At 41.4% G+C, this 128,568-nt stretch overlaps 2 protein-coding genes across 5 annotated transcripts in view; both read right to left on the reverse strand.

The window, feature by feature from the left end:
- The window catches only part of MON2 (MON2 homolog, regulator of endosome-to-Golgi trafficking), an 81,544-nt gene extending 75,474 nt beyond the window's left edge, over positions 1-6,070 (reverse strand). For both annotated transcript variants that reach the window (XM_015419763.1, XM_015419694.1), the window contains exon 1: positions 5,766-6,070. In XM_015419763.1, the coding sequence (XP_015275249.1) occupies positions 5,766-5,876 (111 nt within the window). In that variant the 5' untranslated portion in view covers positions 5,877-6,070. The remainder of the gene's footprint in view (positions 1-5,765) is intronic.
- Positions 6,071-11,136: 5,066 nt separating this feature from the next.
- USP15 (ubiquitin specific peptidase 15) lies at positions 11,137-121,534 on the reverse strand. 3 transcript variants are annotated; one of them, XM_015419512.1, is made up of 22 exons: positions 121,351-121,534; positions 98,086-98,213; positions 97,501-97,631; positions 92,411-92,537; positions 90,951-91,096; positions 88,899-88,960; positions 63,237-63,320; positions 55,705-55,849; positions 54,777-54,950; positions 53,226-53,384; positions 37,018-37,242; positions 29,872-29,955; positions 29,686-29,780; positions 29,215-29,406; positions 27,450-27,565; positions 23,844-24,116; positions 22,511-22,581; positions 22,047-22,162; positions 21,174-21,323; positions 18,458-18,561; positions 18,279-18,367; positions 11,137-13,001 (listed from the first exon to the last, which is right to left on the reverse strand). In XM_015419512.1, exons 1-22 carry the CDS (start codon positions 121,437-121,439, stop codon positions 12,816-12,818), a joined length of 2,946 nt encoding a protein of 981 aa, XP_015274998.1. In that variant the 5' UTR covers positions 121,440-121,534; the 3' UTR covers positions 11,137-12,815. The 3 variants fall into 3 exon arrangements, 2 of the variants coding, with proteins under 2 accessions (XP_015274998.1, XP_015275075.1); XM_015419589.1 differs by lacking the exon at positions 63,237-63,320 and having other exon boundaries at positions 121,351-121,481; XR_001482735.1 differs by lacking the exons at positions 11,137-13,001; positions 18,279-18,367; positions 18,458-18,561; ... (9 more) ...; positions 53,226-53,384; positions 54,777-54,950 and adding an exon at positions 62,427-62,494 and having other exon boundaries at positions 55,774-55,849; positions 121,351-121,481.
- Positions 121,535-128,568: the final 7,034 nt, after the last annotated feature.

Genomic DNA, 128,568 nt, shown 5'->3' on the forward strand with positions numbered 1-128,568 from the left:
CAGTAACTTGACCCTTTCATAAAACTGCAGTTCCAGTCTAGATTAAGAGTGCTGCTGACTACTAGAAAAGCACTGCTCTTAAAGATCAATCACCAGCATAAAATAACCTGTCTGTGAGGACTGGTGACAGGGAGAGAAGTTACCTCATTTACTTGATTGTATTAACTGACTGAATGATTGTAATGTCAAACTAGCTAAACACAATAAAAATATGGGGTTTATATAATTTAAGAGCTCTAAAAAAAGCAACACTTGTTAACCTATTTCTGATAGAATATTCTAACATCATTCTTGGTATAGAGATCTGTTATGATGAATACTGAATTAAGCACACATGCTTTTATACCTCTGAGGAAAGAACCAATCACCATGTATTATAGTATACAACTACAACCCACACTTTTCCTACTCTTTAAGCCTTATATGCAGTGGGTGCACAGACTGGTAAAATTCTCAAGTATACTCATTTTCTTAAATACACCTTCCTGTCCCAAAAGTTTCTATAGGCATACATGAAAATATATTGCTGTTTTTCTTAAATGGTGATTAAAAGTGTTTGGACTTTCTGTGAATAAACAATGGCATGGGGGCTGTATGAAACTGTAACTGTGTGATGGTAGTGCCAAACAGCAAGCTACTTGAGTGGCGTAAATAACCATATGCCTTGGCCCCAGTGCCTTACAAACTGTATAAACAGCAACTGAAACATCATGTACAGAATATTAATGTAAGTTTGTATGATTCTGTGATGCAAGCCAAAATTCTAGTACTGGTTGAAGCTTTTAAGTTTATAGGCTTCAGTGCTAGAAAAGCTACCCAAGGTGGATATACTGACACATGAAAAGCCTACCAAAAACTGACTGTCCAGTCAGAACGCAAATGGCAGCATACCTACTAGAATTCCAGCACTTTATAAACCCTGCTGGTACCTGATCCTGCATGGGACTATGGTGCAAGAGGGAAGGACTCCTGTTCCCCACTCATGCTATTTTCTTGAGCCCAAACATCCCAGGGCATTCTTCAATGAACTTCAATATACTTTAAGAATTAATGGAAAGTGAAATCAGACAAAAGCTTTAGCCCCCCTACACACTTACTCTAAAGTAGGCCCTACTGAGCTAAATGAAATTTCTGAGTAGACATGTGGAGGATTTTGCACAATACACTTTATTCTACTGTTAGACCACAGACCCTCCTAAATTAGATGCTAATAAAATAAATCAGACCACCGAAGCAATATTAAAATTAAAGTTGCTGCCTTGATTATATTAATGAAGCTATTTCAATAGCATCCACTAATGGGTTAAAATAATTGGTTAACATTCCTTGTGCAATTAGTACCATGCAGTTCAATCCTAATTTAGAAGCCAGGCATGCACTACAGGCTAACAAAGAACAAAGACAACTCTATTTTTAACACAACATTTAGCAACAGAAAAATGCAGCATAACACAACTATCTTCCTATTTATACTTTATTTTATCTTTAGCCTTTTAAAACATGTTTGCTTTCCAATTACTACAAATTTTCTAGCCCCTGACAATATCACATCTCGATACCAAGATCTGCACGGTTTTATTGTAAACTAGAGAAAACTTCCATAGAAAACCATCACTTTAGAAAATCATCACTGAAACTGTCTTGAGGACTGCTTGGTCTTCCATCTGATCAGGCAATCATTCCAGACCTCAGATTTACACAACAGACTCAGAAATCTTTCTTTACTAACTGCAGAAAAACTGCTTCGGCATTCTCTTCCCACCAGTGAACAGAAGGGGGAGACAGGAGAATAGCAGAGTTTTGAGCAAAGTATTCCATCTCCTGCTGCTTAACAGGCAAGAATTGCACAGTATTAAAGCATTTCAAGAAGAAAGGAAGGTTGGCCAGATGCATATTAACTGGATTGTCTACATATTTGGTTTGGAATACAGTATATGAAATACTGGCAGCTCTCTTTCTAACTCTTCAGTGTATTAATGAAGCAACACAGGAACTAGAAAAGTGTCACAGCATGTTAAACAACCACACGAATGAGCTCCAAAGATATAATGGGCATAAACAGGGATTATGGCTACATTGTATTAGACTGTTTTCTGATTGTACTCACACATTTCACTTTCAACATTAAATCTGCAATCCTAAAAACACTTTCCTGGAATTAAACATGGTTGAAAATGGGATTTAATTCCAAGCAGACCTGTTTAGGATTGCTCTCTAAAAGTATTTCACTGTACAAAAAGAAATCCTACTTAGTTTCAATTTTACAGAGTTGAACCTTATAACACATGACAAATGTACATAATAGTCTAATATAGCAAACAAGTCCCAGTATAAAAACCTTAACGTGTAATTCATAAAAGGGGTCAGTTAATTTCGTGCAAAATAATAACTCCCCACCCAGTCTTCTAACAAACCCTTTTCATGTTGATTATTAATGATTCATAAAAACATAGCATTCTAGCTGAAGTTCAGTTATACTCCAGCAGAACTTTTATCTCTCTCAGGAAACAAAGGTTTATGAAAATTGATTAGCAAATTGAAGAGAGCAAACAATAGCAATACCCCCACTTACACTAAATTTGTTAGGATTTGGGCCCCAGTGTTAGATTATATGGTGACGAACGATTTACTTCCGGCTAAACAGATTTACCATAAATGGTTATATTTATAGCGTAGAGATGATAAACTCACAGTATTGCAATAGTGCTGTATGGTGTGTGGATAGATGTCAAACTGTTAGTAATTTGCTTAGATGTTATATGTTGAAATCTTGGACCGATAGGTTTGTATTATTTGTAATGTATTTTACAAAACAATAAAAAGAGTTGTAAAAAAAAAAGAAAATTGATTAGCAAAAGAAAACTACTGAAAACAAAAAAACTGTTAAAAGGAATTCTGATCTCATAACAAATCCTACCAGTAAAACAGACTTTTCAGAATAACAGTATTGAGAAGTTGGTGGGTTTTATCGATACCTAGATAATACACAACACTCCTAAATTTTCAAAACTTGATATACCAGATTATGTGCATAAGAATTTAGAGTATACAAGTGGGAACTTGCAAGGACTTGTGGGAGAGGTCTCACTTCCCCCTCTGCCACTATTTCCACTTTCCCTTTCCTGATAGTCCCATAGCCTCTCCCCTTATCCTGCTGCCTTCTCTTCTTCTAAAGTTGCCAACTTGGAGATATCTTGGAATCAAAATGCATCTTCCAGCTATGGAGATCGGTTCCCTTCTGGCTTGTCAACGCCAAGTTGGGAAATTCCTGGAGATTTGGGGGTGGACCCTTGGAATGGCAAGGTTTGGGGAGGGAAGCAACCTCAGCTGAGTATGATGCCATAGTGTCCACCCTCCAAAGCTGTCATTTTCTCCAGGGGAACTGATTGTTGTCATATGGAGAGCACTTGTACTTCCAGGTGACCTCCAGCCCCCACCTGTAGGTTGGCAACCCTAGTTCCCCAGAGGAAATGGCTACTTTAGAGAGTGTTTATGGCGTTATGCCCTTCTGAGGTCCCTCCCCTCCTCAAACCCCACCATTTCCAGGCTCTATCCCCCAAATCTCTAGGAATTTCCTAACCTGGAACTGGCAACCTTATCTCCTTCCCATCCAACAACCAAACTACCTTTATCTGCTTCCTGTCTTAAGCTGCCCCTCTCTCCCTCCCCCCAGCAGCCTCTGCCTAGGAAAATTATGGCCCAGTTGTATGATGCTAGCCACTGGGCCAGGCCTACTTGAATGGTAGGGAACCCTCAAGACTGTACTTCCCTCCCCATACTATCTCCCCTTTTCGTCCCCCTGGCATACCCTCTCCCTTTTACCTGCCTCATGTTTTCCTTCTCAGGTATTTACCAACCTAGCTTTCATCTGCCTCCAATCATCAGCTACATTTATTATTTAATTCATTTATACCCACCTTTCTCCACAGTGGGGACCAAAGCAGCATATGTTATTCTTTCCTCCTTTTTATCTGCCCAACAACACATTGGGGTAGGTTAGTCTGAAAATATGTGACTGGTTCAAAATAACCCAGTGAAATTCCACAGCAAAATGGGGGATTAGAACTGGAATCTCCTAGATCCTACTGCTACACCACACTATTTTTCATAGTCAGTGTTGAAAAGTAGCACACAGGCATAGTTGACTCATGAAAGTTGGGTGGTATCAAGTCACCCAGAAGTTGCTGTCCAGGTCTAGGATTGTCAACCTCCAAAGAGGACCTGGAGATCTCCCAGAATTATAACTGAACTCCAGAGGATAGAGATCTATCCCTCTGAAGAAAATGGCTGATTTGGAAGGTGAACACTATGGCATTACATCCAGCTGAGGCCTCTCCCCTCCCCAAACCCTGCCCTCCTCAAACTCCACAACAAAGTTCTCCACAAACTTCCCAATCTGGAGCCGGCAACCCTAGTCAGGCCTGGCCATAATAAGTCTTACCTCAAAGGCCAAAATAGTCCTGGAAAGGGCCCTGACTCCTCCCCACTGCCTTTTACTCAGAGAAACCCAGCTTGAAATACTGTGGCTGCCAAGCTACATGCACTAAGAGAATCTGTTGCACTCATTTTATCATTTTCAGCTTTTAAAAACTCCCCAATGCATTTTTTTTAATTTCACATTTTTCTGCAATCCTGGGACCTTTTCCAGGTCTGTAGAAAGATCTGTCTTGCCTGTTTACAGCAGCAGTCATGGGATTTAAGTATCCAAAGACTGGCCAACTTTGCTATTAAAATATAAGATAGTATATGGAATATATGGTAAGAGATTCTCAAAAGCACGCAAGTGCACACAAGTACCATGTTCAAACATTGATATAGCCTATTAACAGCAACTATGTCACATCATGTTATTAAAGCCCTTTACGGAAAAGCCAACAATATGGTAATACAGCTGGGGGACCTGCCACTTCACAAACATTTTATATGTAAGAATGTAACTGATCAGTTTTGCACATTGTTGTAACAAAGACAGCAGACACTGAAAGCATGAATTACCTAACTCCGGGTGCCATAGCTGCTGTCACCCACACACCAGCACAGAGAAGTGACAGTTGTAGAGACTCCCAAACTATCATTGATTTTCAAAATTCTGACATGCTACCACAGTTGGGAGAGGCCACAAACTGGTGAAAAACTGCTAACAACTACACAGACACAGCCTGAAACTTTTATTTATCAAACCCCCTTTGACTATATCGATGAGAAAATTTCAAAGTTTTACGCGTACAATAACCCAAAGAGGATACATTACTTATAAGGGTACCTGCTTCTGTCAGTCAGGCCTTAATAACCACTAGCCTTCAAACAGGAATTTCAACAAATCGAAGCCGTCTGATAACCAAAGCAATCAGGCTTGTGTGTACACAGAAATCGTCAACTGAGCTGCAAAAAGTTCTCGAAAGAAGTGATCGTCGCTCGGTACTAAAAAAGTTCGTCCGCTAGAGACCGAAATCTTCGAAGTGTGAGATGCAACCCAGACCCTTCAGGGACACGAAGGCATTTAGTGGTGCACTTGGACAAGTGCAGGACAAAACACTTTGCGACACACCCCATCATTTCCGAGTTCTGTTCCGGATCGGGGTTCAGTTCAGAAGGGAGAGCGAAGAGGCGCCGTTGTCCCCCGCCCGGATCCCCCAAAAGCTAATCCCGTGCAGGCGGAGGAGCAACCAAAACAAGTTCAGGAGCGAGTTTTCGGCCCCCTCCCCCCCCATCTCGTATAGCGCCGGGCACATCCCACCCAGGGTCAACGACCCCCCCCCTCTCACCTCCTTGACGGGCGGAAATTTTTTGCGGCACTCCATGCTCAGGGCCCGCAGATCGCCCTGCATGTTTTCCAGTAGCTTCTTCACGGCCTCCGGACTGCTAGTGCCGGCCATAGCTCCGCCGTGCTGCGAAAAAGGCGACCGCACCGACGCGACGCCAACAAGGCGCAGCCCGGCCGAGCCAGCGTCGCCGTCTTCTGAGGTGGCGCCCCCGAGTGCAGGAAGAACCGAGCCGAGGGCGGGGGACGAGCCGCCGTCCAACGAAGGAGGCAGGCCGGTTGTTCCACGGCCCTCCCTGCCGCGTCTACGTCCGCTCCCGCTCCCACAATGCCGGGCGCCACGGCCGCCGCCGCCGCCGCCACACGTCAGCCCGGCTTCCGCACGCAGCCGCCCGGGAGAGGGCGGAGCAGAGCGAGCTTCCTCGACAACTGTGCAACTGCGGTCCAGAGAGCTCAGGAAGAGGTGGGGTCGGGGACACAGAGGCGGCCGGGAAAGGGTTTGGGAGGCCAGGAGATGCAGGAGTAGAGCTTCCTTTGAGGCAAATGCTCGGTGCTGCCTCAATGAACGATGCCTCAGAACCGAGCCACCATAGCGTGCCGACCTGTGTAATCACGTGAGTAGAGTCCTGCTGGTAAGGCGCTGCCTACAGGCATGCTAGAGCCGGGGCGCTTCTCTTTCTGGGTATCAGCGCTCCCTGAATCGGGTTCATTTTAAGAGGCGCCAGAGTAACTTTCTCCCGCCTGACCGGACCAAAAATAAGGGGACCCAATGGCGTTACATGCGTTATTTAATTACAGAATCTCGGATATCAGATGCTTGTCAAAGGTGCTTGTCAAAGTATGTCCATGCATGCCCCTCCTGGTACATTGTGTATCCTAAATTCAGTCCTGTGATAGGGAATCATAGTAACTCTAAAAGAATGCGGGGTATTATTATTAGATTTTCCCTTTGATAGAGAAATCATAGCTGCTCCTTCAAATGAATAACTAAAGCGGTCCCCCTAACTTAGAGTCAGTCTCTCTTGCAGGAAGGTATTATTGACTGTATAGTGCCTGGCCAAGTGAACACACTTGATGTCTACAGAACAAAACAGAAGTCCAGCATAATATTTATTCCAGCATGAATTTTCATGAGACCAAGCTCACTTCTTCAGATATCTGAAGAATTGCTACCCCACTGGAGTCCACAGGACAAACACAGATTCAAGAGTGAAAGGTGCTGAGACAAGAGCAAGGATTCTCTCTTAATCCCTTCCTCCATGCCACAAACAGCACCTAAAGCTTTGGTAGAGTTCTCCTCATGCATCTGCTGGCTTCTTTGCACAAGCGGACACCTGAACCTGGCAGGCAGATGCCTTTCATTTGTCTGGTTTGTTTGGAGCACACTCCAAGAATAATCATGTCAGCAGCAGCCCTATGAACAGACACATGATTAAGATTATATTTATGCACATGATTAACTGCCTTCAATTGGGCTACTCACATGTCTCCAAAATTATTGTAATAACATCCTGCCACTTATCTTTAATTATAATTTGCAATCCAGTCCCAAAGGTATCAGAGGTAAGCACATACAGAGGTACTGTGACAGTAACAAATACTGATGATGGTGCCAGCCATTGTATTTATAGGGAAGTTATGATTCCTAAATAAAGTTTATCTGTCATTTTAAGTTTGCTAATTACTTTTAATACTAGCAACTACTATTACTAACCTGGCAGGTTAGTGAATGTGGGACTAAGAGGTCAAAGTACCATAAACATCAAAGTAACCAACACAAAGCTGAAGTAGCCAAACATTAGCCCAGTAGATCAACCAGTATCACTCTAGCCTCAGGGCACCATACTCAGATGTAAATGCAAACTGAATGGCAAAGGAAATAGCTCCAAGTAATTTAAATAAGCAAGCAAAGATGCACACTACCAAAGCCACGTGATAATCCATATGTTACCCAAAATTCTGCAAACCAAGCTCTGGTGATCTCTGCATCATCTTTACTCTAGTCATCATGGTGGTTCATCATTACACTGCCACATCCCGAATTCATTCCCTGGTGACTCAATATGGATACTGCATTCAGGGTGTCTCATGTACCTCATACATGTGGCTATAATACCATTGTATGAATCCGCTTCCTGTACTGGAAACATCTAATACACCAAAGTGCAGGTACATTCCACATAAGGAATTAGGATATGCTCAAACAATGCATTTGGCTTCTGCATCTTTTTAATATAAAAGTCTCAACATTTATTTTCTTCAGTTATACCACCCTCTAATCTCCCCAATGGGCACTGACAGCTGTTTGCGTCATTCTCTTCTCCTCTGTTTAATCCTTGCAGCAACCCTGTGAGGTAGGTTAGATTGAGTGTGTGTGACATGCCCAAGGTCACCCAGCAAGCTTTGATGGCAGAGTGGGGATCCAAACCTGGGTCCTCCATATCCTAGTCTGACATTCTAACCACCACACAATGTGACCTCCAAGAATCCCATTGTTTCTCTGGTGAACAAGATCATGAATAGTTCCACACATCGAAACAAGCTCCTGATATTTTCTTGGAAATACAAGTACACAAACTGCATGTCTAGCCTAACTCTCACAAACTCTTTGGTGCAAAGCTCTCACAAACATGGGGCACCCAGGGATTGCTTGATTCATCTGCAAATACTGAACTTGGATTTAAGAAGAGAAGAAGAGATTGGATTTATCCCCCGCCCTTCACTTGGAGTCTCAGAGCGGCTTACAACTCCTTTCCCTTCCCCTCCCCACAACAGGCACCCTGTGAGGTAGGTGGGGCTGAGAGAACTCTGACACAAACTGCTCTTTCAGGAACAGCTGTGCCTGAGCTTGTAACTGACCCAAGGTCACATCAGCAGGTGCAAGTGGAGGAGTGGGGAATCAAACCCGGTTCTCCCAGATTAGTCTGCACACTTAACCACTACACCAAACTGGCTCTCAAGGAGCTTTATATTCCTCAAGGAGCTTTATATTCCTCATTCTCCAGTGCAAGCACAGCAAATGATACTGGGTGCACTTATGTAGCTGGATAAACATTGCTACACCAGATGTCATACTTGTAATAAATATATTATAAATAGCAAATGTGATAGCTAGCTTCCATCTTTCATCTTCCTCTACTTGTCAGGATTTACTTTATTCTATGATTGTCCACTTCAGGAATATCAAGTATAGACAGCATACTGTCTCTAAGAAGTGCTGTTAGGATCTCCTCCTGGCACATTTAGCAAGCACAAATGAATTTAGCATAAAAATCCTCTCAATATTTCTTCTGTGGTCACTAGCTGTCTCCTCCAGTTAAAGAAAACAGATGCGGATAGAATATTTTTTTTGCCAGTCTCATGGGATGTCGACTGTCAACATTTTTTTTTTTTTGCTGAAACACTGTTCCTAAGAACAGAAGAACTCCCCTGCTGAATGAGACCAGTGGTGCATCTAATCCAACATTCTGTTTCACACAGTGGCTATCCAGCTGCCTTGTAGGGCCAACTAAAAGGGCAGAGAGGCCAAAGCCCTGATGTTGCCTCCTAGCACAGGTATTGAGAGGTTTGCTGCCACTGAGTATAGAGGTTTCCTTTAGTCACCATGGGTAGTAGCCATTGATGTATCTATCACTACATGAATCTGTTTAATTCCTTTTTAAAGCCATCTGTGCTCATAACCATCACTTTGTCCAAATGTCTAGGCACAGCAAAATATGACTATGATCAGATAATTCTGTTTCTCAACCCATTGGCAAATCAGCTCCTTCAGTTTATGAACACAGTTGTGCTTATGTTACCATTTATCAGAAACTGCTGCAATATTCCAAAGTCCAGGCTTGAAGTATATGGTAACCAGAGGACAGGTTTTTTAAAGTCAGCACAGTTCCCTCGCAAGGCGGGATATAAATTGAAAATAATAAATACATAAATAAATAAATAAATAAAGATGATGCCAAGACTAGAGGTAGTATTCCAAGGAGGAATTCCTAGTATGGGCCAGCTTTTTTATTGGTCAGAAATCACTATGCCAGAATCTCTGACCTTAAACATTACCTTTCTAGTAGGAAAGCAACCTTCATATAACACCTGAATGTGCTCCTTTGCAGGATACCAGTTTGTCCTTATAAAAGTGAGGGGTAATCCCATACTAGCCAGATTGGAATTGTCCTCTCACCCTTTGATGAACATAGCAGTGTGAAACAGCACCAAGATATATTCACAAATTTCTACTCAACATCAGTTGGATACATAGGACTGAGCAGTGACAGAAATGCACCTGAGTAACCCACAGTAAATATATTCCTTTTATACTGTCAAGATGTTCTTCTGGTTGAAGCTATGCAATGGTTGATTTGGCAATGACAAGATCCTTATTAACTATAGTTATTCTATAGGTAGAATGGACACATTATTCTAGCATGTGACCCACCATATTCTGAACTGGAGAGATTTGTGTTTCTGAAATAAAGTACTTTTCTGAAAGCTAACATTTTACTGTCTTTGGCTCTGAATATGTGTGAAAGTATCCACTGGATTAATATATGATTTTAGGAATCAGTTCACTCTACAGTTTAGGAAGTTTGGTATAGTGGTTAAGAGTGGTGGACTCTATTCTGGTGAACTGGGCTTGATTCCCCACTCCTCCACATGAAGCCAGCTGGGTGACCTTGTGTCAATCACAGTTCTCTCAGAACTCTCAGCCTCACCTACCCCATAGGGTGTCTGTTGTGGGGATAGGAAGGGAAGACAATTGTAAGCTGCTCTGAGATTCCGTAAGGTAATGAAAAGCACGGTATAAAAATCCTCTTCTAAAACTTGAGTCATCACATGTAGATACTATATGTTGGTGGTGGTGTGTGTGTGTGAACTACCCCTAATAAACTAGCCTATCAAGTAAAAATACCAATCCAATTATACCAATTAATGCTACCATAAGAGTCATAGTAAAAGATAAGCCACACTGGGGTCTATACAAATGCAAGAAATCTTGTGAATAACCACTCTTTACTTACCTTTGAGCACTTGATGTGCAAATGCACATCTCAATTTTTTTTTAAAAAAACCCTCCTGTAGTTGGAAAGCTAGCATGGCAAAGAGAAGTATTCTAAGTTTAGTGAGCTAAGCTTTCACAGATATTGAAGTTGAGTACTCCAGAAAGAACTGTACCATAGACTTCTAAAGCTTTGAGTCAGCTCTTGGGGATATTTCAGAATAGCTGAAAATTAGGTAGCTTCTGTAATTTTGATCCATTTGCTTGAAGGATGACCCTCAGTGCTGGTGTTCAGCCCACAACAATGTAAGCTCTTCACAACATATGATGATCTATTCCCAAAGTTTTCTTGTAAGAAACTGAAAAGACTAAGTAAGGCCTTGAATAGCTTTATTGAAATTTGTATAAATAAAACATGCGCATTTCAAATGTAAACCCAAGTGAACTCAAGTGCAGACAATTTTTAACCTCTGTCATGCAGGAGGCTAGCTTACATTTAAAAAAACAGAAAGCAGCTTTAAAATGCCAGGATGAAACACCAGCTTTTAATATCAAAGTATAAAGCAAAGCCATGTCCACAAACCTAATTTTTATCCTGGTCAAATGCAATTTTAAACTTTTCAATGCTAACATAAATAAATAATTTACCAAAATGTGCACTCACAGAGTGAACTTTATTTACAATACACAATTTATAACCTATTGTATTTGATTAGTTCAAGTGAAGATCATACTTTTTGCTTTAACAATGGTGGGATTTCAGGTAGTAGATATGTGAAGTGTGCCTCCACACATAGGGAGTTCCTATCAAAGGCAGTATTGTATATGAATCAACAATACATTCTTCCAACTATATCAAAGGGAAAGCAGCAAATAAAAATGTTTCAAACTGTCAACACTTATTTTTGGCATCCCAGACTCCTTGAAAATGGGTAATTAAAATCCAATTCAAGGTGTGTATGCTTTATCTACTTACTGTACAGGTTCTGACTCTTGAACATGCAAATGCCAATTCTTCTATAATAAGTTACCTTTTGAGATAAGATGTAAGGCTATGGTGAATTCCACCAAGAACACACATGAAAAATTAACAGACCTACCTTTAAACCAGTTGTCCATTAACAATTTGAAGGCAAGTTATATGGAAAAGTCATCTAAGTCTGATGCACAGTCGTTACTATGAATACAGTTTACTATTAAAAATCGGACCCTATTACACTGTATGTAGTTTGTAAGTTGACAAACTACCAAAAATGGGGAGAGGGACTTACAGCACAATTAAAAATTTTGGACTGACACCAGATTAAAGTTACGCACATCTTATAAGCAAGGTAACAGGAATTATGTTTACAAAGTAGATCCAACAAGCAATGAGGGATACTTACATTTAATTGAAAAATTCAATTCCTTAATGCAGCATGAAATCCAGAACCTGTTCCACAGCAGCAGTAAGATGAACATAATATTCTGGAAGATTACTGATACCACAAAAGGTTAAAACACCTTTTCAAGTTGTTTTCTTTTATCATGATTTTGTTGTTTGTTATTTATTTTAAGTCAATATTCATTTCAGGGAGACACTTGAAAAATTTGGTGTTCCAAGAATACTGCTGCACTTGTGTATCACATATATTAGGCAAATCAATATTTGTCACAGGTATACAGACATACCCATCCCAAAATCCAGACTCTGCAGTAATATTCTTGTGATGTTAACACAAAAGTCCAAATCCACAAAGAGTTGATATTAACTTGCATCAAAAAAGAAATCATAATTCATCCAAACTGCAGCAGAAACTGTAAAGGGGTTTATTTGTGATTTCCTATATATAGCTTGTGAATACAAGATTGTAAAGGTATGTAGAGACAAATTCTGTTAATGTTTTTCATTGTGTTTCACTTCAAGTACTGCACAAGTTAAAATGTAATAAGGATTTACATTCTGTCATCTGAAATTTCCCATCTCAGATTTTATTTTTAATTTGGTGGATAATTTCACTGTTTTGATAGAGATATCCCACAAGAAAGTTTTTTTCCTCTGTATGGCTTCTAGATCTTCCATTAGTTAGTGTGCATACAATTTTCATTCTCTATATCATTCTCATTCTCATTACTGTCTTCATCACTCTCTAATGGGATGCCAGTGGCAGCAGAAGCACCTTGTTTTGTTTCCCGGTCGAGAGGGAAAAAGCCAGTTCCAGTGATTGTGTCCTGTCTCTGGTAGAAGAGCACATAGGCTGCTTTGGACTGTAAAATAAGAAAAAGTGCTGTTTAGTATTATCAAAGCTATGTTCTTTCACTATCTTGATCTGCATTTGTTTACTCTTGCTGCAGAAACTGATGGAACACTAAAAAGAGATCTATTAAAAATGGGTCACAGAAACTTTATGTAACCCATACAAGATTTCCTTCATATTCCATATATTTCATTTATACATTTTGATCTCACAGAAAACTAAGCTGACCTGAACATTGAGGCAAGGTGAAGCTGTCACCTCAGCATCCAGTTCAGAGTTTGCTCTTTTTCAAGCTGCAGCAAGCTACCAAGACAGCAACACTGAAGCTACAATAAATTCTCAAGAGCATTGGGATTGGTCCAGTTGGGTGTAGAGATGTAAAATTTCCGGAAATTTTGAAGCTCGGAAAAAACCCCGTTTTTTTTCGGGGGGAAACAGAAATTTCCGGAAAAATTGAAAAAAATGCTACATTAGCATTTCTTTTGTCTTTTCTAGATTGAAAGTCATTTTGTTACTTTAGGAACATAAAAAATGACTATGGACATTTTTACTTGGCATGAAATTATCACAACTAGCATATTAAAAATATAGTGTACCCAAACCATTATTACAAACAGAATACCCACCCATATGCAAAAACAAAACTGAAACCTTTTTATTTTCTTCTGACAATCGCACCTCCTAAAGGAAGAAATGCATCTTGTTCTTGCATTGGAGAGTTCAGTTTGTAACCTAGGACTTGCTTGTCCTCAGTGCACAGAAATTAGATCAATCTGATACCATTATATATTTTAGAAATGATTTGGAAAATATTTGAACACCTTGTCTTAAAATATTTTATTTATCATGTTAAAATAAAACATTCCATAATCAATTTCTTTTCTTTTCTTTTTTAATTTTTCCAATTTTTCGGAAAAAAACAAAAAAGCTTCAGGGAAAAAAATGGGAAAAAAACGTTTTTTTTCCGAATTTTTCCGGTTTTTTTCCGGGCCTTCACATCTCTAGTTGGGTGTCTGTATTTGGGATGCAAGAGGCTTTCAAGGATAAGGTTAAGGGAAAATGAGAGCAAACACCATTAAAAGTCCTCAAGCAAAAGCAAGAAGTCTAAGCCAAAGCACAAAAGATATGTGATAGGACGCAAAAGAGACAAAAACTATCCTATGACTTGAAACCTTTTCCACACCTCAGTGTTGCTGCTGTTTCCTGGCGAGTTGAATCCCCAGCTGATGCTCTGACTTTGTGGCACCCCTTCTGCAAAAGGGCATTTTTTGGGGGGGGGGGTTCTCCTTGAATTTGGATCCAACCCTTCCCATGTGTTGCGCACTTCCTTTGAAAAGGGGTTGTGCACCTATGTTGTCATGTACTTCATCAGCAATGGAACCTCCTTTTTCTTTTGCACATGTGCAGTAACATTATAACATAACATAGTTAAAAAAGGGCTGGATGTATCATGGGGGACAGCATGGTTGCTGCCATTTCTAGTTCCCCTGCTCCTCCTTAGTTGTCAATTACGAAAATGGCTGGCAATCATCGAACTGGATACACCAATTTGTAACAATGTTATTCAGTAATTACGAAGCATGCTTAAAGCATCATCATGTATTTCGTCAGCGATGGCACCTCCTTTTTTGTGCATATGCAGTAATGTTATAACTTCATAACATTGTTTAAACAGACTGGATATATTGTGGGGAACAGCATGGTTGTCACCAACTAAGAAAAGGCTGGCGATCGTCAGACTAGATATACTAATTCATAACAGTGCCATTTGATAAATTATGAAGCATGCTAAATGCGTTGTCATGTACTTTGTCAGTGACAGAACCTCCTTTTGTGTGTGTGTGTGCATATGCAGTAATGTTGTAACACCATAACACTGCAACAACAACAAAAGGCTGGATGTATCATGGGGAACAGCATGGTTGCAGCCATTTCTAAGGTTTCCCTCTCCTCCTTAGTCACCAACTAAGAAAATGGCTGGTGACTAACAGTGTTATTCTGTAATTATGAAGCATACTAAATGTGTTGTCGTGTACTTCGTCAGCGATGGAACGTCATTTTTTTTGGCATATGCAGTAAACTTGCCAAGTCCCCCCAGGGGGCGGGGAAACCCCCACTCCAGAGGCCCATTACCCGCCGGCGGCAGATCAGGCCCCGGGTGGAACCCCACCCCCAAAGCACGCGACGTGCCCGGCATCAGCACGTCACCCGGAAGTGACACAGTCACGTCGGGGGCGTTGGGGGTGGGGCCGCTGTTATCCAAGGGAAAACTCTATGGTTTTCCCTTGGATGATTGTGACCCCGCCCCGGCGTGCCCAATGTGGTTGCATCACTTCTGGGTGACGTGGTTGCGGCGCATGCGTTCCCAGAGCGGCACTGGAGTCCCCCGCTGTACATACAGCGGGGACTTGGCAACCCTAATATGAAGTAATGTTATAACTTCATAACATTGTTTTAAAAGACTGGATGTATTGTGGGGAATGGCATGGTGGCCACCATTTCAAAGGTCCCCTGCTCCTCTTTAGTTGCCAACTAAGAAAATGGCCAGTGAAGATTCCCACAAAATCCTAATGAAAATAGTATTCCATTTGCAGTCATTGAACTGAATACACCAATTCATAACAGTGTTATTCAATAAGTGAAAACATTGCACATGTTGAGTTTCCATAATTATAAAAATAATTATATAGTTCCATTATTTTTATTTGTTTATTATTTAATTTATACCCCGCCCTCCCTGCGAGCGGGCTCAGGGCGGCTTACATAATTGGTCTGTAAATGACCACTCACTCACATAAAAACAGTTTAAAACAGTTTTAGATGTTTAAAAGACTGAACTGTAATTGAAAACACATTGAGAGCTACAGGGGAAGGGGGGAGGGATGAAGAAACAATATAAGAGTGATGTGACAAAAAGAAAGAGAGAAAGGAAGGGAGGGAAGGGACTTCTTGGTAGGTAATTGCATGGAGAAGGCTACATAAAACCTCACTGCCCATTTTGTCCCAATGTTAGAACATTGCTATATTATAATGAAAAAAAATTGCATTGTATGCATCAAAATTAGTGAATTTCTCAAGGGACAACTGGGGGGGGGGGCAGGAGGCAGGAGAACATGCTACACTGATGACACAAAAGGGTGGCGGGAAACAAAATTTGAAATCAGGAATTCCTCATTGGAAAACTGTGAGTTCAGATCCGAAGAGGAAAAAATCTCGGAAAAAAGTGGATTTGGAAAATGCAGCATAACAGGACACTAAATTCAGATCTACTCCTGCAGAGACAAAAGGCTGTGCAGAAAGTTTTACTAACTTCTCTTATTTAAGAGTGCCGATGGGAAGGTTTGCACTTGTGCAGAAATGGTCTGAAATAGCAGGGACAGATTTAGAGACCGAAAGAAAATGTGCAGACTTCTCTTGATCTGCTAGCCAACTGTACTTAATATTTTCTGCTGAGGAAAAGTAAAGTACTAAAATACAAAGGTACTATTTCTACTTTTTCTCAACAATATCTTGAAAATATAATTGTATGTATTGTCATCTTAAACTGCAACCAAGACACTCCTGGTTACAAGTGGAATCTATCTATGACTCTATTGCTTCTCTTCTACTTATCTGTTCTTCTCCTGCAGAATAAAGAATGCAGGGGAGAAGGAAAAAAGACAAAGCTTCAAGTGTGTGGAATCAGAATCTTGCCAGGCTTCTGGATAAGTTCAACCTGAGCTCGCTTTTACAATATTTTCCTGGCCATGAATAAAATATACTAATATAGCCATAAAAATTATCCCATAGATTTTAAAAATCCGCATGTACTAACTTTTTTTTAAGGACTGGTTTTTTCAAATAATGATACAGTCAGCTGCTCTTAGATAAAGCTTTTCTCTCCAACTGTAATTCTGTCCAAATATACTAGCATCATATACTGAACTCTGGAGAAAACAGCTGGCTAAGAAGCTTACTTGCCCAGAAGGCAATGAGCAATAGGGAGGAAAACATATTGAATGAGGACACAATATTTGGGATCTTAGATGAAATATTAGATGAATTTTCAATGAATGACTTATCTCATGTAACATGAAAACTAACCAAATACAAATTCTAATAAAAGCATTTGCCAGGTTGACAGTTAAATGCTTAGCAGAGAACTTGCAACACTACAGGAGACTTGAAACCAGAAACCACATGCAATGTGGACGTCTAATCCATCTCAGCCTCTCCTGCCCACAGAAATACATCATTGAACTAACCATCCTACAGGAGGCATTAGGGACTGCCCTGGAGTTTTTGTCTGTTTCTGCTGCCATATTGTTTTATTGTCTGATTGTTTTAACTTGGTTTTATTATATGGTACTATTATTTATTTACAACCTAATTGTTGTGATCCAGCCTGAGCCCATTTTTGGGACAGGGTGGGATATAAACTAATAAATAAATGATGATATCACTAGAATACTCTGGCAGTTGCCATTCCCTTTTATGCCATCTTGTTTTCTTGACTGCTGGCCATTGGATGGCTATGTACTCTCACACCACTCCTCTCCCTGACTGCAAGTCTTGCCTCCAAGGTCAGAGACAAAGGAACCAGGTACATCATCTGAATACTGAGCAACAACTTGATGTCCAGTTGGTTGCCTGCAGACTCCATATTGCTTTTCTGCACCACCAAAATTCCAGGTTTTCTCATTGATCATGTGTGGAATGGGAGGAGGATCCAGGGATAACCACTTTGCATCAATTCTGGGATTAACAAAACTGATACAGAGCAGATCCCAAATTCACAAGAACTGATCCTGTAGACATGTAACATAATAACCAGTGGTTTCTAAAACCATTGATAAATCATATGGATCACTACAGTTTATTTGTTTCTTATCTGCTAAGCGAGGATTTCTGAATGAAGTGTAGACTCAGTGACCTCCAGAAGGGTAAAAGCCAAATGAGCTGCAGAAAACTGATGATGTAGGTGTGCCTCACATGGTACATTCTGAACTTTGCAAATGTGATTTAAGGGCATCTTAATCTGTGTGATTCAAATACATGCTAGTATTTACAGACTAAAGTCATTCATCACTTCTGGGACTATTTTATACTGAAAAGTATTGCATTTTTTTGATATATTTTTTTTACATGTACAAAAAAGTACTAAGCGCTGCTAAAATACAGCATACTTTTTTGGAATACTGCTATTTGTACCATAAATAGCATTTTTAGTATAAGACATGCTGAACTGTGTTCCGGTTTGCTCATGGACAAGAGCATTTTCTTGTTTTAAGAAAAAGAAATTACTTGCCACTATCTGTTCCTCAGATGCGGTGGATACACTACTATCATCGAAGTAGTACCATTTCCCATCGTCCTTGTTTTTTGCAAAAGCAGTGTCTAGTATATGGGGGAGAAAAAGAGTTTTACTTGACAGTGTTGGTAACACATCACAACAAGACATCACACACATACACACACATTACTTACAGTGTCCTCCTCCCATGCCTCCATAGTGGTTGGACACAGCAATCAAGTTATATCGGCAAGGCCCAGCATTTGGATTTATAAGGAACTCTGACATATCCAAATCACTATTTTAAAGAAAAAATGACATTCGTTGATGAACTGAATGTGGACCTATACATTTTTTTTTTTACCATAACACCTGACTCTAAACCTAAAACCAAGCAATAATCATCATACTGAGAATTTGGGGAGTTTAGACATTCATTTAATTGGTATTAATCAAGAATTTAAATATCATCTTTGCCCCTAAAGGGAGGAGATGGTTAGCCTCAAACAAATAGGTCTTGTTTATATTAATTCTAGATGAATGCTACAGATACGATGGTTCCTTCATTTTAGTAAACCATTTTTTTTTTTGTAAATCCTTATTTAAAGTAATAGGGATTTCATTCGGCATAAATGTCTTCAAGAGCCCTGCACATTTTGGGGGAAAGATTACATAATCAAGAATAAAGACAACTGATTAACTCAAATTTTAATTCTGACTTTCCACTATAATTTACTTCTGAGTACATTATACAGTTTTTCAAAAATTGACATAAATACCACATATACCATATTACTGTACAGTAATATACCACATTACACAAATAAGAGCTCTATATTGAGTTAAAACTTCAAAATAAAACTCAGTTCTTCCATATACATCTGGTTAGCCAGGCTATATGCAAACAAAAACATTCTTATAATACCTTTGGAAGATGCTCTGATTTAGGCTTTGAAAGTTACTGCTAAATTAACAGCATAATTTAAGAAAACCTGATTTAATTAGCTCCTCCCCCTTCACTGCAATTCACATGACACTCACTTTTATGCATATGGGCAGTTATATTACTTCTGAGCACAGGGCTATTTAACTTGACAGTATACCTCTAAACAACCTGAGGTTTGACACTGCTCACATACAGAATAAAATATCGAGATTTCAGCAATGGGACTCAGTAGTGATATGGATATGGAACAAAACTAATCAAAATCCAAGCAAAATAAACTCTGCTAATTAACCCTGGATGATTAACAAATCCTAATGAAATTTCCTCCAGCTTCTTGATCTGAACTGGTTAGGCCAGGGGTGTACAACATAAGGCCTGGGGTCAGAAGCGGCCCATCCAGGGCTCTTATGTGGCCCACAAGCAATTGGTGCAAAGGAGGGAACAGAAGACTGCTTGGGGGTGTGTGTGTGTGGAGCCACTCTGATTATGGCTTCAGCATGGTGGAACAACATCTGCAGCAGTCAAGCAGTGTGGGAGTGTCTACCCAGTACTGCACTGCTGGCTCTCCAGTATGCCCATGTGGGTTTTCCTCTGTACCCCCTCCCAGCCCTTGGGGCCTTGCAGTGAGGATACAACAACTTGGAGCTTACTAGCTCCTGTCCTTTATACAGTTTGTATCTCTGGTACCTGTCATTATGGTTTATGGCACACATGGCCCGGCAAAGTGACATTTATGTCAGATCTGGCCCTCATAACAAATGAGTTCGACACCTCTGGGTTAGGCCAGTCTGGCCGCTTCTCTGGCAGCACTGTGATGTCTGCAGCTGCACTCTGATTTCAGTTTCATTTCCCCACACTATCTTTAAGTTTCCATTTCCTGGGAGTGGAGAGAGATACAAGCAAGGCAATAAAATGAGAGTGCAACTCAGATGAATGCTTGGCAGGCAAGCCATCCAACTAGACCACATGGTCCTTCTTCCCATTTCAGTTGTCTGTTTGCAGTGCTTCCGCTAACCACCTTGCTGGCTAGTAGGGGTTTCATTCTACATAATCACAGCCATCTAGGGTACACAGAACTAATTGTGGGTTCTTGAGATCCTGGGGTAGTGCAGACCATTTGGGAGAGCAGTGCAGTAAGCCAGTACAATGTAGAGGTTCGTGTCAGATGAGACTCAAGTTGAAAACTCTTCCATAAAGCTCACTGGATAACTTAGGACCAGTCACTCTCTCGACTTAATCTATTTCACGGGGTTTTTCTTAGCATGGAAAATGAGTGATCTACATATGCTACCCTGAATTCCTAGGAAGAAGGGTGGTACAAAAAACGCAATCCAATAGGAAGGAAGGACACATGGGCAGACTAATACAAAACAATAAAAGGATACTACACAAAGCAAAGTTATCTCATCTGGCTTGTGCTGTTTGATGGGGGGGGGCAACTGCACATTTCTTATCCATTTTACAAAATTTCATCCAGGAGGTATTTTTAAATTAATTGTTTGTAAAAGGGTACAACATTAAGGTTTCTGATAAGAAACACTTAGGGGTAGAGGAAGCAGAGGAGAGGAAACATGCTGACAAAACAGGGAAAGGTTTTGTTGGCAGGGAATAGTCCATTGTTAGGGAAACAGGATTAATTTTTTAATGCAGAAACATTTATGAACACATAGGAACAAATTCTGTGAAACATCGTCAGCAAAAGACTGAGCTGAGATAACCTAGACTCTAGACAAGGTAAATACAACTACTATTTATTTTAACAAGACACTTAAAGACAGTATTTCATACAGGTTTTCTCACGCTCCATCCTCCACCTAGATTACCCTCTGGAAGATGTGTAGCTGCATTCCCACTAGATCAAGATACAAATTGAACAGTGAATTCTGCTCTCTCCTAGAAGCATACTTAACATACCCAATGTAAATATGAAAGCTAACTTTCAGTGAATTGATACATTTGCTTACTTTATAGGGAAGTCAACCAAAGTATCCAGTTTATCTCTCATATATCTACTGTAAGAAAAACGTTTTAGATGCACTACCAATACTGGTGGCAGTGACCACAAATCCAGTTTTTTGGTAGCTTGCTGATGTTCTTTACAGTTTGGGCAATACCTAGAAGAAAACACATTAATGACAAAGTCTTGTTTGTGGTAAGTTGTGGTGTATGTCATTAATTTTTATGCATGTCTGCACAAATGCACACCAAATACATGGAATTTTGTGACATTACACAAGCAAACAAACTTCTAGTTTATTTCAGATTGATTTACTAATTAACTGGCTGAACTGGAGAGGCATACCACCTCCATTTAATCTGAAGCCAAAGGAACCTGAATGCTCTGCTATTCGTAGTATGTGAATAAAATATTTCTGCTCATTAAGACTATATTTTCTCTGTCCTGCATATTTCCTTCAGCTATCAAGCCTAGCTCTCAAACTTATCTGTGAAAGAAGATACAGTTGCTCTTATGGACTGTAGAAGCAATGTAACTCACAATAATTACAAAAGTTTTTACAGGTACAAGCACACACCTCCCCTGGGATGCTACCAAGAGAAAGATTTGGAAACTTCCAGCAACAGGATCATTACATAATTTCCACTTCAGCAGAATGCCGCATTTGAGTGTTTGTGATGATTTTAGTAACTCATATGAGGAAGGAAATAGTGTCTGTGAGGGGTACAGTGCAATAATCAGTAACAGTAAGGTGCAAATGTTGCTTAGAGTTTTAGATTAACTACTATTTGGGAATATAAAAGTGATCTCTGCAGAATTACAGCAAACACTTTCCCCACTAATCTGATAAATAGCACATCGGTTGCATTTTGGCTCTTACCATGGATCTTCAGCACCAAGCTTTTCCTTTGTTGTGAACAACTCAATGCAATCTTTTAATTTCACAAAGGGTTTTTTTGGAGGTCTATATTCCACACTTTCATGCTTTTCAAAATCCTAAAGAGAAGTACTACTTGAGTTAAGAGAACAAATGAAGCAAAACTCATTTTAGTGATATCACCTCACGGTAGATAATTTACATGTTCCTAAGTCTGGAAAGATGACCCCAAAAAGACAAGAGGCCCCTGTTACTCAAAATCAATAATATAAAATCATATAAATATATACTTTGTGGAAACGAACATTTTCACATACTGGTAGGTAGGCAGAATTTTATTGCATGAGGCCAAAGGTCATAACAATATAATAACAGCTGCCCAAGCAGTAATAAATATTATAGAAAAAACACAGCAGATTTTCACATACTGACTATCTGTAATACTATTTGTACTAAAAACCACATACCTCAGCAGCGTTTTCATCAAAATATCTCTTTTTAACTTCAGGATCCCAGTCCAAAGCCAAGAAAGATCTTTCTAAAAAGCAAGTACAAACTACTTTTTAAAAATATAGCAGATTCATTTTTATTCAGTCACACATACTAATAGCCGTGTTAGTCTGCCGCAGTAGAAACGAGCAAGAGTCCAGTAGCACCTTAAAGACTGGACTCTTGCTCTTTTCTACAAAATACATTAAATCAAAATGCATTAAAAATTAAACCACTGTTATAAGTTTTACTAAGAAAACTAATTTTTTTTGTATCTTTCAACATTAAATGCAGCTGGTTCATTATATAACATTGCATGAAATTCTAACAGTGAGCTGTGGAGAACAGGAGCAAAACCTGATAAGAATGCTACACTTGGCAAGTGATTATTTACCTAGGCTGTGGTCACACGGAGCATTAGGCATACTAGAGGGACAGAAGATAGGCGGATTTTCCAGGCGCCATCTCACCGCCACATCTGGGAAGCGTCGAGCTCCCGTGGCGAACCCGAGGCTTCCCGCGGAAGATGCGCGGTAAAAAACTAGTACCTCGGAGGTACTAGTTTCCTGAAACCGCGGGGCAAGGGCGGGCGTCTGATCGCGTTTCCGGTGGTAGTTCCAGCACCCGCCCATGTCCCCTCGCAAAAAGGTGTTTTTTTTTCAAAGTCTCCACGGATGCGCACAAGCACCCAAGGAAGCATGCGCACTTTTGAGTTTAAAAAAACAACAACCCCGTTTGCCCCGCTTCTTTGCCGCGCCGCAGGACTGTGGAGTGATCGGCACCTCCCCCCACCACGGGACCTCCACGGTAGGTCTGCTCGCGCAACCGTGCAGTTTTTAGCCCCGGGGCAAACAGCCACGCCCCCCCCCCCGCATTTTCCTGCTGGTGTGCCCGCAGCCCTAGTACATTTGTCTCCCACCCTCCTCTAAGGAGCACTAAGGACAGCATATGTCTAGACAACATACATCGTTTCCTCCCTCCATTATATCAAAAATCCTGCAAAGGAGAAGTTGAAAAAGAGACATGCTGGTCCAAGGTTACCCAGGAAGCTGCATGGCAGAGTGCAAGTTTGAATCTGGTCCTTCCAGATCCTACTCCAGCTCTCTAACCACTACATTATGCTACTGCCCTTTCTGCCGTGCAAATGTGAGCAGGACTTTCACCAAGTGCAAAGACTAGGATAGATCATATAGGCAAGCTAAAAAGGTCAGTTAAGGTTTTGGAAATGGGATCAACACAGCAAACAGATATGTTAATGCAAAATAATATCCAACAATACAATTGAGCAGAATAAAATTTATTCTCTCTTACCATCTAACCTAAGTTGCCTGTCATCAAATCTAATATGCCTGGTATCATCTTTGACATAATTGATATCAGTATTGCCTAAGCTGTTAAACTGGAATGTGAACAGTCTTTTTTTGTGCCCCATAAGATGATCCTTGCAGGAGTCCTCTGTACACAACCCATTCTCAGAGTCATTGTCTCCTCCAACAGAGTCTTCTGATTGGCTGTTTTCATTTTCAGAAGGAAGTTCCTGATCCTGGCTTGATTCATCATCTTGTTCATCTGTTTCCATTTCACCTGGAATAAGGATACAGTCCAATGAAACTGCCAGCTTGTTTTATTCACATAGCAATTTATTTACTTTTATTTTCATTTATGGTTTCGCCCTTTTAACTGGGACTCAAGGCAGATTCCAAGTATGATAAACTAAAGTTAGTCAATATGCCAATTAGAAAATATAACATTTGACTCTAATAACAAAGATTCCTAGTAAAACAAAGCTATTCAGTCAACAAGCAGATTATATGATAACCTGATAGGAAATATTCCTAGGAAAACAATATAATAGTGAAGCTGGGATTGAAGAACTGGGAAAAAATGTATTACCCTAAAAAATGTATTATACCTAATACAGGTCACCTCCAGAGCTGATCCAATACACTACAGCTCTGCCCCCTCTAGAACAGTGGCCTTCTGTTTTGCACATTTTGCAAAATGACAGAAGTATGGGGGCCTTCCTAATATCCACAGGCAGACTGTTCCATAATGTGGGAGCCACCACAGAGAATGTGGAAGAATGGGCAGTTGTTTTCAAAAGGCTAAGCCTTCAGAAGGCTATGCTCTAATGAGCAATGCTGTCACAGCAGAACATAACAGGTGAGGTAGTCCTGTAGGTATATGGGTCCAACACCATTAAGGGCTTTGTAGGTGACAGCTAGAATCTTAAACTGAACCTGGTAATTAATCAGTAACCAATGGAATGCCTGTAATGCCTTTTTTGCAGCTGCATCAGCTTGCTTCTCCAGCAATAAAGCTGGCTCCAGAATCACCATAGGCTAACCTAATCAGCAAGAGACTGCTGGACGCCATCAAAAGTGTCAGGGGTCATGTCATTCAGGACCTCAGCCTTCCCAGTTAACTTTATTTTCAGGTTTTTACCCTTAGCTTCAACTACAGCAGTCATTCATTGTTTTATAGACTATACAGGGTCACCAAATGATTTCAAAAAGGAAATGTACATCAAACAGACTGAAGTTGTCAAAAGGGGAATTGGCAAGCTAAAATTGTGAGGAGGATCTGTAAACCATAGCCTAAGATGTAAATTCCTTTGGACATGCTAAACCTCATGTTTTCATTTGTACTTTGCCAATGCAAACCGACCTGCAGAGCCATCCCTGACTCCTCCAATGAATCAAGATCTATTTCTGCCAGTTACTCTGCCCTTATACAAAGGTCTAAAAAGCAAGAATTTGGTCTTACCTGAAAGTGTTTTTTTGAACATAAGGCAGTCTATTCACTGGAATTGCTCATCCTATGAGCCGTAAATAGATGCTGCCGCCAACTCTCCATTTTTATTCATATTTCCCATCAATGTCTTGACCTGGGAATAGGTTTGAATGGGCCAGTAAATGAGTTTGGGCTGGAGCAGAGGGGACTTGTTCCCCCCATTTCCTGGGTCTTGCTTCCCCACAAAACTCTATGGCTCAGTATTTTTCAAACTTAACAATCCCTTCTCAACACAGAGCATTTATGCGGGCCAGATTTAATATATTTCCCTCAGTTGTGGTCACAGGGAGATACAAGGGTATCCCGTATGAGGCAAGATTCTGCAGATGCCTCTGCAAATAACCTGACTCTTTTCAGCATATTCTCTTAAACTCCCCGCTGTTTACTCAGCTACATACATATTTGATTAGTCCCCTCCTTCAACTCTCTAAGACTGCGACCAATAGAGGTATTGAATTCTTGCTAGCAGACAAAAACCACAAAGTTACTGAGCAGTTGGCAGAGTTCCTGGCAGATGTACTCAGGGGCCAAGAAAAAGAGGAAAGAATAGAGGGAAGAGGAAGAGATAAGGAGATGGAGAGTGAGTGAGAGAGATAAGGTGTGTCTATCCTCTTTGGATAGCTAAGCTTCTTATTGTAACTGTTTTAATTACTGCGATATTTGAGATTATTGTTCCAAATTTTATCATTCTGTCCTATTATCTTTATTATATACAATGCTACACACTGCTGTACCCTGACTGTTTTCCTTTGTTGACATATGGGTTGATTTGCACTGCTATTCCTTTCATAGAGTTATTGTATGTCAATAAAGGTTATTGGAATTGGGAAGGGGAAAAAAGGAAAAGTAGAGCTGGTTGTCATCAGCATATTGATGACACCCTGTTCCCAAACCCAAATAATTTATCTCAAGGACTTCATGTGGAGATTGAAAAGCATGGGGGACAAGACAACCTTGTGGAACGGAACCCCACAAGGCATTTCCCACACTAAAAAACTTGTCACCTATGGCGGCCTTCTGAGTCCCGCCCATATGAAATGACTGGAACCAATTCAAAACACATCCCTTAATCCCTACTTCTCTGTCCAAACATCTCAACAGTATGGCATGGTTCACTGTGTCAAAGGCTGTTTTTATAAGTCTAGTAAAAGTAGCAGAGAGACATAGACAAAGATAATTAACTTGGGCCAACAGTGCTATCTCTGCCCCATAGCGTGGCTTGAAAGTGGAACGAAAAGGGTCTCAAGGATTAGATTATCATGTTAGCATACATTTACAAAATTACCAAAATAGACATATGGCTATACAGGTCTATACATCTTCAAGACTCTGAGAGGCTTCTCATGACATGCCAAATGATCTTATAACTTATAAAGAACAGCTTGGCTACACATATTCCAGTAAAATGGCTACTCAGAAACTGCTGGGTCATCGAAGTTCTCCTGCTTGAAGTAACTCCAGCTTGGAGTTCCTGCAGTCTTGCCTTCACTTCAGGGCATGTGGTACCCCTATTCCTTGGTAATAAAATGTTAGATCCTTACTACAAATGCAAGGTCCACAATTACAAAAAAAAAGCAGGAGTCCCTAATGTGTACATCAATTATTCAAATATCTGCAGGATCTGACAACTGGATTCATTATAGTAGTGGGCAATGAGGACAATAAAAGTCTCTGAAAAGAATTTTAAATACACCCCAAATGTTTGCTTTTTGGTCCTAAGGGGAAGTTCAGATATGCAGGTGCATAACTTGATTATTCTCAGTGAATGTGTAATCTAGAACCACTGAAAAGTCTTGCTTTGAGTTATCACTGAGGAAAATGAAAGTTTGAATGAATGAGACATTGCACATTAAAGCTATCACTTGATGCTAAAGTCTGTGAATGCACATGTGTGTGTCAATTGGCCCCAAGGTTCTTTAAATATGCTGTGCTTTTATGGACCACTGACTTGGCAAAAGTGGTATAAACTGTAAGACTGCTCTGTATACAACATTTCAGAATTTGGTAAGGACAGCTGCCATAACATGAAAGATGGTGGAAAAACTAAAGGAATACCGAAAGGCATATTTTAGAGCCTCTCCCTCAAAGCTAAACCAAAATGACAGCATGAAATTCAAATCTTACTTGGGGATCCTTCTTCATGAATTCCATTTGGGCCATTACCATTTATACTATTGTCCTTACAGCACTGCAAGGATGCTTCAGTGTCTTCTGTTTCAGTAGAGGTTTTCACATATCGGCTAGAAAGCACCAAATGGGACACAAATACAAATTAGTTGTGATACAAACTCATTTTCTCATATTTCTTTGAACTGTGTAATATATTTGCATGGTGCAATAAAATGAACTTGGCACAACTGGAGCATTAACAATTCTGGGGTATTATTTTCCAGTTGCAGGAAATCAACAAAGGAACACCATCAGCTGTATGCTGCCCTCAAAACACTTGACAAAACCAGATATGAGAAACAAAAATGGTTTGGGGTATGTATGGGCGGGAGATATTTCAAGATTGTCTCTTTCAGTTTCTCACTATCCCGTCAAAATATGCAGCACACATTCTCTGGGTAGTTACAAGAGTCCAGTAGCATGTTACAGACCAGCAAGATTTTTGGGGTATAAACTTTCAAGTGTCAAAGCTTCCTTTTTTCAGGTATCTGATGAATGGAGCTTTGACTCTTGAAAGTTTATACCCCGAAATTTTGTTGGTCTCTATGGTGCTTCTGGACTCAAATCTAGCTTTTCTGCTGCAGACCAACATGGCTACCCTCTGAAACTCTCTCTGTGTACTTAGAAATGAATTCTCAGTAGTTGTAGTTATTATACATATTACAATCTGTATACATTTAAAAATTGCCACTTTAAAAAGTTTCAAAAGGCAAGAACAGCATTGCTTAGATAGACTTTATTTTTATTATTACTTATTCTATGAAAACATCCTGCCTTTCCTTTTTGTTCAAGGCAGCTTACAATAATATTTAAATATTCCCAGCTAAAACCAAAGATAAAAATAGAGAGCCCCAAATCCTTCCCCCTGCCATTCAAACCTCCTCAAAAGCCCTGGCAAACAGGCAGGCATTGCAGCATCTCCTGAAGGGAAGGACCTCCCACCTCAGGTCAATGCCAGATGGGCCACCTTAAGTGATGGGAGAAGAGAAGAAGAAGAGATTGGATTTATACCCCGCCCTTCACCACCCAAAGGTGTCTCAGAGCGGCTTACAAACTCCTGTCCCTTTCCCTCCCCACAACAGATACCCTGTGAGGTAGGCAGGGCTCAGAGAGCTCTTGACAGAAACTGCTCTTTTTCAAGAGCCATCCAGCTAGGTGCAAGTAGAGGAGTGGGGAATCAAACCCGGTTCTCCCAGAGCCAACAGTTGGCTGCCTGATGACTGTACTTGGTGCTCAGGGACATATGAAAGGAGACAGTCCTTCTAGTATTTGGGTCCCAGGTCCTGAAGGGTTTTAAAGATTATAACCAGGACCTTGAATTGAACTCGGAAACAAACTGGTAGCTAATGTAGCTGTTTCAAAACAGACCACATATGTTCCCAGCAGTGAGCCCCTGACAGCAGTCAGGCTGCCGCATTCTGAACCAGTTGTAGTTTCTGGGTTGTCTTCAAGGGCAGTTACACATAGAGCATGTTGCAGCAATCCAACCATGAAGTTATAGAAGCATGGAACAGTGTGGGCAGATCAGCTGAGTCTAGGTAATAAGAAAGTTGGTGAATGCAGCTGACAGAAGGTGCTCCTAGCCACCATGCCAACCTGTTTTCAAACAGCAAGGTGGGTCCATTTTAAAACACAAGGATGACAAAGTCAGCACTATAGCAAATCAAACCACTTCTGCACAAAAAATAAGCAAACACTTCAGACAACAAATATAACTTACCACATTCTCATTAGCAGAAGATTATACAGCTTATCTTCAGTATTGTTCCTAGGTACTGCTATAAGGAATGGCTGACCAAAATGCGTGGAACCACTATGGTGACTATAACCACTGTGCCGAAACTTCTCCCTTAGACAAACTGGAATTACAACTTGCTCTGTATCTTCAGTTCTATTGATCCCAATTTCAAATCTAAATAAGCAAAGAGTTGCATTTAAAACAAGACCACATCTTTCTACATACTTTCTTTTATTTGACTTAGACACAGCAGTCAGAAGAACTTGGTGGCTGGGGAACGAATGCTGAAATATCTGCCCATCAGCTTGTATATGTCTATTTGCATTTTGTAAGATATCTTGATGGACATAATCTGGAATTGCATTTTGTAAGATATCTTGATGGACATAATGTGGAATGCCAGAAAAATCCTTGAAACTACATGAATGATGCATCTGAATTTCCTGTACTTACACATAAATGTCATCTCGCTCCATAATACTGCTCAGATTTTCATCAATCGCAAATATTCTGTGGAACCTATGATTGTATATGTCAGTAACTATCATCTAAAATAAAACAAAATTTAAATCACTTCATTTTGTTTAGACACACCAGTAACATTCAATATTATATGCAATTACTTCTGAAACATCTTACCTTATCTGCAGCAACACCAGACAAAACAGACAATGCTGCGCAGAGATCTTGTATATTTCCAATTTTTGGAACTATTACTTTGTACTAAAAATAAAACACAACAGTGACATACTTTAAAAAAAGGGAAGATGAATTAAAATTGATAAAACATCTACTTTTGCACATTAAAGTACTATTTATATCCCCATGAGGATATCACGTGCCCTGTAAGGGAGATGTAGTTGAAGACACTTATCACTATGGGTGGAACTGAACCAAGTTTAAGTCCAGTGACACTTTTAAAACTAACAGAGTTTTATTTAAAGCTTATGCATACACACTTTTTCCAGATACAATGAAATGGAAGTTACCAGTCCATACATGCATGCACACGAAATTGGTCTTGAATAAAACTTTGTTGGTCTTAAAGGTGCCACTGAATTCAGACATTGTTCTGCTGCTTCAGACCAACATGACTACCCCACCTGAATCTATCTTTATGGGCGGAACTGTTACTTATGTATACTGAGAAGAGAGGAAAAAAGATACCAGCCAAGTTTTTAATTCTCTGGTGGTTCTGGGAGTGGGGCAGTCCTTGACTCCTTACTCCTGGGATTTCGCTCCTCCCTCCGCAGGCAGAGCTGGCAAAACTTGATCCTGAAGGGGAGGGGCTTGTCCTCTGGATTCCCAGTCTTACCAGCCCTGCCTTTGGAGCAGGACATTCTGGCTGTGCTCTAGGGAGCAAGAGAGATCCTGGCACGAAGAAGAAGCAGCAGCAGAAGAACGAAGGACAAAGTGAGTGTTTGGGGAGGCGGGGAAAGTTATTGTCGGCCTCTCCACCCATCCCGGCTCCACCTGTGAAGATGCAGAGTATGGCTACCGGCAGTATTGGGAGGCTCCCAGTCAGTCGTGGCAGCCGGAAATCCTGCCTCTGCCGACCTGCTCAGCCTTCTTTCGCTGCTGGAAGTAGCTTCTCCCCTGCTCCATTCAGAGATAGAGGCGGGGGAGAGCCGTGGAGGCAGAACGGGCATCTGTGGTGTGGCTTCTTGCCGGCGCCATCCCGTGCAGTGCTGGAGCCTTGCCTTTTTCACCCACAGCACTTTGATGGGCGGCTCAGTGGCTCCAAGCAGCTCATCCTGCCCTGCAGAACCACGGTAGGAGGATTTGGGGCATGGGGGGAGTCAGGCGGTACAGGCTGGATCCTGTGGACTGGCCTAGCTCGTGCTTGTTGATATAGAGGCTGTTCCCCCCCACCACTCTGCCCCTGGCTGGCGTGTTGCAGCATCTGGGGTTTGACTTGTGCCTTTTTTACTTCACTGCCCTGGAGTTACCTTGGGTTAGAAGTTTCCTTGCTCTTTCCATTGGGCTGAGAGAGGGTTTTCTGTGACCATTCCCTCCCTTGCTGAGAATAGGAAAATGAAAGGAAAAATAAGGTAGGAAGGGCAGCCATTTTGTGACTCAGGGTGATGGTAGCCTACTTTCACTTTCAGAGTCAAGGAAAATGGCAGACAAGGCTGGCCCTTCAAGTTCCTTCACCTCAGATGAAATAAAGGCTTCCCAGATTCCTAAGAAGGATGATCAGGGATTGGAATGATCAAAGGAGGAAGCTAAATCTAATCTTCTCTCCTGGCTAAAAGAAGAGATTAGGAAAGAGCTCAAAGATTTATGCCAGCAAACAATCGCTTCGCATCCCAGAGGGGATAAAAGGCGTAGACATAGCAGTCCCCTGGACAGCCCTTTCCATGGGAAGAAACACAGGAAATCCCTGAGGAGAGAGAACATAGTCCTCTATTTAGTAACATGGAGGATGACTCTGAGGATGACATCTCTATTTCAGCTAAAGAGGAGGGAGAACTGTCTGAGGAGGAAGAAGAGGCAGTTCCTTTTATTCAATCTAGACTTTTTCCTCCGGAGCTGTACAATAAGATGTTACCCTAAGGTGCTGAGAGCACTGGAGCTCTCTTATGTTCCTAAAACTAAGGAAGACACAGAGGTTGCAGATTTCCCTGTGGGATCTGACAAGACCATTCCCAAACCAAACTCTAACCTAACCCTCCCTGCCTCCTTTTAAAATATTATCATGGCAGAATGGGAACATCCAGCTAATCCCAAAGCAAATAACCCTATGTTTTCCAAGCTCTACTCTTTGATTCCAGAGGCTACGAGAAAGATTAAGCTACCAATGGTTGATGACCCAATAAACTCCCTGTCTTCTACGTCTGTCCTGCTTATGGATGCAGATGGTCTTCCTAAGAACAATTGTGACAAGCGTGTGCAAAAAGCTCTGCGAAGGGATTTTGAAGCAGCAGCCAGTTCCCTGCGAGCATCTGCCACGGGCTCTTTATTTGCTAGAGCAGCTTATACTTGGGCTTCAGACCTTACAGCAGCGGACAGGTGCATACCTAATAGTCTGAAAGATGAGTTAAAGAAAATAGCCTTGGCCACAGCTTTTGCAGCAGATGCCTCCTTGGATGCACTCCAGCTTGCTGCTAGGGCTATGGCCTGTAGCGTGACAGCTAGGCGTAATACGTGGATCAGAAATTGGGATGCAGATCCCTCAGCAAGAGCTAAGGTGGCAGCAGTGCCTTTTAAGGGAGTCAATCTCTTTGGTGCAGGTTTGGACAGATATCTCATGGAAGACAAGGACAAGAAACAGGTCCTACCTTCTCAGAAAAGGGAAGTGAAAATTAAGGGGCGTTTTCAGGAGAGATGACAAAGTTACAATAGAGCCTTCAGGGGCAGATGGCAACATAGGGCTAGGGAATCTAGATCCCAGCCATTTTCAGGGAAAGCAGGACAGAATCCTAAAGGTAACAAGAAAGAAACCCAGGCATGACTATGCTGAGACCTTGGAAGCACAGAAGGTGGGGGGTCGTTTGCAGCTGTTCTCTCAACGGTGGCACCAGACAGTCACAGACAAGTGGGTGCTGGAGACGGTTACGCATGTCTACTCTCTGGAGTTTGAGAGGTACCCCCCATCTTGGTTCCTGGAGTTGCCAAAGAATCGGTCAAGGGACAAGCACATTCTTCTCAAGAAGGCCATTCAACATCTCCTCAACACTGGGACTATAGAAAGGGTTCCTGAGAGGGAGACATCACAAGGAGTATACTCCGTTTTCTTCATGGTCCCCAAGAAGAATGGGGATGTGAGAGTTATTCTAGTCCTCAAGTGGTTAAACAAATACCTAAAGACCAGAAAATTCAAGATGGAGACACTGAGGATGATTCTCTCCTCCATACAGACTGAAGAGTTTATGGTGTCGATAGACTTGGCAGATGCCTACCTACACATTCCGATCCGGGAAGTTCATCGCAAGTTCCTGTGTTTTGCTTACCATGGAAGACATTTTCAGTACCGGGCCCTCCCGTTTGGACTGAAATCTTCACCGAGGGTCTTCACCAAGGTCTTGGTGACATTGATAGGGTTCTTGAGAATGAAGGGCATGTCCTTGTTCCTGTATCTCGACGACATCTTGATAAAGGCACCTTCGGCGCAACTAGTGGTTCAACATCTAGAGCTGACGATGCAGGGACCATGGATTCATAACCAATGTGCAAAAGAGTGTTCTCATACCATCCCAGAAATTAACCCACTTAGGTGTACTGAGCCATTCGGCAAGGAACAAAGTCTTCCTATCTCAGGAGAGACAGTAAAAGATTGTACAGTTGTTGAGCCAAGTTTTACAAGGCCCCTGAATAGAGCTGATGTCCTTGGCCTCTTCTTGGGACTGCTGGTCTTATGTCAAGATGTAGTGCCTTGGGCCAGGTTCTATTCACTGCCTCTCCAGAGGTTTCTCCTTCCATATCAGGAAGACATAGTTCACAAGTCAGTGAGGAAATTGATATTGCCAGTGGCTGTGAAGCAAGAGTTACAATGGTGGCTGGAGCCAACCAGATTTTCACAGGGCATGCCACTGAGGGACTCCAAGAGAACTGTGGTAACTACAGATGCCAGTCTGTTTGGTTGGGGAGTTCACAACTTAGGAAGTATGACTCAGGGGATCTGGTCAGTGGAAGAGTCGACCAACTTCCTGGAATTGAGAGCAATAAAGCTTGCCCTGATTCAGTTTCAGAGTCAACTCATAGGTCATCACGTCCTCATTCAGAAGAAGAAGAAGAGAAGAGATTGGATTTATACCCCGCCCTTCACTTGGAGTCTCAGAGTGGCTTACAAACTCCTTTCCCTTCCCCTCCCCACAACAGACACCCTGTGAGGTGGGGTGGGGCTGAGAAAGCTCTGACACAAACTGCTCTTTCAGGAACAGCTGTGCCAGAGCTTGTGACTGACCCAAGGTCACAAGCCTTATTCAGGCGGACAATATGATGGCGAAAGCCTTTATCAACAAGCAAGGGGGCACTCGCTTCAAGAAACTGAATCAGGAAGTGACAGAGGTGATGGTCTGGGTGGAGACACATATCAGGTCTCTCAAAGCCATTCATGTACCAGGTCGGGAGAACGTCCTAGCGGATTGGCTCAGCTGACAGACGGTGGACTAGTTGGAGTGGATGCTGCACATGCAGTTCGGAACAGTAGCAGTGGATCTGTTCACAATGGTTCAAAACAGACAGGTTGAGCGTTTCGTATCGAAGGCAAGAGACCCGAAAACCATCGGAATGGATGCACTGAAACTAACATGGCCAAGGGGCCTTCTATACACATTCCCACATTTTCCGCTAATTCCAAGGGTGATACAGGTGATGGTGGACCAGAAAGCGGAGCTGATCTTAGTTGCACCCTTCTGGCCAAGGAGGGCACGGTTTCAAGATCTGCTAAGGTTCTCTGTAAAGGACCCATGGAGACTTCCACTAAGAGAAGACCTGTTGATGCAGGGCACAATGGTGCATCGGAGACCGGACATGCTGAAGTTGCGCAGCCTGGAGATTGAAAGGCGGCAGCTGAATGACTTGGAGTATGAGGAAGGGGTGGTTACCACTCTGCTTGCCTCTAGAAAAAAGTCTACAAATACTGTGTCTAATAGGACATGGCAGGTGTTTGACTCTTGGTGCGGAGAGAGAGGGTTGAGGGGAGATACTAGCCTTTCTTCAGCAGGGGTTAGCGAAAGATCTTAGTACAAGTACTCTAAAGAGGGAGGTGGCAGCCCGTTCTGCTGTCAGAGGGGTTAAGAAAGGTAGTTCCTTGGTTCAGCATCCCCACATCCAACATTTCCTGAGGGGTTCTTCACTTATTAACCCACCGCAGGTTCATAGGTTTCCCACCTGGAACCTGAATACAGTTTTGAGAGCCTTATGCAATGAACCATTTTAGCCTATGGCCTCCTGTCCCTTAAAAGAGCTAACCTTTAAGACAGTGTTTTTGGTGGGGATTACCTCAGCACGACAGATGTCAGAGTTAAGGGTGCTATCGGTACACAGGGAGCTATGTATATTTCATAAGGATAAGGTGGTCCTACGTCCAGACCCAGCTTTCATTCCTCAAGTTAATTCTTCCTTCCACAGGTCGGAGGACATTGTGCTTCCTGCCTTTTGTCAGGACCCCAAGCACGAAAAGGAAAAGGTCTGGCATCGGCTGGATGTTCGTAGGGCTCTGAGCTTCTACCTGGACAGGACTAAGGGATGGAGGAAAACAGAGTCCTTGTTTGTCTTTTCGGAAATCGGCCTTGGGTAAAGCTATTTCTACATCTACCCTGAGTAGGTGGATCAGGGGGTGCATCATTGAGGCCTACAAGACGCAAGGGTTAGATCCTCCTAAAGGGATTACTGCTCACTCCCTAAGGGGGGGCGGCCACTTCAGCAGTGTATAGAGGGTTTCCGTCCTTAGACATTATCTGCAAGGCGGCCACCTGGAAATCTACCCATTCATTTACTAAGCATTATCGGGTAGATAAGCTGGCCTCGGTTGAGGCTGCATTTGGCAGAAGGGTACTTCAACATGCCCTGTGAGGAGCGGAAGCCATCAGACCCACCCTGGGGAGTACTGCTCTTTTATGTCCCAGGTGCAAGGAGTCAAGGACTGCCCCACTCCCAAGACCACCGGAGAACGGAAGATTTTCTTCACTTACCGTGAAACTTCCTTCTCAGTGGTCCTGGAGTGGGGCAGTCCTGCCCACCCTGGTTGAGGGAACAGCTTCCATTTTTCTTCTCAGGGGATGTTCTTCCGAATTATGGTGGTGTGTCTGGATATTTAACTGGTATGCAAGTTCTAATTATGGGAATCGTTGCTGAGTGTCTGTATGTTTTCCATTAGTTACGAATAAAGTTTGTTGTTCTATGTTATATGGTCTGTGGCTTGCACTTGTTCCCGGTGTGGGAGGTAGTGCGGGTTCTTGGTATTTCATAGGGCTGTTCTTCCAAATTATGGTGGTGTGTCTGGATATTTAACTGGTATGCAAGTTCTAATTATGGGAATCGTTGCTGAGTGTCTGTATGTTTTCCATTAGTTACAAATAAAGTTTGTTGTTCTATGTTATATGGTCTGTGGCTTGCACTTGTTCCCGGTGTGGGAGGTAGTGCGGGTTCTTGGTATTTCAGTTTCTACAGATTGTGGGGAGTCATGTGGCTTGGTGAACGACTGGGGATTCAGAGGACAAGCCCCTCCCCTCCAGGATCAAGTTTCTCCGGCCCTGCCAACGGAGGGAGGAGCGAAGTCCCAGGAGTAAGGAGTCAAGGACTGCCCCACTCCAGGACCATCGAGAAGGAAGCTTCACGGTAAGTGAAGAAAATCTTCCGTTCTCTCTTCCTTCTTGGTGTATGGGGATCTCTAATGAATGCTCATGAATGATCACTCAACAGCCAGAGATTGAAGTAACATGTATAATTAGTTAAACTGAGAGCTAGGTATGCCAAATTACAAAATTTATTTTGCATCTTTCTGATATTCAAATTTTGAAAGGCAATTGATTGAATTAGACTCAGTTTTCTACCATGCAAAACAGCAGTGTCAAAATAATTCTGCTTAGGATGGCACTGTTTCTCTACTTTCTTTTCTCACTGACTAATCAAGGCTTTTGAAGGGAAGAATAGTTTCTGTTTTCATATTGATAAATTAGCAATATATTGAGAACTGCATCACAGAACTAAGATCTGAAGACATCTTTAAAATGCAGCAGTAAAACAAGTATCATCCCGCATTAGTTACTACTTACAACATAATAAATAATGAAAAGAATGTCCATACACTATGAAAAAAATGATGCATATACTTCTTACCTGCATAGGTTTGGCAAGTGGATCCATTCTAACTAAATAAACTTCCAAAGTGCGTTCTTTTTTCATGGGTAGTGGAAGAGTCAAGTAACAAAAGGGATCAAATGTCACAGAGATCTTAGCACATTCTGGACAAACTAAAGTTGATTTAAAAAGTCCATGAAATATGTCTACAATGATAGAATCATTTCGTTTCAGATGGTTTTCCCAAGCTTCTTCAGCAACCACCTAAAAGAACACATTAGTAATAAAAGCATTACTTTTTATATGTGAATGCATTAATTAGCAGATCATATGCATGATTCTGCACAAATCCAGGCCAGTTGGAAAACATATCAGGAAGAAGCAAAAGTAGAAAGCAGTAAGAAAAGTACATATCTGAAGTAACAACCAGAGATCCTTGCCTTCAAGGGATCTACCTGCAAGCATCTAAAGAATAACTTGGTGATCCGGGGAAGGCAGCACAGATTTGTCCCCAACAGGTCCTGCCAGACCAACCTCATTTCCTTCTTTGATCGAGTGATGAGCTTACTGGATCTAGGGGATGCTGTTGATGTGCTTACCTGGATTTCAGTAAAGCTTTTGACAGGGTTCCCTATGATGTTCTCCTGGGTAAACTAGAGGACTGTGGACTGGACTCTAGGATAGTTAGGTGGATAGGGAACTGGTTGGCGAACCACACTCAAAAGACTAGTTGTCAATGGCATTTCATCTGAATGGAAGGAAGTGTCCAGTGGGGTACCACAGGGCTCTGTTCTGGGCCCAGTACTTTTCAATATTTTTATAAATGATCTGTATGAGGGTGTGGAGGGGCAACTCATTAAATTTGCAGATGACACCAAATTGGGAGGAGCAGCAAACACACCCGAAGATATAGAATTCAATGAGATCTGAACACACTGGAAAAGTGGGCAGATGGGAACAAGATACAATTTAGCAAGGCTAAGTCCCGAGTTCTACATCTGGTTAATGAAAATGAGGAACAGACATAGTGGATGAGGGATACGCTTCTGGGTAGCAGTGTGTTTGAACAAGATCTTGGGGTACAAGTGGACTGTAAGTTAAATATGAGCAGCCAGTATGATGCGGCGACAAAAAAGGCTAAAGCAATCTTGGGGTGTATCAACAGAGGCATAATATCCAAATTGCAAGATGTGATAGTCCTGCTGTACACTGTATTGGTCAGGCCGCACTTGGGAGTAATGTGTTCAGTTCTGGAGGCCTCACTTGAGAAAGGATGTGAACAGAATGGAGCAGGTGCAGAGCAGAGCGATGAAGATTATCGGGGGCCTGGAGACCAAGCCCTATGAGGAAACGCTGACGGAGTTGGGAATGTTTACTCTGGAGAAGAGGAGGTTGAAGAGGGACATGATTGCTCTCTTTAAATATTTGAAGGGCTGTCACTTAGACGAGGACAGGGAGCTGTTCCAGTTGGCAGAAGAGTATAGGACTCGCAATAATGGGTATAAATTAAGGGTGGGAAGGTACTGGCTGGATATTAGGAAAAACTTTTTTACAGCAAGAGTTGTGCAACAGTGGAATTAGCCACCTAGGGAGGTGGTGAGCTCCCCCTCACTGGCAGTCTTTAAGCAGTGGCTGGAGAAACTCCAAGGGGATAATATTCCCTATCTGATATTAGACAGTGACCAGAACTCAACCTATTTGGTTGCCAAATTTTTGTCCAACGTATTTTCCTTTAGTAAATTTTATATTATTCTTTTAGTCATTGCTCAAGATCAGCTGATCATAGGAGCTCTGAAAAGGAAAGTAAGTAAGAAAGAAAGGTAAGCTTGGTAAGATTCCAGCTCTTAAAAGGTTCTGTTCTTAAAATGCAGGAGATCTGAAACTTTTAAAAGAAGGTCTGTTACAGGAAATATATATATTATATGAATAATACGAAACTCCCAATAAAAGTTAGCTATCACAGGGAAAAGATATAGCCACAAAGCAACACAGCTTTGTATGGTGTCCCACTGCTTCATACGCCATATAATGGCTGATGCTACTTACACTATTGCAAAAATAAGCTGGAGCACTCTAAAAAAATCAGGTGTGAAAAACATGGAAATGCTGCCATTGGGAAACAGACATAGCTACTTTGGAATAATTCATTCACAGAAAGAGCACATTAAAATTGCATGAAACATACTTATGTGAATGGTGAGTCATGGCCATATACATGAGGACTGCAAGTACTTCTCCATCTGTGAAGGTTTTTTTTTTTTAAGGGAATCCATGATTATGGACATGACTAGCTATCCCTGTTCAAGTGGCCACTTTACCTTCAAATTTCTCACCACAGTATATACAACTACATTGTCATGTAAAAAACAAACAAGCAAATAAAAGCCTTTTGATTGCATGACCCCATCCATAATCTGGGCAAGCAAACGGGGTTGCACTTACCTGTAACTTGTTCATCAAGCGTCTTCTGTGCAGTCCGACATAGGGACTGCGCATGAGCAGGCCTGCCTAGGGAGAGGTTTTCTAGCTTAAAGCCTCTAGGTGGCACTGTGCACTGGAGCTGGAAATTCCTTTCCCACCAGGGACCACATGCTGTTGCGCCCCCACCCTTAGTACCTCTAGCACCACTGAAGCGAGAGCGCACAGTGGGGCAGGAGGGAGGGTATGTGTGCCTGCACAGAAGACACTCAATTAACAACTATTACAGGTAAGTGCAACCCTGTTTTCATCATCGATCTTCTGTGCAATCCCACATGGGGATTCTAGCAAGCTACTCACCAGGTGGTGGGAATGCTCTCAGTACTTAAAACAGTGAATGAAGAACTGCTTTGCTCACTTGAGCTTCTCGTCTTGCCTGCAGGTCCAAAGCGTAGTGGCATACAAACGTGTCTGCTCAAGACCCTGTGGCAGTTCAGCAAATCTCAGCCAACTGCACTCCCTCAAGGAACATCGCCTTAATCGAATGGGCGTGTATGTTTAAAGGGCAGAACAACCTAGGCTGGAAATAACATTCCCTGATGGCAGACACTATCCAACGAGATAAGGTCTGGAGTGAGGCCCTAACCCCCTTACTGGAACCAGCAAAACAGACAAAGAGCACTTTGTCTCTACAATTTTGACATCTCTTGAGATAGAACAATAAAGCCCTTCCAGCATCTAATTAATGCAGTGCTCTTTCATTTTCTGAACTTGGTTAGGGGGGAAAAACCCAGGTAAAATAATTTCTTGAGATAAATGAACCGAAGGCTAGGTCTAAGAACTACCCTTTCAGGAAATATCTTCAAAAATGGAAGATTTGTATTCACTTACCGTGAAGCTTCCTTTCTTAGTGGTCTGGGAGTGGGGCAGTCCTTACTCTTGGGAATAGGCTCCTCCTCTAGAACAGGGTCGGTTTCCTCAGCTCAATTCAGGAAGGGGAGGGGGCTGTCCCCTGGGAACATCCCAGTCGTCTCCAAGCCATGCATCCCCTAACATCACACTAAGGAAAAGAAAAACACTTCTCCCCACCATAGTGAAACTCGATTTTTGGGGCAACCAGCCTTGTAACTTTATGCTCCTCCGGCGGGTGTAGACCAAGGTTGAAACCCTCTGTTGCTCTCTCACCCGATAAACTCACAATTTTTTGCTTTAGCATCTCAGAGAAACTTCATAAATGTTCATCCAGTTTCTACATCCCCATCAAAATAATCTCCAGACGCTACCCCCCAAAACTGGGTGGGTAGGACTGCCCCACTCCCGGACCACCGAGAAATGAAGCTTCACAGTAAGAGAATACAAATCTTCCATTCTTCGGTGGTCCTGGGAGTGGGGCAGATCTTACTCTTGGGACATAAAATAGCAGTGTGCCCCAGGGTGGGAAATCCAGCTTCTGGTTTATAGTGTGCTGCAGCACACCCCAATGAAAAGCCGCTGCAGCCAAGGTCAGCTTCTCTACTCTATAGCACTCTGCTCTATAAAGTGCACAGACTTCCAGGTGGCCACCCTACCTACCGTCTCCAAGGATGGGAAATGATCTGTAAGCTGCTGACATAGCAGCCCACCACAGAGAATATGCTGCAACACCTTTGGGTGGATCAGCTCCTGCACCTTGCATGCAACAATGATGCCACCCCTAAAACCACCTACTTAAGGTAAAAGGCAATACCAGTTGACCTAAGGAAAAAATCCTAATGGAAACAAATAGGGTATCTGAATCATGCCAATGCTTGGCCTGTCAACATAAAAACTGACTAACCTACAGACATTGAGGCAACACCATTCCCTTTCCCTTGTCATGCCTATGATTGGGACAAAGGAAGATAAGACAATGATCTCTGACTTGTGAAAGAACTGGATTAACCTTGGGAATGAAGGCTTGATCCGAGTGTAACATCACCCTATCCATTGTGGAAAACATGAAGTTCCCTGTCAACTGGCAGGGTCCTCAGTTCCGACAACCACCTAGTTGACATGATGCCTGCTAAAAACAAGGTCTTGAGTATTAATTCCTTTCCATGGGTTCAAGGTTCTCTGCACAATGCTCTCAGGACCCTGTGTGGGTTCCAAATCAGAAACCTCGGCACTTGTGGCAGTTTTGACCATGTAGTAAGCCCTTAGAAATCTCTTAACGTGTGGATGGCAATTTAAGGGACTTCCCTTCCTAGCCCCCATCACTGCCGATATGGCTGCCACCTGTCACTTTAATGTACTCACACTTAGCCCTCTATCTAAACCATCTTGGATGAAGCTAAGACACCTCTAACTGATGCATTTAATGGTTCCTATCACGTTCTGAACACCAAGAGTGAAAAACCCACTAGGTTGTGTTATACACCCTATTTGTGGAGCTCTTCCTAGAAAACTAATATGGTGTCTGTCACCCTGTCACGATAACTCAACCCTTCTAGCTGTTTCCACTCAACCTCCAGGCTGTTAGGTTTAGAAGGGTTGGGCAAGGATGTTGTGCTGATCCTAGTGTCAATAAGTCCTTTCCCAGTGGTAGGCACCATGGTTCCATGGTCGATAATCTCTTCAGATCCTGGAATCAAGCTCTTGTGGTCAAAAGGGTGCTATCAACACTAATTTCACCTTCTGTTCCAACAGCTTCTGAATCACCTTGTGAAACAATTAAGTCAGTTGGAATGTGTACAGTCATCCCTGCAGTCAGTTGCAGTTCGGAACATCTGTTCCTGTTGCCCGCTGGTTTTCAACTCTGGGTAGGAAATGCGGAAATTGATTATTCTGGTCTGTGGTAAAGAAGTCCATTTCCATCATCCTGCACCTTTTGCAGACCTCTTGAAAACCCAACTTGCAGAGCATCCATACGGACTGGTCTAATCATATATACTCAGCAAGTCCATCAATACACTGTCCCAGCCTGCCAGATGGACCACCTCCAATGACTGTAGCTGGATCTCCACCCATCTGATCAGGTCGCTCACTTCTGCGTGTAAGGTCCGAAATCTGGTTCTTTATGCCTTTGTTGTAATATTGTCTGTCTGGGCTAGAATGTGATGAGAATTCCAAAAGCCCCAGCCTGGTGGCTCTGAGTTCTACAAATTTTATACTCAGTGAGGTCTCTTCCTAAGATGAAACCCCTTGTGTCATTGTCCTTTGAGAGTGGGTTCTCCACCCCGGCAGACTTGCATCTGTGGTCATCACCATACTCTTTAGATTTCAGATCGGGGATCCCCATTGGAAAACAAAAGGGTTTCAACCACTATTGCAGCTGATGCTGAAGTTGTTTTGGCAACTGTAGCCCTAACTGGCCACCACATACTGGTAAGGTAAGGGAAAATGTCTGTAGATATCCGGCATGGAACCTTGACAACTGAAACACTTCATGGCTTGACACTACCACGCTCAGAAGCTTGGCCAGTACCATACCCTCTATCTTGCATTCCCCCCCCCCCCAGCCTGTCTTTGGACAGAAGTTGTATGTTGTCTCTCCGAAGTGCCTAGCTGCACCCCCAGGTGTACCCATGATTGAGAGGCGTTTAGAATGCCCCTCTCCATGTTGACCATGAAGGCATGGTCCCTCAAAAAATAAAAACATTACCACCATCTCTGATGCTTCCCTGCTCTGTTGGTAAGAAGAGGCCTTAAAAAGGATACCATCTAGAGATGGTGACAGCAACACTCCCTGAAGTCCCAGATGTGTTACAATGGCCACCATAAACTTGGTAAACCCTCTTGGGACTTTAGGCGGAAAGGCAACACTGGTACTGAAGTGCTCCCCATCATACACAAAGCATAGGAGCCTGCGGTGAGCCTCTTGAATTGGGATGTATAAATGGTCCTCCTACAGATTGATGGATGGCAGGAAATCCTTTGCTTGAACATCTGCCAGAATGGAATTCAGAGTTTTCATCCTGGACATTCTAGTCCTGATGCAGTTGTTTAGCCATTTCAGGTCCAAGATTTTCCTGGCATCCTTATTCTTCTTTGGCTCTGGGCATGATATTCTTTTGGAGTCACAACAGGACTGACAAGTCCGTTTGTTTTAACATTGAACACATGTTTATCTTCAATAAGATATCTGTCGAGTCCCTCTCCGAAAAGGTTTATGCCCTTGAAAGGGGTAGTGCTTTAGCTTGTGCTGCAGAGTCCCCATCCCAATTCTAAGCCACATGTTCTTTCTGGCTGCTGCACTGCATGCCATGGCTCTAGCTAACTGCTGCAGAATGTCCAGTGAAGTAGCTGCCACAATCACTGTCGCTACAGCAACCTTCTTAAGTTTGTCTTTAAGTTCTTTTGGGACTCCACTATCAGCTGAAGCTAGTCGTGATGCCCAAGAATGTGCCTCCCTGGCAAACACTGAGCCTGCTGTTGACATCCTGATGGAGCAGGCTGAGACTTCAAAGTCTTTGCATAAGGCTTCCTAAAATCCCCTATCACTGGGGTCTTGGGCAACCTATCTGCATCCATAGGCAGAACTGAGTTGAAGGTCAAGCTAGTCACAGGTTCATCCACCATTGGCACCTTGAGTCTCTTGGTAGCCTCTGGTATCAGGGAATAAAGCTTGGAAAAAACATATGATGGTTAGTTTTTAGCTTGAAATGGTGTTCCCACTCTGCCTTCATCCTACTATAAAAGGCTGTGGGCAGTTAGAGGCTTGCCCTTGCCTGCCTCAGCGTAGCAACCCTGGATTTCCTTGGTTGTCTCCCATCCAAGTACTAAGTAGGATTGACCCTGCTTAACTTCTGAGATCTGACAAGCGTGGCTGAGCCTGGGCCATCCAGGTCAGGGCTGGCATCCCTGCTTGTAGTACTGCCAGTTTGTACATCATCTGGCCAGATTCCACCAGAAGTTCTGGGTCAAAATCAATGTTTTCCCTAAGTCTGAACTTCTAAGTACTTGGAAAGTAATCTCATATACAGCCTTTGAGGGAATAGCCAGGACTGTATTGTTGGTACTACTCCCATTCTACCCTATCTGAGGAGGGACTGGGGAATCTGAGTCCTTCCTGGACTTTTTGCAGCCATCGAGTCACAGCCCACTTATGGTGACCCCTTGGAGTTTTCAAGCAGGAGATGTTCAGAGATGGGTGGCCTTGCCTGCCTCTGTGTCACGCCTCTGGTGCTGTTTGGTGGTCTCCCATCCAAATACTGACCAGGGCCGACTGTCCTTATTTGATGAGCTCAGGCTATCCTGAGCTATCCTTGCTGCCTGTTTCCTGGTTCTCCACAGAGTCTTGTGGGGACTGTGAAGCTTATGATCTAAATCTGACTTGCTAAGTGTACCCCCCCCCCAATCTCTCTGGCAAACAGTGGAGGTGGTGGAAGTGCTATCAAGCAGCAGCCCCATATGGTTTTCAAAGCAAGAGACAGCTAGAGCTGGAGAGCCAACTAGGGCTGACCCTACTTAATTTCCAAGATCCGATCAAACTGGGCTAGCCAGGACCATCCAGGCCAGAGCTGCTGCCCTAGCCTGCCTCAGCATAGTGACCCTGGACTTCCTTGGTGGTCTCCCACCCAAGTACTAATCAGGGCTGACTCTGCTTGGCTTCTGAGATCTCAACAGATCAAATTAACTTGGGCTATCCAGCTCTGGGAACAGGGAACTGGTAGGTCTGACTGGCAGCCATTTTCCAATTGTTTGCCTGGGAGTGAAAGCAAAAGTAAGTCTGCCGTGAGGCTCCAGAGAACTAAGATGGCCACCACCATTTCCCCCTGCCTTTCTATGGCCTTCCCTGGGCCTTCTGTCTGTTCCATGGGAACTTTCCCTCTGAAGGGGAAACAAGAGGGGGGAAGGGCTCTTTAATCCACTCCAGCCTGTCCCAGGTGGGGGAGGTTGGAAGCCGCAGGAAACAATTTCCTCTTCATTCTCCCTGAATAGCTCAGGGGTTTGCTTAGGGTTTCCCCCCAGTCTACCACCCTGCCCTCCTTCGCCTCCAGTCTAGGGTTTTTTGGCCCCGTAAGGGCTTACCATGATTCTGGCAAGGGCTAGAGGCTCCTGGCTTGTCTGTTCTACCACACGCAGGGTCCTCCAAGACTGGGGAGTTTGCTGGGTCTGCAGCGCCGCCCTGGTCTCCTTGCAGACTCAGCCACTTCCCCTGATGTGCGTTGGTTGGGTAGGCAACCTCCAGCCACAGGCTGGGCCTGGTGGGAGTCTGTGTACACAGCCTTGGCTGCTGGGGATCTCCCAGTGCCATCGGCTTCATCTGCGGTCTGCTGCTGACTGCAGCTCGAAATAATGAAGAGGGAGAGTCTCTCCCTTCTCCCTCTCTTCTTCTCATTCCTGGATCGCTGTGCTCTATAGAGCACCTGTGAAACACATCCTGCTCAAGCAGCAGGGCCAGTAAGACTGGGATGTTCCCAGGGGACAGGCCCCTCCCCTTCCTGGATTGATCTGAGGAAACCGATCCTGTTCCAGAGGAGGAGCCTATTCCCAAGAGTAAGGACTGCCCCACTCCCAGGACCACCAGAGAATGGTGTGCGTGTATGTGTGTGTGTCAATCCTTAAGGTGCCAAACTCACTGATCCTCCTAGATGAAGTAATGGCCACTAAGAAAAAGACCTTCTTGGACAGTTCTGCCAAGGAACAAGTAGCCAAGGGCTCAAAGAGCTTAAGCACTAGATGGGCCAAAACTACAGAAGGAGACCAATGCGGTACCAGTGGGTCTTGAGGAGGAGAAGGATTGAATAAGCCCTTCAGGAATCTCTTAGATATATTTATTTATTTATATATCACATTTATACTCTGCTGTCCCAGCCAAGGCCAGCTCAGGGTGGCTTACATGAAAATAAAAACACATAAATAACAGTAAAAAAATCCTAAAACCTTCTAAAACCATCTGACATTATAAAGTGCTAGTAAACATTATTGTTTAACAGTGACAGCCATTATTCTATGATCTATCCTCATAGTCGGCTCATAGATCTTTTCCTTTATACAGCTGGCACAGGCTGTTGTTGGTAACTCCAGGGGACAGGGTTCTCTATCTTTCAGCTATTGATGGGTGTCTCCTTGATTGAAGGCCTGGTGGAAGAGCTCCGTCTTGCAGGCCCTGCAGAACTGCATAAGGTCCCGCAGGGCCATAATCTCTTTTGGGATCTTGTTCCACCAGAACAGAGCTGCCACAGAGAAAGCCCTGGCCCTGGTTATGGCCAGCCTGGCATCCTTGAGACCCGGGAGGGCCAGTCGATTTTGGGACCCTGACCGCAGTGCTCTCTGGGGAACATATAGTAAGAGAAAACTGATTACCCTTCAACTCCTACATGACAGCATGAAATGGCTACAAGGTGTAATTTAAGGAAGGAGAACACCAAGCTCTTAGAGACAGTAGGTAGTCAAATATCACTTCAAAGGAATGCTTAGCAGGAGATATTTTCTTCACCTGACACCAATGTGAAAACTGAGTCCACTTATACATATGGCAGGTCGATAAGACCGCAAAAAGAACCCCATTCATTTCCCGTGTAAATATTAGGTCCCTATCCAGAACCTCCGTGCCATCAAATTGAGATGACCTACATTAGGATGCAGCACCCAATTGATGCTAATTAGATCTGGTTGTCTTGGAAGAGGAATGTAGTGACCTTGGGCCATGTCTATTAGCACCGGGAACCAGATCTAGTGGGGCCAGAAAGGAGCTATAAGGATCATATCTGACCCTTCTCTCCTGGCCTTTTCTATAACCCTGATGAGGAGTGAGAAGGGGGGAAATGCACAGAACAGAATGCCTGTCCAGATAAGCTGGAAGACATCTCCCAGAAAGCCCTGACCTGTCCCTGCCCAGGAGCAAAACTTGGCAGCCTTCATGTTCTCCTGTGAGGCAAGCAGATCTATGTCTGGGAGACCCCAAAGAGCAAAAATCGATTCTTCGTAAACATTCGTGATGAACCATTCATGAGAGACCATCTCAGTCCTGCTTAGCCTATCAGCCTCCATATTAAGGCTTCCAGAAATCTGGATGGCATAAAGAGAAGTGTTGAGCTCCAGTGTCATAGACCAGACCATAGTGGATTTCCTGCACAATCTCCTGGAGACTGTACCCCCCTGCTTGTTCAGACAGAACACTGTAACTGTGTTGTCTGTCTGAGTAAGGATGGATCGGTTTCGAGGGATATCTGCAAAACTGCTAAGGGTGCGTCGAACTGCCCACAATTCTAACAGATTTTTAAAAATTAAACTTTTATTGGTAATAAAGACATACAACATTAGATAAATTGCAAAAAGTTGTAGCTAAAAAGATGTAACAATGCAACATTAATACATTCAAAGATGGAATAACATTGAACTTTACCCAACAGATTTCATATATTCCAGGTAGAACAACTGTAAATTTGCCGATTCATGGTTGGATTATACAATTAGCATAGTAATCGTAGCAATTAACAAAGTAAACCTAAATTCTGGTGGAAAACAAAACCATACTTAGGGTAGTGACTTTTTTTGAACATGCAAGAGAGTCAAGAGAATTCATATTACAGCTGAATTGCTCACGCCCGTTGTTGTAGTTGAGACCAAGATTGACGAAGTTTTATCTCATTGATTTTATATGCCAATAAAGGTTGTGTTTGTGTGCGCTGAGACCAAGAGGGAGACATAAGTTCCTCACGTGAGAGAAAATTGAGTATCGGGAACCATTTCTCGTTAAATAAAGATTTAGCAGGTGACGAAGAGGAAGCATTTAATTTCTGTGTAACACATTCCATGAGATATTGATCCCACAATTTGCAAAACCATAGCTGTAAGGTAGGTGGGTTAGCGTCTTTCCAGCAAGAGGCTATAGACGACTTTGCTGCAAAGAGCATTGTGTCAAGAATTGGTTTGTGTTAATGTCCAGGGGTCGGTTGGAGCCGGAGCGCGGAGGAGCGGCGCTCTGGTAGTGAGGAGCCGAGGGGGTGGGCACATGACCAAGCCCCAACCCCTGCTCCCAGCAGCCCTCAGTTGGGCCACGAGGAACCAGAAGAAGCAAGGTAAGTAGAAGCTCTCCCCCGCCTTTCCCGGGCTGTGCCTGGGTGTGGAGGTCGGGAGAAAGCCTGCCGCCCCACCATTCCTGGGCTTGCAGAGGCTGGGAGAAAGCCTGCCGCCCCACCTCGCCCATCTAGGCCGCGGCTGCTGCTGTTGCTCCTCCTGGCAGCAGCTCCCTCCACCTGCCAACCCCGCTGCTGCTGCTGCTCCTCCTGCCAACCCCACCACTCCTTCAAAGCACCCTCTGCTTCTCCTCCTCCACCTCCTGTTGCTTCTCCCTCCCCGTCCAGTGCACTGCCTGCCTGAACTGGAGGCGCCTGGCTCTGCCTGAGGCTGCCCATTAAAAGGGAAGCTCTCTTGTCAGGTGCAAGACAGGAGGAAGAGGCAAAAAAGTGGGGAGGGGAGTAGCGGAGCTGCAGGCCAAACAGTTCTCTTTGGGGCGCCTCCACTCTTCAAAGTGATCCCCCCCACACCTGCAAACAGAGGAGTTTCCTTTGGGCTTGATTTTTTTGTTGGCTCCTTTGTAATTAATCTCTGCTCCCCTGCCTTTACACACACAGGCACACAGCTGCTCTGGACTTTTAGCCAAGCAAATCCAGAGCGAGACTCCATGCAGCCAATCCCTCCTGCCCTCCCCCTTTTAAAAAAAGTGGTTTCTTTGGCGTGGGGGGTTCTTCTTGGGGATTGTTGCGAGCAGGCAGCTCCGGCGGGTGGGTGGGCTCCTTCCCTGTCCCCGACTAAACCCCAGATTGATGCCAGCTGTGCCTGGCACAGCACCACCTCCCAGCCTCAGCTCCTTTGCCAAGGTGGATGGAGCAGGCTCTCGCTCTCCCACCGCTTCCTTTGGGATGGTCTTTACCTCCATGTCATGCAAAGGTTTAGCTGCCCTCTTCCACGCTTGAAGCCTTCATTAAACAGCCAGGATGTTTTCCTCCTGTTAGCAACTGGAGTTTGTCCAGTTATACCAGCGGGGCTGCATTTTGACCCGCGGCTTCGCCCGATTTCCTCTGCAGTTTTGTGATCCTCAAAAAACAGGATCACGAAACTGCGGGGGAAATCGGGTGAAGCCGCGAGTCAAAATGCAGCCCCGCAGCTTCAGGTGTGCAATTGACCAATAGTATCAGGACAAACGGCGGTGCAACATCGAGGCAGCTCTAGTGTGAAATCAGCTTCTGTCTTTCTAAGCTTATGTGTTAGTTTATTACTTGTTATGAGAAGATTTCCAGAGCATCTCCTCCAGCTCTCTTCGTAAGGGCAATTTTCAGAGTCCTTCCACCTTTACATCTATGCTAATTCTCTGTAAAGTCTTGATGGCTTCTTAGACGTTCACTCGAAATTCTGCAACCCTCCTCTGTCTCCAAAGGGATAACACTGCCAATCTTAAGCATCTTCCCTCTTGGTCTCATCCTCGGGGCCCAGTGGCATCTCACAGTCTTCTTGATCTTGAGGTCAGATTCAAGCTCTTTTCTATCAGCCGAATTTAAGACAATACTTTCTAAAAACATTTATTTATTTTATTTATTTATTTTGGGATTTATATCCCGCCCTACCCGTGCGGGTATCTGCCGGGAAGGAGTTAAGTCCTTGTAAATCTTTTCTGTTTCTCTCATGCTTTCCCTCCTTGTCTCTTTGAGATCACTGTTAGTTTTAGTGTCCATCTCTTTTGCTTTGACAGCCCTCTGTTCCATCTTTTCTGCTATTGTTGCCAAATGCAGCTGCCGGGACACGAGTTGTTGATTTATCTTGGCAAGCTGATGGTTAATACCAACAAGTTGCTCAAGAATCGGCTTGGTGGCTTCTGCTCTGAGTTCTATAACTTTCACTTCCCTTCTTCTCGGAGTTGTTTTCGCTGACTTTTTTGGAGTGTCCACCATTTTCACACTTTAATTCCAATATAAAATCGTTTTCTCCCCGGCTCTGAAAATCCCTTACACGCTGTTTAGTCGCTTAAATACTCATGGATATCTCCCACAGCTTTTCGCTTCCAAGTATCCATTTACAATTGTCTCTTTCTCTCTCTCCCTCCTCCCTCCTCTGCTTATCTAAATACATCAGAGAGGTCTCCCTCTCTAAGCACGATTCCAGTCACTCAAGAGGTTTGTGGGGGGGAATTTTCGCTTCAAAGAATACTTGCAGAACTGATGGGAGGGAAAGCATTTGAAATTCTGAAACATGTAACAAAACATTTAGGTTTCTAAGATCCAAAATGGGTCTGACCCCCCCATCCTTTTTATCCATCAGGAACATGCATGAGAAAAACACTTACAGAGCCTGAGAATCTGACACCTCCTTAATAGCCCCTTTCTTGAGTAAGGCAGCCAGAGCCTCAGATAAACCTGGCACTGTACTACTGACCACCTTGGGAGATGAAAAACAAGAGGGTATATCCTTATACTCTAATTTATAACCTAACAATGGAAAGAACCCATTCATTAGACATAATGGCCACCCAGGTGGAATAAAACTGCGCTAACCTGTCACCAAACTTGACAGAAGTAGAAGTATCTAGTCAGAAGGATGGCCTCTGAGACTGAACAGCCTCCCTGGTGGGAAGTGGCTGGTTGGTGGACTTGTCTAGATCTGCTAGAGCCCTTACACGTGGCATAACCTTGTAGAGGGGTGTACTGCTTAGGGCGAGTATATAAGGCCTGGGATGGGCTACAACAGCAATACTCCCTGGAATAGGAATGCCTGGGTTAGCGCATGAAAGGTCTCTGCTTAAATTGAGATGGGGCTGAACGTGATACTCCCAATGACTTGGCGGTCTGCTTGTTCTTCTTTATTAGGGACAAAGTTTCATCTCTTCTGGCCAAAAAAAGCACTGAGCCCTCAACGGGCACATCCTCAATCTTCTGCTTGGTTTCCAGGGGAAGAGCAGTTGACCTTAACTCGGCATGCATTTGGAGTACAACTGAACTTGCCATGGCTCAAACTGCAGAGTCAGCAGAATGGTAGCCTGCATTAATTTGCTGTTTTGAAAGTTTAATAGCCCCTATGTGCAGAACCTCAATGAGTGTTCAGGTAAAAGTACTCCAGGTACGGAAGCATCTTTTCCCAAAGGAAAAGTTAGTACCCGGACATCCCCAATCTTAAAGCTCAGCTCCGAGGATGAATAAAACTTATGTTCCAAGTTTTCTGTCCTATCAGTGGGTGCTGAATAGTTGGTCTGACATCCCTTGGGCTGCATTTCTTCTGCACCCAAGGAAGATGGGGGGATGGGTTGTCAGATAACTGAAAGGTTCCTTCTTAATTCTATAGAAGTGCTCGACTCTCCTAGAAGTGAGTTGTAGGAAAGCAGGTTTCTGCCACAGTTCTTGGATTAAGTCCTCAAAGCCCTCCAGAACCAGTAAGGCAATCATGCCAGGGGACTCAGAATAAAGGCAGCTCAGGTCCTTTAGCCTGTGCTCCAAAGTAGCAATTTCAATGTGTAGTGATTGGGCCATACAGAGTATTAGTTTTCCAAACATATGAAGATCTTCAGTGGGGGAGATAGGTGAAGATTCATCCAGCCTCGGATCGGATGCAGTGTCAGATCTGTCAGAATCCATTGCCTTGTCCTCCCCCTTTTTCCTCTGGCACAGGTGACCAAGGTCTAAAGACACTGTAGCTGAAGAAAGGTAGGAGGAGACCTGGTGCAGGTAACGGTACTGTGTGGGTAATGGAATTGTATCCCAAGGGTTCAGAGCAATGTTGTCACCCCACTCTGAAAGGTAGGCTGGTGACATAAGGTAAGGCTGCAAAGGCCAATGCACTAAAGGATGCAACTGGGACCGTGGAACTGCAGCCATCTGCTTGGGTTCTGCAAATCACCGAATTTGTCCTGCTGGAAGAAACATCTCTATTTCTCCCTTGGACATTGAAGCCAGAGGGGATCTCAGACCCGGGAGTGAATGCCTCTGTCGGTTCTGAGGTACCTTCTCTTTCAGTGGCAAAAGAGGAACCAAGGATGGGGGTGCTGGAGTGCAGGAGCATGTGGTCACTAGTGGGAAAGGAGTTTCTGGCTCCAGCACACAGTGCACCCCAGAGGCTTTATGCTAGAAAACCTCTCCATAGGCAGGCTTGCTCATGCGCAGTCCCCATGTGGGACTGCAAAGAAGATCAATGATGAACTGCAACAATAAAGACACAAGTGTTGCCTGGAGAGAAATGCAAGAGTGTACAATAACTAAGCAATTGAGAAACCTTTCAAAAACCAGTGGAAGACTGAACACTGCCTGAGATTTCTAGAAGAGGAATTCAAAAGCAAGATGTTTACATTGTCATAATAAGCCGCTCTCTAACGTAATTGATATAATGTTACGCTCCAAAACAATGATGTCAATCACACATAAGTTTCAGTCTCAAAAACCATGGTAAGATACTCCTTTTGGTCAGTGCTACCCAACATTATCCACAAATTGATTCTGCAGTTTTAACAATATCAGCTGCCTAAGCTTTGTAGTTTGGCCTGTTAACAAAAAATACAAGAAACTGTGGAAATATGATAATTGACCATTTGAGAAGTCTACTGTATACAGACTAATTTGAAAAAGGCTTATACTGTATACAGACTGATTTGAAAAAGGCTGATTAGTTAATTTCAATGCCCTTTTTAGCATTTAAGAAATTGAGAGGTTGATCACAGAAATAAAGTGTCTGGATTGATGAAGGGAGCAATCAATGCAGTACATTAGGTCTGGGGAAAGATTCTTTATAGACTCTGGATACACTGAAACTACATGTAGGTCAAAGGGGTTATCCAAAAGATTGTTTCATGTAGGCAACCATTTTGATGACTCTCTTTAATACTTTAATAACTAGCAAATAGACTCCAAAAAGAAATACAATGATTCTTTAAAACGAAACATTACCTTATCTGGCCTTCCATCGGCATCTTTTAATTGAATGTAAGGCTTTTTTCTAATTCGATTCAAATCCTCATGCAGGCCATCAAGAAGAAAGGCTAATAGTTCTTGGCAATCTTGTTGCTGATACCCAGAAAACTGTGGTGCAAATCGTCCAACCTGTGTCTAGAGAACACAACACAAGATTACAATGCTGATGTCACATGACTTGATGCAAATGCCACATGGTATGTATTGACATAGCCTCAGTAAGGGAAAAGTAACCTTTACTGAAAAATGAAAGCCAGAAGAAAATCAGTATAAAATAAAAGGAAGATAATTAAAAGGATTAAGCAAGTTCCAAACAAAAAGAGTGCCACCTGGAATAGAAGGTGAGAACATAGGCTACAAACAATGCATAAGCATGAATCATATAATTTCAATCATTGCAGCCAATCCTATTAAAGCTCAGAGTGCAGTTTAAAAGTCTTCCTATTTGCTACCAACACTATCTTTGCATCAGCAGTGATAATGCTAAATATTTAATTCCTTGCAGTTAGGCAAGTGGAAGGGTTAATTACTAATCCTGACACTCTATTGTAGTTAGAGTGCTGGACTAGAAACAACAAGGCCAAGGTTTAAATCACCACTGTCATGAAGCTCCTGGGTGTTCTTTAGACAGTCACCATCACACATTATTAGTCATCATAAAAGAGGAGGGGTCCATGCACATCATTACCCAAAGATCCTCAGAGAAAAGGATGAAATAAAAATGTAACCAATAATTATACAAAAGTATATTGTGTTTTGTTTCTTGGATTATCTCTTAATAGTTCAAAAGCAAAGCTGTAAAAAAAAGTTTAAACTGGAATAATGAAATAGCATTTATGAAATAAAAACCAGTGAAAAAACAAATAATATGATTTAAAAAAAACATATAATCCAATAGTCTATCTCAATGTGAACAAGGTAGGGCTTGAATTTCAGACCAAACCTAATCATGCCAATATTTTTGATACAGACAAACTGGAAATACAATTTTGAGAAAAGATGAGCATTATATTCATGAATTGCCTCTCTATTAAAGATACTGCCCAAAACAGTAAAAATACATCTACCACCAGGGTTCAGATGCTTAACTTCTGTACTTTTCATAGGCTAATCCATGAGTTTACATTTTTTCCTCAACTCATTTCATGCTGTCATCTTTGATCAGCTCATCTTCCCTATGCTTCTTTCTGGGCAAGATGATTTATACTCATATTGTAGTAGCAAAGGAAGGAAGGAAGTGATGACCAGTCAGAATCACTAGGAGCTGAACAATGGGAAGCAGACCAGATAATTCAGTCTTTGATGTCCTTTCCCCTAAGGGTAAGATAATTCTAGATTTTGATGAGTTTGGTTATGGATAGAACAACAATGATCTACTCGTGACCAAAATAAAAAGTAGTGAAGCAAAAAAAATATGACATCCCCCCCCCCCAAATGTGAACACTTCAGATTTCATGAATCTTTTAAATAGATGATTGAACTTTTCATTTTTTTGTCTTCAAAAGTTTGAAGTACACTCATACTTGCCTTAAATGCCCTTGGAGTAACATAGCTGTATTTTCCAGACCACATCTGTTTGATGAGCTCTGCATACGATTTGGCAATTTCACCTCGCATTCCCAATGGATTGTCAAGATTCAGTTCTTCTTGATACTTATCATTGAGGAAGTACTCTGTGAGCGGAGGAGTGTTGCTCAGACACTGCAAATGGATGTAGATAAAATGTATGTGCATAACAAGCAGCATTCACATTACCTGTTTAATTCCATGCTCTGTTTTCATTGCTTCCTATTAACTTCCCATTTTACTTTCTTATCCTCACCTAGCTATTAGGAGTACTGAAGTGTCTCTCTAAAACCAAGTAGATGACCGGAAGGTCAGTAGCTCAGCAGTTCGAGACCCGAGTGCCACATAACAGAGTGAGCTCCTGTCTCTGGCCCCAGCTCCTGCCAACCTAGCAGTTTGAAAGCAAGAAATTGCAAGTAGATAAATAGGTACAGCTTTGGTGGGAAGGTAACAGTGTTCTGTGTGCCTTGGCGTTTAGTCATGCCAGCCACATGACCACGGAAATGTCTTTGGATAGCGCTGGCTCTTTGGTTTGGAAACAGAGTCGCATTCGACTGGCTTTCGAGCAAGGGAAACCTTTACTTTTACCTTTTTACCATATCAATGCCCTCTGGCTAAACAATCAGATCCCAAAGAATAAAATAAAATCTAGCTTGATTCTAGTAGCACTTCAATCTGCAAACAGATGTCTTACATAACAGGACTTTATACTGAATTTATAAATCTGTGAAGCACCCAGAATAGCAATGAGAAATTAATTTTACCATATAAATCAAGGCAAAAATTCTGTAGTCTTGACAGTGTCTCCAAAAGTTTTCACTTTCCAATGAATAATTCTTCAATGAAACTTATTGCTACAAGAAAGTTTATGCAACCTTGAAATACCTACCTGAATTGCTGAGTTCATGAAACATGTATTCCCCAAGTTACTTAGACCACAAAGACCAGGCTGTTCATTGTGTCTTCCTGGCTCTGAGTAATCATAATTCTTATAAGCAGTGTATGAGGGCAGGCAATAGTTTGAGTTTTTCACACTGTTATGAAAACAAAAATTTTACAAAGTAGTTGCAGGATTTATGACTAAGATTTTAAAAATATATCGTACTTTAATACAAATAAATGGCTGACTAAATTAACTGAGTATGCAGTAGGGTAGCCAGCCTCCCCCAGTGGAGGCGGGGGTCCTCTGCCACTAATCAGCTGCCAGTGGGGGGACTCACCAGGATAAAGAGGAAGGCCTACGCAACTTTGCTGGTGACATCACTTCCAGCACGCACAGGAAGTGATGTCATCACAAAGGCAGTCTGGGCGATGCTTTGGTATCTGGGCAAAAATTCTATGTTAAAAGCCATTTTTACCATAGAGCTTTTGCCCAAGTACCAGAATGTTGCTGTGACATCGCAGCATGATGATGTGATGTGGCCACATCGCTGGCCACATCACCTGGGCCTTCCTCCAGCTCCTGGCAACTCTAGTATGCAGATGAATTGAAATTCAGTGTTAACAAAAAACATTTGCAAAACCTTATTACCTCTTCAAACACACTGCATAACACTAAAATAGGCCATTAGACTTCTTCTGTCTCTTTCCATGATTAACAAGAGTAAGCCCATAGCTCATTCTTTCTTTCTTCAAGTTTCACACACTCAGACTTAAGGCACCACAAGCAACAAAGTCTGTTCCTTTTACAATCTGCTATAATTAAGAATGAATACAATAGAAATGGGGAAGTAAATTATACTTTAGTCATAGAATAAATAGATTTGGGTCCAGTAGAGCTTCCTTAGATCTGGTTCTGGTACGGTGCTGTGACGGGCAACTTCGGGAGCTCCCGAGTCGCCTGATTCTCTTGCATTCTTTTTGGAGCCCCCCGGATGTCGGATGGGCTCCGCTTGGCTTCTCGGAGGGAGACCAAGTGGCAGGAGGCTTGGTCCAGTCCCCCCCTGTCCTCGGCAGGGCAGGTGTGAGACCGGTTTTTCAGGAGCTACCGAGTCGCCTGATTCTCTTGCATTCTTTTTGGAGCCCACCGGATGTTGGATGGGCTCCGCTTGGTTTCTCGGAGAGAGACCAAGTGGAAGGAGGCTTGGTCCAGTCCCCCCCGTCCTCGACAGGGCGGGCGTGAGACCGGTTTTGGCTTGAAGTGGGAGCGTTTGAGGAGCAGAGACATGGCCACTATGTTCCTGCATAACAGCGACCAGCCGTTTTTTAAAGCTTTCTTTTCTTTCTGAATTATATTCGAAACATCGGATCGCATTGAAGAGTTTATCTTGCGTATACTCAAGTCGAAATTAAGGAGAATTGATTCCTATACCCCCCGTGAATATTCCCCTTCCGAAGGAAAAAGCAGCTGTAAACATGCTTGGGTATAGAGAGTGACGAGGCTTGATGGGGGTAAGAGACAATTAATGCTTTTGCTGAAAATATCACTATCCTTTAAGAACTATGTTCGTAGCACAATGAAAGAACATCAATATGAAAGATTCATTGAAATATCTATGAGTTTGCTTAATTGAAAATTTATGTATGTTAGAGTGTTGAGGTGAGGAAATGGAGTCGGTGAATGTTAATGAGGAAATAGATGAGGACACAAAAATCTGTGACATTACTTTGGAACAATTTCAGAAAATTTTGATAGAAGAAGTGGGACAAGCATTTAAATTAGCTTGTGAGAACCTTTTGAGAAATCCCCAGAGTATATCTTTGGAGGTAAAGGATAATAAAGATGAATTACAATCAACGCAGAGACGGGGTGAAGCGCAGAAATTTGATCAGGAGAGAGAGTCATCTCTTACCCAGCCTCTGCCCACAGATGAGTCACAGGAGGCTGATATTCCTAAATGTTTTTGGGAGGCACAAATAAATACTTTTGCTAAGCCCTCCTCTGAGAAAGAAGAAGCCAACAAGAGAAAAAAAGTTAAAAGAAACCACAGGTTTTCAAAAGACGGAGATTTGATTTAAGGGAATATGGAAGAGACCATTTGGAAATTAAACCACAAGAATACAAGAATGTACGACATATACGTACGACAAGAGTACGACATATACGTACGACAAGAGAATGAAAAAAGGACAGAAGCTATGGAGAGATGGGAGGAAAAAAGATACAAAAGTTATGTTTAAGCAATTTGTCTGATTAATATAAATGGCTGGAATAAAAAGGAAATAGAACACAGCGTTATTGTAATGGGTTGCCAATTACCAGTTGTATGCCAGTAAATAGAACACAGCGTTATTGTAATGGGTTGCCAATTACCAGTTGTATGCCAGTAATTTTTCTGTTGTATGGAAAGTGGAAAACATATTTCTCTCTCTTTCTTCTTTTCTTCTTTCTTTTTGATTTTCCTTTTTTCCTTTTTCCTTCTTTTGTACCCTTTTTCTTCTTAGGTGGTTATATTGTATGGAGAAGGATTGGAAACATGGTAAATATGGTAAATGAGAACTAGTGATAGATAAACATTAGGATAGGAGGAATGGAAACCTTATATTTTTAGGCTGTAATATTTTCATAACTTTTTATTTATGTATTAGTATTAACTGTTTGGATAGTATTAAAATGTCTAGATATATTAGGGAAAAATAAAAGATAAAAAATAAGAGATAAAAGTTAGTTGTGGTAGCTTAGCTGCTATATACAAGTCTCTGTAAAAATAGTGGTGAAAATAAAAACTCTATATTTCCAATCTTGCTTCCTATCATAGATAACCCTATCATAGATAAATTAATTGAAATTGGGATTTATTGTAGTTAAATTTTAGCATTATTTTAGTATTATTATGGTTTAGACTGTTTAAGGTTTATATTTTAACTATTTGGTTACGTAAATTAAATTGATTGTGATATCTGTGTTTGGGACTAGAGTGGCAAGTAGTAATAATGGAAAGTAGTAGGAATGGTACTGTAAATGAGAACTAATAAGTGGATAAAGTATATTTGGTAGACAACTGTTATTTGAATGTTCCAGTTGAATATATAATCTTTTCCTAAAATTAGAATGAAAGTTAATCCTTGACATATAAGTGATTTAAATAGAAAATTAGCTTGTGATTTCTCAACTAGTTATATTACTTTAGGGATAAGAAGACTGTTTAGTGGTAATAAAGTGTACATTGTAGTGTATAACTATTTTGGTAGATCAAGCCGAGAGGAACTTGAGTCACGGAAAGCGAAATGTTAGTTGGTTAGTATTAAAATAGAGAGGATTCATACTACATTTACTTACAACCAAGTTGTTTGTGCACTGCGATGTGTTGAGAAAAATAGCTGTAATGTTTGTCTATGTCTATTTCTGTTTTTTGTGTGTTTCTGTGATGTGTGTTTAATATCTATAAAAACCCAATAAATATATTATTAAAAAAAAGATTTGGGTCCAGTAGCACCTTAGAGATCAACAGGATTTTCAGGGTATAAGTTTTCGAGAGTCAGTGTTCCCTTCACCAGATACAAGTAGGAATGCAGATCCCTGAGTCTTTATAATCCCCCAGTCAGAAGGTGGGAGGGGTGTTCCAAAGAAGGAACAGCTTGATCAAGATGCAGAGGTACAATGTACATTGTAATCAGCTTGATTAGAGCAGAGGGGAAATCCTTGGGGCCAGAAAATAAGCAACTGCAGTGCGATAAGAATCCTATGTCCATGGGAGTCCATTGTTCTGAATTTGAGAATAAATTCAAGTTCAGCAATCTCTACTGAACTGCTTGACTGCCACCCTTAAGTAATGGAATGACCTGAAAGATTAAAACGTTCTCTCACTGGTTTTGAATGTTGTGGGTTTTATGTTGGATTTAAGTCCGTTTATTCTTTCGGGTAGGGAATGACCTATTTATCTGATGAAAAGAGTGGAAGGGAATTGCTAACGTTTGATGGCATATATAACCTTGGAAGATGAACAAGTGAATGAACTTGAGACGCTATGGCTGGTGGTGTTGGGTCTGCTGATTGTGTTGTCAGAGGGCATATGGGAACAGAGTTGGCATCTTGGTTTGTTGCAGGCTCTAGTCCCAGAGTCTGTTTCCATGTCAGGAAGTGTTGGTCTCTAAGGTGCTACTGGACTTGAATCTAGCTGTTCTACAGCAGACCAACATGACTACCCTCTGAAATTTTAGTTATAGGTGACAACCAAAATTTCAAAGGCCACCCTGACTTCACTGGCCTGGTACACTGAGAATTCTTAGATATACCACTAGGTCAGTCAAATAAGCAAAACACAGAAGGCAGCCTGAAGATGCACTAAATGCACACACTAAATGCAATACAAGGTCTAAAATTTCTGTGCACGGAAGCATGAGTTTCCTGCCTTTCCCTTCCTGCAACAGCCTGAAATGCCCCTAAAAATGTTGCTGGTGGAGAACATGGGCAACATGAATGGACAGTTGGGAAGGCTGCCACGGGAGGAGATTAAGCAAAAATCTATCACAGCTTGCCTGTGTGGATCTTTTCAATGGGATCCAACCTAATACGTTCTACAAGCTGCATTTAACTTCTTTTATTATTGGCTTTCTGACAAGAAAGAACACACTTCTGACTCAGAAAATATGCTTGCTAATTAATTGGTCTTCTCCCTGGTTGGCCCTTAGAACATTAAAGAACTCTTATTTTGGGCTAAATGGTTCACAAGCCATGGGGACTAATACTGGGAATGGGGGAGAAGGTATAATTTGCTTGTTTTATTGTAAAACACTTATGAAAATAATACAATAACTTTTACTTTTCTTACAAGACAAATATCAAAATGAAGCCACAGGTTATTCGGCAGCTAACACGTTTGTTGCAACTGAGGGGGAAAAGATGAAATGTGAATAAGCTATAGTGTAGCCATGTCTGTGAAGGCCAAGTAAAGAACTGAGGGGAACGTTTGACCCAGTGATGTGCCAGCACTATTATCTCTGTTTTCATTCAGGGGAATGCACTTTCAATGCATGTGGGTGCTCACAAGTATAATATTGAAAGGATGTATCAATGCCTTCTGGTAAACCAGATACAAGTGTAACAAGGTTCTTGAAAGCAGAGGGTTTTGGGGTGAGAGAAAAAGTTGAGAGGTGATCCTGAATGTCTTTAATGAAGAAGGTAACATCAAACTGAAGTATGTGAATATCAATGTTATTAATGGCAATGGTAGCCATAAGGTATGTCTGGTAAAACTAAGATTTCTGTAGATTTACGAACACGGAAGTATGCCAGTCAAGAACCAGAAGTGAGCTCTTAAGCGTCAGGTTGCTATAAGCAGCAGCTACTTTTACCAATCCTTTTATTTATAAAAAAGGAGAAGACGTCCAATAAAATTTCATATAAAAGCTCCTTTTCTTTCTCACTACCACTGCAGCTCAAAAAGTCTCAATTTTCTTTTAAGTGAAATTATCTCAATAGCCACATCACCCTAATTAAAACAGTCAGTAATTATAGGGGAATGTGTTTCGTCATCACTGTAGAGAACACATCTGTGAAAAGCATCGTTTTAGTTGCCCATTACTGAATATTAGACACGTTTAGGAAAATGCAACTGTGTATTAATCTAGTAATCTATAGATATATAATTTATTCAGAAGGTTACTATAGGTCCTTTAGAAACAGATTAAAAGACAAGTTATGCTGTCTAAATTAGCTGTTACATTGACTTCTAGATGAATTTGTGAAAAACATTAATAAGAATTTTGTTCACTACTGCATATTACAATCTAAATTTATAACACACTTACAAAATGCGTACTTCATGTTTGAGATGTTTTTAAATCCACAATACCAAGTGGCCAAAAACAGTCTTGATGATATTGTACTTTTAAGAGTCCAAGGGGGGGAAAGATTCAAAAAGTATAGATGCTTCGGTGCCCAGTAGTAAATATTACAGTTGCATATGGAAATCAGAGTGCTACAGAATGTCCCATGGATACCTAAATCCATGCATATGTGCCTAAATACAGAAAATACTGTTCTAACAGAGGAAAACTTTATTATTTACTTCATTTGTACCCTGCCTTTCTCCCCAGTGGGGAACCAAAGTGGCTGACATTCTTGCCATGCACATCAGGAATTCTAAACATGAAATGGGGCTTGTTGGTTCCCCACCCAACAAATCCCCCAGTAATTCCCCCTCCCCGATGTTCCTGAAAGTCAAAGGGCCTTTGGGAGCAGTCCTTAAAAGTTTAAAGGAGTCCTCAGGAGGTTCTTAAAAGTTTAAAGTGAAAGCTTACATCTGACGCTATAATCAAATCCTTCTTTGTAAGCATACCTTTACCTTGAAATTTCAAGAAGGTGAGAGGTAACATTTTGTTAGTTGATGGACAGTTCCATGAAACATGCGTGGCTACCCCCCCCCCCATACAAGCATTTCTGTTGACCTGAGAATTTATAATTTTTATTTTAAAACAAGGTTTAAGTACAAGGTGACTGCCCCATAGTTTCAGTGATTTTATTTTCAACTAACAGTACTCTAATAAAAGACTATCAGTATTCTAATAAAAGGATATGATCAATTTTCTTTAGTAAAGATTGCTTATATACATCAGAAATACAACTTTTCTGTATTTTCTACATACACACACACACACACACACACACAGAATATGATAGACTGCAGTTAAATACATGTATTTGTTTAACAGAGAGTTGGGGCTACTCACAATTAGTAGAAACACAAGTGCCACTTCACCCCTTACGAAAACTCCCTTCTCATAAATGCAGTATTTAACTGGAAGATATTGTATAAAATATTTAGTGGTTATATTACTTTTAAATATTGATACATTTTCACATTTAATTTATAGCCAGCCACAAGGTGAGATTTTATGATTAAACAGCAAAGATGAATTTGTGTGCTCTTATGGCCGTCTTCCTGTCAGAACTATTTAATAAACCTTTCATATTGGCAGCAGGTTGCAGAAAACAAGGAGCATCTGCATTATATGTTTATAAATTAATATGACAATATGATAAACCAATAGATCTTTTTATTATATCTTTATTATGGAAAATATTTGTTAGGGAAATGTAGAAAAGTATGCCTTAAAAAAAAGTAATGAATTTGACTGAACTGTTACTTGCCATGACGTGCAACCTCCGTGCTTCCGGAGGTCACAAAACCTGATGCTGAACTCCAAAATCTACCAAACACTAGGAGAGCCTGAGCAGTAAATCACATGAATACTGTTCCACATAGGCCACTCTTGCTTTTTTAAAAAATGCAATAATCCCAAAACAGCCTGTGATATGATATTGTACATTACAGTATCAAGGCACTTAAAAAAAGAAAAGAAAAAATGATCTTCCTTTTTCAGTTTCTCTCAACACACCAGAGTCTAGACTATTAAGTCCTGGCATCACTGCACCTGGCAATAATGAAGTCCATCCAAGTTATATATCTAAAATTATAAAACAATCTTCCTTCCAAATCATACTTGGATGATTAAAAGTTCTTAAGATGTGTTGCTTACTTTCTGTTGTTGATGTTGTTATAATTATTTGATAGAGATGGAGAGATCTTTGGTAAAGTTGAAAAATTGGATGCACCTGGGGACCTTTAAAAATATGAAAATGTTAAATTAGATAAAAATGCTGAGCTTGCAAAATTAATAATGAAAAAGGAAAAGGTAACAGATGAACAATGTATGTAAATAAGTATGAAAAAATAAGGTTTGTGATCAGAGCAATAAATATGCAGAGCAGTGATTTAACCTCAAATTTTAAAAACATCTCTCTTCAATTGTTTAAACCTCACAGAAAAAATTAATCATATGAAGACAAGCACTGAGGATTGGCAAAGAATTTTATATTTACACACACACACACACACACACACACACAGTTTGGTCATAGACAACAGGCATCTCCTTTTCAGAAACAAGCTTTCTATTTGTGGAAGCTTTTAATACTTTCAAAGTTTGAGTTCAGTAGCATATCAAAGTTATGTGTTAATCAGAGTTAGATATGAAAGTGCACCAGCACATTAATACCATTAAAACACTCTGAAGGCAGATTTAAGAGCACTCTGAAGTCACCAATTACTTATAAAACATCACTATACTAAGATTTTGCAGAATAGTGTACCGTATTAAAACCAAACAGCAGACAGCCAGGAAAACTTAGTGAATGAAATATGATATTAAATGTTTCTTCCAGAGACCTCAAATAAAATTATATTGACAATGCATATTCAATAATCAATCCACAGCCAGTTAAAAACAAGTGCACAAATTTCAAGGGATTCCAAGGATCTTTGAAAAGGCACTAAACATTTAACACTATTTCTTGCAATGACAACAAAAATAAATAGAATGCCACAAAAGGATTATACATGCTTAACATTCCACTAGTTACCATTCATACTTTAAAAAAGATAAACAGCTATTCCTTAGTTAGTCCAGTCAGTAAAGATAAAAACAATACAAAGTAGCTCTTTCAGATCATGAAGATAAACCTAATCAGATATGCTAGTTGACACATCCTGCTAGAACAATGTACATTCCCTTCTCTGGTCCACAACAACAAAATATTGCCATTAAATGAAAGCATGACACAATGGTAGTTGAGATAAAATAGTGATATTTTTTTTTCTAGGCCAAGAAGAAATAAACAGAAACTGTTCATTTCAGTACCCAACATTCAAAATATCAGTCAATAAAGCAATATGATCTATCAAATCATGATAGTATCAAAAACTGAGGCTGTTCTATCAATCAGTATTAATTAATGACATGTCTATACCAAGACAATATTACTATTCTTCAAGACAGCTATCAAAATATTTTGGAATAATTACATACTAATTCTTTCACTGGAGTCAGTTCTCATTGTGCAAGTTTACATTATTTTATTCAGTTGCAATTGTGTTCCTCCATGCCTTCTCATATAAATAGCCTGAACTAAGACTCATTTATAAAGACCAATCACCATCACATGGGAGGGGGGGGATCCCATAGAAGTCTGTGAACAGTTTTTTATAAAGTAATGTGTCTTTTGGTGGGGTTGCCAGTTCTGGGTTGGGGAAAACCTGCAGATTTGGGGAGGGCAGGGTTTGGGGAAGGCAGGGACCTCAGCAGGATCTAATGCCATAGAGTCCACCCTCCAAAGCAGCCATTTTTTCCAGGGGAAAATATCTTGGTCATCATATGGAAATCAACTGTAATAGAGGGAGATTTCCAGGTGCCACTTGGAGGTTGGCAACTGTACTTTGTGGCCTTTTTAGAGTACTAAGCCATTAAGTCATAATACACCTTTGAAAGGGTTTATAAACCAGTGTTTGACAAGCCATATGTCTGTAAATCATTGCCACCAAAAATCCATCATATGCATTTTGTATGCCATATAAGCCACACACACACTTGTGTGTTATAATCAATCATTTCTGTTCTATAATGTGTCAGCAAGAACAAATGGCTATGCAGACCATCCTGATACCACTGGGAATTTTTACTGGAACCATGTGAAAAGCAAGAACAAAAACCAGAACAAATCACATTTTTAGCTGAATTGCTTTATTTACAGCAATTGGCAATTTATAAATGGGTTCTTGCCAGTTTATACCAAGGTTCCCACCAAGCGTTACCAGTAAAGGATTCGAGGCTGTTGTAGTTAAAATAGATGTCTTTTACTTAAAAATATATCTCATACAAACAATACTGATGCACTCACACATTCAATCAAGTTTCTAAGATTTACAGTAAGAAATAAGCACTTTTGCATTAGCAAGTAGGGGTGATGGTTGGCGATACTTATCTGTCTTGCAGCTTGGTTGTTCCAATGAAGAATGGAGGGGAAGAAATGGAAAACAAAGAGAATTCACACATGACCAGAACCAGCCAGCACGTGTGGGTTTCTTGACTGCAGATCAAGAGATCAAAGTAGAAGCAAGGGTTGGGGATAGCGAGGGGGACTCAAGGAGAGTAAAAGCAGATAGGGGTTGATGCGGGGATTGCTAGCTAGGAAGGACCAGGTGAATGGTTCTTTCCTTTTATAGCGGGTCCAAGAGATGGGTGGTAACTGTGCCAACCTCTTGACCCACCTACCTGTTAGTCCGTCCCAAAAACAATCCTACTGGTTGCCCATGGGAAGGGGAGGTTACCTGAAGGGGTGGCCAATATTGTAACCTAAAACCTTACTCAGAGTATGGCATCTGGATAGGTGTGAAAACCTAGGCGTCAGGATGCTCCATTGTAGTGCTGATGAAGCTGGACATTCTACTGATAACCAAATGTCCATATGGCAGGAAATACCAATGCAGGAACAAAGCAGACGATGGGTAGTATGTGACTACAAACAGTTCTGCAATGGGGGCTGTCTCTTCTCGAGGTTGTTGTTTCTCATTGCTCACAATAATGGAGGTGTGTGCTTCTTCACCAGGCTGGGCAACTGTGTAGCTGAAACCTTATTTACATGTAAGGCATGTGCAGGCACCTTCTATGTGTGGCATCACAACAGGTGACTTTAAGTGTACAGCTTTCGGAGCCTATGTGTATGTGCACAGTCCATTGTGTGTAGCAATATGCAGTCCATAAAGCAAATATCAAGCTTATTCTCTAACAACATCATTGTGAAACTGATTTTACAGAACAGTGGGAACCAATTGACAAAATGCGGCCATGGCTCAGTAGTTGAAAACTTGCTTTGTGTGTCCAGGTTCAATGCCTAACATTTCCAATTAAAGGATCTCAGGTAGCAGGTATGAGGAAAGACCACTGGCATGCAGGCCTGCAGAAGCACTGTCAATAAGTGTACAAATTACTGAGCTACAAAGACCAATGGTTTGACCTGGTATAAGGCAGCTTCATACATTCATACTCAAAAGATTTAGTTTAGCTGAATCAGAGCAATGGTCATGACATGACCCCCCCTCCAAACAGTAGCACAACACTACTTTATAATTCCTACACAAATAACAATCAGTAACAAAGGCCACTAGACAATGTTGAGATTTAACATGAAAATACAATCCTCTCTAAGTATTTGTTTGGGTAGTTATAGTAGTTGTTGTTTGGTGTAGTGGTTAAGTGCGCGGACTCTAATCTGGGAGAACCGGGTTTGATTCCCCACTCCTCCACTTGCACCTGCTGATGTGACCTTGGGTCAGTCACAAGCTCTGGCACAGCTGTCCTTGAAAAAGAGCAGTTTGTGTCAGAGTTCTCTCAGCCCCACCCACCTCACAGGGTGTCTGTTGTGGGGAGGGGAAGGGAAAAGAGTTTGTAAACCGCTCTGAGACTCCAAGTGAAGGGCGGGGTATGAATCCAATCTCTTCTATTATTATTATTATTATTATTATTATTATTATTATTATTATTATTATTATTATTATTATCTTTAGACAAGCATACAGTTTAGTCAAACATAAAATACAATAATAAAAAATTCAGCACTTGACATGCAATCTTCGAAATATTATCAGATAAAAACCAATGAAGCCTTGCTTTATTTGTGTTTACGTGGCTGGGGATCATATCAAGTAATATTTGGGTACTCAATGTGGACTCAAAGCAGCTTAAAATATCACCCCCACCCACCTGAAAGCAAAATAAATAAATCCATCAAGATAAATAAATAAATACATGTTCACAGCAAAGCACAAATATTTTTCCACGGAATGTTATTTTATCTTCCTATAGCCAATTAAAACAACTCTACAGCTTAATCTCACTCAGATACTCTGAGATGACAAGCAGCCACTCACATTTAAACATGTTTCTCTGTTCTACATCTGAGGAGCGGCTCAGAGTGAATGACATTAAGCAGGTAATCTGACATGGTATGAAGCAAGTTTTTATGTATACAGTTAACATCTTCTAAGATTTATACCCTAGCATGGAGCCAGTTTGTAGTGGCATTTTATTGGGGGGCATAAAATGAAAATCACCCCACGAGCTACTTACTAAAATAGTCCAATAACAACTGAGATCAACTACATTTAGCCTCAGAACAGTTTGCTAAACGGCCCAGAAATAAAAGGCTCTTAAGAAAGCCAAGGGCTAAGGTTTATTTATTTTATTTGAAATATTTTTAGGCTGCCTTTTCACCAAAATTAGGGTTTGCTAATATGCTAAAGTGTGTGTGCGCACACACACACACACACACACACACAAAATAATCAAAACAGCCTGGCATTGGGGGGGGGGGGTGATGTCATCGAGGAAGATGGCTGGCTGAGTCCACAGCTCCCCTCCAGTACAGCAATTTTTGCCTCCTAAACTGGTAAAAGATCATAAGCAGCAACTTTAATATAAGGAGATATGGTATCTAAAGCTTCATCAACTAGAGGAAAAAAATTGAAGAGCTGTTTTGAATTTGTTGAAGCTAGTGTGACTCATCTAAGCTTGGAAGGGAAAAGAAGAGAAAACCTAGATGGCTACCAGGCATTCACAATTAAACAGAAGCCTCTGTCTGTATTACTAAGAATGAGCTGGAAGAGTTATTCGTAAATTGAGACGCCTTGATACAATAGACTTTGTGATTTCTACAGCTTGTAAAGTAAGTAAACTTGAAAAGTCAAACCAGTAGTTGAAAAATGAACTGGATTATGCAGAAAACTATTGCCAGGCATTGCAATTTACGTTTCAGAGGCTTTAAAGAAGATGTGGGAAAAGGTATGGAGAATTCTATAGCTGGATGGCTTAAGGAAACTTTTAAATTGGAAGTGTCTGAAGATGCAGTATGGATTGAAGATCACACAGAGTTAAGTCCCACATGAAAGTATCTACTGGGACTCCCAGACATATAACAGTAAAGTTTCTGCATTTTAAAGACAAGGAACTTATATTAAATAAATGTTGCAAATTGCAATCAGTGTTGGAAAAATCTATATCCTACAGCTAAATATTACACCTTTTATTCAAATGTACATACAATTTATGGAAGAACAGAAGCAAATAATGGAACAACCAATTACAAAATAAGAAGTGCAAAACGTTAGCAAAAACTTTAAAAATGGGAAGACGCCAAAGATGGATGGATTCCCATCTTGAATTTATGAACATTTTTGAGAAAAAAATATGTCTCCTATGTTGGGTATCTAATGATGTCCTAGAGAACAAATACCTGAACCTTGGGAAATTATAAAAATCATTACTATTCCTAAACCAGGAAAAGATCTATCATCTCCTCAATCTTGCCAACCTATTTCTTTCATAAATCAAGATGGAGAAATCTTTACATCTATTATAGCAAATAGATTAAATTCATTTATTGCTAAATATATCCAAGAGGAACGAACAGGATTTATTAAAGGACATCATATAGCTGATAACATAAGGAGACTGTTAAATATTATGCAACATGCCTAGAAATTTAAAGTCCCATCGTTGATCCTATCTGTCGATGCAGATAAGGCCTTTGATAGATTGAAATGGCCATTCCTAAAACATCTTTTGAAAGTGATGGATTTTGGACCAAATTTCTGTAGAATTATAGATTCATTATATTTTGATGCAAAAGGTTTTGTACATGTTAACCCCAAGTTAAATGAGAAATATATATAAGACTGGTCAAGGATTATGTTGGAAAGGATGTTCTGAAGTAGGTACATATTTTTACACGTGGTGGACCTGTACTAAAATGCATGTTCCAGAGATTGATTAATGTAACCATAAAGATTATTGGATATGAGCTAAGTTTTGACACAATGACAATGTACTTAAGATACATAAATGATGGAGATGTGATATACTCTTATAGAGAGATAATCCAGAATTTATTAGCGGCTGCTCGTCTTGTCATTACACGTCAGTGGAAGAAACCAGGACTCCCATCTGGACAGGTCTGGATTCAGAAAGTTTGGGATCTCATAATTATCAATAAACTGTCACAAGAAATCAGAACTCAAGAAGGGAGACAAAAAGAGAATACATTTTTAGAAGAATGGTGGCCCATCATCACATTTTTGGAAGGAAAATCTCTAAATTCAGAAAAACCAAACAAATGTAAGACAATATTTTTATTGATGTCATTAAAATATTTTTGGCAGTAATATAAGCAGGCAACAGATTGAGGTAAGGGGGGGGACAGAACTGGATATTTGTAGCAGTTCTAGATTTTCTTGTTTTTCTGTTTATACTGTTAATGAATACTGAAAAATAAAAAGTTAAAAAACCAACACAACAGACAGGCATGTGAATGGAAAGGAATTTAATGAGAATCAAGGAAGGAATACCAGACAAGACAAAAAAGACTTCACTTGCTGACAGAAAACAGAAAAGACTTCACTTGCTTTTTATATATAAAGATTTTATTGTTTTTCTATTACTACAACACTAAAGCTACAGTGGTAGGGGAGTGGAACACTAATACACTGATACACTACAATTCTACTAGGAAAGGGGTGAGTGGAGCTAACAGGTGACCTGATCTGAATTACATGAATTTTTAACTAAATCACCTACTAATATTAAGATAACACTGTAAATAAAAGTTTAAGAATAAAGATTAGCTTTGAATATCATTTTAACAAAAACTGCATAAACATCTGTCTTAGTTTCAGAGTCTTTTTTTCCCTTGCGTTTCTTCACTTGCTGACAGAAGTCAATGACAGAAGAGGAAAGAATTTCATAAATGTTAGTGCCACAATGGAGAAGGCCCTTTCTCAGGTTCCCCTCAGATGATAGGGGCACCTGAAGTAGAGCCTCTGAAGATGACACCAGTGTTTGCACAGGTTTGTGTTTGGACAAATGTTGTCCAAAGTTCCCTTAGTTTTGACAGATATACTATGCTTACATGCACTAGACTTAAAATCCTAGAATTTTCGTAAAGTCCTCCTTTATTAGAAGGACCACATAATGACCACACAGCCCAGATGAAGTTAATTGCAATAAATCAATACAAAATGATTACATGATTAAGCTCTTGTCTCCTTTGAATTCAATGGGAAGGGAACAATTACTGTAATATCTATTAATTATGAGCATTTCTGCTATAAGATTTAACATGTTTACTTGCATGCACTATTTTGTATTTTTATTTTATACATTTCATATATGCTTATCGTTTTATGGATTCCGACAAATTCAGTTTGACTACTGTATTAGATTGCTGGCTTTTGCTGTGAATAAACTATGTATGTATGTATGAGCATTTCTAATTTACCATAAATTTCACAGAACTGCTATCTCTCCATATTTATTCAGTATTTTAATTGCTTCTTAAGCATTTTCTAAATGCTGTATCATCAGAAAAGAGTTGAGACATGTTTGAGACATGAAAGATCCTTTTGGTTTGGTTTTGCCAAATAACTATAACCAAAGGTTCTACTGAAAGGGCAGACAGAACAGGCAACAATAGGCAGCTTTGTTTAGTTCCTCTTAAAATAAACAAACAGAAAAGTAGAAAATTTTATGCCTCGTCTACAACCAGGAAGGATAGCACAGATGAGATCATTCTTTCCTGCCCAATGTTCACTCTGTGTAGTGAATTAAAGCAAGAAACCCCATTCCAATAATCAAGTGGTCCTTAATCTTTAATCTTTTTTAAAATATTATTTAATTTGCTAGTTTGAATATACATTACTATCGTTCCATTGTTCCATTTGGGGTATTTTTAACATTTTCTCCCTAGTCCCTCCCCCCTCAGTCTAATATTCCCTTTTCAGCCAGGAGCACAGAGCCTGTAGCTTCCACTGAACGTCTTTCTGTTCCTCTTTTATCCAGTTCAGGTAGAGAGACCATTTTTCCTTGATCCGCGATGTTCTATCCTCCCATGGCAGATCCTGGCTAATAGTAGCAATTATATCTGACTGAACAAATTCAAACAAATAATTATTCCAGGTTCTTTCTGTCCATTTACTTTTATCTTTCCACCCTATTGCTATCACTGCTTTACCGGCTAGTATCATTGCTTTCAATAAGTCTTGGTTCTTTTTCTCTATTGTCCCATTACCTAGAGTACTCATCATCATCAGTTCGAAATCTATATTCAGCTTTATATGAAAAAGCTCATTTATTACTTTTAGTATATTTTTCCATAGTTTTTTAGCCTCGGGGCATTCCCACCACATGTGGGAGTACCATCCTTTCACACTTTTACAGTGCCAACAGTTTGGACTTAATCCTGAGAACATGTTAGCTAAGGTGGCTGGAGTTCTGTACCATTTGGTATAGAATTTTAGTTCCATTTCCTTAACTTATGTATTTTTATCCCCTTGATTCCTTCCATTCGTTTTTTTTTTGCTTTTTGTTCTGTTATTAGAGTTTCTGTACTCCATTTCCCTTGGAGGTAGCCTATTATTCCTTCTTTATCTGAGGCCATTTTTTGTATATTACTCCTGCTATTCCTCTTTTAGTTTTTTTCATTAATTTATATATCTCTTCTATCAGTTCTTCTATATCCATATTGCTATTTTCAATTATATTTTAATTTTTGTATATAAGCCTGCCACTTTTAACCAGTATTTTGCGCCTACTTCCTCTTCTAGGACTTGAAGTGGTTTTAAAGTGTTCACAGACAACAAGTCCTGTATTCTGCTGAATCCTTTCTGTTTGAGTAATTCCCACCATCTGTAATCTATACCTTCCTCTTCTGACGTTTCTAGTGGTGCCCATCTAGATGTTCGTTTTAGCCATTTTGACTGCCACTTCCTCCAGACTATTAATGTGCTCTCCCTAGGTCGTATATTCAATTTAAGATCTTTACCCTGTTTATTTGTGAAAATACCAAATCTTCCTACTCCTTCATTTACTTCGTTTTCAAACCAAACCCATTTCTGATTTCCTTCTTCTTCTATTTCTAATAATGCTTTTAGCTGAAAGGCTTCGTAATAACTTATTATGTCTGGTACTCCCCATCCTAGTTCTGAATTATGATTATATACTAACTTTTTTGCAATTCTAAATGTTTTTCTATCAAAAATCCATTCTCTTATTTTTGTGTTCCAAATGTCTATTTTTGTTTCTTAATTGTTAATGGAATTGTTTGAAATAAATATAGTAACTTTGGTATCCAAAACATTAACACTTTTTACTCTAGCTGTTATGCTCAGGGTTTTCCTCTTCCATCCCTTCATATCTCTTGTTATCGTCTCCCATACCTTTTTGTAGTTTTTTCCCACTATCTTGTTAATGTTTTTATAAATTTCTATTCTCAAGTATTTAAATTTCTTAGCTCCCATTCCTATTTTGGTTAATTTATTAATTTCCTTCCTTTCCTCCAAATTCACATTGTAATACATTATTTCTGATTTCCCTATATTTATTCTTAATCCTGATAACACTTCAAAATCATCTAATATAACTTTCATTTCTTTAATTCCCTCTTTAGGGTTGGACATAATTATGTAATCTGCAAATAGGTTCATTTTCATCTCCTCTTTACCCGCCCTGCATCCTTCTATTCTGCCTGAATTTCTAATTCTTTTGGCCAGTTGTTCCATTGCCATTATAAATAAAGCTGGTGAGAGGGGGCATCCTTGTCTTACTCCCTTGAAATTGAAAAATGTCCAGTGTGTTCATTATTCACCCTAACTACGGCTGTGCCTTCTCTATAAATCTCCTGAATTGTTTTTATAAATGATTGGCCTATCCCATATTTCGACATTATGGACCACAAAAATTCATGGGACAATGTATCAAACGCTTTGTATACATCTGATTTTAGTAATCCTATTTTCTTAGACTGACTGTGGCATAATACATTTAGTATATTTCTTATAGGATGTGCTATACTACTACCTTTCACAAATCCATACTAATCTTCTTTTTTTATAAGAGGGATTACGTTTTTAAGTCTGTTTGCCATTATTTTAGCAAACTTTTTGTAATCCTGATTTTATAGACTTATTGGTCTATATGAACCCACGTCTTGAGGGTCTTTCTGGGGTTTCAATATTAGAGTTATTTCCGCTATTCTCCAGGTATTAGGGGCCCTTCCTCCCTTTAGTATGGTGTTTAACACTATCTGTAGTTCCTTTCATTTCCTTATAAAATTCTGCTGTAAATCCATCTAAACCCAGGGACTTGCCAGTTTTTAAACCCGTTATTACCCCATCTATTTCTTGAGCTGCGATTTCTTTCTCTCTAAACTTTCCTTTTCCAAATCTTTTAGTCTTATTCCTATTTGCTCCTCGAATTCAACTGTTTCTTTTTTCCCATATAAAGTTTTGTAGAAGTCTAGAAAGGCTTCTCTAATCTCTTTTGGGTTCTGTGTTGTATTTGCGTTTGTTCTAATACTTTTTACCTTTTGCTTATCTTTTCTACCCTTCAAATAATTTGCCAATCTCCTAGTTGAGTTTATTGTAGTCCTCTAAAATTTGTTCCTTACCATGGTTTGTTTTTTCCAAAGCCCCATGGAATCAAGAAAGTCTAATTGCCTCTTAAGTTCTTTAATTAAATTGTGCCTATTATGGCAAAATTTCTTCGCTTGATTTCTTTGTAACATTTCCAATTCTTGAATTTTTTCACTCCTATTAGAGAACCATTCTTTTTAAATTTCTTTTTCCTTCATTATACATTGCCCCCTAATTACTGCTTTGGCTGCATCCCAGAGGATATCTGTGGCCACTGTTCCTCTATTTTCCTGAAAATATAGTTTTAAGTGATTTTCCATGAATTGTTTGTCTTTTCCTTTAGCCATAATCATGTTATTATATCTCCATAATCTTTTAGTCTGTTCACATTTTATATCTATTTCTATGCTTACCGGGGCATGATCTGAAATCCATATTGGATGGGTTGTTATTCTTTTCAACTCCCAATTATTTGATCTTTTGAAAATTATATAATCCAAACATGAAGCAGTTTTGTGTCTACTAAAAAAATGAGTTGGCTGGGGATTCAAACTTAAAGCTTCATATGCTTCTATCAAGTTCCATTTTTTTCCACCTAATTATTTTATCTTTAGTGACGTCAATGTTAAAATCTCCTGCTATTATCACTTCTCCCTCAGAGAATCCGTGTGTCTTTTTTAATACCTTTATCAGAAAATTTTTCTGTCCTTTGTTCGGCGCATAGATGTTATCTAATGTTATCAATCTATTTTGAAATGTGCATTTAACCAAAAGGTATCTTCCTTCTCTATCTCTTAACACATCTACTAATTTGATATAATTCCTTCTGTGTACCAAAATTGCCACCCCTCTTGCTTTGGCAGTACTTCTTACTGCAGCCAATACTTCCCACCCTGGATCTTTGAATAATGGTTTGTTATCCATTTTTGCTTTATGTGTTTCCTGCAAACACATAATATCTATATCCTGTTGCTTTGTGAATCTAGCAAGCCTATACCTTTTAAGATCAGAACTTAGACCACTGTCGTTCAGTGTCAGCATCCTAACCATATTCTTTTACACTGAAATTTTCCTGTTTTCCTGGCTGAGCATTTACTTTTGTTGTTCTTCCCTCCCTACCTCCCTACATTCCCCATCCATCTTCTCCTCCGCCCCTTCCCTCCTGTCCCTGGTATAGAGCTTGAAGCTGGGGAGGATAACTCATCCCCTCTCTATACCTTTGGATGTGCACATCCCCCCCCCCTTCATATTTAGTTATATCCTTTAATTATGACCTCTTATCTTCTGGATACTTCCCTTTTCTTATCTGTATCTATGACAGCGTTCTTGGCTGTTTGTCCTGGTGTGTGGCAGTTTCTTCTCCTTGTTCTTCCAATGTTGTAGTCTCCTCCATCATCATTCAAGATTCTGTATTCCTTGGGTCAATTCCTAGTTTCTCTAGAAGTTTCACTGCTTCTGCTGGGTTTCTTACAATTAGTCTCTTCCCATCTCTGAAAATAACTATGGAGGCTGGATATGCCCAGGTGAACTGTATCTTGTTATGGAAAAGTTTCTCAGCATACGGTTTCATTAATCTCTTTTGTTTCAATGTTTCTTGACAGAAATCTTGCCTTACATAAATTCTCTTCTCTCTGTATTTCAGTTCTTTGTTTTTCTTCAGGACAAGGAATATTTGTTGTTGCAGTTTCTCCCTCACAAATTTAATTATCACAGGGTGTGGTTCCCCCCTTTCCTTTTGCCCTGCAACCTATGTGCGCATTCTATCCGCTCCTCATTTAATTTTATTCCTTGCTCTGATAAACATTCCATTATGCATTTTTCTAATTGCTTTGAGTCTATGTCCATATATGATTAAATTAGCTCTCCGACTTCTGTCTGAAAGTTCTGCATTGAGCTGCTTCAGCTGGCTAATTTGCTCCCTGTTTTCCCTCGCTGTTTTATCTGCTTGGGTAGCCAGCTCTATGATCCCCTTTATTTCCATACTCATTTGGTTAACCTCCTGTTTTACTTCTGTGATTGCCATCCTTATCTTCTCTTGTGATTTTAACATTAGGCTTTGGAATTGAGCCATCTGTTCAGATAACGCTTTGACTGTAGTCACCATTTTAAACAATCCCTGCTAGTGTTACCTTTTTATCTTGAAAGTCCAGTAAATGTTTTCTTGCCATAGACAGCTGTCGAGTTTTCAAATCAAACTGTTCTCTATTGCCTTGGACACTCTCCAGCTTGTTTTTCTGCACTTTAGTGAAGATATTTACATTCCTTTTAGGTCATAATTCTTTCACCTCTCGGAGGGGGAAGGCGAAGGCTTCTTACTCCTTAGAGCATGCACACAAACCTCCCTTAATCTTTAATCTGTTACTACCCAAAGAAGACGGGGACGGCAAAGGAGGAGATGGTTGGACAGTGTCATGGATGCAACGAACATGAAATTGAGTGGGCTTCGGAGGACGGCGGAAGACAGGAGGGTCTGGCGTGATCTTGTCCATGAGGTCGCGAAGAGTCACTCGACTGTGCAACTGAACAACAACAACCCACTAAGTATGCATCATCATCTACTTCAGTAGCCAGAGTAAGTGGTATAACACACCCCACCACACAGATGAAACTGGGTTAATTAAAATGTACTATTACTCAGTAAGGAAAAAACAACACATCAGCAGTCAAACTAAAGTGTCAGTTATCACCTTGTCATTAGATGCATCTCTGGTTTGCCATTAGTTTCAAAGCTGCATTTCAGATGACAGTTTATCAGAGTTTTCTTTAATAGTAAGGAGAAGAGCTGAAGTACCAAGAATAGGACGGGGCTGTTGATCAACCCACTGAAGGGGGACACAGGTTGGGGAATGACCTGAGACAATTATTACTTTTATGACCTGCCATTGCAGGTGGTGGGGGGAGAGGCAACTGATGTAGTGTTTCTTGTTATGCTGGAATTTTAACTTTCACTTCTCCACGCTACGTTTTATCTCATAGCCTGAGTGTCTGACCTTGGTACCTTTCTCCTGATGCTTCGCTGGGAATATGAAACTGTTAGTTTAGGCACGCTCCAGTTAATTCTCTGATTGGCTCGTCTTCATCAGGGGACCTCACTTCAAAACCTGTATATCTATTCCCCTCCTGCCTTTATAGTTAGTTCTGACACAGAATGTATGCACAGATGACATGCCTTTACTGTACTCAATAAACTTAAACCTTTTTGAAGGAACATTGTTGAGAACTGATTGCTGCAAGACTCTGACAGGCAGCCATGAAGGAGTTTCTATGAGCAGGCCCAGTTCTACATGGTAGCAGGACCTGCTCCTGTGACGAAGTGTCTCAGCTTCAGTGACAAAGTGTCTCGAATCAGGGAATAAACAGGTGAGTTTAGCAGACATGCAAGTTCAGCAACAGGGTGAGGAAGGGCACTAGTCTCTCCACATCCCTAAAAGGACAAGTATACTTTCCACAAACAAATCTAAATAACTAGGAAGTTTTATAAAAGAGGGATAAAAAAATAATAAAAAAGCAATTATGAGGGTAGAATGCTAGCAGGGGGGTTGGGGGCTATCCAGTGTATTGCACTGAGTATGCAGTGTATTGCACATCTATGACTATCTGCCAACTGGACAGAAGTCCTGGGTTTGTGCTTGGTGCAAGGAGCTCCTGGTTCTCAGGGAATGAGTTCGCACCCTCAAGGCCAAGGTGGCTGACCTAGAGAAGGAGAGACAGTCAGTAAGGAACACAGATCAGACTCTCGGGGACTTGTTAGATGTATCCCACTCTGAGAATGGCAGCCCCACCGCTGTCAGGGAGCATGAGGATCAAGGGGAAACAAGTCACAGTGCTGATGAAAAGGGGAATGTTTCCTCAGAAGGGATCCCTTCTTCAATTGGTGAACAGTTATCTTTTCACACCAAGGAACCATCCCTGGGCAGGGAGGGAGGGGGGCTCTTGGTAGTTGGTGATTCGATCCTTAGGCATGTAGATAGATGGGTTGCGAACCCATGTACTGACTGCATGGTGACTTCCCTGTCTGGTGTGAAGCTAGTGGACATTATATGTGGTCTCGATAGGCTGGTAGACAGTGCTGGGGAGAAGCCAGTGGTCATGGTACATGTTGGCACAGATGATGTGGGGAAATGTAGTCATGCGATCCTGGAGAAAAAATTCAGGCTGCTAGGCAAGAGACACAAGGCCAGGAACTCCAAAGTGTTGCCTGTTCCACACATAGGGCCAGCTAGGCAGGCACAAATGTGTGTGTGTCTCAACGTGTGGATGAGACGATGGTGTAGGGAGGAGAGGTTTAAGTTGGTTATGGATTGGTATGCTTTTGGAACAAGCAGGATCTGTACAAAAGAGATGGCCACAACTTGTGCCGAGAAGGAACCAGGCTGCTGGCGCTGAAAATCAAAAAGGTAGCAGGGCAGTTTTTAAACTAAATCTTGGGGGAAAGCTACAGGAGATGAAATGTCTCTGGTTTGGGATGGCTCATCTCTAAAAGATGAAGGAGTAACTGTTACTCTTCTAGAGGGAAATGGATTAGGACTGGCCACTGAGAGGGTGACAAGCAATATTGACTGCCTGACAAGGTCTAGAGGTCACAAGAGAAAAGTTGCAGGCCTAACGTGTCTGGGGAATTATAAATGTTGATATACAAATGCTAGAAGTGTCTGAGGTAAAATGGGGGGTAAAAAAAGGTAAAATGGAATGCTTAGTGTGAGAAGAGCACAGACATTGTGGGCATTTCAGGGATGAGGATAATCAGTGGGATACAATGATTACTGAATATAAATTATATCGAAAGATAGAGAGGGAAGGGTCGTAGGTGGATTGGCTCTGTATGTCAGAGAGGGTATAAAGTCCAGTAAGATTGAGAATCTAAGAGAAATAGATTCACTCAGAGAAATGCTATGGGTGGAAATAGTGTGCCCAAACTCTAGGAGTCTGTTATAGCCCACCAAATTAAAGGTTAGAAGATGAGTTACAAACAGTAAAAGAATTAAGCAAAGCAGCTAGACGAAATAATTGTGTCATAATAGGTGATTTAACTACCCACACATTGACTGGGTCAATATGTCTTCAACTCAGGAGAAGGAGATTGAGTTTCTAGATACTCTCAATGACTGTGCCATCATGGAACACATGGTCACTGAACTTACCAGAAGGGAGACAATCCTGGACTCGGTCCTAAGTAATACCCAAGACCTGGCGAGAGATGTAAATGTGATAACACCCGTTGGGAACACTGGCAATAATGCTATTAAGTTTAACATTTATGTAAATAAGGAGTTGCTCCAAAAGATCAACACAACCACATTTTTTAACTTTAGAAGGGGTAACTTGTCTCTAATGAGGGGGCTTGTGAAAAAGCAATTGAAAGGAAAGGTAGGGAGAGTCAAATCACTTCAGGAAGCTTGGAGACTATTTAAAATTACAATCCTAGAACCTCAAATAAAATGTATGCCACAGGTTAGGAAAGTTACAAATCGGTATTTAAAAAGGTCTGCATGGTTAACAAAGTAATGGAAGCAGTAAAAGGTAAAAAGGATTCCCTTAAGTGATGGAAGGCTAGTCTGAGTGAAGTATTTTATTTATTTATTTATTTATTCGACTTTTAAGTAAATAAAAGGGAGCACAGGCGTTGGCAAATAAAATGCACATCGGTGATCAGACGGGCAAAAAAGGACTATGAGGAACATATTGCAAAAAACATGAAGAGCAATAATAAAAATATATATTCAAATACATTAGTAGTAGGAAACCAGCCATGGAGGCAGTGGGACCCTTGGATGACCAAAAGGATGACAGTGAAATGGCAGTAAAGCTGAATGTTTTTTTGCTTTTGTCTTCACTGTCAAAGATGGGAGGTTCTTGCCCACCCCAGAGCTGCCTATTTAGGGAGGGGATATTGAATATGTGGAATATGTTATTAAAGATAGAATTAGTAAACACTTTGATGAACAAAAGCCATTGAGGAAGAATCAACATGGATTCTGTAAGGGAAGATCTTGTCTCACTAATCTGTTAAGAGTTCTTTCAGAGATGAACACGCATGTGGACAAGGGTGACCCAATAGATCAGTGGTGTCAAACGTACTGCCCGCAGGCTGGATCAGGCCCGCTGACTCTGTGTTGCTTCCTGCTTCCTGTATCTATCATCACAGCTCCTTCTGGCCATTCTCTCCTAGTTCCTGCTTCATAGGAGAGAAAGAAAGTCTTCCCTTGATTGGATGAGGGCTCTTCCCACCTTCCCCTATGGGGGGGGGGAGGGAAAGGGCCAGAAAGAGGAGGGAAACTGGCATTCGGTGGGACTTCTAAAAAGACCAGCAATATTTTATTCAGGTAGAAATACACTTTTTCTTCAGAGGGAGGAAGGGAGCACGCCAGAAAAAGAAAGACAGTCCTTTGTTTAAGACCCAAAAACATTTTATTCCAGGTATTGGGGGGGGAGAGTCCTTTGTTTAAGACCCAAAAATGTTTTATTCCAGGTATTGGGGGGAAGAGTCCTTTGTGTAAGACCCAAAAACGTTTTATTCCAGGCGTTCTGAAAGCACTTCCCCCCACTTTCAGAGGTGCTCCAGACACTGCTTTCAGGACTGCATCCCTTATATGCCTCTTCGAGAATCTTACAACAATTTCCCCAGGCAGATGATTTTTCTTTATATAGCCTGAATATGATCTGTAGACCATATCCATCTCGCTTTTCAATTCATCCTCTTTCATACCTGCCACTGGGGCTAGTAGCTCACACATCCGTTCTTTGAGATTCTCACCCGGTATTTCTGGAACACCTTGGAAGCGAAGAACCATGTTGGCCTTATCTATTTGAACTTGTAATAATTGGTCTTTCATTAAACCTTGTTCAGACTCCAGCTTCTTGACTTTTTTCTTCACCTTTTGAGTATCCTCAGCCACTTCCTTCACTTTTTGACTGTCCTGCTTCATTATTTGTATCAGTTCATTTATCTGTGTTTGTTGAATGGTAATTCCTTGGATAACCACCGTCATCTGTTCCTTGAAGACATTTAGCTGCTCCAGCAGAGGGCGCATGTACTCTGCAACTGCTTTAGCCGTCTCGTTAGTCACTTCCGGTTTCGGAGTCTCTAAGCCTTTCACTTTCACCGGCTTGTCCCTTTTCCCCGCCATCTTTTGGGATTGTTTACAATCATGGAAAGTTTAAAGTTCTCTGAATTTGTGCTTGATCGTTTAAATTCGCTCTGGTGAGTGTTTCCCGGCACTTTCTCTGAGTTTCTGCCCGCTCCCCCCCCCTTTCGCTCAGCCGTATACACTGGGAGGCGTCCCCCCCCGCTCGCTTTTTCCCGTTCCATGGGGAAGGGTGAGGAGCATCTTTTTCTTTTAAAAACCGCTTCTCTGTTGACTCACATTCATAGTTGGCCTTCCGACCACGCTTCTTGAATCATTTTTAACGCCCGATCTCCTGCGCTTGATCCGGCTAACGCCTCTAGTACCATTCGGTCTCTCGGCATGAAGAACCACCGGAGCAAAGGGGCACCTCGATTCTCTGGGGGGGAGTTACGAGCCTGCTCGCCCCCTCCTTCTGCCAGAGTTCGGAGACACCCCCGGGAGGTCCGGGAGGTGAGTCCGCATTCGAGCCACCATCAACCGGAAGTCCAGTTTCTTGCCTTTGAACTGCTAGGTTGGCAGGCGCTGGGGCCAGAGACGGGAGCTCACTCCATCACAAAGCACTAGTTCTGGTCACTGCACTTGAAAAAAGATATTATAGCATTGGAAAATGTGCAAAAGAGGGCAACTAAAATGATTAAGGTAATGGAACACTTCTCCTATGAAGAAAGGTTAAAGAGGTTAGGGGTGACATGATAGCAGTTTACAAAATTATGCATTGGATAGAGAAGATTGAGAAAGAAATACTTTTCTCCCTGTTTCACAGTTCAAGAACTTGGGGGTACTTAATGAAATTATTGCGCAGTTGGCTTAGAACAGATAAAAGGAAGTACTTCTTCACCCAAAGAGTAATTAACACATGGAATTCACTGCCACAGGAAGTGGTGGCAGCTACAAGCACAGACAGCTTCAAGAGGGGATTAGATAAACATATGCAGCAGAGGTCCATCAGTGGCTATTAGCCACAAGGTATGGCTGCGGTGGCTCAAGTGGTTAAGATGCTGAACTGCAGGCTGTGGAAGGTCGGTAGTTCAGCAGTTCGAGACCCGAGTGTGCCACATGATGGAGTGAGCTCCTGTCTCTAGTTCCAGCTCCTGCCAACCTAGCAGTTCGAAAGCAAGAAATTGCAAGTAGATAAATAGGTACCACTTCGGTGGGAAGGTAACAGCGTTCCGTGGGCCTTGGTGTTTAGTCATGCCGGCCACATGACCACGGAAATGTCTTCGGACAGCGCTGGCTCTTCGGCTTTGAAACGGAGATGAGCACCGCAACCCTAGAGTCGGATTTGACTGGCTTTTGAGCAAGGGGACCTTTACCTTTACTATAGATGGAACACTATGACTAGGGCAAGTGATGCTCTGTATTCTTGGTGCTTGGGGGGCAACAGTGGGAAGGGTTCTGGAGTTCTGGCCCCACTGGTGGACCTCCTGATCGCACCTGGGCTTTGGCCACTGTGTGATACAGAGTGTTGGACTGGATGGGCCATTGGCCTGATCCAACATGGCTTCTCTTATGTTCTTATGAGTTACAGAAGATTCTACGGATGCATCACTGGCAAACAAGATTAAAATAATTCATACCATAGTATTCCTCATTACTACCTAAGGTTGTGAAAGTTGGACAATGAAGAAAGCTGACAGGAAGAAAGTTGATTCATTTGAAATGTGATGTTGGAGGAGAGTTTTATGGATACCATGGACTGTCAAAAGACAAATAAGTGGGCTGAAGATCAAATCAACCCTAAACTCTTCCTACAAGTTAAAATCACTAAACTGAAGCTTTCGTGGTATGGTCATATAATGAGAAGACAAAAGTCACTGAAAAAAGAAAATAATACTAGGAAAAGTTGAAGACAGCAGGAAAAGAGGAAGCCCCAACATGAGGTGGACTGACTCCATCAAGGAAGCCATGGCCCTCAGTTTGCAAGACCTGAGCAAGGAAGCTAACAATAGAATGTTTGGGAGATCATTAATTCATCAGGTCACCATAAGTTGGAAGTAACTTGATGAAACTTAACATACACACACACATTTTTATCAAGGAAAATGATTTGATAATGTTAACTAGCTTATTTAAAAAAGAACTCTTACACTTATTTTAAAAAGAACTCTTACACACGTATATACCTCTGGGATCTGAGTACTACATTGTAGTAAAGATTGGCAGTTTTTTTGGTAATGGGAACTCCTTCAGACATTGATAAGTCTAGTGCAATTGTGAAGTGGAATGGCACTTTCCAGCTCTCCCATTGGTTGTGCAATGCACTCCCTCAACCATTGGCCCATCAACCGCCACTCAAGAGTACTTGCATGCCATTGGCCGGGTGCTGGGTCTGCTCCTCTTCCCCACCCCTTCAGCCACTGTGCCCTGTCAGAATTACTGGCAAATGGCTTTCCCTCTTGACGAAGACGCTTCTCCTGCTTGCCTCCTGTGTGGCTGTTGTAAGGAACTTTTCCTTCAGTGGCTGTTGTAAGGAACTCATTGGGGCCAGTCCTGACTAGGGTTGCCACTCCAGATTGGGAAATTCCTGGCTATTCTGTGTCTAAGGAGGCTAGTGTAAGGAAGCCAGAGTTTAGGGAGGGGAGAGGAGGGGAGGGGAGAGGAGAGGCCTCAGCTGAATAGAATGCCATAGAGGCCACCATCTAAGCAGTTATTTTCTCCAGGGGGAAAAGAGATCTGTTGTCTGGAGTTCAGTTGTGATACCCAGTGATCTTCAGGCTTCACCTGGAGGTTGGCTACCCTAGGTGTAGCAGTTAGCGCTTCAGAGCAGGGTCTGCCAGACCCAGGTTCTTGCTGTGGAAGCTGTGATTTCGGTCCACTCACAGACTGGCAATTACCTGTGTTTGTAAGATAGCTGTGGTTGTTTGTTTAAAATGTTCCCCCATAAGTTTTAATTGAGCTGTAGTTCCAGAGAGGGGCCTGCAGGGGTATCACTCACTGGGTTGAATGGGGCTGCCTCATCTGCTAGCCTACAGTTCCCAACTGCCCCAAGGCATCAATATAGACTCCAGCCCATCCAGGGAGGAGGCGGTCTTTGTCCTACAGGAGGTTAGGAAAGGCTTCTGCTGCCTGTGCTGACCAGCCAGGCCACAAGCCAGAGATGTGGGGGATCCCTGGGAGGCAGAAGAAATTCAGCCACTCCACAATCGGCTGGACTGGGGAATGAATGGAAGTTTCCCTGCTCTCTTGGGCAAGAGAGAGAGGCTGAAGCAGAGACAGAGGCCGGTCCAAGGAGAGATCCTATCCTGAGCCCACAACCTCCAGAGGTAGAGAGTACTGTGTGTAGAGAAAGAGGATTGTGTTTAACCCCTGTTGATTTATGCTCTGTTGGTTCATAGCGTGTGCTTACTCCTACAGTTGTGCCTTTGTGTGTGTGCACCATACTTGTGTAAATAGTTAGATAAATTATTTTATTTGGGCTAATAATCTGTGTTGTGCTCTGACCACATAGTCTCCCCCACTCTTCACAATACCAAAGGGAGGGGGTAGCCCAGGGAAGCAAGGAAAGGCCAGACCCTTGGGTTGCCAACTTTCCAGGGATCCACCAAAGATTGGGGATTCCATCTCCAAATAGGGATATTCGGCCAGAGGGGTCTCATTGTCCCTCTAAAAAGGCAGTGACAATTCAGTGAGTAGTGGCAGCAGACTTTAGGAGTGAGATACGCCCACGGGACAAGGGTGGGAGGCAAACAGCTGGGTTGTAAACTGGAGCCTGTTTTGCCACAGTAGGCAACCAAGCTTGGTTCAGACAAAGGAAGGAAACCCTTCGCAGGCCTTTGTGAGGAACTCATTGGGGACAGTCCTGACTAGGGTTGCCAGCTCCAGTTAGGGAGATTCCTGGAGATTCTCTGGTAGAGTCTATGAAAACCAGGGTTTGGGGAGGGGAGAGGCCTCAGCTGAACAGAATGCCATACAGCCCACCTTACAAAACAGTTATCAGCGGGGGGGGATCTGTTGTCTGGAACTCAGTTGTGAAGGTTGGGGCCTCAGACAGGTACAATGCCACAGACTCCACCCTCCAAGCCAGCCATTTCCTCCTGAGTAACAATTGTTGCCAATATCCAGGTGAGGGCTGGAGATCACTCAAAATTACAACTGCTCTTCAGGTAGCAGAGATCAGTTCCTCTGGAGAAAATGGTGGACTCTGTGTTATTATACCCTGTTGAGGTCACCAGAGCAAATTGACGCTGAGTGCCCAAGGTCTTAGCACTCTCCCAGAGCCTCTTTCTGGAGCTCGTTGTATTTATTTCCACAATGAGCCTTATTCCTAGTCTTTTATAAGTCTCACTTGGCTTCAGCTATGTGACTCTTGTATAAAAAGTTTCTTTCATAATTGGAGTAGCAATTCCTTTTCTGATGGGAATTGCACATTACATTGACATTATATTAATATTGATAATAAATCAATATATTAGTAAATGATATAATTTCTAAGAACACCAAAAGAAGTTTAACACATTGTGTCTGTACTGGTGGGGTATAAACTGCACATGCTGTGGGACAAAAACAAGAACACTGAGAGGCACCTGGAGTGCAACTGGGGAGGAAATGATTTACCTCAGAGCTTAAACCAGACTTTAGAAAGGTTCTGATGAGCAATTTTGGTGTCGGTACATTAGAACAGGCAGCAGCTCACTATTACCCCATGTATCATGGACATAACAGTTTAACAGGTAAGCAATGAGCATTGCAAGACAGTAAACAGCAGAAGAAATATATAGTTTTATCTAAACCAAATCTTTACACAGTTTCCTTGGAAAAGGAGATAAAAGTGGTTTGTTGCAACTAAAATGGTACTGTATTTAGTAACTGCTTATGGCATGTATTAGAAGAGAATAGCACTGATGATCCAAGAGAATCTGGAAAGTGAGGCTGCATGTTTGATTTTCTAAATCTTAGTTTCTTTTCCTTTGTTTTTCCTGAAACAATTATATCACTTATCAGTCTCACAAAATGATGAACTAATTATCTGCATGTTCAAATTGCTGACTGTGAAATATTCAAATTGATAAGCATTTCCAAAACTTCCTACAGCATAGCATAGCTGCTGTCCCCCTTTCTATGAACAATAACTCTGAACAATAATATTATAGCACCAGTGATAACATGTACTTGCAGCATGCGATCATACTATGAAAGGGCAGAATGCATGTCAGCATTTATTAAAGTACAACTTTTGAAATACTGCAATTGGTGGTTATTACAGAGGTTATATGTAACTCATTGAAAAGGCTTCTTCAGAAGGAAACCTTGTAAAGTAAACTATAATTCATCTAGCAGGAGATCTTTATAGACTCGGGCAAGAGTCTTAAATCTTAAAATAAATCTGGATATATCTTTTCCTCCTACTAATTCTGGAATACTGAAGTCATAAAGGTTCAACCTGAAATTTCTATTAGTGAGGAGTTTTCAGAGCAACTCAAATTTGCCACCAATTGCAAGGATCATATTTAAGCCAACTGCCTAGCCGGTGGTCTTAAAGAAAACTGGCTAAAGGAGAAAAAATACAAGTAAACCCTCATGGAATTAAACTTACATGATGTCCTGAACAAGAATTTATAATATCAATCCTAGTCTTTTTAATCAATGAAATTACTAATCAAAGCATCTACTAGAACTGCCACAATGTACAGTTCACAAGATTGTTTCACTACAATATGCATCCAAGGGATTCTAGGCTGTAAAGTACATGGTCTGAAGCTTAAAGATTTCTTTTTGATGCTATATGAGGAATGGTTCGATTACAGGAGACATACAAGAGATATTCAAACAAGACACTAAAGGGAATTTTGATGAGGTATAGGACCATGCATGTGGGTGTGTGCTACATTTGAAACAGCATGTTTGAATTGTCTAATGCCTCCTGATTACAAGTTGTATGCAATCCAAGATTTAAGGGTATAGCCAATAGTCGCAGGGCCTGGCAACTAGACATTCCAAATCTGCATTTTCAGGGTTATAATTTTCCAAGCACAGAATGCAAAGGTAAACACCATACAATCCCCAGATGAACACTATTTTAAAGATGGAGCCAAAGTCTGAGTGTATGAATGAATAATTTAGCATAGAGTATACTAACAGAATATGGCAAATGATTCCAAATGTATTGCAAAACCAAATAGACTGAATTCAAACTCTAAAGTGAAGGAGTTAAAGGGCAAACAAAGGTGAATGTTTAAGAGCATTCAAATATTATCCTTTAAAGATGCAACAGAAAAAAGTGCAATTTGGTTTCAATAGTACCTTAATTAGAACTGATACAACAAACTACAAGCACTCCCCCTAGAAGCAATGGTATTGATTGTTTTTTGCCACTTAAGGAAAGTATTTAAAATTATTCAAGGAACCAACCAATGATTCTGCATAGTTTACAATTTCTAAATTGCACACTTTTTCAGAGTCTTCCGTACTTTTTAGTTAAAGCATTATTATGTGAAATTCTACTTAGAAAAATCAAGTCTGAGCATTTTTTGTTTATTATAGCATCAGGATTACAAAAAGACATCTCTTTTCTTCCAGTTCCCCCCCCCCCCCCCCTGTCCTTTCCCCATTGGTGGAATTACAGAATATTTCAGGTCAGTTTAAAAGTAATTGGCCAGGATTAACTCTTCTTTGCTACAAATGCTTGCCTAACTAGCAGCTGCTGTATAAGATCTATGAATATATAATTACAAAACAAGACGTAAAGAAAATGTTTAAGGCCAGTTAAGTGTAGAATACACAGAATGCAGACTTCGTTCAAATTCCTATTTAGTCAATTGGACAGCTTCAGCTCTTATTGGAATAGTGTCCTACTTTATTTGTGAGATGTGCTGTTGGGGGGGGGGGCTTAATAGGAAAAACAAAGCAAACAGAAACCCTAAGTAAATAATAAAACCAAATTAAACCCCCAAAATAGCTCTGCCATTATATACCATTAGATTATGACTGGAATCTTTGGGAATTTTAAAAATCACATCTTCATTTAGATGTAGCAAGTCTGTTTCTAATTTACTATTGATGAGAAAGATTGCCAAAGACACAGTGCTAGGCCATCCCCAGGAACACTTAGAGGGTGTGTATTATCTTGACCAATAGCAATCTGAGCACAAAGCAGGATTTGGAATAGAAATTGCCTTATTTATGTTATTTAAAGTCAGGTACAATGCTATAGACTCTACCCTCCAAACCAGACATTTCCTCCTGGGGAACCATTGTTGCCAATATCCAGGGGACGGCTGGAGATCAGAATTACAACTGCTCTTCAGATGGCAGAGATCAGTTCCCCTGGAGAAAACAGTAAGCTCTGTGTCATTATACCCTGCTGAGGTTGCCACAGCAAATTCACACTGAGTGCCCAAGGCCAGGGAACCCGCCCAGAGCCTCTTTCGAGAGCTCATTGTATTTATTTCCACAACGGCCCTTATTCCCAGTATCACTATAATGCCAATCTGTAAAAAGAGAATGTTCATTAATGATCCTGCAGTTAAGCAAGCCACAAGGATAGTAATGTATGCAATGATTAGTGGCTATCTTCGCCAAATAGTAGATTTTAATGTTTAGCCAGAATTTCCTACTTTTACAACAATGACTAAACTGTAGGGCTGCAGAAAATCATGCCATGCAACAAATATAAAAGATTTCAACCCCATATACCCATGCAATTGGGATTATTGTATCAGTTCTTGAAGAGAAAAAGCATACAATGCAACAATATTTTCTCCATAATTCCGGTGTGCGTGTGTATGTGTGTGGGGAGGGGCAATAATTCCCCTGAAGAGAGTGTTTGCTTTATCACTTACTTAGGAGCTGAAGGACCTCTTGGCCATGTTCCATCCTCATTTTTCTGTTCTATCACTAACACCTATAGAAATAAAAAGAGAGACAAGCCCAAATTTATTACATATTAGGACCACAATACCGAACATAGTTTAAGGATGCTGAAGCATCTGCAAACAGTGTAAGATCTATTATGCCAGCAGTCAGCATCTCAAGACTTTTACTGAAATTATTTCCTATTTTAAAATAGCCTTAGCCCTGGCTAAAACAAGCAATATAATTTTAAAAGGAAGAAAGAACTACTTGACAAGGAGGCAATTACGCAAAGAAAATGTGAGTAATTTTGGTTAAGGAAACTGGTGTCACTATGAACATAAATACGATGTTCAAACATTTCCAGTTCCACTCAAATTGTTTCATCTGAGAAAATTTATAAAAAATATGGAGACAAATTTTAGTTATTCACCCACCACTTAGTGACTAGTTTACAGTTATTCCTACATCTTGATGAAGAATCATGGTTCAAGAGTGCAAAGACATCCTTTTCCATGTACAGCTTTTCTCTGTCACTATGTCTCACTGGTTTAAAGGGTGATCTAAGTCTTGCAACGAAGTCATCCCCATGTCTTAAAATTGACACTCATGTACTTCAAACTGTACAAGAATTTACTTTGTCCCCTAAAGTAATTATTATAAACTGGTACAGCAATAGTAGATAAAATACAGAAGGTTAGTTCAGATATACTGGTTAAGAAATCAGAGGTGGGGCACAGGACTACGTGCTCACTCAATGCAGCTCTTTTCTGGCGGGAATCATAATTCAACTACTTTTATAGTGTCTGCTAAAAAAGATGTTCTGAGATTTGAAATTACTCCTAGAATGGGGAAGGTTGAAAGAACAGATAACTTACCCTAAAGCAATGATCATCAAGTGATTCAAACAAGGCATTTTCTATTTGCACAAGAAAGGGAAAATACTCTCCACAAATTCCTCCCCCTTTCTGTCACAACAAATGCTGTTCCTGAGGATCCATTAACATTTTTGAGGAGAGGAAGTAAAAAGGGCTGTAACAGGAAAGCCTCTGCTCCTTTAGTTATCACAGTTTTCATAGATTTCAAATTGATTTCCTGATAGGGTTGCCAACTCTGGGTTGGGAAATACCTGGAGATTTTGAGGGTGGAGCCTGCTGAAGGTAGGGTTTGAGGAGAGAAGGGACCTCAACTGGGTATAATGCCATAGAGTCCACCTTCCTAAGCAGCCATTTTCCCCAGGTGAACTGATCTCTGTCGCTTGGAGGTAAGTTGTAATAGCGGGGGATCTCCAGTCACCACCTGGAGATTGGCAACCCTATTTCCTGAAGCCCCAGAAATATTGATAAAATGTTCAGGGCTGTGCATATATCTGAATTGTGCAGAATTTAATAAGAAGGAACCGTTAACATTTATCAAATTTGAAATTACAGAGTTCAGATTTAGATCTTTTAATTCTTTAAACACTCCTACTAAATAAAACCCTTTCCCCTCCTTCCTTTACTAGCAGATCACCATGCAGTATCCTACTGATTTCAAATTGACACTCTGTTTCAAAAGGGGTCTGGCTATAAGACACACAAAGTTGCTGTTAGGAGATAACTGTTACTCTTAGGAGAGGTTATTAAGAAAACAAGTCCCAAATCTCTTCAAATTCACATAATAAATTACATAGGATTGGACTCTAACAGTTTATTTCCGTTGGTGCCAGAAGCCTTCCACTGATGCAAAGGACTTCTTAATTGGTTGGCTTTGCATTAGCCGAACACTCCTTGCCTTGGAGATATGCACTGGCACTTTTCACCAATTGCTTCCCCTCCCACAGTAGGCTTCTCTGTCATAACAAATGTCTGATTCCAACTGAAAGCTCTGCATTCTGACCTATGGTTTATTTGCAGTCAACAAAACATGGAAATGTGTAACCACACCTTCATAATGGTGCCCTGCATATTAATAGTACCATCAATATAAAATGTAAACAGAAGAGGATATGAAAACCCCAGGATATTAATTATTATTATATAGGAAAATTAATTATCTCATACCTGTCCCTGGTACAAACCAGCATCCTGTATTGTACTGTCTGGTTTATTCAATGGTTCAAATGTGTTACTCATGTATTTGTTCCACAACCTGGTCTCTTTTTCATCTGGAATACTGAAGATTTTCCTTATTTCTTTTTCAATTGTATCTATATTGACAGAAATAAAAATCTTAATGTACAGGTTGTGATGTGCATATATCAGGAATTGATTTACATTTATCTTATTACAGAAGATAGAAATCTACATGTAACTCAATGCATGATATTAAATACAGAGACCATAACTAGCAAACCATCCCATGTAACAGAAATATTACACATGCAGAGATAAGCTGGGTCTATCTAGAAACCTATTCAGTGGCAATACTTAGTTGCAACAACCACCCATGGTTTGTTGCTATATGAATGAGCCAGGGAAATCCTTAGGCTCACATATTCTCTTCTGCTTCTTCCCCTACAGTCAGCTGATTAGATTTCTGTGACAAACCACAGTGTATAATTATACCCAACCACTGTTATTTGCATACTTCCCAGCAAACTAGGATTCCAGACCAGTACAAACCACAGTTTGTGTTTTAATGTAACAACACAAGAGAGAAGAAGAAGAGGAGGAGATTGGATTTATACCCCACCCTTCACTACCCAAAGGTGTCTCAGAGCGGCTTACAAACTCCTTTCCCTTCCCCTCCCCACAACAGACACCCTGTGAGGTAGGTGGGGCTGAGAGAGCTCTTGACAGAAACGGCTCTTTTTCAAGAACAGCTGTGCCAGAGCTACGGCTTGCCCAAGGTCATCCAGCCAGGTGCAAGTGGAGGAGTGGGGAATCAAACCCGGTTCTCCCAGATTAGAGTCCAAGCACTTAACCACTACACCAAGCAGCTATAGTCTTTCATTAGCAACACAGCTGGGGGAAGAATAAGACAAGAAAAGGAAAGCATGATCCTGAGCATCCTTTGCATAGTGACACACCCAGACTGATATCTGAATGGGTACCTTGAGTAAAAAGCAATTAACTTTCTTAGACTGACATCCTTTCATTTATGTTTAGAAGCTGATGTCTGAAAATGTTCTCCAGCTATGACTAAACAAAAATCATCACTATCTACTGAGAATGCAAAATATACAGCATATTTATATTTACACACACACACACACACACATTCCACCAGAAGTTATAGTGTTAGGAAGAATTTAAATGAAAGCTTTTTAAAAAAGCACATGTAATATTATAAGTATTGTGATGGTACAAGAAAACATATTTTATAAAAGCACCATTTTTTAAAGGGCTAAACTAGGAAAAGCAGTACTGAAATAACTGGGGCTTGTGAACAGCAGATCTAAAGGGATATCTGAACTGTGATAAAAATCTCTAAAGTCTGTGTCATAAAACTAACCAAAGTCATGGCTTGAAAGACACTGCATAACCACTTAGGGTTATAAACTATGTAACAATCGGCATACCTATTGTGTCAGCTTTACTAAATCTTCTTGTTACAACATTGTTCATATTTCCATTTTCACATAATTTTAATTCTGTCAAATATACTTCTACTTTGCAGTGCTTCACAAACATACCCTGTTCAACCACCTGGAAAATAAACAGATCGAAATTGATTATTAACTGGAGCAGGGTATTTTAATTCCTCAAAGCATATAACAATGCTTCAGAAAGTAATATTACAAAATATTAACTATTCCAATAGTCAGCTACATTTTTATAATTTGATAGTTTGTAACAATCTGGAAATTGTTATGATAGAATTTAAAGGTCACAGAAGGTAGGTGATCAAGAAGCTCTTTTCAAATTTGAATAGTTATAGTTTAAGACACTCCCCAGCTCTCTTTTAATATTATCAGTAACCCAAATACCAATATAAGGTACAAAGATATAGCAAAACAGTCTACACCAGGAAAAACTGCTATTTTAGTTTGCTGGTTTTCTAGTAATGGATATCTTAATATTCAGCTTTATCTAAGAAAACAAATTTAATTCATTCTTTATCAAAAGTTACTAACAAATGATAAAACTTGCAAATTGAAATAAGCAGAATATATTCACAATCACCTCTTTTATATTTCCATATGATCTTCTATGCTGTAACTGCATAAGTCAGCCATGTAAACTGTCCTGAAAATAGCCATCAGCCTGATATGTGATACATCAGACAAATATGGTAAAGGAGGAGGTACCAAGTAACTGCTAGAAGTCATATGCTATACCAACAGAGAGAACATACACTCACTTAAGGAGAAGGGCATATTAATAAACGTTCCAGGTATTCAGGAGCTTGCCTTGGACATTTAAGGGAAATGGGAACTTATTTTATAGAAGCTGTATACACAACTAGATTTGTATTCACTGTCCCTCTTGTAGATGTAGTAGGGCTGGTGAAAAGGAATACTATCCTATATTACTATAAAAACAATTTACTGCTGTTGCTAGGGTTACAATCAGAGCTGTATGTATGCTATGATTCCACTGAAGTGTTGGAAACACTGTAAACTGATGTTTGTTTTAGAATTCAGCTTCCTAAGAATCTTTACTTTTTTAAGAGCCTTATTTCTTTCTGGCATGTGGACAACAGGTGAAGTCTCAGAAACTATAGTTTCTGCAGAATTCTTTGCACTTTCCCATGACTAGCAAAAACAGAATTTTGTAAACTAGTAAAAGCTATATTTTTGTCACAATATAGGTTACTTTAGAACAGAAGTTTGATTGTTGTTTTTACTTGCAAAATACACACAGCCCTGGTTACAACTGAGAGATTGGAAAGGAACTCGGATCAAGTATTGATACTCTATTATTACCACCACATGGTTAATAGGCTTAAATAAAACTGCATCAGGTACCACCCAGTAACTGGGACGTTATTACAGCACTAACTTAATTCAAGTTTTCAAAAGTTTTGCACAAGAGAATTCTATCAGGACAACCCAAGAATTCCTTATGCATTCAAGAACTCTGACAAGCACATTGCCTCTTGAATGCAGGCTTCCCCACTGATTTTAACCAGAGAAAGCACACATCATAATCAGCATTCTCTGACAAACAAATAAGAACATTAATCACATCACTGATATTTTAGAGAGAGAAAGATAACATTAGTATGCTGCATAGTAACAAAAAGGAAGAGTATTTAATTGCAGCTACATGAAGGAACATGTCATCTGTTACTTTGACTCTGAGATATACACACACACACACACATACATATATATATATCCAGTGAAAAATATGGCAGACAACCTACATTGTTGAAAGTAAATTTCTGATACTATTACCATTATGTTTCTCAAAATTATTAATTTGATAAATATTGCCCTAGACAACCGGGTGAACCCCCAGTTTCCCCTTCAGGTTTAAGTGTTACACATTCTTTGAGGATGTAAAATAAGCAAAGACAGCTCAATGTCCAGTTCCAACACACAGCCCTTTTAAAAATTAGATTTAGTTCTGAAGTTGGGCTGTTGGGTTCCTCCCTTCCTAACTTAGAACTAATAGTTCTTTGTCTGGTAGGAAGAAGACAATGCCTGTCCTGTGTTAGACAGAGTTGCAGGACTGTTTCTACCACAAGCTTTAATCTACAAGACCAAACTGCAGGAAGAAAGCACCCTATGCACAGCCATGCAGCTGCACAACAAGCGTTCTTCCTTCCTACCAGTTTACAGCTGTAGCACTATGCACACTTACTTGGGAATAAGTCTCACTGAAACTCATTGGAACGTCTGAGGCAGCATGTGAAGAATTAGGCAAATATATTCCAATGCAAGGCTGCATTAAAAATGGTCAGTATGGGTGCAGCACTGTAGAGACAGCCAAGTGGTAATGGTACCTGGTTTCTAGACTGGCAATGGCTGGCTCCCTCCCTGCTTTCTGGAAATGCAAGAGGACACAAATGTAGTAGAGAAGCAAAGGGTAGTGATGGAATGCAAAGGGCTAGAGTACTAGGGAAGGGTCACATGAACACAGAAGTTCTTCACTAATGATGTTATTGCTGAACTGATGATTTACACTATGGTATCAAAATAGTGAACTTAAAAGGCACAATGCAGAACAGCCTCTTTAAACATGATTTCTCACTGCTATCAAACTGACTTTATGCACTCAGGCTCATCTGGAAAGCTGGAAGATGAGTAGTGGGTATGGCTTACTCCAATCTAGTGGCTCCTTTTTCTGCTCAGATTCCCTCCTCCCTTACTTAATATGTTGGCTAACACCTTTCTTAAGGGCAGTAGGTAGTTCATCCATCTTAACTGAGACCCAAGCACAAGTTCTTCAGTCCAACCCAATCTGAACTGGCAACGAAATCTGTTGATGTTGTTTCAGAGCAACATGTTTATAACCTCACAAAAAGTCTGGAGACAGAGCTTGTGACCAAACTAGTAATTTCTTTTTCTACACCCTGCCAGATGTGTTTATGCTACATGTGGGATCCAAAAAGCCTGGTGTCATTTCACGCCTTAGTAAGCATTAATACAGGGGAGCTTTTTGAGCAATACTGCTAATTAAGATATACAACTTCCGATTGAGGAAGCTTAATTTAAAAATTAAATATACTAGATACTAAACAAATCTGAGACAGGGTTTCTTCAAGCATTAAAATAAGGCATGAGATCAAAATCATATCCAGAATGAATCCCAAGCAGTGTTCCCTCTAAGCTGAGTTAGTGTGAGCCAGCTCACAGTTTTTTAGCCTCCGGCTCACACATTTTTGTCTGAGCTCAGGAAGGAGGGCTCCAGAGCAAACTGATTTATGCAGTAGCCAAATCGCTTGCTCACAACTCTAATGCTAGCGGCTCACAAAAGTAGAATCTTTGCTCACAAGATTCCACAGCTTAGAGGGAGCATTGATCCCAAGTATACAATACATTAATACACTATGGAGTTCCATCACTGGAGAATTGAACAACGCTATGGGGGAGGGGAAGTCAAATGAGCAAAAGTAACGCCGTCTCCTTTGATAGCAATACGTAAATAACTCAATATGTTAAAAAGCCTATTTATTATGACAGGCATTTACAGTTATACGCTATTAACAGTTCCCATTTTGTCTACTATTACGAACAGGAAAATCAACTAAGAACTATGAAGCTTAGCTCACAGCTCATGCTGATATTTTCAGTCATACCTGATGCTGCTCATTTAAGCCACAGTATTTGTGCTGAGTTCAGAAGAACTGTTTATCTCTTTAGAACAATCAAAAGACATAATTCATACATGTCAAACCATAGTTAAGGAAGTCTGTGGTCTGGCATGCAGATGTGGACTTTATTCTATGAAAGTATATGTTGGAACAAAATTCTGTTGATCTTTGCTGTGCCACAATACACTACAGGTAGGAGAGGATCAAAGGTTCTGTGTAAGCTTAGAAGTACAGACATAGAGAAATTATCCTATGATAATTTTCAGGAAAGCAGTGCCCTAGTAGACAAGTAGTAAAATAAAGCCAGTGCCTGGGAAGAAATGGGGGAGAGTGCCATGGAAAGGAAGAATGTAATAAAACTAAAGGAATATCTAATAAAGGGAGATTCCTATACAGTCTGATACTTCCAAAAATATCTGAAAATATTTTAGAATAATGTGCACTGGTGCTGTTAGAATGAGATGCTATATATAAGGTGTAAAACTCTTAAGGTGTATGGTCTGAACAAGTGTAAACGAGGAAAAGCAAAACTGAGTACAATACTCTTTCCATTTGTAATTAATGCTATTTGACTATCAAGAAAAACATGAAAGGGTTAAAGCATTTAGTTTAGATATATCCATACAATAAGCAACTTATCAGGGACTGCTGAGAAATATTAAACTACAACTGGAATCAAGGGCTTACTGTGTAATAAGAAACCTGGGGGCATAGCTCAACCCAGGGGGGTTGCACACCCTCTCTTCCCTGATTTCAGAGGGTTCTACAGCTGTCAGAACCAGACAGGGAAACACATGGGACTGCTGTGGAAAGAGGGAAAGTCCACTGCTTGATTATTACTTGGCTTGTGGTTGGCCTGTGCTTCTGTGAATCCAACATCATTTAATGCTTTGTAAAATTCAGTTATATCCAAATTAAGCACTGGGAAACTGGACAATGAGATATTCCTTTTACTACTTATGGCAGTAAGAGGCTACTATGAAGGCAACACGGTGATTTTTTTTTTTTTTTGCATTTTCTTGCATTCAAGTTTTACAGTTATTCTAATCTTATTCCTTAACTTCACACATTACTATGCTTTTTGCCATTTGGTTGTCTTATAAATATCAAATAGCTGTTATCACACTGTTTTAGGGTTACATTTGCTTTGCTATGCCAAAGCACAGCAAAGCTGTATGAAATTGATGGCATACTAGTTGTTAGAATACAGTTTAAATAAATATCTTCTTTTTTCCCCCTTTTGTACTCAAATAAATTAACCAAGCCATTAATGAATAACAAAAATCAATGCCAGTGATCTGCTCAGTTAAGCTGCAGAAAATGCAAGGAAATACAGGAGTGCTGAGTTGAATAAACAGTATTTTTAGGACTATATGGCATATATTTCAGGCTCAGTATAAGTAGTACCTTGCGTGCAATTGGTTCTTGGCCTTCCAAGAGAGTATACCAGCTGACTAGCTTATTCCAGCCTTCAGTTGGTAAAAGAATGTAGTCCAGCTCATCAATAAGATGTTCTTTAAGAGACTGACAATCACCATCTATAAGAAAACATTTTTTACATTCAGTTATGGAAACATTTAGACAGTTTAATTTGGTCATACTTTGAAATAAATTATTTTACACCGAAACATAATAGTTTGAAACAACTGAAAAATACTTACAATATCTATTAACAGAGTGAAGAAAGTTCAGATCTGTCATAACACATCATCTTTATTGCAAAGTACTTTAGCAAGATTTAAAATAGCACATCTTTAGCATAAAAAGGCAATATTATTTAAAAAAAACTAGTGAGAGCTTATCCTGCCCGTTTGTTTTCTTTTCCTTCGTTTCAATGATCAATTCCATTCACAGATTTTCATCGAATATTTAATTTTCATGAACTGTCACAGTATGTTACATATATTCTGCAACTTCTGTGTTGCAGGCTGAGGTTTCTGGAAAAAATCATAAATACTTATCCTGGTTTTTATATTGAATTTAATACATTACCTTTGAGAAGTCCTGAATTATCAATTGGACCTGGGTAAACATTCTGATCTCCCATCTGATATTTGTCCCAGCTGTCAAAGCCAACATATTTTTTCCACTGTTTGAACCAGCGACTATCGACTAAATACCTTGAAAAGAAGGAATATGTGAATATTATTTAATAAGGTGAATTAAGTTTCCAAACTGTATCACCATATTTGTATTAAACAAATTTGCAAAATCTAAATCATTAAAGCACACAATTTGTTTTTGCAACATCTACATATTTGAGGCAAAATGAATTGTGCCATCTTTCTGTTATAAACTTCCAGTTTGTCACAAGGGGCTATCAATGTACATATAATTATTTTTACACACTAGCATTTAAAGCCTTCCAAATTAGTTCATTATGCCATATAGTTATCTCCTTACAATATGATTACTTGTAATGAATCAAAAAAGTTGTCAAGTGAAAGATGTTATTAAAAAAGTAACTGTGCAATTGTCAGATTTCTAAAGCCATGCAAACATATATGCTCCAAGGTTTCTGTATCTTCATGTGAGGTGCTAAAAAAGTAACATTTTCACTTCTACACAAATCACCAACATTACAGCACAATTTGAATAAATCCTTGAAAGCCCCTTGTCTTGTAGTCAGACTCCTAAGCAATTCCAATAACTAGTCACCAGTCAACCCAACTAGGACTAAGTAGCCATTAGCCAATATTCATATCCAGGCATAACAATGTGGCAAATACAAACAGGACTAGACCAAATTTAAGCAACTAAATTATCCCTTAGTTACCCAGAATTCAATCCATCCAAAATACTCAAAACATGTCAGCACAAACCCAGCACAAAACATGTCAGCACAAACCCAGGGAGATCCATGTGTCCTCCTCTATCACTACCTTCCACCAGGTGTTCATTTGGTGTTTCCTTATCGACCCTCCTTTCTGTTTGGGTTCGTAATTGTTGTTACATATTTTTTGTTCTTAAAGTTGTCCAGTGCCTGGAATCAAGAACCACAAGGGTAAGAAAGAAGCCTGATAAAGGTTCAATCTTAAAAACCTAGTGTATAATTATTTTATAGAAAAATACATGTATTTATCAGAAAACTAGTTAAAAACATATAAGGGCCCAATGAAAGCATTGTTACAAAGTATAAGTGACCTGAACACAATGGCCAGTACAAGTGACCAGACGCATTTCCGCCCGTTGGGGGCCTTCTTCAGAAGTCAAACAATTTGAGGTACAGATAAGACACATGTCACTTGTATTGGCCCTTGTGTTCAGGTCACTTGTACTTTGTAACTAAGCTTTCATTGGGCCCTTATATGTTTTTAACTGTTTTTCTAATAAATACATATATTTTTGTATATAACAATTATACACTAGGTTTTTAATACTGGCCCTTTATTAGGCGTCTTAATATTTTTAACCCGTTGCTGCCTTGAGTCATGAATTAAGTAGAAAGGGATAAAAGTGTTTTAAGTGAATACTTATAAGATCTTTATAGCAACACGGCAGTTAAACTGAATATGGGAAGAATGATATGCTACCACATAAACATATGCATGCAGATGTATGTTTGACATGATAGCATAAATGCACTGGAGAGCTGGCCTACTTCCTATTGGAAATGGCCTAGAAAAAGCACACATAGCAAGGCAATAATGCAGATGTGGGTAGCATATTCCGCCCATGAGTTCTCAGTGTAAATGACTGCCCCTCCTTTTAATTAGTGTTACAAAGGGAACACTGGACTGAATACCCAGGAATTTTTTTCAAATATGTATTTTGATATGTTTTAATTTCCTCATGCTATCTTGGGTTATAATGTAGACCATGTACAACTCAGGGCCACTCAGAACAATTAAATAGTAAGACATGGACCATGAGTATAAAACAACACTGGAAAATGGTTTTGTATTTGATACTGTTCTGTACTGAGAAACACACAAAAATCGTTTTTAAAAAGTTTGGAGAAAAAAAAATTGTTTAAATGCCTAGATCTTATGACTACTTCAGTCACACTAGATTGCCTACACAACCTAAAATACCTGTCAAGATATCATGAGATGGCCTTACAGAATTTCAGTGATCAGATACTCCATTACAAAACTGAAAGATGGTCAGCGGGAGAAAAGAAATAGTGGGCAGATGTGAAGTTCAAGGAGACAAAGAGTGTGAGGGGAAAGAAGAATAGTCAGAAGGAAAGGACATTCATCTTCCCCATGAATCCCACAGGTCCATTCCTCGTATTGTATAGTCCACTGCTTTACCATCCTTAGTATTTTGACATTTAATGAACACTGAACTTGAACATAAAAAAATGAAATTCAGCCAGAAAAACTAGATTGCTGCTTTCCAACTTTTCTCCAAACTTTTTCAAGTTGTCTGCAATGGGACATTGACTTGCTCTAGATTGACAGTTTTAGAAAGAGAAAGTGGAATAGCCACATCGTATTAACAGAAATAAACTTACACTTTTAACCTTCCTACACAACTAGGGTCGCCAGACCACCAGTCTGAGCGGGGGTTCCTCCGATTTTTTGGGCTTCTGCCCCACCCCCAAACAGGGACATTACATGGTGATGTCCCTGACATGATGGCATCACGCTGGGATGTCGTGCAGCAATGCTCTGCTTTTTGGACAAAACTCTGCTTTTTGTGCCAAAAAACCATAGAGTTTTGCCCAAAATGCAGAGTGTCACAGCGCGATCTCCCCAACGTGATGATATCACTTCTATGAGATGTCATCGTGTCAGGGATGTCACACAACACCCCACCCCACCCCTGGAATACCCCCCAAATCCCTCGGCTGGCAAGCCAAAGGGACCTGGTAACCCTGTACACAAGGGATCTATCTGTAACTATGGTTCACAAGCAGGCACTGCTGAACATCTCAGCAACGTTCTCTTTTACTCTTGATCATCCAGAGTTACACAACCAAAGAACTTATCTGCCACTTCCTATATAAGAAGCAAGCCTAGGTGAGGACAAAAACTTTAGACAGCCCAAAAATGCAGGAGAGATGTTTTGATCCCCCCCTCAATACAACGGTATCTATCTTGCACAATGCATTGTTGAGATATTGGGGGTGGGGGCAAAATATGGGTCATGGGAACAAGTCATCCATGGTATGTTTGTCAAAATCGATGAATAAAATGCAATGCTACAATTAAGACCCAAAACATATCAAATTGACTCTGATATTCTAAATAACCTCCCTCCCTCAAAATTCCCTCCCACTTCATCACAAATAGGTCAGTGCTTGAATTTCTCAAAAATAAGTGAAGTAAGTTTTGGAAATCACTAAGTCTTGATGATGCAGTGTAACCCTTACCCACAGTTAACAAATCAAACTATGGCATCATGAATTTTCTTCAGTAGCTCCTTCCCTGTCATGCACAAATTCCCCTTACTCCTTTCCTTGCCAGCTTTATCTATGGTTTGTTACTGGGCCTGTAGAGACATAATGGTCCCCATTTCCTAAACATGGTTAGGGAATCAGGTAAATTATGAGGGCACACGCATTTTTCCTTCATACAAGTGAGAAAGATACCTTACACTTCTTCACACGAATGAGAATGAAATTTTATACTAGTAAAATATTACATTTGCGCTAACATTAACCACAGCTCAAACCAGGGTTTATAAACTGTTCCTAGCCAAGGCTGCAAACTCCAGTCTGAAAATACATTCAGTATTTCTTAGATTCAGTCATAACAGACGAACACAATTAGCTGATAGAATATGAATACAAAACGGGAGAAAGAGAGCTAAGAGTGTGACAGCCCACAAGGCACTTTCTAACCATGGTTAGTGCTGCATCTGGGTAGGTTCTTCTTGTACATGGACCAACATTAACAGAAGTTAAATATACCCAGAGTTTGCTCTTGTTGGTAATCAGGATGAGGGGTGGAAGTACATAATCCTACACCCTGATCTTCCCTTGACTGTGATTGTTGGGATGAAAGCTGTAGGTTTGCACTGACTGAAACTGACAAAGATAATCTCCATATCACATGGGACAAGTAATTCAAAGACTTTATTTACAGTTATATTGCTTGACCTGTTATCTCAGTTCAAACCAAGACTTAAAAGGATCAAAAACCTAATGCTAGATCATTGTATTTCCCACAGTAGAAGACAAGTTGTATAAATTTTACTTAATGAACAGCATTCTGAAGTGTAAAAAAAGTATACTGATTAAAAAAAAATCAGTCATAGCCAAAGATTTGGTTTAAATCATCAAAAAAAAAATTCCATCCAAACATTCAAGTTGCTAAATAAAACATATCAACCCATCTTGGAAAATCATGCTGGGTACACCCTTTCTTCGATAGTTCTGAAGCATGATACTACACAGTTTATTAGGTTCTGAAGGTACACTGAGTTGTGGAAGTTTATGCAAAAGTGTTGCAATTTAATCAGTCTGATATATAAGCAGGATTATGCACTGCTTGGGGTTTTTTGCCTACTGATTGTTCCCTAAAATTGTGCATTAATCTCCAATGAAAACCTAATTACGGAGTAATTGGTGGGTGAGACATTATCATGGTCATTTCACCTTGCTGGAACAACTTTCATGCAAACATGGGGAAGTCTGTATGGAAGTGTATTGAGAAACACTAGTAAACAGTACATAGCAACAAGAAGCCTCTAAATTTTAAGAAGCCTACCAGTTTGCATGATAACTAAAAAAGCGGTATTAGCTATATTTTTCAGGACTTCCTCCTTCACATTTGTACTTGAACATGCTTGGAGGATAACCTCTAATTTTAAAGTCTAATGCCAACTGTATCACTGTAAAAATACTAAAATAATTTCTTTCATTTTTCATTATTTTGTGTGTTTCTGGTGGCATTTCTAAGACTGCCAAAAAGGAAGAGGAGCAACATTTTTATATTCTCAACTATTTCACTTCAGTCCATGGGCAAATAAAGATACTGACCAAAACACTGCCTCCACCAACATATTTATACCTACAACTCACTCAACTATAGTCTTAGGATAGGAAACGAGGGTTGCCAGATCCCTTGACGGAGGCTGGCCAGTGGGGGGAACTTACCCCCCAAAAGAGAGAGATCCATCTGACATGCAGTGATGTGTCTGTCACTGTCTATGTAACCCAGAAGTGACATCATCACATCCAGGACATCAGGGCAATACTCAGGTATTTGGGCAAAAAATCTATGGTTGAAGCCAAATTTACTATGGAGTTTTTGCCCAAATATCAGAGTGTCACTCTCTGACATCCCGAATGTGATGATGTCACTTCTAGGTCACGTGGGCAGTGACGTAGACATATCACTGTACATTGGATGGGCCTCCCTGCTGCTTCCAGTAAGCCCCCCCCCCCCCGTTTGCCAAGACAGCCTAGCTATTCAGGAGGGATCTGGCATCCCTATGGGAAACAGGTGTGTTATAACCAAACCAACAACGCACTATCGCCAAGTTAAATCATGTAATCATGTCCTAATCAGCAAATGTCATGTTTTTACTAAACTCTTTCAATTAAGATTTTGGAAGGTAGCAGATTAATTATTGAAGACATGCAAGGAATCCGTACCCCACATTCTGAAAAGGTGAATCTTCCTACACTGTGAGATAGATCTCCATTGGAGTTTGAAAACAAGAACTATTTATTAGGCTGAAAATTTCATTAGTGTGCCTTTTTGGGGGGGAAAGCAATAAATGTGAGTTAAGTGAGTTTTGGTAAACTATTAAAATCTTTTACACTAATAGGAAGAAACTTACAGCTTATCTGACTTCTATATTGCATGAAATCACATACTATAAGTTCTTGGTAATTACCTAAATACATGATTGAGCTACTGGAAATATTAATGTCTGAATGCAATATTCAACTAATCATTCTTTAAAGCCTCATCAATTGTTGCATCAATAAGAACAAGAAAAACTCAGGTGAATCTGCTGTTCTTTGTTTTATAAATTAGGGATTGATTTTCTCCTTTGTAAAATGGGCTCTAATGCATTACTGGAGAACTAGTTATGTAATGACTGTCTTATGCAGAATCAGATCAATGGTCCCTCTAGCTCAGAGCTGCAGACAATGACTGGCAGCAACTCTCCAGAAACACAGAAGGATCTCTCTCTCTCTGAACTATGCTACTTGAAATCCTTCACTATGGTCTTTTCCACATTTGCCTGCCACTCCGGATGTTCTCAGTGTTCAAGTCGAGGCAATTTAAGTCACCGGCAAAACCAGCATCCAAATAACCCAGGGCAACAGCAGGCTGAAACTGGGCTGAGACTGAAGGGAGGTTATGTAATGCAGAAAAGGGGGGAAACCCAGAATAAAAAGAAGACTGAACTTGATTTTAGTGCAGAATGGGGAAAAAACTGAATTTAAAAGGTTGAATTCGACTTTTGTGCAGAATTACTTGGAGGACACAGCTGTGAACATGGATTAAAAGGAGAGTACAGAAAGGGCCTATGTGAGAATTGAAGTAGAGGTTTACAGTGCAATCCCCAAGGAAGTCTATTCGATGAAGCCTATGCAATGAGGCGTACACCAAGCAAAGTGTTCTTATAATTCGAGCCCCACCGTGGCCGGGGTGAGCACCCGGCCCTATGTCCCAGCTCTCACCCACCCAGCGGCTCGAAAGCCCGTTAAAGGGCGATTAGACTAATGGGTACCTGCTACTAGAGCGGGGAGCGTCCCTGTGTTGCAGCGGTGAGCGGTGAGCGGCGAGGCGAAGCAGTGGCGTCGGCGACGGAGAAAAATGGTGGCTGGCGAGGCAAGGAGCGAGCGAGTGAAGGAGGCCGGACCAACTGGCGCGGAGGCGGCGCAACGCAGCAGGCCGGAGCCTCATCAGGACAGAGGCCGCAGCGGAGCATGCGCAGAAGTGTGAGTGGTCCTGGCCCGGAAATGGAATCGCTACAGCCAGAAGACGGGAACTCCAAAGACCAGCACCAGAAAGGACGCCGCCGACTACCCCCAGCAAGAACAAGACAACAACGGAAGATCCGCCGCAAAAAGGGTGCCTGGTAGGGCAGTCATCACCCCTGTATGTCTGTGGCCCTAGGTTAGATTCTGTAAAATGTGATTAGCACTCTCTGTAAGCCACCCAGAGACCCTTAGGGGTTAGGGCGGGATAGCAAATCGAATAAATAAATAAATAAATAATTGCATTGTCAATATATGTACAAACTTCCACAACTGAGCTCTAGCCTAGCTATTCAAAATGTAAATATAATATCCTTTTTACATGTTGTCATGATCCTGTCTTTCCCCCAGACCAATCCAGGACTGTGAAAGGAAAGGATCATGGACTGAGACAAAGTATTTTACACAAAAACCCAAGAGAGGTAGTCTCTCTATGGATTTACAGACACGTGCCACCAGAACCTTCCACTATGATCCCCTTCCAGTCCAAGAGGAGGCTCAGACTCTTGACTGGCTTTTGGGACTTATCACAAGAATATTCTTAGCAAGGTAGCAACAGTTGGCAAAGCAGTTCAAGCACAGGATTTAAGGCTTGGAGTCAAAGGTACATCCATCAGACACAGTATTAAAACAGAATAAAGTTTATTAGCAGAAACTTGTAATCAGACCATAGGAGATTAGAAAAATAAGAAAGGCTATGCAAGTTTGTTGCCTAACTATACAATAGGGTATATTTACCAACAAGAAGAAGGGTCAATAGTCCAAGGCAGTCCATTTTAACAAAGTCCACTTAAGTTTCATCTTTGTGCCAGTATGCAGCCATGTGTTGAGCTGCAACCCAGGATCCTTTGTCTGCCAGCCACATGGCAGAAACAAAGCATGTCAGAATAAGTCCACAGACAGTAGATAGCAAGAACAGATTAGCAAGCAGAAAATCTGAGCTCGTGTCTTTGGGTTCAGACTAATAAGGGCCAATTTCAGGATTCAAATGACCCGGGCCAGGAGCCAATGAACACGATCTGAAATTGTCCAAGTGTCTTGAGTGGTCAGTAGTATTGAAGCCACACCTGCAGAATGTGATCCCAAGCTCTAACCACTCCCTCTAACCACTCCTCCATGTGGTACGTGACTCCTGGCAGCTAGGCCTAACTAGGCTCCAGTAGGTCTGCCAGAAGTGTGAAACATGTGTCGTTATATGACAGGGCAATTGAGCAAATGGTCAGGCATAGGAAGCTAGAACACCAGGGGGTGAGAGCAAAAGGCATTCCAAGGGGAAACATGATGCTACATAACATTCAAAGGGAGACATGAGGCCTACAGGAATTAATATTTCTATACACCCTCCCCCTTAGGATGAAAATTCGGGGACTGATACCTCAATTTTCATCCACATGCACACATGTGAGGATAACAGGAATTATAACACAGGTCAGCAAACACAGAATACATCAGTACATAATGAATACAAACCAAGCATAGGAATACAAGCATAACCCAACTCAATACAACTCATGAAGGTTTCATCTTCCCTCCAGGCACAGCTTAAAACATTTCCAGGTTACAAAAAGGAAAACTAAATCAGAACATAGCTCAGAACACAGAAAGCAAATAACAGGTTAATCACAGTTCATTACAGAAAGCAATAACAGAACAGACTCATTCTTAAACTTTCAATTCCACTCCAGCACACTTTAAAAAAGTTTCTAGTTAACAGAAAAAAACAGGTTAGCACATTCTCAAAAGGAAATCACAAATTGCAAATCATTTGCCACACAAAGGCACATTTTGGCTCTAACTCAACCATACACAGGACACATCCTCCAGCCTCGTGGAGAAGCTGCAAGGAGGGGTGAGAAGGATCCAGCACTCTGGTCAGCAATTCCCTCCCACAGATACGCACAGCTAACAGCAGAAATCTTCCTCAGAAGAACAGGTTGGTCTCCTTCCCAACCGCAGTCAGCATTGTAGAGACGCTGACATGCTCTGTGGAGTGGATAAGGGCCCCACCCAGCAACCGTGGAGGTTGTGGGGTAGCAAACCCAAACCCACTCTCGCAGACACACAGACACGCAAGCCAATGCGAGCATGCCACAGTGGCAGAACTACACAGTCCCGCCCCCAAGACTTTGCAACACATACATTAACTTTCCAGCAGAATTCTCAAGGGTTAGAGCATCTCCAAACCTTGCACACACAGGAAACTCACTGAGCCTCCTCTTTCTCTGCAAAGGGAAGAGGTCGAGGATTCAGGACCTTGGCCAGGGACCAGGTGGACTGATCGACAGCCAAGAGGGGAGCCCTTAGCCCATTCCCCCCCTCCTCTCTCCCAGAGATCAAGCCCTCCCAGCGGAGCCAGGAACCTTGCGAGCTGCTCCTCAGCTCACAACACACAGAGAGACAGACCCACATGGAGGCCATCTCCCAGACAGATAGACACACATAAACACAGCATATAGCACACACAGAGGCCATCCCCGCCCCTGAGCAACAACTCACAAGTTCAACAGGTTAGCTTGCAGCTGCAATCAGAAGAAAACACTCAACTTTCCCAGTCTCTGGCCCGTCGACTTCCCAGCTTGAAGTGAAGCTTGGAGACGGCACAGCTCTTGCAAAAGTTCCTTGCAACCTCTTCTTGCTCGCAAACAATGCTTTGACGAGATGACTTTACAATCAAACACAAACAGGATTGAAATCCACAGGTAGAGAGCGCTGGGCTGTGGCTGTAGAGAAAACTTCTTGGGGGAGTGAATCCTCCTGAACTGGTCTTCTCCTCCTGGCCACACAACAGCTGCACCTCTGCACATCCATCACGGGAAACAGGAGTAGATTCTTTCTTCTCCTTGGACAGGTAGCCAGCGCTGGCTTCAACTGGAGAAACATACACGTGGGAGAGTGGATCTCTCACTGCCCCTTCTCCAATGCTCAGCGCAATGCTCCGCGCAACCACAGCTGCCTCCTCTGGAGTAAAGCTTCTCCCCAAGGCAGAAGACAGGCACACATCAACAAGAAGAACAAAAGGTTTGGCAATAGGGGAAGCAGATCCTCCAATGCCCTCTCACGCAGGCTGCACACAAATTCATCTGCCTCCTCTGGAGTAAGGCTTCTCCCCAAGGCAGGAATCAACATCAGACGACAAGGACAGTTCAAACAGCATTCAGGCTATTTTGGCTGGCAACAGCTGCATTCAGCACCACTCTTCCAGGACAGATCTCTGCGATCTCCTGTGAAACAGCTTGAGAGCAGCGATGATGTCATGACCCTCAGCATGCCAACCTCCTGGCAGGGTACATGCGAGGCAGACCCAATTCACAGTCTCTTGTGCACTAGGGGCCTCCTAAGCCAGCAACAGCCAGACTTCTGCGCTTCTCCCATGCTCCACCTCTGGTATAAAAGTCCTAACTAAACTTTAAAATAACAAAAACTTCTCTCCCCAGTCTGAGCAAGCTCTGCACACAGGGCAAAAATACCCAGATGATGACATTTGACTCCAGTTCATACATCCCCACGCTAAAGCCACCATGTCATGATCCTGTCTTTCCCCCAGACCAATCCAGGACTGTGAAAGGAAAGGATCATGGACTGAGACAAAGTATTTTACACAAAAACCCAAGAGAGGTAGTCTCTCTATGGATTTACAGACACGTGCCACCAGAACCTTCCACTATGATCCCCTTCCAGTCCAAGAGGAGGCTCAGACTCTTGACTGGCTTTTGGGACTTATCACAAGAATATTCTTAGCAAGGTAGCAACAGTTGGCAAAGCAGTTCAAGCACAGGATTTAAGGCTTGGAGTCAAAGGTACATCCATCAGACACAGTATTAAAACAGAATAAAGTTTATTAGCAGAAACTTGTAATCAGACCATAGGAGATTAGAAAAATAAGAAAGGCTATGCAAGTTTGTTGCCTAACTATACAATAGGGTATATTTACCAACAAGAAGAAGGGTCAATAGTCCAAGGCGGTCCATTTTAACAAAGTCCACTTAAGTTTCATCTTTGTGCCAGTATGCAGCCATGTGTTGAGCTGCAACCCAGGATCCTTTGTCTGCCAGCCACATGGCAGAAACAAAGCATGTCAGAATAAGTCCACAGACAGTAGATAGCAAGAACAGATTTGCAAGCAGAAAATCTGAGCTCGTGTCTTTGGGTTCAGACTAATAAGGGCCAATTTCAGGATTCAAATGACCCGGGCCAGGAGCCAATGAACACGATCTGAAATTGTCCAAGTGTCTTGAGTGGTCAGTAGTATTGAAGCCACACCTGCAGAATGTGATCCCAAGCTCTAACCACTCCCTCTAACCACTCCTCCATGTGGTACGTGACTCCTGGCAGCTAGGCTCCAGTAGGTCTGCCAGAAGTGTGAAACATGTGTGTTTATATGACAGGGCAATTGAGCAAATGGTCAGGCATAGGAAGCTAGAACACCAGGGGGTGAGGCAATTACATTCCAAGAGGGGAAACATGGAACCTTATAGCATCAACAGAGATACAGAAGGTTAAAAGAATTACACAAGGGATACATGAAAGCTATAGGAATCAATATTTCTAAATATTTCTATACACATGTGCAGTATACAACTAAAACTCACTGACATTTCTCTCTTTTTTATTAGAAATCATAATGGAATAAGTGTTGCTGATGTCTTATATTTTTTCTCTTTTCACAATACAGAAGTATGTGTTTTTAAACAAAAAACTAATCTGGCATTAATTCTTTCTACTTACACAATACAGAGAAGAATATGAAACAGAGAGATTAAACATGCTGCTTACATGCAGTCTTAAAGACTTTTTCCAGACGCGATTGGGGCTTATACATAGGAAGGAAAAAAAAAACAAATAAAACCCCCCCACCAACCCTAGAAAAAAAATCAGCTTCTCCTCCCCTCTTCCTCGAGACTTTTCTCTGTTTTTACGACATAGACAGGAACTTTCAGGAAGCACTAGAGGGGGGAAAAGCCTATGAAATATTCTTTCTGAAAATGAATGAAATGCTTCTGAAGAAAGTTTTACTCACCCAAAACGTGTAGCTGAAGGCTATCTTATATAAAAATCTATAGCTTTAAAGAAAAATAATTCCTGAGTACATCAACATATACAATAGTTTCAATGACACATTTATCCTTTAAATGTTTTTATTTATTTATTATTTCAATTTATAACCCGCCTTGCTGAAAAAAATGGCTCAAGGCGGCGTACAGACATTAAAAAGCAATAAAACAGTAAATACAATAAAATTCATAAGAACGTCATAAAATACTAATAAGAACAATACAGGTGATGGCGGCATTCAGTATACAATCCAATTATGGAAGTCAATAGTGGGAGGCAATGGTGGAAGGCAATATCCTATGATGTATCATAGGGCTGTGGGATGTTCTGGTGACACACTCGTCAGTGGAGGCTCCTAATCGAATGCCTGGTGAAGGAGCTCCGTTTTACATGCCCTGTGGAACTGTAAAAGGTCCCGCAGGGCCCTGATGTCCTCTGGGAGCTCAATCTACCAGTGAGGAGCAGCCACTGAAAAGACCCTGGCCCGAGTAATGGCCAACATGGTGTTTTTCGGGCCAGGGACAGTCAGGCGATTTTTGCAACCCTGACCCTGCTCTCTGGGGCACATATGGGGAAAGGTGGTCCCTCAGGTAGACTAAAAATGTTACTAATTTTGTTCACAATCAGTATGCCACAATGTGTACAATAATGCACTACTGAAGAGTTCATTGTTTTCAGTAAAGTTTAACTTCATTTCCAAATATGCTGATAGTCCTATTGCGACTAGGGCCATTTCCACACTGGTGATTTGTCACATTTTGATGATTCTTGAAAGCACCCACCCCCCACAGCTTCCCCACAGTAGTATGGTGTTTCTGTGTACCACCTGGGTTTCCCTCAGTTTTTCAGTGATCTTTCACAAACCTGCTTTGTTACAATGTTTTGGAAGAGATAACAGCAAAGTTGGACTGGAAGATCTGGATTTTCCCAGTCCTGCCTACAGAGCAGACATTTTCCCTGTCCTTACAACAGTCATCCTCCCACATGCCACCAGGCGTGCTTTTTTGAAATCTTTTTTAAAACCAGTAATATTGTTCAGTTGCACAGTCACGTCCAATTCTTTGCAACCCCATGGACTACATCACGCCAAGCCCTCCTGTCTTCCGTCATGCTCCGAAGTTTGCTTAATTTCATGTTTGTTGCATCGATAACACTGTCTAACCATCTCATCCTTTGCTGTCCCCTGGTTTGACCTAGATCACATCCCTGATGAATATACAGTGGAAGTGAAGAAGGGACTAGATTTGATAGAGTGCCTGAAGAACTAAGGATGGAGGTTCGTGACATTGTACAGGAGGCAGCAATCAGCACTATCCCAAAGAAAAAGAAATGCAAGAAAGCAAAGTGGCTGTCTGATGAGGCTTTACAAATAGCAGAGGAAAGAAGGAAAGCGAAAGGCAAAGGCGAAAAGGAAAGATTTACCCAACTGAATGCAGATTTCCAGAGAACAGCAAGGAGAGATAAGGAGGGTTTCCTGAATGAACAATGCAAAGTAATGGAGGAAAACAATAGAATGGGAAGGACTAGAGATCTCTTCAAGAAAATTGGAGAAATCAAGGGAACGTTCCATGCAAAGCTGGCCATGATAAAGGACAAAAATGGTAGGGACCTAATAGAAGCAGAAGAGATTAGGAAAAGATAGCAAGAATACACAGAACTATACAAGAAGGACCTCAATGTCTTTGACAATCACGACAGTGTAATCACTGACCTCGAGCCAGACATCCTGGAATGTGAAGTCAAATGGGCCTTAGAAAGCTTTACTAACAACAAAGCTAGCAGAGGTGATGGTATCCTGGCTGAGCTATTCAAAGTCCTAAAAGATGATGTTGTTAAGGTGCTGCACTCAATTTGCCAGAAAATTTGGAAAAGGCAACAGTGACCACAGGATTGGAAAAGGTCAGTTTACATTCCAATCCCAAAGAGCTTGCTGGGGGGGGGGGGAATGTTCAAACTATCACACAATTGCGCTCAGGCAGGATGGCTCCAAAGCAAACTCATTTAGGCAGTAGCCAAATCACTTGCTCACAACTTTAATGCCAGTAGCTCACAAAACAGAATTCTTGCTCACAAGACTCCAAGGCTGAAAGAGAGCATTGGGAAGAGCTGTGTGTGAGAGAAAACACCTTCATTTCTTCTCTCTCCTGCAATTTCTCTTCAACTACAGCCTAATAAAGTACAACTCAGGGTTAGGAGGCAAACACACTCACACAAATATCCCCAACCTCCACATTGCTCTCTAATTTAATTTAAACTGTTGGGGAGGCTGCATCCTTTGCTGCTTAATTAACCTAACAGGATAGTAAGAAGCTCCTTCATTACCAACAAATTCAAAACAATAGTTGAAGTCGCAAAGCAGGCAGTACACTTAGATTATTTACACAGTTCACTGAGGCTGGAAAATAAGTACTGTCATGTGTCGATCTCTCCGTTCTGATTTCTGTCCAGTTTAGATTCATTACACCATAATGAGATCTGCAGCTTAAAAATTGGTTTTGGAGATAAACAATTGGGTTACAGGAGATTATTTGTTATTTACATTATTTACAGTCTGCCTTTCTCGTGGAGACTCAAAGCGCATTACACAGAGCATATAAATATTTCTCAGATTAACACTTTCAGCTATGAAGGTGGCATGTTCAACCCAACAACTGAATGAGTGTGGAGACAAAAATTGCTGTAAAGGGTACAGCCCTGCCACTGATTTCCACTTCCCACTAAGCTGCAGAAAGGGAAGAAAATGGTAGTAAGACTATTTTCCTTCACCTTCACTGTCAACATGTGTGCATGCTGCCATGATTCTTTGACAAAACTTTGGAATGGTCCTACTGTGAACTCTTATGGGAGTGCAAGAGTGTTGGCATACAATGGAGCAAGGCTTTGATGCAAACGGTGTTTTTCCCTAACATGCTGCAGACCTCACTCTTTCAGTGAAACCCAGGAGACTTTTAACTTCACTAGGAATCTTTTTTACCTGTAGTGAATTACACTTGGAATAGAACAAGATGCACTACACATTTCATTGCTCACAATTCATTTTATAAAATATCCCTATATCATATCTAGTTCTTATCCAGACTACCAGATTAACACATTATTGTGCATAACCTTACCCACTAATGTCTATAAAGTTGTAAACTTGATTGGCCACACCAAGATAGAACCCTACTGATCACCAGGCTGGTGTAGGCTTATCTTGTGCTGCATCTGGCAATGGTTTGCTATGGTTCTGGTTTAATCCTTCAGTCCTACTTGTTTTTCTCTAATTTCCTGTCTCATCAGTTCTCAAACCCCTTATCACTTCCAGCATACTGGTTATCTGAAAGACACATTTTAACACACTTTAAATTAGGAAAACAGACAGTTTAACGTATTTGTCATAAAAAATAAGCATGCTATCCAAATAAGACCCTTTGTACTCAAGTGCAAAGGACATCCCATATATCATAACTCTGGAACTTGCATGTTTGGTCTACTATTTATTCTCATCTACAGTTTCACAATTCCTTTTCATAATGCTTGGTCCTTCTATTGCAAGGGTGTCAAACGTATGGCCCGTGGGCCAGATCCAGCCCCTGCAAGGCCCCAATCCAGCCCGAGAGCAACTGGCTGTGCACTGCTTCCTACTCCTTACATTGCAGCTCCTTCTGGCCAGTCTCTCCTAATTCCTGCTTCAGAGGAGAGAATGAAAGCCTTCCCTCAGTTGGCTGAGGGCTCCCCCCTTCTCCTCTGGGGAGGAAAGGGGAGGAAAAGAGTCAGCAGAGTGAGAGGGGGAAATGACACCTCATGTGACTTTTAAGAAAACTAGCAACATTTTATTCCAGGTATAAGCACACTTTTTCTTCAGATAGAGAGAGGGAGGGAGGGAGCCAGAGAGAGCATGCCAGAAAAAGAGACAGAGTGAATCCTGTGTTTAAGACCAAAAAAACATTTTATTCCAGGGATGAGGAGGAAGAGTCCTGTGTTTAAGACCAAAAAAGGTTTTATTCCAGGGATGGGGGGAAGAGTCCTGTGTTTAAGATGAAAAAACATTTTATTCCTGGGATGGGGGGAGCAGTCCTGTCTTTAAGACCAAAAACATTTTATTCAAGGGATGGGGGGAAGAATCCTGCATTTAAGACCAAAAATATTTTGTTCCAGCATTGGGACAGAGAGAGAGAGAGCCCCGTGTTTAAGATCAAAAAATGTTTTATTCCAGGTATGGGGGGAAGAGTCCTGTGTTTAAGACCAAAAACATTTTATTCCAGGTATGAGAAAGGGGGTGAAAGGGTCCTGTGTGTAAGATCAGAAAACATTTTATTCCAGGTATATGGGAGAGAGAGAGAGAGAGAGAGAGAGAGAGACCGAGACCGAGACCGAGACCATCCCATGGCACTTGGAGAGGTCCCCCTTTCCATTTCTAACAGATGGGGGGGGGGGAGAAACCTAACAGCACAACTTACATTCCTTATTAATGAAAGGGAGCAAGAGTACAGCACCACCTTAAAAACTAACAAAATTTGTGGCAAGGCATGAGTTTTCATGAATCACTGTTCACTTCTTCAGATACAGGTGGAATGTGAGTCCATCTGTCCTTATATCTTGGAGAGTGAAGTGATTTCAGACACCAAAAGACAATAGCAGGCATTGGTAATGACAGAAGAAACCTAGGTTTCAATTCAGTCCAGGAGCTTGCATTGTCTTGAGCTTCATGATCAGTTGCAAGTCAGCAGTCTCTCTTTCTGATCCCCCTTTGAAATTCCTTTGTAAGAGAACTGCTACTCTTAGGTCAGCAAATGAATGCCCTAGAAGGTTAAAATTTTCCTCCACTGGTCTTTGAATGTTGTGGTTTCTAATAGTGGTAGAAAGAGTGAGTTTTCAGTAGCACCTTTAAAGACTAACAAAATTGTGGTAGGGTATGTGCTTTTATGAGTAACGGTGCACTTCTTCAGACTTATTTCCATTTATTCTTTGCATCCTCTTGGTCTGAGTCTTCCTGTACCAAATTGAGACCTAGGTTTCCTGTCTCATTACCAATGCTGATATCTCCACACCTCTGTATATCACACCCATGCTAATATCTTCACCCGTCTGTATGTCACACCTAATCCAATCACACCTGCTATTGCTATTCGGCATCTGAAATCATCTTTATAAAGTTTATATCTCCGGTACCTTGTATTACATTTTATGGCACACATGACTTAGCCCGACAAAGTGACATTTATGTCCAATCCGGCCCTCATAACAAATGAGTTTGACACCTCTGTTCTATAGCATGTGCTGTCTACTAACTGCTTGAGTCCAGTTACAAAACTAAGTAAAGGTCTGTACTTTGTTCTGTTCCCCTGCAGTAGCCAGGATGACCAACAGTAAGAAGAAAGGGTGCATCTCTACTTTTAATACTACAGAACATTATTACAGGAAGGTGACCCTGGAGAATCAGGCCTCCTTTTTCTTTACTTTTATTTGGGGGTATCTTGATTTTAAAAGGTTGTAAGCACATTTGAGTCCCATGTTACAGGAGAAAATCATCATATAAAAACGCTAAATAAATAGTATTTTATCTCTCTGCTTTGCTCTGTTTGGCCTTTTCTTTGGTCACACTGCAACAAGACCACGACACACAAAACTGCTATCCGTATGATTATTAATAGCAACATATTACAGATTTCTACCAATGCTATTCTAGTCCTAAATATTACTCACCCATAGTACAATATTCTGTGATACCAGACTTTTTAAATGAGCAACTACAATGGCCACTGCTTTAGGCCCCCATATTTCAGGCCTCCAAAGTCTTTAGGACTTCCACATCAACAAAATAATTATGTAATAACCATCCAAATGGATTCTTAAATTTTACCTAGGCATGACTTAATTATAAATAGACCCAACAATATCAATACCATTACTCTTCTGATAAGTTTAGAGTTATCAGAAATATTAAATATACTGAAAGAAACTTTCAGTATATAACGGCATATCTAACTCTTCTATTATAACAAAGTTTGAGTTCAGTGGCACCTTTAAGACCAACAAAGTTTTATTCACAGTATAAGCTTTCATCTGCAAACACACTGCATCAGATACAGGTTCTTTCCACTATATCTGATGAAGTGTGCTTGCACACAAAAGCTTATACCATGAATAAATCTTCACTGGTCTTCAAGGTGCCACTGGACTCAAACTTTGTTCTGCTGCTTCAGACCAACACAGCTATGCCACCCGTGCTATTATACAACAGTTTAAAGTAAGAAATCTGAAAGTCAGACTGGGGTAGTGATTAGAGTGTCAGACTAGGTCTGGGAGAAACAGATTTGAATCCCTACTCTGCCATGGAATATGGCTCGGTGGCCTTGGGCCAATCATTTTTTTTGTTATCAATATTTTTATTGAGTGTATTTCAATATTTCATACAGATACTTCATTCCTTATATATAATACTCCTTTTCAAACTAAAACAAGAAAAGACCATTGAGGTTACATTCTGTCTGTTTATAACTTAATCCCAATCTGATTTGTATCCTGTTCTTTTTCTTATTTCCTTATACTACCTGCTTATAATACCGCCGTACAACTTCCTCTAAGTCATATTCTATCCTTTATACATCCTTAAATCTTCAATACCTTCTTGTTCTTTCTACTGACACTCCATTCTTATTCACTCAGTCTTTTATATTCTTCTATCCTATCTTCTTCAATGCCTAGAAAAGAAAGCTGGACGGGGTTGCCTCCGATACTGGGTGCTGAAGAGGAAACCCCTACAGCAGGGGGATACCCTCCTCCCTATTACCAGAGGTCATGGGGGAGCACACCCTTCACCTCCTTGCTATGCCCTTAGGTATTCAACTCCTATATTATTTCCTACTTTATAATGAATACCACTTAAAATAGCGTCTAATTCTGACTATTAAGCCAGTTATATACACTCAGTCTGCCTCACAAGGCTGTTGAAAAGGTAAAATGGAGGACAAAAGAACAATGTAAGATGCTTTGGGTCCCCAACAGGGAGAAGGGCAGGGTATAAATGAAATAATGTGAGCACCCCCTGCAACTGGTTTGTCTCGGCCATGTTGCTCTACCTGGAGAGGCTTCCCAGGCCTGAGAATCAGGGTGTTGGCAAGGGTTGTTACACCCAGCCCAAGAAAGAGAGAGAGACTGGGCCAGTCCCATCCCATATCATCAGGAGGTGACAGGCAGCTGTTGCAGGAGCTGGCTGTTGTGATGACTGGCTCCTAAGCTTCCCAGCTGGCATGGGACCCAGCAGTGAGGCAGAGCCTCTGGATGACTTCATGCCCAACTCCTGCTACAAAGGCTCTTCTCCCACCAGACCAGGTAAGTGTGGAGGATCCAGGGCTGCCACTGGGGTGTAGGTTGAGTGAAAGCAATTTAAAATACAGAAATCTTTTTCACATAATTCAACAAACTAAATTGGAATTTAGTGCAATTTAGCCTACATCCTCAGTAGCATTCACAAATGTCTGCTTACTATTTTTACTATCAAATTTCCTAATGTTTACTGAAAATACAATTGAATTAAATGGGATGAGAGGTCCCACAGTGGCAACCATGAATTCTGGCAACCAGTAGTGAGACAATTCAGTGCAAAGAATGAGTTTTTTAAAAGTTGCCCACAGGATAGGGACCACAGTACATTTCTTTTTAAATACTTCCAAGACACCAGGCTCAGTATCATGGGTACAAAGAGAAATATTACTACACATACACACACACACCCCACTAATCACTACTTATAAAACCTCTTTGCCAGTAACATAGAGGAATGGAGCAGAAAATGACAGCCAAACATGTGGATCATTGAAATGGACCTGCATCCTATTAACTGTTTAGGAGTTCACGTGTATTGGGTCTAACTGCAGAGGCACAATTTAAGTTTCAAGCATTCACAAACCCCAAATCAGATTTCTGATGGCAAGCTTGCTTCTTTTAAAGATGTTTTCTGAAGTACAATTTGTGTACTGTTTTATTTACATGGCCAGTTGCAGTAGCTAGCTAATTATGATTACCCCAATCCTATGCACATTTACTGGGAGTAAACTCAATTGGCTACTGTGGGCCTTGTTTGTGAGCAACTATGCAAATAACCATGTTTAAGGAGCACACAACAAAAAACATATAGTATTAGTTTGAATACTTAACGCCTTTTGGTTTGCTTTATTGTGTCTATATTTTGTATGGTCTTTTAACTGACCTTTTCCATAAGGCACTATGAACACCATACTTGGTAGAAAAGCAGTCTAAAAGGTGTTAATATACAGTAATTTTGCAAGTGGTAAATTAATATACAAATTCACACTCAGCTATGAAGCTCACTGGTCAAATCACTGTTAGGGATCTGCATTGGGATATTTCTGGTTCAAATAAATGTCCAAAAAAATCTTATTGCTATTTTTCAGATATATTCAGGTGTCCAGATGCTATCTGGGATTTTCTGGATACCAGAAATTGGGTTCCCAAACGATCCAGAAATATTCTGGAGTAACCAGGAATATTGTGGGCCAGCATTTTAAGGCTCCCAGGACTGTCTTTCTTTAATGTTACTGTTCAATTCAAGACCAGTAAAGCACCTTAATTCCAGTCCCAGAACAGTTCATCTGATTCCATGGACTGTCATTGCACTCTGAGGTCTGTCATCAAAGTCAGAAGCACTTATTCTGTTCCTAAGGGCCATCCTTCCACTCTGGGGGCTGTTATTCTGGTCCCAGAGAACTAATTCTATTCCTAAGGGCCATCCTTCCACTCTGGGAGCTGTTTTTCCAGGCCCAGAACACTTCTGCTACTCAGAAGGAATTTTATTCTACTCTGGAAGCTGTCATTCCAGTCCCAGAGCAGTCTATCTGGGTGCCATAAAGCATTTCAATGGTGCCCATGCAAGTCAATCAGGATTCCTGTCTCCGATTATATCTAATGGGTATTCCAACAACTCCCATTGTTCTATTGGGCAATCCTGTCATTCATTTTAGTACATCCTTTCTTGTTTAATCTGTTTGGCTTGGATTCTCTACTTGGACATTGGTTGTGTTAGGCTTGCCACATTGCCCCCTCATTCTGCTGGAATTCCTGGTTCTCTATTGGTTCTGTCAGGCTTGTTGGTTCTGTTTGCACTGGGAGGCTGTTGGCCAGTGGTTACTTTGCTTGCTGTTATGTCTCTGGCTATTCTTTGCCCTGGAGAAAGCATGGGATTCCCCTGCCATGCACAGTGGAGGATGACTGGGGGCACCTTCTTCAGAGGCTCATAGAACTGGAGCTCTTGGTCCAATTCCCTTAAAACTTGGAGATTCAGTTCTGCTGCATTTTTTTGTGCCACTGGCTGAAAAAACAACCCCTCCAGCCCTCTGGAAACATTCTGCATAATGAATAATACAGCCAAATAATATCGTAGTCCCAACACACCCCGCCCCCCAGATCTGAATACCAAATTGGCATTTGGGACCTGAGTAACCAGAAACACCAATATTTTTCAACTCCCTGATAGCCAGATGTGACAAATGCTGATTCTTTTCATAATGCACATCCCTAGTCACTGTGCCTCAGCTTTTACCTATTCATACAGTTGCCGCAAGAATCAAATGGAATATCCGAACTCCTTGAAAAACAAAGGTATGTGTGATAAGACAATCATTCACTTAATTCTTTCTTTCCAGTAATATGCCAATACATTATTTGCCAAGTATTATGTTGTAAATGAAGCAGCATCTTCAGGATTTAGACCCGCCCTCAAAAGCATCCCTACAAAAATGCAGATATAGTTAGGATACAAGTACACAATAATAGGATTTATACAGCACATTTTGAAAGCCCATATGGGGTTTAAGTACACGAGGTTGGGCTCTACAGCCCAACCTTTTTTTTTTCCTGGCACAACAGGGAGGAGCGGCCCCTACTGACACCTGAACAAACCATGAGGACTACAGTGAGGAGGGGACAAGCAAGACTGCACTAGCAAACAAGTTGGTTGGATCCAACCCACTATTTCAATAGTTACTTTATACAGCCCTGTAATGTAGGCAAGTATAATCCCAACACTGCACAGGAAGGACTGAGAGGAATAATTATTAGCCTAACACTACCAAGCTATTGGGTGTGATTATGGACCTATGAGATACCTCCTATCAGCTGATGGAAACTAACACATTTATTTTATGTTACACAGGAATTACAGATCAGGAAATCCAGTACGTAAACCTAATTAAGCCCGGTCACAAAATCAAAACTATTCTTGAAATATTTAACTGCTTCATACACCTGACAGCTCTTCTCCTCATGAATTATCTGTTGACTGGTTGCCCAGGTAAAATTCATGAGAAGATGCTGTTTGTATGAGAACATCTTTGCACAAGAGGTTTCATCAACTGCCACTATGATTTGTATGATCACAAGTCTTTAAAAAAAAAATCTTTCCAGCCAGACCACAAACTAGCAGGCCTCGGAGATGACTGGCGCTGGCCTTATAATCTCTTAAACATCTATTTCCCCACAGTACAGAAAGTACATTTTCAAAAGTTCTATATGACATCTACACAGAACACCTTCACATTTCACTCCACCAAACTCAAAGGATACCTAAGTTCAGGATCGTCTCTGCTAAGCTTGCGAGATCTGACTCTCAGCTAACTCAACCGATCCCAAACCAGACAACAACTGGTACAGTGACATCAAAAATAGGAAGAGAAGAGCAACTGTGCAAGAATCCCACATCCGGCTAAGATACAAATCCAAACCAGAGCAAGAAGTGGCGATAGCCCTGCCCAACAACTGGCAGCAAGAAGGCAGGCCTTGCCCCGGAAGCTTCTTGGACAGGCTGCACTATGAATATGAAAGCTTCCTTCCTCAAAGTACAACAGCAGTGAGAATCTCCCCCCTTCCTCTCATGTCCCTGGGTAGGTTTCTTAGGTCTGCTTGAAACAATGGGCAAAGACACATGGGCAAAGCAGCCTGTATCGAAAGCCTGCCTCCCTTTCCTCACCTGCCCACAGGTGACAGGGAAGCACCATCTCCACACCTTGCCTTGTAAGGATCAGAAAAGGACCGGGGGAGACTGTTAGCTGGGCCACGCCCGCCCCCCACCTGCCAGCTAAGGTAGCCCCTTCCCAGGTGAAGGAAGTGCCCCCTGAGTGGAAGCGAAGAGAAAGGAGGCAGGTGAGCCAGCGGCCGCCTCCCATCCCCGTGCGACAGGCAGCCAAGCCAGGCAAAGGACGAAGGAAGGAGCCGCCCGCACCTGTCAGTCCGAGGGGCCCTCAAGCCTCGCCCGCCTCCCTGCCTCCCCCTGCTCGCTCCCTTCCCTTCCCTTCCCATCCCTTCCCTTCCCTCACCAGGTGTCGCCCTTGCGGAGAGCCGTTTTGAGCAACGCCGCGATGTCCGAGCGTTGGGTCTCCAAATCAGCCGCGCCTCCCTCCGCCATCTCTCCCAGCTCCGCGGCGGCAGCAGCTGTGAAAGTGGTGGCAGCAGGAGAGGCGGCGGCAGCGATGACAGGAGCGGCGGCGGCGGCGACGGCAGGAGCGGGCCGCGCGGCATGCTGGGAGTGACGCCGCGCGGCGACCGGGGAAACGCCCTCCACGATCCCCTCCCACTTAGACAACTCGATGGATGGAAGCAACAGGCGGATTCAAGGAGAGAAAAGGTTTTATCGAGGGAGAGAGCGGCGTAACTAGGAGAGAACGCCGCCAAGCGGATGGGAAGTCTTAGCGGGGATAACAGAGGCTTATTTCTTCCCCTCTCCCGCCCGTCAACGGGCGACGGCTGCGCATGCGCTGTTGAAGTGTCTTGGACTTGTCAGGAGAGGGGGATGAAGTATCGCCTGGGGCGCTGTCTGGCCTGTACTGCCTGCATCGTACAGGAATCTGGAGGCGAGCGAGATCAGGTTGTAGCGATTCAACCAATGCTTGTAACCGAATAATACTCTAATGGAAACGATCTTCGAGTCTAGTGCTGCTAATTCTTATTCTCTGATGAATATAATGTATTGATTCCCAAATTCTTGAAAAGTGTTGTTAACAGTATAAATTGTGTGCAGTAGTTACACCTCACTGTAAACCCGCAGTGTGTTTAGACTGGAGTAACTGCATAGCAGCCATGAAATTAAAAGACACCTGCTCCTTGGGAGGAAAGTGATGGCAAACGTTGACAGCATAATAAAAAGCGGAGACATCACCCTGCCAACAAAAGTCTGCATGGTCAAAGCAATGGTATTCCCAGAAGTCATGTATGGCTGCAAGAGTTGGACTATAAGGAAGGCCGAGCGCCGAAAAATAGATTATTTTGAATTATGGTGCTGGAGAAGACTCCTGAGAGTCCCTTGGACTGCAAGAAGATCAGATCAGTCAATCCTAAAAGAAATCAACCCTGACTGTTCCCTGGAAGGCCAGATACTGAAGCTCAAATACTTTGGCCATCAAATGAGAAGGGAGCACTCACTGGAGAAGCCCCTGACGCTGGGGAAGATTGAAGGTCAAAGAAGACGGGGACGGCAAAGGATGAGATGGTTAGACAGTGTTATTAATGCAACAAACATGAAATTAAGCAAACTTTGGAGCATGACAGAAGACAGGAGGGCCTGGTGTGATGTGGTCCATGGGGTCGCGAAGAGTCGGACTCGACTGTGCAACTAAACAACAACAACACTTTTCATAAATATGCAATTGTATATACTAAGTTAGAAATAATGCCATTTAGTTTTTTAATGCCGTAAAAATAAGCATAGTTTGGTAAGAAAGTATGTTTTATGAATTCAGTTTTCCTCAAAATTTACAGAGAAAAGAACAGGGGCAAATATTTTTTCCATGGCTTCAAAATGTTGGATATTTTACACCTCTGCATGTGAAGAGCTTACTGTTGCTGAAAGAACTAGAGAAGATAACAGCAGAGGAAGAAGTGTCTGAAGGAGTAGGCCTGTGATCTGGTGGGGGAAAGTAGAATAATACAGAAGGTGGAGGAAGAAGAGCCTGCGAGGGTATGCTGAGGAAGACATAGGCAGTGCCATACTAAGTCCACTGGTTTCAGTGGGTTTAGAATGGTGTAGGATTGCATGATTGGTTCGCTGACTATGGAGAAATTCAGTTGGGTAGCCATTTTGGTCTGAAGCAGCAGAACAAAGTGTGAGTCCAGTGGCACCTTTAGACCAACAAAGTATCTGAGCAATTGTGGATGCAGACCAAAGCTTATACCCAGAATAAAACTTTGTTGGTCTTAAAAGTGCAACTGGACTCAAACTTTGTTCTAGGGAGAAATTTTTAAACCAAAAGCAGAGGTTCTTGTGTATTTCACTGGTAAATTGGGAGAGCACATAGATATGTGGTGATGCCTATCACTTTGTCATCGAGAGCCTTTAAACACATCCTAAGTATGTTCACTTAGAAGCAGGCCCTCTACGTTCAATTGAGTTTACTCAGAGGAGTGTGCCTAGGGTTACATCCTCAGTGCACAGTATATAAGCGGTATCCAAACTCCATACACTGATGAGTCTAGTCCTCCTTCCTTAGTAGCTCTGAAAACCGGAACCTGTCATGAATGTGTGGCACTTCTTGATACAAAGAGTTTTGGAAACAAAGAGATGATTGGGGCAGGGTTTCGGCGAGCTGATGGCGGCTGTGTCTCCTGGGATCTCCAAGGGAGGTGGCTCGCAAACCAGCAGTTAGAGAGGGGGCGCGAATGTCCGCGCCCCTTGGAGACCTTTGCGAAGGGTCTCCAGTCATGGAGCGCTGAGGGTCGCCTCTTTCCCGGCACACTATTGGGAAATTGAGGCGTCCCTTTGCTCCGACGGTCTCTCTGATGTGTTCTGGCAAGGACTAAGCTATGCACACCCCAAATCAAATGCACGGAGGTTGAGCGGCAAATAAGTATATCTGTCAGCGAGATCTACTTGATCTACATATGAAGAGTGAGTAAAGTTGAAACGAAACAACAAAGCGAAAGCCCCACGGGGAAAAGCGAGGGGGGAGAGGGGACTCTCCTCCACTAAGAACTGTTTATAAGCGTTACGGAGCTAGAAGAAAGGGGGGCAGGTTTAAAAGCAGCAATGGACTATACGGAGAGATCCCAGGAGACAGTTAAGCATTGAAGGAAGTTTTCGGGACTTTGGCAAACTTTGTAAAAGTAAACATCCTTAAAAATGGCGACGGACAATGTAGTAAGAGCAACAAGCGATATCCAGGCTTTCTCCAGGAAGTGGAAAAGCTGCTGGTTAACCATCTGACCAGAAATAATCATAGACTCTTGCAAACTGTATCTTAAACCTTTGTTCCCTGTTGGTATAAACAAGGTACTATGCAAGAACTGTGCTACATGTCAGCTGTTGCTTTTAAAAGGACTGTGTTAATATTGGAGAAGCATCTAACCAATGATCATAGGGGCTTCCAGGATCGAAGAGGAGAGTCAAATGGGTATTTGCAATTCGAAGGGTCTGTATGCAGACCATAAGCGAGGCTTAAAGCGAAGGAGTATCCTCCATGGTTATATCCTGTTTAAGTCTGCTGGGCAATAAGCAATAAGGTGACGAGACGTTCTTCAAGTCGGGCAGTGAAAAGCAAATTGGAACGACCCCTATGATTGAAGGCAAGAACTTAAGTGGAACAGTCCTGGAAAAAGGAGAAGGGACTTTGTCTTGAAATGGCCAGTTCCTGATACAGCAAGATGGTGCCACAGGGAAGAAGAAAGAGGAAAACAGCAATGGAAGAGAAAATGAGATTTTGTAATATCTACTGAGGGAGACTTATTGTTAATTTGCTTTTAATGGTGGAGGGGAAAATAATGGTCAAATGAGATGCCATTGTTCTCTGTAATTTGTGTCTAAGTTAAATAGCGATTCTCCTGGACTACTCTTCATATAGTCAGATTTGTTGGGATGTTTTTACAAGCTATGATGATGATTGATCACTCTCAATGTTAAAAATAGCTTTTTATTATTGTTAAGCAAATTTTTACAAGCTGTATGTGACCTCCAACCATTGGGGGTTTAGTGGGTTTTCTTTCTCCTATAGTGTGTAGATTCCCTCCCCAATTTTGTTGTAGTTTTTAGTAAATGCAAATAAAAAATCCCCTACGGGGGGTGATAAAAAAAAGGAAACACAGAGATGATCAAAAGTCATTATTCCTGTGCTCAGATCTTTAATGGCTTAGTAGGATGGAGCTGGGAGGGTATGTCTCTATAGCAGGAAGAGGTAGTATATATGAGCAAGAATGAGGAGAAATGAAATACTCAGGAGAGTTGTTATGATCCAGTGCATAGATGAGGACCAAGGAATCTCAGTGGGGAGAACACAATCATGAACATGGGTAAACCACCACCAGCCTCATATATCAATGACCAGTTTCCTTAGATGTGCAAATAGGGAGGAATTATATAATTAAGATACACTACATTTTCAGAGTGTGCTTGCACGTATACATGTGCATATACTACACCACAGTTGCTGTGTGTTGGTAGGTGGTGTATTCTTACCACATCTCTTGATGGTAAAAATTCTGTACTATACTTTGTATCTTTCTATAATGTATGCAGCAACTAATTTAAAAGGGCCAAAAAGGTAGATTCCTTTGAAATTCCTTAATCATAAATACAGAAGATGAATTGTAATGTCTCATAATTGTAAGTAAATGTAGGAATGGTGAAGGAGGAAAGTCTTCTAAAAACTTGTACCTGAAATAGGACTTGGGCCATGTATAGATTCTGCCCCCCAGGCCAGTCCAGGGATGAGGGGAAAACTCTACACTGGCTCATTACACAACAACCCAGAGAGGTAGGCTCTCTGGATTTCAGAGCAATAGCCACCAGACAGAACATGTACACTCAGAGATGTACACTTAATGCTCAAGGGTAGCGTGTGGCCAGGTAGGCACAGGAAAAAGACTTGGAATTCAGCTACAACAATACAGACAAGTTATAAACCAGAATAAGTTTATTCAGTAGAGAACTTAGCACAGACTAGAAGGATTTCAAAATAACAAAGTCTAGGCAAGTTTTTGCCTTACTACACAGTAAGAGATATGTATAATTACCAACTTCAGGAATCCATAGTCCAAGATTGTACATGGTTAGAGTCCAAATTAGACACCAAGGGGTCCTCAGCAGAAATCCCATCTTGGTGCAAGCAAGCAGCCATGTGCTCATCAGCTCACAAAGGGGATCTTTTTTCCACATGGGACAGCATTTCCCCAGGTGCAATTCAAACAGTAGAGAGAGCAAGAGAAATCTGAGCTCTCTTCCAAGGGGCAGACAATTAAAACCCCCAATCCAGTCGCAAATTAGCCCTGGCCAGGAGCCAATTGGAGTAGACATAGGAGTGTCCAATTGTGGATGGTCATGGCAACGGGTGGGGGGTAGGCTAGGTCTGGAGAACACCCTCTGCAGTCAGGTGATCCCCAAACTCCAGCCCCTCCATCAGCTATGTGCGCTTCTGACATGCTGGCCTAGCTTCCAGCATGGAAGTGTGAAGGAATGTGTTTTTATGGCATGGCAATGGGCTTCTCTGACCAAATGTTCAAGCCATTTGGCTTGAACAGGAAATCAACACAGCAGGGTATCAGCAAGAGAAATTCCAGGGGAAGGCAGGGTTTTTTAGAAATCAATATTTCTATACAGGCCTAATTAAAGTTTACTATGCATGTACAGTTATCATTTTTATTTTGAGCTGCGGTGGCTCAAGTGGGTACAGTTATCATTTTTTATATTGAGCTGCGGTGGCTCAAGTGGTTAAGATGCTGAACTGCAGGCTGTGGAAGGTCGGTAGTTCAGGAGTTCAAGACCCGAAGTGCCGCATGACGGAGTGAGCTCCCATCTCTAGTTCCAGCTCCTGCCAACCTAGCAGTTCGAAAGCAAGAAATTGCAAGTAGATAAATAGGTACCACTTCGGTGGGAAGGTAACAGCGTTCCGTGCGCCTTGGTATTTAGTTGTGCCGGCCATATGACCACGGAAACATCTTCGGACAGCGCTGGCTCTTCGGCTTTGAAACGAAGATGAGCACCTCAACCCTAGAGTCGGATTCGATTGGCTTTCGAGCGAGGGAACCTTTACCTTTACAGTTATCATTGTAACTATATAGAAGGTTGCAGCTCCACAAAGACACTTGTGTGCAGCTCACTTCTAGTGTGAACAGTCTTATTTCTAAAAGTGGGGATGGTGACAAATTTTATATTTATTCCCCCCCGGTACTGTCATTTTTGAATAGAGACAGGTGAAGCTTCTTTAGAAGGTATCACATCCAGAATTTTCAAATCATAGTGCCAGTATATGAAGAATGAATAATTTCAGGAGTAAGCAGAAGTTACTGTTTCTGCATAGTATCTGCTGCAGAGCTGTTAAAGCTACAGATGGAGTCATTCTAGCCATGTTTCCTATCTTGACATGAGAGATATCCTTTAAAGGAACCTTAAGCTGTGTACAGTGTAGCAGTGGTCAGTGTTGAGTAGGTACTGGGTAGTTCTGGTTCAGATTCACACTCAGCCATGAGATCCTCAAGGTGACTTTCACTCTCAGTTTTTTCTATCTCACAGGCTTTTGGAAGGTAAAATAGTAGGGAGATGAGTGTTGAGCTCTTTGGAGAAAGGGTGAGAATAAAATCAAAGCACATAAAAACCAAATCTCACATTCTTTCTTACTGTTCAAGCTCTTGTACCCCTTTCAAAGTTTATGCTATTGCATTATTTATGGGAGCAGTGGCGCAGGGAGTAAAACACCTGCTATAACATCTAGCAAACAGCCAGTAAGGCTGTTTGAGACCCACCGCGGCCGGGGTGAGCTCCCGGCCCTAGTCCCAGCTCCTGCCCACCCAGCGGCTCGAAAGCATGCTTGTGAGTAGACAAAGTGGGTACCTGCCCTAGGTGGCAGGGGACACCCTCCTCCTTGTCGGGGGGCGTGTAGCAGGCGGCAACGGCAGTAATGGTGGCAATGGCGAACAGCAACGGCGGGGCAGCCTGGCGACCCAGTGAGCATCCGGAGCCTGGACAGAGGCGGAACTATGAAGGCATGGTGATGCGTGGCGCGGCGGAGCCAGTTGGACAGAGCCAAGGCTGCGGCCAGCGCGTGGCTGCACTCTAGGGGGAAGCTGCCGGAAAAGAAGCCGCCGAACTACCAGCTCCAAGGCGCCACAGAGGAAGAATGCCGGAACAACATCTATACAAGAAGCCTGCCAGAATAAGAGCCGGAAAAAAACAAACAACAAGAGCCGCTCTGCTACTTGGGTGCTGGTAGGTAGTCACCTCCCCTGTTAATGTGGCCCTAGACAGGTAATATAATCATATGTAAACCACTCAGAGACTCTTGCAAAAAGGGTTTGAGTGGTATATAAGCCGAAAGGTGGACTATAAATAATGTAAATAAATAAAACAAATGCATGCAGTAACACAGTAAAAGTAAATATTTGAGAGAAACAGCCATATTTATTCCAAGGCACTATGACATGGTTTTTGTTTGTTTTTTGGCAAATGTTTCCTTTCATAGATTGGAAAGAACATAGCACTGAAATCTGCCTGCTGTGGCTTTTGAGACCTGGGATAGGTTCCCAGAACAGCTCTGCAAAAACAACAGCACAGTGTT

Source organism: Gekko japonicus, unplaced genomic scaffold (genome assembly GCF_001447785.1).
Source record: "Gekko japonicus isolate JY-2015 unplaced genomic scaffold, Gekko_japonicus_V1.1 scaffold282, whole genome shotgun sequence".
Classification (NCBI taxonomy): domain Eukaryota; kingdom Metazoa; phylum Chordata; class Lepidosauria; order Squamata; family Gekkonidae; genus Gekko; species Gekko japonicus.

What these genes read in the sequence shown, in the direction of transcription:
- USP15 (XM_015419512.1), bottom strand. Translation starts at nt 121,439, where the DNA reads ATGGCGGAGGGAGGCGCGGCTGATTTGGAGACCCAACGCTCGGACATC. An exon ending in TCATGAACTCAGCAATTCAG is followed by an intron (nt 54,951 to 55,704) that starts GTAGGTATTTCA and finishes ATCCATTTGCAG; the next exon opens with TGTCTGAGCAACACTCCTCC. An exon ending in CTGGTGTTGCTGCAGATAAG is followed by an intron (nt 29,781 to 29,871) that starts GTAAGATGTTTC and finishes GTTTTATTTTAG; the next exon opens with ATGATAGTTACTGACATATA.